The following is a 141,673-nucleotide window of genomic DNA, read 5'->3' on the forward strand; positions in this document are numbered from 1 at the left end:
AATCCTATTGGTATTTTTACTGGGACTGTCTGTGCAATCATCCATTAGGATTTGGGGGGGTTCACATTTAAATTTTTGGTTCCCATATAACATCACTTTGCATATCTTTTATGCTATAGCAAAGAGGTGGACATCCACATGTGAACAGCGCTTTGTACAAGGGGGACTTATATTTGTGTAAAACTCTTGGGATGTACAAAGTACCATAGAAGATGACATCTTCCTTATTCTCGAACTAAGAGGTAAACATTATTAGTTCTGTTTTCACGAGGAAGCAGCTACACTTACCAAAAGAATGCAGCTAGTTGGGGCCGAGGTTGAGACCCGAGCCCCAATCAGTCCTGAGCTTGTTCTGGGGTACCATCCCCTCTGTTGGGCTTCTGGCTATGGAGGAGTTCTGGATCTCTGGACGTGACAGCACCAGACAAATAAATGATACGGGAGGAGCCAGCACTGCAGACTGGTTGGTTTTATTTGGAACTCCTGCTCACTTGCCCATCTGGTCAGTGGCACCAAGTGAGCACCCTTTGTGCACTGAGCTCTGTACCATACACTCTGGAAGAGGACCAGGGAGGCCATCTCAGCCCTCAAAGAGCTAAGAGGCTGTCTGTCCAAGCAGGAGGGCTGGCAGTGTCTTCTCAGGCCAAGAGAAGCACTCCCCCTCGGTCTTCAAACCCGCCGGCTAACATTTCCAGATCCCACCCAAACAGCTCCAGCCAGACCATGCTGTGGTCCAGAATTTGTCCTGAGGGAAAGTGATGAATAAAGACAGAGCCGAGAGTAAACGGGACCGGCATCAAGCCTCATTGGAAAGGTAGGTGGAGTCTGTCCCTTTGACTGGAGCGTAGACAACTGTGTCCGAGGGTGCAGAATGTTTCTCGGTCAGGTGTTCACTCTTTTCTTCCAAGATTTTGAAAGCTACGCTAGCATAGGTAAGTGCTTCCTCTGGGGATGAAAGCTGCAGAGGAAGAAGGAAGAGGAATGACTGAGTTCAGTTTGGAGGGCGGTGTCTCTTTAAAAGTCAGGGTCTGGGGCGCCTGGGTGGCTCAGTGGATTAAAGCCTCTGCCTTCAGCTCAGGTCATGATCCCAGGGTCCTGGGATAGCCCCACATCAGACCCTGGGATCGAGCCCCACATTGGGCGCTCTGCTCAGCAGGGAGCTTGCTTCCCCCTCTCTCTGCCTGCCTCTCTGCTTGCTTGTGATCTCTGTCTGTCAAATAAAATCTTAAAAAAAAAAAAGGAAACACAGAGTTTTAAAAATAATAATAAAAATAAATAAAAGCCACAGTCTCTGTAGAAGCCACTTGGAGGCTGTGGTCATAGAGGATCAAAGAAATCAGAAGATGCACGTGCCCAGGGTCCCCAAAACAGTGTGATCGTCTTACCTTGGCCGGAGGATCACGGCTGGAGTGAGAGTCCAAGGGAGGATCCCGGGCCCAGGGACTGGAGTGGCCTGCCACAGGGGCCAGGAAAGAGAGGGACAAGTCTCACCAATGGGGCGTGGAGGAATGGGAAGCCTCTCTCTGCAGGCTGGGGGGCGAGGTGGGTGTTGGAGGTGGCAAAAGTGGAGGGGCAGGGAGGGCAGAGACAGAAGCCAAGGGTATCAGTTCCCCAGTCTGTGGAGAGGGTGAGCCACCCAGGTTTTACTCCCCCTCAGAGCTAATACCGAGACTAATTCTCAATGTCGGAGCCAGAAGAGCTGTCCCATCTCTCGGAGACCACTCACATTTCCTGTAGCTCTTCACGATGAGGAAGACAAGGACCAGCAGCAACAGTGTCAGCAGGACCCCCACAAAAAAGGTCAAGACCAAATGCTGTATGCTGTTTTGGCAAAGAAAGGGAGCAGATGACCCGCTGGGCTTTCTGAAGGCCTCTGCTAAAGGCCAGAGAGTCACCGTTCCTGCCTGCGGGTCGATCCCTAAAATAGTTTTCATGCTGGCTAGGTGACTTTTACCTACTGCTTTTCAACTTTCTGCTTTGGGGTTCCAGAACTCTCTGAGGCCTCAGTGCAAATCGTGAGTTCTTGTCCCCCTCAAAAATCTTCACAAGCCCGCCGGTACACACAGTTTGTCGATGAGCTGAGGGGATTCATGGATCTCCTGATCTCCTGAGGGATCTCCCTCCCTGGGGCACTCCGGGTTAAGAACCACACTCTAAATATAAAAAACCGATTCATTTTTTCAACTGTTTCTGATCCCTGTCCCCCAGCCCTCCCTCCCAAGTCCCATCAGGCAGAGCTGTCGGCACAAAATCCAATGCCATGTCGTGCAAGATGAAATGGGTGGGAGAATGGCTCGCTTACTTGGTGGGCTCCTGGGAGCAGGGTGTGGAGGCAATTGTTGGAGCTGTTGTGCTGACACTTGGTTTGTCTGTGAGAGAATGCGAAGGGGCTTAGTGCATCTGCCACATCTCATGAATCTTTCCAGCTTAAATTAAGTCCCCAGGTGCCCCACCCTGTCCAAGCCACCAGGGGGACATACACAATGGAAAGTCCCACTCTGCAAAAGGAGAGAACAGTGTTTCATGTCCTGGATCCTTTAATGTGAAAAGTAGAGCTTTCACTTAAAAACTTAAAAAAGAAACAGCTACATCCATGAAAGAGGAGCCTCATGTTTCTGCAGCCCCATGTGCCCCTTTGACAAATAAATACATCTCCTGTCCCTCCCTCCAAGATTTAATGGACCCCAGGGAAATGTGCTTCCTCGGACATAAGCAGACAATGTCAAGGCCAGGGAGTAGAGAACCAAAAGCAAAACCCAAAACTAGCATTTCCCAAAGTTTTGGGGAACTTGACCTTGGAAACTGCTGCCTTTTTTAGTGGTTCCTTTGTTTGCAGGGTGGGTTTTAACAGTGACTAGTCAAAGGCAGCCACAGTGAGTTCTCCCAACGCCAGTGCCATAAATAGGGGGCCAGTAAGGGAAGTGAACTGCATTACCCTAAGCTACCCAGCTGGTCTTGTACTGAGCACACAGACACCCTTTACTCAACTTGGGAGGACAGACTGTTCTCCCTGGTTCCCCTTGACACTCTTCTTGGCCTTGGGTAAAATTTGATTCTTCCAACCTCAGAAATGTTGTCCCATTCAGCTCTTCAGTATAGTTACTGGTTAATCCAGTCCATGTTAACTCAGTAGTGAGGTAGGTAATGGTTTCTGCCCTGGACTTACCATTTTTGGGTTCAGGTTTAGAACTCCAACCTCCCATGCTGTCTTCCTGAGAATAAAAAATGTCCTTTTTTGAAAGCTAGAAAGGAAAGGTAGCAGAGGGGTGAACTCTGAGGCTGTGATTTTAAAACCAGAGCAGTATCCACGAGAGAGAGGCTGATCATGGTGGGTGTTCTAGTGAGGACAGTGGTCATGGACTTTACATGGTGTTCTTCTTATACCTCAGCAACCAGTCCTCCGCTTTGCAGGTCTAGAAATCTGATTTTAGCAGGGCTAAAATTCAATCAGAATTGACTGATTGGCCCAGAATGGACTCATACCAACTAACTCACAGAAGACTGATGTATAAACTGAAATGACATAAGGAACATGTTGGTGTCACCAGTGCATTCTATCAGAACACATGGGAGAGCCATTTAAAACCACAGTTTTGCTTGGCAAACATTGAATTGAACTGAGTATGGGAGAAGATGAATGGATGACTTTAATACTGAATGTCATAGAGGTCTAATGTATTTGCTTCACTCCTCCCTGGTGGTGCTGGGTAAGCTTTGACCCACTTTCTCATGAAGGCTCTTCCTCTAGTCTGTATCAGAATTTTTATTCTGTTCAACTATTGTCTTTTCAAGAGCGTCAGTGTCCTTATCTAGGCTACGGTTCTACTTTTTACGTTAAGTTTTCTGTATTTTCCCTTTTATTTATTTGTACTAAAAAGTGTAAAGTACCTAAGAGCAGCAGAGTAAAATCACCTGAAATCCTACTATCGATGATTATATTAAAAATTTTGGAGTATTTCTTTTTAGTTAATCTTTCATGCATTTCCTAAAAGCTAGTTGAGACTTCATATCTCCTTTTCTGTTGTTGTTTTTAAGTTTTTTCTTTATCATAGACATCCCTCCCATGCCATTCAAAACTTTCTATAAGCATTTTTAGTGACCATAAGTGTTTCAGTTATAGTTATGTACTATAGCTCGCTTAACCAGGTTCTTTGCTGATAACAATGGTCTCCACTTTGATTTAAATAAAAGAATAAAGACATTTTAGGAAATCACAGTTTGACTTCATATTTAGGCACACCCATGATAAGAATTTTTGGCTCTGTCTATACCTGCTATATTTTAGGGTAATTTATTTAGATAATAAATGTCATCTATTATTTGTGTTTATTTATTCAGCTTTCAAAAGTGAATCAATTTCAGGGCGCCTGGGTGGCTCAGTGGTTTAAGCCTCTGCCTTCAGCTCGGGTCATGATCTCAGGGTCCTGGGATCGAGCCCCGCATCGGGCTCTCGGCTCAGTGAGGAGCCTGTTTCTCCCTTCCTCTCTGCCTGCCTCTCTGCCTGCCTCTCTGACTACTTGTGACCTCTCTCTCTCTATCAAATAAATAAATAAAATATTAAAAAAAAAAAAGTGAATCAATTTCCAAGTCCTTGGACATGGGGAGGGTTGGGAGAAGGATAACTAATCACCATGTACCATGTACAACAGCAACAATAATAAATGCATTAGACTCTACCAAATAACATAATGTAAGGTAAAGTGCCAACAGGGAAATCTGGTGAGAATTCTGAGACACAAGACTAGGAAGCCCATCATCTACAGCAGAATCATCAGTGGTAACAATTTTTCTAGCATTTTTGCACCTTTTCTAATTTAAAAGTCAATAGCACTCTTTGTAGAGCACCATAAATTAGAGACTATTTTTTAAAATATTGAAATTTGCCCTAAAAAGAGCATGATCTTATGCTATGAATTTATATTAAACTTCACCACTGGGAACGTAGGAGACGAGAGGATCGTAGGTTTCTGTAAAGTCTTAACCTTCAAGTAAGTGGCTCTGAGTTCACAACCGTCCCAAAGAAGTGCCACCACAGCCACCTTTCAAAATTTTGGGGGCCACCCCATATTGAAAGACAAAACCATCACACAGTGCAGCAGGAAAATAAATACTTACAGATCCAGGCCAAGAAAAGCAGGAAACACATTTCCATTTGAAAACAACGCCCCAAACATTTGACAGACCATAAATTAAAATAGAAACGGCACTATATATACTTTTGCACATTTTGTCCAGTACTGGGAGACTCTTACCAATTGCCACAAAATCCACTAGCTATGTGCAGCCACTCAAATACAACCCTTTCCCCACCAAATAGAGTTAAAGAGAAAAAAAAAGAGATAGAAACCACTAGAAATTAGATGACATTTCCCTTGCATGAATAATTATTTCATCTAGATTAAAAGCATGGGGTAAATGCATTTACCTTCTAAGAAAAAGTCCGGTCATAAGACGCCCATCGTCTAAGACTGAACTTTTCACTTGCTTCCGTGACTACTCCTACTTTTCAGAGATGACGAAATCATGATTTACCGCTACTACCCCCTCAAGCTGTGTGTTGCAAAGATCTTGTCTAAATTTGAGGTCAGACTTCCCCTTTGAGCCCAAAATTTATATATATATATATATTTTTTTTAATTATTTTTATAACACCATATATTTTTTAATCCCATGAACATCTTCTCTTATATCTTTTGACACATGAACACTAGAACATGGGGGTTAAGACAAGTGTATTTCTAATTAAGCATTTAACCACCATGCGAGATAAGGTGGAGTTCCCATCAATATGGCATTATCATTGTCATCAAGCACCTTCAAATATCACTTGTTCTAACCAGAGAGATGAGGTTGATAAGGAGGGACAAAGAGCAGCGTCAAGCAGATTCAAGCATAAGGTACTAGCTGGGCAGACTTGAAGTGTGCTAGGAGTTATGGAGATCACTGAGGGTGCCTGAGTGGCTCAGTCAGTTAAGCATCTGACTCTTGGTTTCGACTCAGGTCATGTTCAGGGTCATGAGATTGAGCCCGTGTGGGGCTCTGTGCTCAGCAAGGAGTCTGCTGGAGATTCTCTCTCCCTCTCCCTCTGACCCTTCTCCCTGCTCATGCTCCGGCTCTCTCTCTCTCTCTCAAGATAAATAAAGAAAATCTTAAAAAAAAAAAAAAGTTATGGGCTATCCCTTTAGAGTGAAGGTGAGTCATTTCTTTATAAATATCTATCCACAAAATAATGTTAATTAAGTACTCTGCATCTTAAAAGAAGTGGTAAAAGGTAAAGGGAGGATGAATTTAGAATTTAGAAAAATAAACATATGGATTTAGAAATATTATCCAAAAGAGAATTTATGAAAGATTCACTATTACATATTCACAGATATTTAAGAAATTTGGAGCACAGTTATTTCTAAGAACACCATAGAAGTTCTGGTCACTCCACTGTGTTTTGTGTTTGGCTCTGTAAGAAAACAGTACCTTGAGAGTGAAATCTGATATTTAAGGATTCAAGAAGTGTGACAAAAGAAAATAATCCCTGAAATTATTATTCTTTTTACAAAAGAATTTGTAATTTATGGAGTTAATGGAAAATAAAGCAAGAATTCTTATGAGGCCAAAGTTATCAGAGGAACAGATTGGATAATCCTCATCAGATTATCCTCTCAGCAACTAAAAGAAACTATTGAAATAGAGAAAAAACACCTTTAACTTGGAATTATTCTCTCTGGATCTCTTAATCAAGAAAGGCATGTTATTTTTTTATGTGGTATTTAGAAACAAGAAACATTCTAAAATTTGAAAAAAAAAGATTTAAAATATTAATACATATACTTGTTAAATAAACTGTGTGTGAATTAGGTGCTATGGATATTTCAGAGAACAAAGCAGAAAATTTTCTCATGGGGCCTATTGTCTAATTGAGAAGAGAAATCAAAAACAAGAAAACAACAGACATTACAGACTGTGTTAAGGGCCATGAGGGACAGAAGCAGATTAAATGGTGGGAGGTCTTTAGATGAAATGGATGAGCAGGGATTGTCTGTCCAAGGAGCAGACACTGAGAACCAGAGGATGGAAAAAGCTGGGCAGGCAGAGAGCCCCAGAAAGACAGTTTCAGGCAGAGGGCAGAGCAACTCACAGGCAAGGGAAAAGGAAGAGCTGGCAGAGCTGGTGAAACCAGGCAAGGCTGCATGCTGGTAGACCCAGAGCTGGGGGTCTGGGGCATGGATGGGTTTTGGACAGAGGGAGCAGAAAGGAACCACATAGGGTACCCCAGGCCCAGGACTGGTTGCTGGGACTCAGGGGATGTTCTCCCAGAGATCAACATGGTTCAAGAGTGGAGCATTTTTTAAATTTATTAAATTCAATTGTTTAACATATAGTGTATTATTAGTTTCAGAGGTAGAGTTCAGTGATTCATCAGTCTCATTATAACTCAGTGCTCATTATATCACGTGTCCTCCTTACTGTGCATCACCCAGTTACCCCATCCCCCATCCTCCTCCCCTCCAGCAATCCTCAGTTTTTTTGTATGATTAAGAGTCTCTTATGGCTTGTCCTCCTAATTTTGTCTTATTTTCCCCTCCCTTCCCGTATGATCCTGTTTTGTTTCTTAAATTCCATATATCGGTAAGATTGTATAATTGTCTTTCTCTGATTGACTTACTTTGCTTAGCATAATACCCTGTATTTCCATCTACATCATTGCAAATGGCAAGATTTCATTTTTCTGAAGGCTGAGTAGTAGCCTATTGTGTATATATACCACATCTTCTTTATCTCTTCATCTGGTGATGGACATCTGGGCTCTTCCCATAGTTTGGCTATTGTGGACATTGCTGCTATAAACACTGGCATACAGGTGCCCCTTCAGATCACTAGATTTGTATCTTTGGGGTAAATCCCTAGCAGTGCAACTTCTGGGTCATAGGGTAGCTCTACTTTCAACTTCTTGAGAAACCTCCATACTATTTTCCAGAGTGGCTGCGCCAGATTGAATTCCTACCAAAAGTGTAAGAGGGTTTACACTTTCTCCTTATCCCCGACAACACCTGTCATTTCCTGACTTGTTAATTTTAGTCATTCTGACTGGTGTGAGGTGATATCTCAGTGTGGTTTTGATTTGTATTTCCCTGCTACCAAGTGATGTTGAGCACTTTTTCATGTGTCTGTGAGCCATTTGGATGTCTGTTCACGTCTTCTGCCCATTTCTTGATTGGATTATTTGTTCTTTGGGTATTGAGTTTGATAAGTTCTTTATAGAATTTGGATACTAGCCCTTTATCTGATATGTCATTTCCAATTATCTTCTCCCATTCTATCTGTTGTCTTTGGTTTTGTTGACTGTTTCCTTTGCTGTGCAGAACCTTCTTATCTTGAAGTCCCAGTGTTTCATTTCTTGCCTTGGTTTCCCTTGCTTTGGAGACATGTCTAGCAAGAAGTTGCTGCAGCTGAGGTCACAGTGGTTGCTGCCTGTGCTCTCTTCTAGGATTTTGATGGATTGCTGTCTCACAGTTAGGTCTTTCATCCATTTTGAGTCTGTTTTTGTGTATGGTATAAGAAAGTGGTCCAGTTTCATTCTTCTGCATGTGGCTGTCCAATTTTCCCACCATTTACTGAAGACATTGTCTTTTTTCCATTGGATGTTCTTTCCTGCTTTGTCGAAGATTAGTTGACCTTAGAGTTGAGGGTCCATTTCTGGGGTCTCTATTCTCCATTGATTTATGTGCCTGTTTTTGTGCCGAGATGTAAGTGAATTTGAAAGGAGCGGAAGCAAAAACAAGGAAGGACAAAAGATAGAAGATGTTACCAAAGGGCTGAAGGATGAAGAAGAGCCAGAGAGGGAAACAGTAGTAGCTCAAGACTTAGAGTGACAATTAATTAATTAATTCAATATTTACTGAGCACCTACTATGACCCACATGCATTGCCAAGTTCTGGAGTAAACAGCATAATGAAATATTGTAAATGAAATGCTGATATCTGCACCAGAAGAGTGGGACCCAATGAAGAAAGGAGCTTTCATAATAAGGAAGGAGACTGATTGTCCTGAGAAGCACCGTAGAGGAGATGATGTATGAGTTGTGTCTTGAAAGATGAATCACATTTTCTAGACAGGCAGAAGAAGGAAGCGTATTCCAGGCAGAGGAATTGCGTGAGTAAAACATGCTTTGTCATGTTAGTTACAGTCCAAGAAATGCAAGTATTTTGCCATGGCTGGTGCAGTGGGGAATGAAGGTCAGGTGGGGATGGGGAATGGAAGAGAAAAGGCTGGAGGAAGGAAAAGACCAGGTAACAGAGGACTCTAAACAAACCTTACCTTAGGGGGAATGGAGAGATGGCTGAAGACTGACATGGTTACATTGGGTTTAGGCAACAGAACATAGGAGGGCCTGGGGAGGGGCCCGGCAGCGGGTAGCAAATCCTTTACCATTGCAGAGGTCTGACCAGAGGCAGTGGCCATGAGGAGAAGAGATGGGGAAGAGAGGTGATGAATCTAGTCATTTACTACTTGTAAGAGGAGGGTATGGGAGAGAGGAGCTCAGGGTAGCTCCCAGATTTCTGCATTGTTATCACTGATTAGTAGTGCAGATATAGAAGTGATGTAGAATTGGACAAATAATGTGTTTACTCTTTGACACATTGACTTCAGGGTGTTTGTGCAACATTCAGGCAGAAATGTGGCGAGGGTAACAGGACACACAGATCTAGAGCTCGTGAAAGAGATCTAGATTTGTGTGATAGACAGTCCTAGTTCTTGCCCACAACCAATTCTCCTCTCCTTCTGGCCCAGAGCCTCACTGGTGGTTGGGGGTGTGTGTGCCATGTGACTTGTTGTGGCCAAAAGACTATGAATGAGTTGAAGTTGAAGCATTTAATCACTGAAGTAAGACCTCTTCTGACCCCTTCTGCAGGGTGGTCACGGAGATTTGTGGTGAGAAAGTAAGGTTGCAGGCTCTGAAGCTGGATCACTGTGTCATCATATAGAGGATAGTTTCTCTGGAGAACCACCTGGACCTGCGGTGGATTCTTTATGAGCAAGAAATAAGGTTTTCCACATTACACAAAGATTTGGGTATAGTTTCTGATCTCCCTTAACCTAACCCATCCTGCCTAAGACGATTTGAGATGTAGGTGAGTAAGTCAGCAGCATACACGTAATAGTAAAAGCCACGGGAATGGCTAAGACTGTCCACGTAGCCTGTAGAGTGGGAATAAAAATTCATAGGCCAGAACTCTGAGGAACACCAATATTTAGGAGGGAGGCAGACAGTTGTCAGCTAAGGAAACTGAGAGGAAGCAGTGACAGCAAACATAAGCTATTGGAAGCCAGGAAGGAAAGGAAGGAAAGAAAGCTGTGGCCAATAGCACCAGATGCTGCCAAGAAGTAGACCCAGTAACATGAGGACTGGAAAGAGTGGGCTGGATCTGGAAATGAAGAGATCATGACCCTTTCTGTGAACACAGCTTAGGGTGTGGCAGTGGCAGAGAATAAGACTTCAGTGGGTTGAATGGTGAACACGAATCCCAGGACATAGAACAGACTGGATCTTTAAAGAGATCCTCTTGTCGGGCGCCTGGGTGGCTCAGTGTGTTAAGCCGCTGCCTTCGGCTCAGGTCATGATCTCGGGGTCCTGGGATCGAGTCCTGCATCGGGCTCTCTGCTCAGCAGGGAGTCTGCTTCCCTCTCTCTCTCTCTGCCTGCCTCTCTATCTACTTGTGATCTCTGTCAAATAAATAAAATCTTTAAAAAAAAAAAAAAAGTAAAGAGATCCTCTTGTCAAAGAACACCAACCGATGTTGGATGAAACATTTTAAACACCAGAATCGAGAAATGCATAGCTGAACTGGATGCTGGAAATCCTCAAAGGTACAAAGGAAGTATACTGAGTGAGAGCTGGAGCTGGGGTTTGCTCTGGGAACAGCTGCTAATTTTTGTTGACTCAGAGCTAGGGTCGAAAGACCATGTGCATGAGATCAGGAAACCGAATCTAAAGCCTGCACCAAGGCCGGAGTGGGGGAGGGGAGGCGGCGGATTGCATCAGACCCTCTGAAAGGAGAACCACAGTGGGTGGATTAGGAAAAAAGCCATGCCACAGATGGAAATGTTAAGGATCCTTGTACTAGCTTTCAACAGCAGCATAACAAATGATCACACATTCTGAGGCCTAAAAGAGTACACATTTATTATCTCTCAGTGTCTGTGGGTTAGAGGCTTTGATACTGCTTACCAGGGTTCTCTGCTTAGGGTCTTACCAGGGTGCGGTGAGGGCACTGTCTGGGGCCTTGGTTTTATCAGAGGCTTGACTAGGAGAAGATCCACTTCCAAACTCCATTTTTTTGCATGAATTCTTCTCCTTTCAGCTGTATGACTGAGGGGTCCTAGCTTCTTACTGCCTGTGTGCTGGGGTCAGCCTTCGGGTCCTAGAAGTTGCCTGCCATTCCCCACCTGTGGCCCTGTTCATAAGTAGTTCACAACATGGCAGTCTGCTTTTTTGAGGCCAGCAGGAGAGTCTTGCCAGGCTGCCAGGATGGTGGTCTACAGCGTGATGTAGTAGTGGGAGTGACTTCTCATCACCTGTGCCACATAAAATAACCCAACGGAGGGAGTGGCAGCACATCACCTTTGGTATATTGTGTCATTAGATGCAAGTCACAGAGTCCATCAGTGCTCAGGGGAACGGATTTTACTGGGGTAACACCAGGGCAGACACTGCGGTACACTGCAGAACTCTGCCTGTCACACTGGCTTATTCCAGTCTTGGCTCTGGGCAGAGGAGGACAAAGAGAAAAACAAAACAACTTTTCTTTGAGGATTCTCTAACCACAAACCCGAGTTCAGGAATTTTGTGGCCAGATTTTGTACTTCTTGAGCCTCTGTATCTTCTGTTTTGTTTTGTCATTCACTTCACAATACTTTCTAATTTCTTCTTTGATTCATGTATTGCCTAGAAATGTATTTACTAATTTCAAAATACACATTGATTTCCTTATCAGTTGGAATGTTGGCACTTTTAAGCACAACGGCTCTGTGATCAACAAAAAAATATTATGCATGATTTCAATCCTTCAAAATCTGCTGAAGCATGCATTATGCAATATTACATGGTTAATTTTTATATACTATCTTTTTTTCCCCCTCAAATAGATTTGTTTATCTATTTGAGTGAGAGAGAGAGCTTGAGAAGGAGGGGAAGAGGGAGAGGGAAAGATAATCTCAAGCAGACTCTGCACTCAGTGGAGCCCTACACAGGGCTTGGTCTCAAACCTGAGATCATGACCTGAGCTGAAACCAAGAGTCAGAGGCTTCAGTGACTCTTGCCACCCAGGGGCCCCTTGAATGCTATTTCATATGTACTTGAGAAGAATGTGTAGCCTGTGGTTATTGGGAGTAGCATTCTATATGTCTCTATTAAGTACAGTTTGTTGTTCTGTTCAAATTCTATAGCCTAACTGCTTACTAATTTTTTAGTCCCTGATGTGATTATGAATTTGTCTACTTCTACATAAAAATATTTTAATCTCCCAAGAGCTTATATTTACACTTACAGTGTTCACTTAGGTCTACTCACGTATTTAATGACTGTTTTTCTTCCTTTTCCCATTTCTGGCATTTTCTGTGGGATCATTTTCCTTGTCTTAAGGATACCTTTTAGTCTTTCAGTGAAGTGCTGCTGGTTGTTAACTCATTTAGTTCTTTCAAAATCTTGATTTCTCTTCCATTCTTTTTTTTTTTTTCCTCTTCCATTCTTAAAAGATATTTTAATGCCAGAATCCTGGTTGGTTATTTCCTCCCCATATATCAACCATTTCGTGTCATGATCTTCTGGCTGTGAGCTCTTTTAAGTATCGCCTCTGCTTAATTTTCTTTGGGGATTCCAACTACATATTAGACCTTGTTGTATCTTCTCTCCTACTCTCTCTCCATTTGGTATTTTTCATCTCTCTCTCCTTCCTTCTAGATATTCTAAGTTATTTCCAGTTCATAATTGCTCCTTTCACCATGGTCTAATCTGCTACTGACAAGAGCCAACTGAGCTAATTTTTCTACATATTTTTTCAGTTCTAGAATTTATATTCTTCAAATTTTCTGTTTCTTTAAATGTGTGCCCAGTTCTCTGTCCACATTTTCAAACTTGACTTTTATCTGCTTTAATACAATAAGGATATTTAGTTTATGGCTTAGTATTTAGTTTTTGCTTACAGTATCTTATCTTCTAATCTGATTTTCTTTTACTGTAAAACTGGGTTTGAAAAATCATTTGCAGAAATATAAGACTAGGATCATGTTTTGTTCCTCTAAACCAGGTTTCTTATATTGCATTTGCCAGGGACCTGGGGGCACCAGCAATCTGGGATCACCTTAAACCAAGTTCAGGGCTGAGTGTTCATGGAGTCATCCACTCACAGCAGGGTGCTGGCCATGAAAAGGCTGGTTTTTGGTCTTCACCTTTATTCCAAGTACAGCTGACTGTGTGTGTGTGTTGGTGGTGGGCAGTGGTGATGTTTACTCGGTTTCCCTCCTCAGTGGGTCCTGGACTCCATCCTTCATTTCTCTGGGAATAGTTGCTATTCTGTGAAGTCACCGAAAGAATAGTTTAGTCTTTTGGCCATCTCTCTCAGACTGGCAAATCTCAGGGCATAAGTGGGCCCGAGTGCTAAACTCACCTCTCTGAACTTCCACTGTCTCTCGGTCCTTGGAGTGATGATGTCTCATTACCTCTTCGTGCCTTAACATTCTTAAGATATGTCTTTTATCTCACCCAGATGTTAAAAAATTTCTTCAGTTGGACAGTCAGTCTGAATTACCTAATCTACCATTACTGGAAGCAAATGTTACAAGATTTTGCATTTCGATTGCATTTTAACCCCAACTAACAAAGTTCCAGGAATCCACATCTTAATTTTATTTCTTCAACAACAAATAGAAAATTTAAGCAAGGTACATTTTATAATACTAATAAAGAATAGAGAATTTTTAGAATAAAGGTTATAAAAGAGGTACCAGACCTTAACACAGAACATCAAAAAACTTGGAAAACATCAAAAAACATGGAAAACACTTAAGACCTAATACATGGAGAAACATAATCCTTAACTTAATTACTTCCTTTAGTGTCATTTATCTTGTTCCTCTATCTCCTGTAGTTCCTGGAAACTGGAATTTACATCTTAAGCCTTGACAGATTCAAGTTCATTATTTTTGGCTAGATTACATCATAGGTGACATTGTCTACTTTATATTTAATCACATCAGAAAACATTTCTGGTTATCTTAACATGAGGAATGTTAAGAATAACCACTGAATTAGGGTGATTGACTTGACTGGAATGGTCTTCAGATTATTATTTATCATTGATAATAATTTGTTTTATGCTCAGTATAAGACTTATAACAAAAGAATCTAACATTTCCCTTTTTTCATTGAAGTTATAATTGATTTCTTTTGCTAATACAAAAATACTTCAAATTCAACTGGACTTTTTCATATCATGTACTTAAGAAATAATCATGATACTCATGATACTCTCATCTGCACACTGCACAGCCAGCCAATCACCATGCAGCCCGTTGGTAGGGTCCAAACCACATCTACCACGTAGAAATACATTTCTGATAATTTGGAGGTAGAGATTTGGAGCCGAGGTCTGGAGTTTTGCCTCTTGGACCCCCGCTTGGCTTATCACCTCCTCCGGCTGGTGGCTGGCTTCCCTTTGGGTTGACACCATACTGCTTGGGCACAGGTAAACAAATTCCTCCAGCACATCCATGGTCCCTGGCCCAACGGAAGCAGCACGTGCTCTACAACTGGACACTATTGCTTGTGTCCAGGTGGCAAAGCCCTCTCTTGGCAATGTGTCAGTGTTGCTGAGTGCAGGATGTCAATCATCCGGTTCTCTGGTTCTGGGGACTGTGGGGCCTGTTCTTAGACTCTGCTCAGACCAAGTGGCCTGATGAGGAGCCCCAGATGAAGCTGTTCTCAGCCTAAAATCGTTAGCCCGAGGGTCAGCCCCACTGCCCTATGTATTAAGTAGTATCTCCTGGCATATTAGCCATCTGTGGTGACCTGTCTGGGAAGCTCGGAGTTTGTGCAAAGCATGCAAACTGGAAAAGTTCAGACGTGTGAGAAACAGCAAAGAAAGGATGGCCAAAGTAGAATCAACAGGGAGAGTGGTGGTCATGAGGTCAGAGAGATTGCTAGGGACCAGATCATATAGTGCCTTGTAAATAAGATAAGGATCAGATTCTATTCTAAATGTGATGGGGCATTACAAAGTTTTAGGCAGGGGAGTGATAGGATTTAACTTATATTTTATAAAGCTCACTTTGGTTGCAGAGAATTATTAAAAGGATGCAAGCGTACAACAGAGAATTGTAGTAGTCCAAGTAAAACATGGCAGCTTGGATTAGGCAGGGGTAGGAGTGGACAGATTTGTAATAAGTTTTGAGTAGAAGTAAACAAGACTTGCTGATGGACTGGGTAGGAAAGTGAAAGGGTGGGGCTCCTGGGTGACTCAATTGATTAAGCGTCTGCCTTTGGCTCAGGTCATGATCCCAGGGTCCTAGAATTGAGCCCCACATCATCATTGTCAGTCTCCCTGCTCAACAGGGAGTTGATTTAGTCTTTCCTCCTCCTCCCCGCACCCCCTGCTTGCTATTGCTCTCTCTCATAAGTAAAATCTTAAAAAAAACAAACAGTGAAAAGGACTAAGGTAGTCTCATTGTTTTTTGGGCTGACCAACTTGGGTGAAAGGTGGTACCATTATGAGATGGAGAAGACTTAGGAAGAGCAGGGTAGGGGTGGAGACTAAGAGATCTATTTTTTTTTTTTTTAGATTTTATTTATTTATTTGACAGAGAGAGATCGTAAGTAGGCAGAGAGGCAGACAGAGAGTGTGAGAGGGAAGCAGGCTCCCTGCTGAGCAGAGAGCCCGATGTGGGACTCAATTCCAGGACCCTGAGATCATGACCTGAGCCGAAGGCAGCAGCTTAAACCACTGAGCCACCCAGGCGCCCCAAGAGGTCTATTTTTAACTCACACTTGAGATGTTTTTAAGGTATCCAACAGGTGTGTAGACAATACAAGTGAGGGTGAGTAATGTTCTGGAAATTATTCTATATAGGTCTATTTCCTCAGTCTTTTCAATCCTTTACCACAACTGTAATCTATCTTTTGTCCCTGCTATTCAACCAAAACTACTCTAATAAGGGCCACCAGAGACTTTCTGCTATTAACTGTAATGGGCACTTTGAGTCCTCTTAATCTCCCTGAAAAAGTGGCTCTTCTGACACAGAACTCTCCACGGTCTTGATTTTTTGACACTGCTCTCTCCTGGTTCTCCTCCAATAACTGGCTATTCCTTCTTCTGCATAATCCTCTACTATTTTGAAAACACTGATGTTCTTTCATGGCTCTACACTTACTAATACTCCTTCCTGAGTCACGGTGAGTAACAGTGCCTTCCATTCTCTTCTCTTTCAGGCTATAACTTCTCCTTCAAGAAAGCTATTAACTCATATTGATTGTTCCTTTCTTCCATATTCTGCACACTCAAGTCCCACTAACGTTGCCTTTAGTTTTTCTCAATTACCTCCTTTCCAACCACACTGACAAGGCCTTCAGTTGAGGTCTTCAATGTCTTTTGGCTAGAATGATCCTGCTGCTGAGCTAGCTTTGCCTCTCCCCAAACTGTCCTTTTCTGTTGACAGTGCCCTTTCTGAAACAAAAATCTAGTTGTCATTCCTCTGCTTAAAACCTTTTACTGGCTCCCGGGTCCTCAGAACAAAATCTAACTGCTAAGCAGAACATTTAAGGACGCTAATATAACTCCTATTTGTATTTCACTTGAGTAACTTAGATTTAAAAATGTTATTCTCTTACATTAGTTTCCCCACAATCATGAATGTTGCTCCTCTTTCTGGACCCAACCCCTGACTCTTTTGGCTAACCTCTTCTTTCAAACGCGAGCTCAGCCTTCCCTTTCTCACCTGTCACCTTTCTGCTCTCTCCATTCCACTGGATGTTCACTGACTTCTTGGGATTAGATTTATGCTTTCAGTATTATTCATCCAAGTTAACATTTATAAATAGGCTAGCTATTATGGTGGTTTGTGATGTGTCGAGTGGGTTACATGAAATTACTTTCCAGAATTATCTTCCCTGAATGTTTCTGTTAGAGTGCGCAATCGATCCCTGAGCAAGTTTATAGAGCAGATGTGAAGCAGCAACTATTTAGGAGCTTATATGTGTTGTTGGTGTCTGTGGCTCCCAGTCGTTAGCTGGCCTACAACTTCCCAGCCTTTCCCTGGAGCAGTCTTCAGCTTTTCTAACCTTTGGACACGGTATGTGTGAAAAATGACCCAGGCTTTTCGGGGAGTCATACCATCAAAGTCTGAGGTAATAAAAATGACAAGGGTTTCGGTCTGTGGTTGCGATTTCTACTTGTTCCTGTGTCTCCCACTTTACAGCCATCTTCCCCGCCTGCTCTTGGACTTCGTGCTCCTACATCAGAAACAAAGGTTAACAGCCTCAGAGAGCCAGGCTTAAGCAGCTCCCACAACAGTGCCAAGTCCAATTCCGTACAAACCTCTATCCTAGTAGTTCTGCTTCTCCGACTGAACACTGACTGATAGTTCTATACAAGAAAACGAGGCTAGTGAAACTACCTGAAGTGGTACTTGCCATTATATTCTCAAAGCACCCATGCTAAAGTCTCTATTGTTCACATACGCTTACTGCCTTTTCTAGATTTTTAACTTTCCGAGAGGGAATTTTATCTCTGTATGACCAGTGAAGGATGGTGCTTAGCACAAACTAGGTATTTATAAATCCTTTGTTAAACAAATAATTTGGAACACCTCTGCCGACCTTAGCAAAATCTCTTTAATAATAATAAAGATGTCAATCTGATTTCTGTAGCAGACGAATACATTAGCTACCAATATAAACTGACCTGACATCGGCTGTTACATAAATTAAAATCCTAGGAAGCCAGAGAAAACAGCAGTTACCCAAATGGTACACATTTTCAAATATTTCCTATTATGTAAGTTGCCCTTTGTTTATAAGAACATCCCTATATAAGTATGGGAGAATTAAATGCAAACAAGCCTATGGGGGCACCTGGGTGGCTCAGTGGGTTAAGCCTCTGCCTTCGGCTCAGGTCATGATCTCAGGATCCTGGGATCAAGTCCTGCATCGGGCTCTCTGCTCTGCAGGAGCCTGCTTCCTCCTCTCTCTCTCTCTCTCTCTCTGCCTGCCTCTCTGCCTCCTTGTGATCTCTGTGTCAAATAAATAAATAAATAAAATACTAAAAAAATTAAAAACAAAACAAAACAAGCCTATGGAAGGGCAGCATTTTTTGACATATCTGCTAGACTCTTTAGGTTAATTTTATGACACATTGGGTCCATAATATATTCTATAGACATATTAAAATAATAAAGCCAATGTGATTTAATACACATTTCCTTTAGTTATTTTAATAATAAAAAGCTTTAAATTTCCTATAACTTGTCAGTAGCCAGAAACAGCTTACCACTAAAACATCAATTCAATGATGCGTTTCATTTTTAGCCATATAACGTTAAAATACTTCAGAATATTATGCAACCTGAAAAACCTAGTTTCAACTATCACTTACACAGTGCAAGATGGTAGAATTAATTACAGATTTAAATTATAGCTTGGTAATCGTTAGCCACCAACAAGTTTTATTAAAAGCAAACTGCTCATTCAAAAGTGACCATGGAAGGATGAAAAACATCTTGTTCACCAACAGATTGTTTTAATTCTCTCACTATAGGAAACAAACTTTTCATTTTTAGGGAAGGTTAAGTGTAACTTCAGTAGACAGCAATACAGAAAGATTCTGTCACATGGACTAGTTTCTTCAGTCAATTGCTTCTAGCCGTCTCCACTGGGATAGATGCATTTACAGAACTGGCTGTGCTTGAGCCTTCTTTGCAAGCAGCTTTAGATCTGCAATGCACTTGGCAATTGTCTCCTTTTCCTATGATAAGGAAAGAGAACTCTAGTTAGACCTCTCCAAATAACAGAAGTATGTATAAATACTGTAATTCTAAATGACAGCTCCTATTACAAGATCTTGAGGTTCCTACAGACTCTCAAGATGACATGACAGACTACTATAAATTTTTTATGTATCATTGGGGAATTCAATTTATTCTAAGCAAATCCAGGGAATTAGTTAAAATCTCCCGGCTCACAGTTTTCATGAGTGAAATCTACGTAGAATTTCAAGCCAGGCACTCCTATAACCACGTGCCACTTGTTAGCTTGTATAGCTAAAAATAACATGTACTCAACCTAACAAACATTACCAACACAGGAATGTTAAGAATAAAAATTTTATCTCTTTTCTTTAGTGTTTTCCCCATTTCTTAATTATGTTATTTTTAGGTAAGACAATTTACTGAAAAAAAAAATTCACAAATGTTGGTAGACCCTGTTCTTCTAGTCCCTGATGGTTATACAGAAAATGATCAGAAATGCCTATATATTCCATATATTTGGGAAAAAATAAATCAAGTCCTAATAAAAAAAATAATATAACCTTTAAAAAGGAAAACAAATTAAGGCAAGTAATAAAAAAACATTTCTTTTCTGTTCAAGAGCAACAATGTAAACAGCTGGGAAGAGGAAACAGAGATCCTGGAATTAGGGAATGGAAGGGACTCAGAAATAGTTTTATCCAGTCTGCTCTGCTGTACAGAGAAATGAACTATGTTGGTTAGCATTTCCCACGTGATGGAACTTGAGTACAAGTGTGCCACCATCAGTGTTCTCTCAATTATCTGCCACTGTCTCGGACAGTGAGAGACCCTCTGGAGACCACATTGTGAGGAAGAGGAAAGCCACCAACGTAGCTGTGCAGTGTCTTCCACGTTACCACTACCCACAATGAACCAGGGCAACCTCAGCATCTCTAGGCTAAAGACTCCTTGCCAGCTATTCCTATCCTAAGAGAGCAACAGCAGGGGCCCATTAAGAGAAACCAATACAACTCCAGAAGCATCCGAACGCCACGTACCTGCTGTACAGAGATGCTCTGCACCACATGCTTCTCCACCCAGTTTATCATGTGCTCTTGTTCCTTTCGACGCATCATGTTCTGCACAGAGATGTGATAGTCCAGGCGATTCTTCACCTCCCTGTATACTCTGTGCAGCCGCTCCCGGTAAGTAAGCTCCAGTGCCATAGCAATGTTATTCTGAAGCAAAATTCAGACCAATGAAGAACTTGGCATCATTGAAGGATCACTTCCACTCTGTGGATTCTGCGATTAGAATACCTCAACGCTTTCTTGTATCTTATGATAAATTATTTTATTTAATATGAACAGGTAAGAGATGAATGTGGTAAATAAATTCTAATATAATATGGCAAAAATATACTGAGAAGTATACACAATGAGTTTCCTCTCATCTGCCCACAGGCAACCGTCTTCCTGTATTTCTTGTATTGTCTCCCCAAAATATTCAGTAAACAAAATACAGGCATAGGCAGGCATGTACACATACCCACGCACACACATCACTTTTACGAATTGTGACATCTAGACCCACCACAATTTTAAGTTACCCTGAATTCTACTCCACTGGTGTCCCATAATCCAGAGTTCATTTAGCTAAACTCTATTAATACATGACACTGCTTCTAATTTTTTCTACCAGAAATAATGCTGCATCTTATATGTAACTTGCTGTAAATGGAGTGGCTGGGTGGCCAAGTTGGTTAAGCATCTGCCTTCAGCACAGGTCATGCTGGGATCCAGCCCCCTGCTGGGCTCCCTGCTCAGTGGGGAGTCTGCTTCTCCCTCTGCCCCTTCCCATCCTGCTCCTGCTCTGTCTCTCTTTCTTTCTCTAATAAATAAAATCTTTAAAATAAGTAAAAAACAAAGTTAACAAAAAAAATACTTGCTGTAATAACATGTACTCAATATAGGACCTACTATAATCTAAAAACTGTGTCAATTCAGCTAAGTCTTATAGTCATACTATTGGATAGTTGCTATTATTATATCCATTTTACAGCAAAGAAACTGAAGCAGAAGCTAAGGAACTCATCGAAAGTCACAGAGGTAATAAATTGTGAAGCCAATCTGAATACAAGGAGCCAGGCTATAAAACCCATGCTCTTAAACTGATTAATACTGTCACATTCCACATAAAGCTGAACTACACTTCATTCTCCTACCAGTAACACAAATGCCTATTACTTCAAACCCTGACCAATGATACTTACTAAACCTTTTACTGTCTAGTCTCATAAGCAGAAAAAAATAAGAATTTTAATGTCATTATCTAAGAACACTTACATATTCAGAAACTACTTACATTTATTTATTTATGAATGGTCTGTGCCCTATGCCTAGTTTTCTACTGGGATGTTGGTCTCTCCTAAGGTAACTACCCTTTTGTGTCAGATGGAAAAAACAGATTCTTCCCAGTTTGTCATTTAACTTAGCGTGTGATTATTTTTACATGTAAAACTCTCATGAGATTGATTTAACAACTTTTCCTCTTATAGTTTCTGGGTTTTCTAAATTTTTATTTTTTTTCTCTCCCAAGTTTTATTTAAATTCCAGTTTGTTAACATACAGTGTGATATTAGTTTCAGTGTAGAATACAGTGATTCAACACTTCCATACAACACCCAACGCTCATTGTAGCAGGTGCATTCCTTCATTCCCATCAACCATTCATCCAGCCCTATCCACCACCCCTCATGACCATCAGTTTGTTATCTACAGTTAAGAGTCTGTTTCTTGGTTTGCCTCTCTTTTTTCCCGTGTTCATTTGTTTTGTTTCTTAAATTCCATGAGTGAAATCCTATGGTATTTTTCTTTTTCTGACTGATTTCACTTAGCATCATACTCTCTAGCTCCATCCATATTGTTGCAAATGGTAAGGTTTCATTCCTTCTGAGGGCTCAGCAATACTGTGTGTGTGTTAGTGTGTGTGTGTGTGTATACATCTTGATCCATGGACTTCTTAGAAATTGAGGTGTAACAAAAATTTTTATAAAATGAGGTATAATTTCAGGTGTTTAACATAGATTCAGTATTTCAAATACACTGTGAGATGACCACCACAGTAAGCCTAGTTAACATCTGTCACCATCAAGTTTGTGGATTTTTAATTCTTTATTAGAAAGGCTTTGTCAACTCCAAAGGTATTTTTTGTGTGTGTGTTGTTTTTCTACCTTATGACTTCATTTCTTACAAAGATCTTTAATTCATTTGGAATTTATTTTAGTAGAAAGTGAAAGGAAGGAAACCAAAGCTGTGTCTACACAGGTGCCAATTCTCTTCCCTCTACAACGGAACTGCCACATCTACACTGCATTAGCATTCTCAGCATTTAACTGGATCTCTAGATTTTCTCCTCTACTGTGCCACACTGACTTTCCATTCATGCACGGCGCCATACTATTTACAACTCCTTACAATCTTATTAACAACATATTTTCATATTTGGCAAGATTGTTTATTACTTCTCTTTTTCAAAATATTCCTGGATAGTCTTTCTTTCTTTTTTTAACTAATAATCAATTTGTCCAAGTCCCAACATCCCCTCCCTCCAGGCTATTAGTTATTTTCCTTCTAGGAATGTGTTAAATGTAAAGATTAAAGTAGGGAGAACTGATGTCTTTATAACACTGAGCCTTCCAATCTAAGAACAAGGCTCTTAGAACCTTATACTTCACAAGCATCGTTATGTTTTTTTAAAGGAAAACTGCACATTTCTAGTGAAGTTTACTCAAGGCATCTTTTCCTATACAGTTTATCTTCTTCCAGTGTACTGCCTAAGGATTGCTATTTGTATATGGAAGGGGACAGATTTTGCTTATCAGATATAATGGCATACCTAGATACCTGACTGAATTTGGTTATTATTTTAATAATTATGTCGATACTCTTGAATCCAGCTTCTATCTCCAGGAAAATATCGATTTAGTAACAGTGACAGGGATGTTGTTATCTTCTAGTCTGTAATGAGAATCTTTACAGGTTTGCTTGTTTTAATCTCAAGGAGGCCCTTAATACCTCTAAATACATTTCTTTAGTCCATTCATCCTCCTGGTCTTTTTTCTCCTACATCTCTGGTATCTCCTCAACTACTTTCACTCTCAGCACATGACCTTCATCCTAGTTCACCGAGAAAAGGGGAGCAGTAAAAGAGCTTCTACAAACTTCTCACACCATGTAAACCAGTCTGAACCCATACTTGTGTACTTTGCCTTCCTCTGTAACTGCGGCTGAGCTGTCAATGCCAGCCCTGCCACCCGCACATTTACTCCAAGTCCTCTGGCCTACTGAAGGGCATTACTCCAGCAAATCTCTCTTCCTTTTTTCTGCATCAATTTTTCTCTCTCCTTTTATCAGACACTAACATGTAACTATACTTTCCATCCTTTAAAAAAAGCTCTCGATTTCTATATCCTCCCCTCCTAGCAACTAATTCCTTTTCCCACCATTACAGTAAAACTCCTTGACAATTTTGACAGTTGTCTATACTGACTCTAATTTCTTCCCTTCCATGTTTTCTTCAACCAACTCTCATTACTTCCTAAAACAGCCCTTACCAAGGTTACCAAGAACTTCCATGTTGCTAAATCCATGGCAAATTTGTAAGCCCTTCATTTCCTGACCATAACTAGGATGACTACTCATTGGAACTGTCCTTGTTTTCATGGTTCTTCCCCACAATGTCTTAAAACTTTAAGTACAACCTGTCAGCTTATGACTCCAAAATCTCCAGCCTGGAATTCCGGACTTCTCCTCTCCAAACTCCTATATCCAATAGTATACACCTAACAACTCTACTTCACTAACTTGTAGGCATTTCAAGCCAATGCTACAAGACCAAAGGCTATTTGCATCAAGGCAAGTAAGATCGTGTTACTACTCTGCTTAAAGCTTCAATGACTTTCTTACTCAGAGGACAGATCACAGTCCACAGAGAAGGCTATATAAGACTTGACCCAATCTAGTCCCTGACCACTCTCTAATTTCTTTTCTCCTCCTCACCCATTCTGCTTCAACTACACTGGTTTCCTTACTACTCTCTGACTATACCAAATAAATTTCCAGGTTTAGGGCCCTTACAATTTTTCCCCCCTCTGCTACAATACTGTTTCCCCACAAGTCCACAGAGCTTCCACCAATACTTCTTCAGAAATCTGTTCAAGAAACAAATTAGTGGCCTTTCTAGACTGCCCACTAAAAGTAACTCCTCCCTTCTTCTAAAATCTCTTTTCCTTTCCTAGTTTGTTGTTCTACACAACACTCATTATCACTGACATTCCTATCTGCTCAATTATTTTCTGTCCTCTCAGCCCCTTGGCTAGAAGGCAGACTCCATGAAAGCAGACTTTTCTTTTATTCTCAAACACCTGCCTTGACCAGAGTCTCTATACAGGAAGAGCTCAATCGAGTCATTAAATGTTTCATAAGTAAAAATGTAAAGACTACCGTATGATTCTTATTATAGAGATACATCTTGAAAAGTCAGATTTTGTGTGTATATATCATGTATGAGATAGAAGCATTCTGATTGAAACCTAAATATATATGGAGAGGTTTTAAAGTTTCCTAAGGTTTTCAAACATTTATGTGCTTAAGAATCTTTAGGGATCAATTTTAAAAAACAGAGATTCTTAGGTAGCTTCTAACAGTGGTTCTGAGCGCACAAGTCTTGGCCTGGGTCCAGAAACCTGCACCAAAGAGGACTGATACATGTGATACTAAGACCACACTAAGAAATACTGGCCTAGATCTTTATTATTTCAAATACTTTACCTTAGCATCTCACTTTTCATTTCATATACACTTCTGTATAAAATTTCAATACAAGGGCATCTCACTGTAAACATCAGGCATAAAGCAGGGGCTCAAAGCAAATAACAATGTGATTGTTAAAACAAAAATACTTGAGCATAGTCCTAAAAAATGTTTCAGAAATGAAGTATTTTAGAATCTAATGATGCCTTGACCATGGGAAAAAGGTTTACAGTTATCTGAATTTGCTTTGTGAACTGGAATGTAAAGTCTCAGACTTCCTCATAGCAAGCATACCCGAGTATTTCACCTATGGCCCTAGACAGTGAGTATCATTTTTTAGTCAGTTATAATTTAACGGCTACTTTCCTTCTGTGTGGACCCAAAATATGTTCTTTTATAGCTTTTATTCTAATTTCAGAGTAACTATTTATCTACTTGGTAGATATTAAATACCTAAATAGCTGTAATTGCCATGCCCCACCTGAATCTCATTTCTAAATAAACTATACTCAAGATATTCAACCATTCCTCATAAAATTCTAATTTTTGTCTTAAATGCATAAAAATGAGTAACTTTATTTTCCTTAGAAGGTTCTGAAACCTACCCTTTGGACATCAAAAAGGTAATGGCGCTTGTCAACCAGTGCCTGCTGTGACTTCTCCGTATCAATTGCATCCTGGATCTGTTTGATGGAAGCCTGTTTCGCCTCTTCTAGTTGGGCAATTTTTTGCTGCAATTATTTTACAAACGATCAGCAAAAGCATTAAGGGTAACAAAAACAGCGTCATTCTATGCCTTCTCGAAGTTATATTCCTCATTTGTGAAAACACTCATGAAGAAGTGCATACACATACAGGCAGAAATGCACAAATCTTTAAAAATAATTGCTCATAATAGCTATGCAATATCTTGACGAATGAACACAACTATGGAAAACCTGGACAAAGTTTTGATTTAAAAAAATGTATCTCAAATTAGTAACCAACATTAACACTCTATAATCTTAATCACTGTAATTAGATTCATTTCTATATGCTTGTCCCCTAACATTAACATCAGAAACATCACTTAATGATACTGATGCTTTTACTACCATCTAAAATGAGAAATCAGGTTTACAATGCTTACCTCATTGAGTTTATCAGCAAATTCTCCAATAGAGGCACCGTATTTTTTAGCTACAAAGATAAGCAACCCTATTGTTGATATGGCAGAGAAGGTCTCTGCAGTAATCACATATATTTCTTTGGACAGAAAATACAGGATAAGTCCAGTTCCAAGCACATACGGTCCTGAAAGAAGGAAAAGTTATTTTATGATGGGTATACTATATTTGAAAGGAAAGACAGAAAGTTCTACATTTGATTAGTTGAAGGTGTTACGTAATGATTTGTAGCAGCTGGATTTATAAATAAGCCTGCACTGAGGAGCAGCGCGGTAGGGTGGAAAAAAAAACAAGGATCTGGACTCCAGGAAATTTGGCTCTGTAACACAGAAGAAACTAAGAAATATAAGTATCTCTGAGGTTTAGTTTCCTCATCTGTAAAATGCGAACAGTACTTTCTTCACAGGATGGATGAAACTGAGAAATAAGGTATGCAGAGTACCTGGCATGACAGCTTAAGTAATCTGTGCAGTGAAATATACTATAATGGGAACACTGGTCAGAATAAAATTTATCCATTCCTGCCTATCTGACACTGGAAATAAACAAGCAAGAAAACAAAAAAACCCTAAGAGAAAGTACTATATATGTAAAAGGATGAATTCAATAACAGGATTCTCAATTCCTATAATACCTAGTTATAATGCTTCAAATATAACTATCTTCTTTAACCAGGCTGTGAGTTCTGAAAGGACACCATGATGTTGTGCCTCAGAAGATATCGGCAAAGACAAAACTGCTCCCTAAAGGGCAGCATTGTACAGGGTTTCTGAGCAACACAAGTACCAAAGGATGTTACGATGTATTACAGGAATAATGCATTAACAGTTTAAAATGTTTCCCAACAGCTCTCTTTAAAATTTGCTTCCAATACATAAACTTTAAATTTGAACATAAATTAAAAATTTTAACTGTGAACTTGCAAAAAGGGCCTATCATAGGTAAATTTTTTTTTTTAAATCTCCTATGGGGATCTGAGGACCCTAATGTTTCTTGCAATTTCAGTTACAGAAATGTTCTTTTCGGCCACTCCCTGGAGGGTTAAAAAAACAAAAAACAAACAAACAGAAAACAACAACCTTGGTTTCCAGTGTTTCCTATTCACAGCAGTAGTTAGACAAAGGAAATAGATGCCATAAAAGAATACCAAATTGGAGAACCTGGATTTAAGTCCAACCCAGTCACCAAAGAGAGACTAAAGCTCAGCAAATTCTTTATTTTCTAGTTATTCTTGGTAATAAAAATCTCTTACAGAACTGCTGTGAGGATTAAATACTATAAGTGAAAGCAGACTGCATTATAAAAAATATAAGATTTCAGAATAGTGTATGCCTTCTTAAAAAGGAAACAACTCATAAATATGGCCCAATTTTTGTTTTCTACTTATATATACAATATAATAACCTCTACTGTCTTACCTAGCTTTATTTTAACCCACAGCTCTTTCCACTACCTGACAATGTATGATAGTTACTCATTTCTTTACTGTCTATCCTATGACAGAACATGTGTTCTGTGATGGCAGCCACCTCAGCTTGCCACTGTATGCCCGAAGAGTACCTGGCACAGAGCAGGCATTCAGTGGATGTGTGTACCAACAAATGGAGACAATGTTATAAAATCAAGTTGAGATCCCAACCACTTTACTTCAAAGACAAGTTAGGGCAACCAAGTCACAACTGTTCCACTGAATTACTTCCACAATTTACTGCTGACTTCATTTTTGTGTGTAGGTGTAAAATCCTAGGTAAACATAAACTATACCATCTAAACATACTTTCAAACACGGGGCAAATGCTTACCTGTTACACCAGTTTTGGGATAAAGGAACTGAAAGAATTCTTCGGGAATCAGGCCCAAACGAACTTTTCCTCCATGCTCAGGAAGAGGTGGTACAGGGGCAAGACTTGGCTGCCCTGTGTGGAAGATCCTTTTTGCCTGCAATACCCTATGGGTAGCAATTAGACAAAATTAAAGGCTATTCTGCAGGTCTAGGTCATCGGTCTAGCACTTTATATGTTTATTATTAGAATTACAATACATAAGAATGTAGACTTTGCAGACAGATTATCTGGGTTCAAATCCTACACCAGTCACTTGAGCAAGTAGATGAAGCTTCTGTAATTGCAGCTTTCTCTAGGTAAAATGGGAATAAAAAATATGATTTTATAGGGTTGCTGGGAGGATTTTAGGTAAAGTGCTTCAAATGGTGCTAAGCATACAACAAAGTTCTATGTAAGCAATTAGCTATTACATATCCACTAAGTTGTGAGCACCCTGATGGCCAGAACTTCGACCTTTTTGAGTATAATCTGTGATGGGGTGCTAACTAACCAGTGTGAAACAGGCCTTTCCAGTGTTGGGTAGCTCTACTTATGTTCTGCACTGCTGTGTATATACCTGACACCTCTATCCATTAGTTCTAATTTTATTTTTCTATGTAACATGCACAATGCCCGTGATCTGGGTTAAATATCTGTTCTCTCACAATCCTGACTGTCCCCAAGGAGCTGTCTGGTTTTGTTTACTACAATAAGGTATACAGAACATAATTACTCTAACTATAGCTTCACCAATTCATTCATTCTACAAATATGTATTGAGAATTTGCTAATTACTGAGCTTGAATTATTGTACTATTACTGTGGATTTGTGAACTATTTGCATAGTCCAATAGCCCATTTTTAGTAGTTATAGCAGTGACAGCTCATAAAAATTCTGATGAAATAAAACCCTCTAGTCTTTTTTACATATGCTGTCAGCGCTCAGTCTCCTTCAAATTCTCAGTATGTTTTTGTCCCACACATCCCCACTCCACCTCTATCCCTTCAAAGTGTAAGAATTTCTATTATTTCTTTCATTTTGGTTCGATTCTCTTAGCTTTTGAAGATTATTTCTGCCTCCTAATATATTAGCTAGCCCAGCAAGTTTTGTAATTTAGGAATCATGCTCAAGATTCTTTCATTTAAATCAGGGTTTCTCAACCTCATCACTATAGACAATTTTTGTTGCTATGGAAGGCTGCTGTGTACACTGTAGTGATCAGCAGCATCTCCATGGCCTTTATGCCACTAAACGCCAGTCACCATCTCCCCCCGACCCCCTCAGTGGTGACAACCAAAAATGTGTTCAGACATTGCCAAATGTCCCCTGGAGGGCAATACTGTTCTGGAATGAGAACCACTGATTTATTTATTCAATTTTTTTTTCTTTTCATTTTTTAAAGATTTTTATTTATTTGACAGAGAGACAGGGAGAGAGGGAACACAAGATGGGGGAGCAGGAGAGGGAGATAGGCCTCCCGTCCAGCAGGGAGCCCAATGTGGGGCTCGATCCCAGTACCCCAGGATCATGACCTGAGCCAAAGGCAGATGCTCAAAGACTGAGCCACCCAAGCACCCCTTATTTATTCAATTATTTTTATAAAGATTTTAATTTATTTGACAGAGAAAGAGAGAACACAAGCAGGGGGAGTGGCAGGCAGAGGGAGAGGGAGGAGGGAGCCTGATGTAGGGCTGGATCCTAGGACCTTGGGATCATGACCAGAGACAAAGGCAGACACTTAACCCATTGAACCACCCAGGCACCCCTTTTTTATTTTTAAGTAGGTTCCATGCCCAATGTGGAGCCCAACATGGGGCTTGAACTCAAGACCCTGAGTTGAGACAGGAGCTGAGATCAAGAATCGGATGCTCAACCAACTGAGCTACCCAGGTGCTCCAAGAACCACTGGTTTAAATCACAGAACTAGAGAACTTGCTTTAGGCCAACTCAAATCCTCTCCTGAACTGGCTGTCATAGTTCAAGCCCTGATCATCTCTCACCTAAACTACTTAATCTAAAACCTGGTATTCCCGCTTCTCAACAAATACCCCTTTAAACCTAGCCCCTCTACACTAGTGCCAATGTTTTTAAAATGCAAAGTTGAACTCTCTCTGCCTGCCTCTCTGCCTACTTGTGATCTTTAAAAAAAAAGAAAAAAAAATGCAAAGTTGACTTTAAAGCTCTTCAACAGGCTCTCCTGCCTACAGGAAACAAACTCCTTAACACAGTATACATGACACCTGTCAGATTTTAAATCCTCTTTCTTCATTCTCCTATCCTCTAGCCATATGGAACTACTTACAGCTCTCAAGAATAAACAAACAAAAAAACCCAAACACATGCCTCATGCTGCTTCTTCTGCCTGAAAAGATTTTCACTAAATGGCTGCTAAGCCCAACCAGCCTTCAAAGCATCTCAAGCATAACCTTTTAAATAAAGGTCTCCCCAGTCTTCATTCACTCTTACGGCAGGTGCTGAGAGCATAGCAACAGGCAGACAAGTCCCAGCCTTCACATTCTAGTGGGGCTGTGGAAAGTGTTAGTGCATATGTCTATACACAACTTCAGGCAGCTGAAAGTCTACGAAGAAAAATGGGGTAAGGAAGGCGCTAAGAAGCAATGAATGGTAAAAGTCTTTTTTGATGTGAGGTCAGATGACATCTAAGTCAATGACCTGGCGGAAAAAGAGGAGAGCAAGTACAAAGATTCTGAGCAACAATAAGCTTTTCACAGCAACAGCAAGGAAGCCCGCAAGTCTAGAGAGTGAAGCCAAAAAGAGAATATAAGGAGATAAATTAAGAGGTAGGAGGAGATCAATTCATGTTGGGCCTTCTGGGTTATGTTAACTTTGGGTTTTATTTCAGTGAGACAAGGAGCTCTGGGGGGTTTTGTTGGTTTTGGGAGCTCATGTAATCTCTACAGCTACTAGGAGAACGGAGATGCTAAGAGACTAGTTAAGAGGCTGCTGAAACAGACCAGGAGAAAGTTGACAGTGGTTCATACTTTAGTAGCACTGGTAGTGGAAGAGTGGTTACAAGTCCATATATGATTTGGAGGAAGAGCCTTGCTGATGTATTAGATATGGAATGTGAAATAAGAGAAATAGAGTATGTTCCTCTTATCTATGTAATTATTTTATGACTTCTATTAAAATTGTTTACCTGTATATATGGAATCTTTTTTCTCTGCTAAGTTGGAAGCAACTGTAGTCTCACTTTACTGCACACACAAAAATTAATTACAAATGAATTAAAAGCCATTTTTTTCAAGGCAAAAATAGTTGTCAAATTTTGTCAAGATTTAGGTCTGAGTCTAGAAGCAAAAAGACAAACTCCAAAGAAAACTAACATGATTTATGAAACATTAATAACAGATGTCAACACTGAACACATACTATATTTCCAGTGCTGCTTTTAGAGTTTTGCAGGAATTAAGTCTCTTGGTTCTCCTAACCATAATATACTATTATCTCCATTTTGCAGAGGAGGAAACAGCTTGTACGTGGAGGAACCAGGTGTAACTCCAGCTTTACAGTCTTTGCTCTAAATCACTACTATCTATAGCTGCCTCCTCTCGGAGACTGAGCTCCAGGGAACGCAGGTTAGCTTTACTCATTTTTCTATCTTTTGTTAGGTAAGTGGCAAGATAAGATTGACTGAATCAATTTATTTCTCTGACTCTTGCGATCTGGCAGTAAAAGTCAGAATCTGGGAGAGACTAAAAACAACATGCTTCAGTATTTTATTTAATAAAACTTGTTTCTGGGTATGCAACCTAGAAAGTCCGATTCCCGCGGATCCGCCGCCTTGGCATCTAAGTCCAGACGAAGGTCACAAGGGAAAGGGGCGCGGCTTAGAAGACACCAAAACCAGTTAGTTAGAACACATCACATACCCTCTTAGTCTTTGCCAGAAGATGACCAGACAACGTTCCGGGCAGTTTCAATGAAGCTTTAAGCCTTTCAAAATTACCTAAAGAAGGGTAATTTCGGGCCTAAAGCTAAGACGGGGTTACAAAGAAGAGAAATGAAGTGATAAAACAAGGACGAAGGGGGGTATTACACCCCTCTTACTTACCCTGGACCGAGAAGGGCTGCGTTCTTCAGACAGGGGGCTGCACATAAACAAGGCGCAGGTCAGCAAGGTCAAGGTGAAATCCGGTCTGTCCCTTCCTCGTCCCCGCGGAGCCCGCCCACTAGGGCCATGCACCTCTCTCTCCAGTACCCCGAGACCCCCACGCGCACCCCTTGCGAGCGGCGTAATTAATTCCCCACTCAGGCCCGAGTCTTGCCGTGCCTTTCTACACCCCCTTTCCTCCCACTTCCTCCAGTTACTCGAGGCACACTTCTGTGCAGTCACTCTGATGGCCCGACCAGGGTCTAGATTTCTCACCCGCTGCAGCGGCCGCAGAAAAAACCACCCGGGACAGCATGGTCAAAAGGGTCCGCGCAGTTCGCTTTGCGTCCCAGTGACCCGGACAAAACACCCTGTCAGGGGCGGGAGCAAGATGGTCGCTCACAAGTGTCGCGAGACGAGAACACTGCCCTCTGTCCACTGACTTTGCTTCGTACTGTTTCTCTCGCGATAAGACGCGCGGGAGGCGGAGAACTTTTTGCCAGAAGGCCGCTGCCGATCGCGGAATGGAACCGTAGAAGCAATTCTCGCGAGATGTAGAGTGGCTGGAGCCTGTGGAGAGGGGCGGAGGCCCAGAGGGGCACCACGTGGGGCTGCGGGTGTCGTATCTCCCGCGGGTGTCCAGTTTGGGTCTAGGTTGGAGCTGGAACCGTGGAGATGCGGAAGGAAACCCCGCCCCCTCTAGTGCCCCCGGCGGTCCGCGAGTGGAACCTTCCCCCTAATGCGCCCGCTTGTATGGAACGGCAGTTGGAGGCTGCGCGGTATCGGTCCGGTGAGCCGAGATCCCGGGCCTGGGGGCTCCCTCACCCTGGCTTGGGTTGCCCTTTCCCGGGACTGGCCTTTCCAGACCGCCCCCGCCCCGCATGCCTTCCCGACCCCTGCCTCGCGTCTCTTAATTCAGTCCCTACCCTTGCCCCGGATTCCTGAGCTCAGATCCAGACTCGGCCCGCATGCAGGTCTGTGCGGTCACCATGGAGACGAAACCTTTCTCTCCTCCCGCGCTGACAGCTTGTATTTCCTTTAGATGGGGCGCTCCTGCTCGGGGCCTCCAGCCTGAGTGGCCGCTGCTGGGCTGGCTCCCTCTGGCTGTTCAAGGACCCTTGTGCCGCCCCCAACGAAGGCTTCTGCTCCGCTGGAGTCCAGACGGAGGCCGGAGTGGCTGACCTCACTTGGGTTGGGGACAGAGGTATCCTAGTGGCTTCCGATTCAGGTGAGTCACTTTCTCTACAACCCCACAGGTGGAATGGATGATGGGGTACAGATCGAACCGGGTTCAATCTTTAATTTCCCATACTCAATTCTTGGGGGAGCTTGAGGGTGTTGGCCCGAAGGAGAGCTCTTGTGTAGCGGCAAAATAACGTTCCCGAGATTCCAAATTGCCTCATGGGAATTTCTAACAAAATTAGGAAGTGAATTGGAACCATTTTTCTTCCCTATAACCTTCCCAGTATCACCCCCTTAACCCAGACCAAGGATGATCTTGATCTTAAAGAGATGCTGTGCTCTTTCCATTTCCTCCCATTTTCTTCTTTTTAAATGTCTTCGTTCTGCTTTGCCTGTTCTGAAAGTCAGGTTCAGCAATGGAGTCTTTGGAGTTAAAAAAAAAAAAAATCAGTATTTGGTTATTGGCAGGCATTGCATGGAAGGATAAGTGGGACGTTAAAGACTGAACCTCTCTGACCGTTGAACTTGAGCACTGCCTACTTAGGACAACTTTTGGAGGGTTCTCTGTACTTAACCTGTCACTGTGCAAGACATTCAGTTATCCACAACATTTCTAAAGAAGCTACAGAGCATTTATTCAAATTGTTCAACAAATACTAATGTCCAAGCAATTGGAAAGATTTAACCACACCAGACTGTATGCTACACAGATTGTTGAGACTTTATCCTTGTCTCTTGGGACTTATTTTCCAAAAGAAGCCAGATAATGGATTTTGCCAGCCATTCCATCTTTCTCTGTCTTCTTAGAAGCTTTCCCTGCTTAATTGTCTGGACTGTTATTAAGAAAACAGTAATGCCTGCGTAAAGCCAGATGGCTTGGAAATAAGCTAAATCCTCTAGTAATAATGGGTTTTGCTTTTATAGAAATAGGTTACTTTGTTAGTTTAGTGACAGTGGACTCACTTGAATCCTAGAAGTGACTTAGTGTATTAGTGTAATCCACACTCATTTTCCTCAACTTTCTCCCCACTCCCAACAGGTGCTGTTGAATTGTGGGAGCTGGATGAGAACGAGACACTCATTGTCAGCAAGTTCTGCAAGTATGAGCATGATGACATTGTGTCTACAGTCAGTGTCCTGAGCTCTGGCACACAAGCTGTCAGCGGTAGCAAAGACTTCTGGTGGGTGCTTATGCTCATTGCTTCTGCATCTTTGACCTCTTTTGGTCTTTACTCTCCTGTTAGCCTCACTGAGTAATGATTTGGGTGTGCTGTAAGAACACGATTATCTAATTATGACATATCTACAACATTTCTAGAGATACAACAATCCATTGTGAATAGGGCTTAGAAGCCCAGTAGGCAGTGACATCGGTCATGTCAGTTAAAGGAAGTTCTTGTTTGAACATGTGTTTTTATGTAGATATTCCAGGTCAAAATTAAGAATCTCTTCCCTTTTGCTTCTTAGCATCAAGGTTTGGGACCTTGCCCAGCAGATGGTACTGAGTTCATACCGGGGTAAGTGCACGTTCTTTTTAGTCCTGGCCTTAGCTGTTTTGTTTTTTTCTCCCCTTGGGCTCTTTGAACTTTAGATATCAGGGAAAACAGTTCCTTGCCCTTTTGCCTGATAGTTTTCTTCCAAAACTACAGTCAGGCCCCAATATCTATCTGTTGCCTTTTCGATTTCCCTATTTCTGGTAATGGCTTCACCATCTTCTTGGCCACATGAGACTCCAGCTCTCAGTCCTTTTCTGCCCTTGCTGCTTCCTCATGATCAGTGGGTCCCTGAGTTCTTTGGAGTCTTTTTCCACTTGGTCAGTGATTTCCCTTTCCATTTCTGATGTTCCCTTTTGCTTTCAGGTTTTACTTCCCACAGATGGTGGCACTTACCTCCTCTCTCCATCTGCAGTCCTTCATCTTTTGTGGTTTGTGTGGCTTGTGGGTTAATATCCCATTTTCTTGTCATGGCATTCAAGCCCTTCTGTCACTCCCCCTTCAAACATACTGCTCTAATTGAACCGCATCACGGGAGGTCCTTGACATTGTCCAAGAATAAACCCTGAGACTTGTGAATCTTGAATATTCACCTCCATAAAATTTCTATTTTTCCGGCGAGAGCTATCACTTTCTATTAATGTTACTTCTTTTTCTTTTACTCAATTTCATTAATAGTGGTAGCCACTGACTTTATTCGGGGAGCCATTCTTCATGAAGATACCTCGAGCATTAATGTGTGTGTGGCCAAGAGGTGTAGCTGTTGGATGATCACCTGGTTCCCTCACTGCCTAACTAAATGCCATTCCCTGCCAATTCTAACTGCAAAGTATATGGTTCACATATGTGCCAAAGCAAAAATCACAAACTCCTAAAGATATTGGACCTTCAGGGTCACAAGTAGGCACAGAGGCAGAGAGAGGGGGAAGCAGGCTCCTCGCTGAGCAGAGAGCCCGATGCCGGGCTTGATCCCAGGACCCTGAGATCATGACCTGAGCTGAAGGCAGAGGTTTAACCCACTGAGCCACCCAGGTGCCCCTCCATTCGTCTTTTTTCATTAATTCTTCGTAGTTCTGTCTTATTCCCCACACTGAATTGCAGATCCCTTGAGGGCAGAGGAACCACTTATTCTATCTTTTGTATTCCTCCCCACCACCACCATGGTGCTTATCTCTGGCTTTGCTTTCAAGTGAGCAATCAATTCCTTTTCATTGTGTGACTTTCCGTGGATGCTAGGGCTTAGGAAAGAACTGTGAGAGGTGGTTTGATTACATCTCCTGTCAGGCAGAGCCATATTCAGAGTATCTCAGGTAGTCTGGCTAAATAAATAGTATGTGGTTTCCACAGCCTGTAATAACAAATAACAGTGATCTTCAAAGTTTTTTTACCATGTAGGCCTCCTGAAAAATTTTCAAAAAACTGCCCTCTCACCTATTTTTTAATTGGCATCTAATTTAAATTTAAATAGTTGCAAGGGAGGTACTTTCTGGCCATATCGTTATTGTGCACTGGATTAGCAGATTAAGCCCCTTCAATCTCTGCAAAATGTCTACCAAGTAACCTAACTGGCTAAAAACCAACCTGCATTGTTAGGCCAGCTGGCCGAGTTAGACCTAACTTTAGATTAAACCTAATTTAATTAAATTTCTAATTTCTAATTAAATTAAATTAATAAAATTAATTAATTAAATTAAATTTCTAATTTCTAATTAAAACCTAACTTTTAATTAGAAAAAGTCTCACTTCATTTTTAAGTTCAGTTCAGCCTGTCAGATGTGTCCTTACGACAACCATTTGCCATGGTTTTCAAAATTTTCATTGATAGAAACAGAGATAAGTCCCAGAATCACTCTAGCGTTTGTGGTAGGATGAAGTAAGGCCTGCCTCTGCACTGAATTTAACCTGGATGCTCTTTTTTTGCTCTCTGGCTCTTAGGGAAAAGCCTCTCTGGTTTAATACCTTAAGTTTTTGACACCTGGGCATTGTACCAGGGCGCGATGTGGGGTGGGTGAGAGGTGTGTGTCCTTTCTACAACTGGGAGAAGGGGGATGTGAAAATGGAGGCAGGAAAGGGGCACTGGTAGACCCTGGCAGCTTCTCAGTCAATTTCCGCAAACGTTTCAGTGTGCAGACCTCCTTTGAAAGTGTCTATGTTATCTGGAGGTGTGTGGTTACTATTGTATGAGAATTGCTATTCTGGGATGTAAATTCCTTCACTCTTCTTGCTTAGCCCCTAATTTTTCTTTCCTTTTCTTTACTAATTCATTTTCTTCCCCAAGCCTTTGTAGGTTTTAGAACTCCATCAACATCATCTCTTAGGTTTTGTCTAATCCACAATCTCTCACAAAAATTTGTTTAAATTGCATCGTGAGATAAGGCCCTTTTCTCACACCTCCCTGGGTAGTATCTGGGCTGTGCGGTAGTAATGCCTCCAGCTTCTGCTCTGTCATACCTCCCTTCCTCTCTCCTTCACAGCTCACTCCGGACAGGTCACTTGTGTCACGGCCTCCCCCCACAAGGATTCCATGTTTCTTTCATGCAGTGAGGTGAGATACAGCCTTCCCTTCCCTCCCTACTTCCTGACCACACTTGAACCCTCTGGCCACAAGTCTAGTGTGAAGACTTGGCCAGCAGCTGCTTTTTGGGTTATGAAGCTCTTTTTCTGTTCTTCCTTCTAGGACAACAGAATTTTACTCTGGGATACCCGCTGTCCTAAGCCAGCATCACAGATGGGTGAGTCTGAGAGCCAGTGGTGGGAGGGTGGTCCTAGGAACCCACCTGGAAGAGGCTTCCTTGGCCAGAGACAGAGGCAAAGTCACCAGATGCTCAGTCAGTGTGACATATGGGACATAATCACTTCTTTCCCCACTGAAGCTCTGTTGATTGCATTTTGTGCAGTGGGTACCAAGAGGAAGGGTTGGTTTGTGGGTGACTGATTGACTTAACATTTCTGGGATGGGTGGGTAAAGGGGCCAGAATTGTTGCCGTCATGCTTTATGCCTGAAACCTGCGTGTGACTCGTGTCCAGAAAGGGCAGGGGGCCAAAGGATAAATGAGGGTGTGAGGGTCAAGGGCGGGGACACAACTGCCTTAGCAGGGTTTGGGAAGGTGAATAAAGGTGTTTCTGGGATTTGGAGTGACTTTGTAGGAGAAGCTCCTTCACAGAGCTGGGCTCTGAGTCTCGTTTCAGATCCCTCTTCTCTCATTGCAGGCTGTACTGCCTCTGGCTACCTTCCTACCTCCCTGGCTTGGCATCCTCAGCAGAGTGAAGTCTTTGTCTTTGGTAAGGCAGCCTGTCCCATAGCACTTGACTCTGGGAAGGGGGAGGATGAGAGCACGCTGACCCCATAATGCATGAGGCCCTAGCTGCTCAGTCTCAGCAGCATGCTTGGGCATTATGTGAATTATACCAGCGGGAAGGGTGGGATGATGCAAGAGTGGGTTTAGTTTGGCTTGGGAAAACATGATGACTTTTTAGATTTGATTCCTGATTGTGTCCTCCAGCTCCTGTATTCTGGGCATGGCCAGAAGTCAGTGGACCACAAAACAAGTGGATTGCCAAATAGGGCATTCTGTTGGAGGGTAGGAATAACTCCCGTGCTCTCATAGCTTCCAGGCTGTACATGTGATGACATAGTGGTTAAAATAATAACTACCTTGTTCATTAATTTTCACAATCACCAGTGACTAATTACGCTATTTGACAAAAGAAGAAACTGATGCTCAGAGTGGTTAGCTCATGTAAGGTTGAGGAGCTAGCATTCAGATCCAGGTCTGGCTGACTCTGGGGCCCATGTTCTTATCCACTGTGATGGGCTTCCTCTTTTCTCTAGGTGATGAGAGTGGGACCGTCTCCCTTGTGGACTCCAAGAGTGCAAGGTGTGCCCTCAGCTCAGCTGTGCACTCCCAGTGTGTCACTGGGCTGGTATTCTCCCCACACAGGTACTGTTCTTTGTCCCCAGGGGCCTGATGGGTATGATTGGGACAGTGCTGGGGCATGCTTATGTTTGCAGAGCATCAGTTGATTAGGTCATTTCTTAAAGCAGATGGTGCTCTGGCTGAGGTTTCAGAAGCTGATGATCTCTGAAGACCATAGTCCTTTTTTGGGTAGTTTGGTTTCTGCCTGCACAGGGCTAAAATAAGATCCTCTTCCTGCTCAACACTCAGAATGATTAATATTGTGTGCTTCTGAGACTGTGTAGTTGGGAAAGTTTCTGGGTTCTTGCTAAAGCTGCGGGGAGGACCAGGTGGGGTAGTTGGCCGCCAGGATGATTATCCACCCTGGCTTATTCCATTTCCCTCCTCTTTCCCTGGAACTTGTAATGTGGACTCGAGTGGTAGCCAGACCTTAACCCAGGGTGGGGATTGGGCCACCTCCTCCGGGTCACTTTTGGGTGGGAGGTGGGGGCTGGACCAGGCAGGATTCATCTTGGGACCATGGCTTTACCGATCATAACCCTCCCCCCTTGCTCTCCTAGCACCCCCTTCCTGGCCTCTGTCAGTGAGGACTGCTCACTCACCGTGCTGGACTCAGGCCTTTCTGAGGTGTAAGTGTGAAGTGGGATCCTGTGGTCAGGAATCGGGGAGAAGAGCTGTGGGTGGCTGGGTCCTTTCTGTCTTCATCAAAGTGCACGGTCTCACTCAAGGGGACCGGGTGGTGGGAGTGGGGGGACACTGACTGTCTCCGTGTTCCTGGGGCTGACTGACAGCCAGCTCTGTCCCTGGTAAGGAGGGGTGTGGTGGTAGGTGGGATTTCTAAGTCTGGTGATCTAGCCATCTCCAGAAAGGGACTACTCATCGATTCTTGGCCAAGTGCAGAAAGGGACCACCCTTTTCACATAAAGAACACATACGTATATGCGACGTGCTGTGGGGTGAAAGGCAGCAAACCCAGTACCGGAATTAATACTTCCTTCTCACCAAGAGAGCCATGATTTGCTCTCTGATCCTGGCCCGTATTTCTCCCCTTGCTTTAGCCACCATTTCTTTATGGAATGAGGGCACTGGATTGAATGATTGATGAAGTCCTCTGTGGATAACTACATTGCTGTCATGGTGACAAGGCCACACATATGGTGAAGTTTGTGTCACACATCCAGAAAGGGGCTCTGGTTGTGTTGGATTCTCTCTTCTCCAAGTCTGCTTTTTCCTCTTGTCTCTCATCATGCCCAAACTTTCCTTTTTTCTCTTCTAGGTTTAGAAGCCGAGCCCACAGAGACTTTGTGAGAGATGCTACTTGGTCCCCGCTCAATCACTCCCTCCTTACCACAGTGGGCTGGGACCATCAGGTCCTCCACCACATCCTGCCTACAGAGCCTCTCCCAGCCCTTGGACCTAAGAGTGTTGCCGAGTAGAGTGGATTTAAGACAAAAAGCAAATCCCCGCTGAGTATCCACCCCATCTGCCCCTGCCCTTTCTGTCTGTGATACCACTCAGGAGCCTTATACAGTATGTTGGTACAGCAGATCTGGGCAATTAATAGGCTTTGTCTCTCACCCTGAGGGAAGCTGGATGCTGGGATCTTGTAGTCATAGGGAAGAAAAGCTTTCTTAAAATTGGATATGTATGTGTGTCTGAGTCTGTGTGTAGATACATAGTTTTTGGTGGTGGGAGGGATTTAAAAAAAAAACAACCCATCTTACCCAAGCCCTCCCCCCAGCAAAAAAAAAAAAAAAAGGTTCACAAAAGGGTTTTATGCTTCCTATGTAGCTGTGCATGAAGAATTGGCCATGACTGGATGAGGTGTGGGATGTGAACATCCCTGGATTCTTGGAAGCAGCTTATATACTACTCATGGAGATAGGAGCAACTTTATTTTTTATAGAACTTAATCTCCTTTCTTAACGGCAGTGCTTCCATTCACAAAAATCCCATCCAGCTCACCTCAAGGAAAAGCAAAGACACTCCTTGTAGTTTGGCATATCTCTTTGCCATTAAACTGAGTCAAAAGTCCATTTTCTGGCTGAATAAAATTTTAACGGTGCCTGTATAAAGCACCCCCCCCCAACTCTCCATCCCATGGAATTATATATGTGAAAGATGAGTGTTTTCCTGTCATAGATCCCATGGAAAAAGGTTGGGGGGTGGTGGAGAGCATAAAGGCATTTCAGTTAAGTTAAAAACTGACATAGACTTGCAGAGAAATGTCTACCATGTTTCTCACTGGAAAACAGCTTGGGGCCTGACCTCTCCTGGCTTTTAGACCCTTTTCTCTGGATATAGGAAGTCTGAATGCTGTTTCTGGGGACTCTGAAGATTTTAAAGTACAGCATCAGAGAATCAGAAATACTAGTTGGTGAAATAAAAAGCTGAGGCTTTGTTGGCCTATCTTTTGAAGCGTGTATTATGTGTAGTTAGACACACCTCACTTGTGGAAGTCATCTGGGTCTCAGTCAGAGCCCAGTATTTGTGTGTGTGCTTCCCTAGCCCCTTAGAGTAGCTACTTGGGACTTAAATATTGGGTTGCCTGGGTTGGTGAACTAGTTAAATGCCAGAAATCATGGCCAATTACTGATTATGAAACTAAATAACAATCCATTATGTGCTTTGGTGCTTTGCAAATTTAGCTCAGCTAAAATCACCTGAAACGGCCAGTTTGAAGGGGAATATGGACAAAATATTTGTAAGTAAAACTTCCAGGCTTCACCCTTGCCACATGTGAGGTCCTTCATCACAATTACCCTGAGTAAAAATACTGGAATTTGTAGTCATGTGATTACTGGGTTTGGGGTAAGATGGGAAGAAAGGCTTCACTGCTCCTGACCATAACTTCTTGGAAGGTAATAGGGCGGGTGGGTGGGTGGAAACACTTAAGTTCTTCCCAGAAATAAACTTCACAAAAAGTTGTGATGGCTTAGAGAAAGGAGGGGTGAGGTGGTAGGAACTAAATTTGCCTAGCCCTTTTCCTCCTGAACTCAGGAATGGTGGAAAGGAAAGCAGTGGAGATGAGAACCCAAGGAAATGTCTGTTTCAAGGGGGTTAAAATGACAGCAAAGAAGGAAACCCTAGTTTTTGAAAAACCACATTATCTTACTGTAAAAGAAAGTTGGTTTGGATTCATGTCTGTGTGGATGAGAGTAATCACATCTATTAATGATTGCCACCAAGACATTTGCAAATCTGATCAAAATCACCAGCCCAGGTAGGAATGACTGTCCCAGTTTGGGTTGAATATCTGTGTTACAGTGAGCAAAAAAGGTGGTTTAAAATAGAAAGTGACTCCCCAATGAGAAATGCGATAATGTGGTTCAGTAAGTCCTGGACAACGGGAGTTTCAGTAGTGTGAGAATGGACTCGACCGGTGATGGGTGGGAATGGGCTCATTTTACTTGGCTTAAACCTACAGGTATTTATATTGCATTTAATTTCACTGGTTCAGAGGTCTAATGCTGGAGTCAAACCATTTCCCCATCTTCATTGTTCTTATTCTGAAACCCATCATCCTGACCCACTGTTGTCCACTGCTGACCTGCAGTCACTGCAGTTACAGGCTCACCTTTTGGGTGGCACCCCGAGCCAAATGCTGAGGGAAGCTCGGTGTGCTTTTAGGTGGCACCAGACACTACTCTTGATTCCCACGGTGTCTCCTGCTCCACAGGACAGCAGGAGGTCAGTTCTAGCCATATAAACATTACTTGCTGATTCTCCATCCCATGAGAGCAGCAAATTCATCCCAATAGTACTATCTTTATTAATTTATTAAAATATTCTGAATTGTCTCAGTTTTTAAACAGTGTCTATGAAATCAGGGATGTGGGGAAAATACACATTTTTTAATGTGCGTTAATATGTTTAAAATCCTTACACAGAACCAAAAATCTTCTCATATCACACATTGGAAAACACTGCTCTAGCTCACCTTTTTTTTTTTTTTTTTTTTTTAAAGTAAACCTACCACACGTGGGGCTCAGATTCACAACCCTGAGGTCAAGAGTTGCACACTCTACCAACTGAGCCAGCCAGGCAACACTGTACCATTCATTTTAAAGATGTAAAATAGTAAAGATCTTTCAAGTTTGCACCAATCTAGTCAATGCTCTTTGGGCCCTTAGAGTCAACCAACTGATTTTATTCAAGTCATGCTTGTCCAGTTTATCCACATGAGTATCACAAAAGATTTGGCCAAATGCTCTGTTAAAAGCAAGGTGTTTCAGCTCCACGATCTTGCTTTCATCTAGTTGAGTGTTGCAAAATACGGGAGGCGATGCACTGCTGTAGGTGTTTTTCCCATAAGCCAACTAGAAGATATAAGTAAATGTCGTCTTCGTGAGAACTGGCTAAGCACTAGGGAGGAGTATTTTCAAATATCCGGGTGGGTGTGTAAAATATATAACAATGGTGGTATTTTTTGAGAACACACAGAGTGACATGGTGCAGTGGCTTTGAACATAGCCCTCATTCAGTATTTACTATTCATCATCTGCTCTACACATGGAGTTACAGTTGCCATCCTTGGCGTGGTCATTGCTGAATGAAGCAGAGGTCACTCCTGGGCGTCCATTGTTTCACTGCAGTGTTCTTTTCATCCTCAGTCATAAGGCATGGGACTGTTAGGTCTGAGATCCAGCCTTACCCACTGCAGCAGAACAGGATCCTGGAGGACTGACCCAAGTACAGATGAAGATGATCCAGACTGGCAGGCAAATTTAGCTCTGTCCAGGAGACAGCATTCAGAACTAGGGCTTCTGGCAGGAGTCAGGATGGAAGGGCACAAACCTAGTGAGAAATCTAAGTGATATGGAATCTGGGGGACAGAAGGGGCCTGAGGGGAGGCTTAGAAGTAAAGAGAGGCAGGCATTCACTTCAAGGGGGGTCTTGAAAGATAACCAGCAAGGGCCCCAGGTGCCTCGCAAGACTGAGTCAGCACCCAGGCCTGGGGAACAACTGTAGTGACTATAGTTTACAGCAGAATAGGAAGCGAATACACAGACCTCTTAACAAGAATTAGGAGATCAGGCTAGGAATTGGGAAGGAAGAGCATGGTCATCAGTGTTAGAAACCACACCAGCGGTAAGGTAACCAGTGGTTCAAGTTGTTGCCTGGCCTGATCCAGTGTTGCTCTCGGGAAGCTTAATTATCTCCTGATTCAGGTCACTCTCAGTCCAGGGAATGGAGTGTGGCATTGAGCATGCAGGTGGCCCCAGTGACGGTGCAGGGTAAGAACTGGATCTCAAGTGTGTTTAGCAACAAAACTCATGTTTTCCCCATTACCCCTATCCAAGAGAGATGGGAGAGACAAATACTTCTTTAAGAGGGAGACCTACACTAGCTTTTGGGGGTGTGATCAGTCTGTTCACTAGACTAGAAGCTCCGTGAGAGCAGAAACTGTGTCAGGCTCACCATTGTACCCAAAGTGCCTAGCAGGGCCTGGCACATGTTCAATGAATATTTGCTGAATATTTAAAGGGAGACAAGGATGGATGAACAAATGGAGACACAGTCTCTTTAAGGTGGGTTATTCCATCAGGCTTGCCTAGAGTTTTACGGAAATACCCTTTGCCTAAACATTCTATACCATTTAAGGTTTTTGTTCCATGATATCCAAGCAATCTTCTGATTCGAGATTTAAGATTCTGATTTCTTGGGGTGCCTGCGTGGCTTAGTGGTTTAAGCCTCTGCCTTCGGCTCAGGTCATGATCTCAGGGTCCTGGGATCGAGCCCCGCATCGGGCTCTCTGCTCAGTGGGGAGCCTGTTTCTCCCTCTCACTCTGGCCTGCCTCTCTGCCTACTTGTGACCTCTCTCTCTATCAAATAAATAAATACAATATTAAAAAAAAAAAAAAGACCCTTTTCTCCACCAAGCCAATCTCTTAAAAAAAAAAAAAAAGATTCCGATTTCTTCATACTGGCTGGGATTCAAATTCAATGACTAGTATTTGTATTTCCCTGTGTCATTTTTTAAAAAGATTTTATTTATTTGACAGAGATTACAAGTAGACAGAGAAGCAGGCAAAGAGAGGAAAGGAAGCAGGCCCCTGTGTCATTTATTATATTGACATCTGGCTAGTACCTCAGTGACATGTGACCAGGTGAACTATTGGTTTCTGAGAAGATGGGTATCCAATCTGGTCCTCCACGATTGAGCTTCAGACCCTGACATATGGGACCCACTCATGATCTGAGATCCTCTGTAGCAGGAAGAGAAGACTGATATATCATAAAAGCATCTGGCTACAGATCTATATTGTTTATCTCTCATATTGTTGTTGTATTTTTAAACATTGTTTCTCAGGTATCCAGAATTATATTCCTCATGTCCCTAAGTTCTCAGCACTGGCTTGTATACTGGATCAAACGTTGTTCACTCACACAAAGATTCAGATTTTTGTCTTTTTTTTTTTTAAGATTTTATTTATTTATTTGACAGAGACCACAAGGAGGCAGAGAGGCAGGCAGAGAGAGAGAGGAGGAAGCAGGCTCCCTGCTGAGCAGAGAGCCTGATGCGGGACTCGATCCCAGGACCCTGGGATCGTGACCTGAGCCGAAGGCAGAGGCTTTAACCCACTGAGACACCCAGGCGCCCCTCAGATTTTTGTCTTTTCTTAAGGAACTGAGAGGTCGGGATGCCTGGGTAACTCAGTAAAATGTCTGCCTTGGGCTCAGGTCATGATCCCAGAGTCCTGGGATCAAGTCCCACATTGGGTTTCTCGGTCATCGGTCATCGGGGAGCCTCCTTCTCCCTCTGCCTGCCACTCCCCCTGCTTGTGTGCGCATGCACTCTCTCTCTCTCTCTCTCTCTCTGTCTCTCTGACAAAAGGAAGGAAGGAAGGAGGAAAGAAATTGGGGGATCTTCCAACATGGGATCTATTTCACTACATGGCCACCATTAGTGGCTACCTGGAGTGCTGTCCCTGTTCATACCAATCTCTGTTGTCTCCTGACCAAGGGGCTTTATGTTATTTCGTGGGTATCATTTGGCTTGAACTCTTGTTGTTCTAATAAAGAGGAGAGGGCTATTATATTGTGTCCACTTCACCCATTTTTGTCACCTGCCTGGCGGGTGTCAGCGTGTGAGTTTGAGAACCTCACTCTGGGTGGGGGGGGCAACTCCTTCAGCATCCTTAGTGACAGCTACCATTCACTGAGCCCTTATTGCATGCAAAGTCCTGAACTAACAATTTTTCATACATTATCTTTTTAATTCCTATAAAACCTTATGAGGTGAGTATGGGCTACTACTTCCATCTTACAAGTGTGGAAGCTGAAGCTCAAAGATCGAAATAATACCCATGATTATAAAACTTCTAACTGATGACACAGATTCAAACCTTGGCCTGCCTAGGTCCAAAGCCGGGACTTTTCAACTTTACATTACATTGCTACCCTAACCAATAACCTGATCACACTGGGATTACTGCCTCCATACAGTGTTTACTCCTCATACTCAATCCCTGGGGGGCAAATCCCAGGAACAGGGCTGAGCACTACCCTGCCCTCGCCATGGCCCTTGGCAGACACCCACTGCATGCCAGTGTCAGACCGAGCTATCACTTTGCAAGCTCTTGAGAGCTACAGCTCGACTGGAGAGGGAGGATGGGAGGTGCTGGGGTCACTGTGACTTGGGCAGCAGGCCATTAATCACTGCCCCTGGCTTTGTGTGTGTGTGTAGCTGGGCTATGCCAGCACTGTCCCAGAGCTTCTATAAAGGGGCTCGAGCCCTAACCTCGCAGCTCTCAGACCTCTGAGATGGGCAGACTGTTGCTGTGGATTGGTAAGTGTGGCAGGTCCCGGCCCCCACAATGTCACTCAGTCCAGGAGATACCAGGCTTCCTACTTTTGTCACCTCTCGAGCACCTGAGAAGCAGCCAGGGGCTCGGGGCTGGATTAGATGGAGGTGGGACGGGACACAGCGAAGGGCTGGAAGGGCCCAGGCAGGATTCTCCAATCCAGCTACCCATTAAATATCTTTACGCCCCCATTCCATGTTGGACCAGTGAAAGCAGAATCTCTAGGGAGGAGCCAGAACATTACTACATTTTATACTTACAGCCAGGGGGAGAATCACTGGCCTAGAGCTTTTGCTGGGACTTCTAAGTCATCGTTGTCTCCGTGCTAATCAGCATGTGTGAATCTATGTGGTGTTTGTTGGGGTGAATAGGAGCTTCGATAGATCTGGCAACACTGGCTCAACTCAGAGAAGAGGAAGCAAGTGAACGCAGCATGTCTCCATGTGTGTGTCAGTGTCTGGCTATGGGCCCCAGGTTGTGGGTGCCCTGGAGGACCGGAGGGGGGCTGGGGCAGGTCACTCTGGGGGAGCATGGGAATTTGAGTGTGATTCCATCCTTTGTTTCCTGCAGGCCTGGTTCTTGTGCTGAAACAGCATGATGGTAAGGACATTGCGTCCTCCTCTCCAGAGCTGGGGAGCTGAGAAGTGCTCTGTGTGGAGTGTCCCCTGCAGCCCCTCCCTTTCCCGGCTCCTGTGTCTCAGATCATTGATCTGCTGCAGTTCAGTAGAGGATTTTCAGTCCCGGCCATTTGTGTCGCTCTGTGTGCCAGGATCCAGACTTGGGGATCCATTCTGATCAAGATTGCATAAAGCACTCTTTTCCCCCTGGGGCCTCAGTAGTAGGGGTGGTGGTGGTGGGGGGAACCAGACCTCAGGGTTGCTTTGGGCTGTGTTTGCATGGGGGTTGGGGTGTTCTGGTGGCCAGGCCTCCCGGACTGTGGTCACAGTGGTCAGTGGTATGGTCAGGGAGGGTATGGAAGCCAAGCTCCATACCCTCCTTTGGTCTCTGCCAGCTAACATGTGTCCTCCCTTGCCAGGCACTGCCTACAAACTGGTGTGTTATTTTACCAGCTGGGCACAGGGTCGTGCCAGCCCTGCCTCCGTCTTGCCCCAGGACCTGGACCCCTTTCTCTGCACCCACCTGATATTTGCCTTTGCCTCAATGAACAATAATCAGATTGTTGCTAAGGATCCCCAGGATGAGAAAACTACGTATGCAGAGTTCAACAAACTCAAGCAGAGGTGTGTTCATTGGCATGTGGGGATCATTTTTTCAGGTTTTACAGACAGAAGAAAATTAATCCTATTTCTCTTGTTACTCATCAACTTTCTTCCGGTTCTTCTGGTCCTAGCATCCTCTCAAGTGGGCCTTGGGAGCATCCGTGCCTGAGAACTCCCTATTGAATATCACCCCGAGCTCATTCTTTCCTCCTTGCCTGGTGAGGCCTTTGTTGCCTCTGCCTGGTAACCCCCAACTCACCTTTCATGCCAGTGGGGCGGAGTTCATGTACTCATGCTGTTCGACTGCTTCAAGGAGAGCCTGCCCATCACAAATGCTAGGGTCTTTATTACCATTTGTCACCTGTACCCCCCAGCCAATAAGCACCCCCCGCAAGGCAAGGAGCAGGGTCTCCAATATGTTTGTATACCATTGGCTGGGGAAGCTGGTGCTCATTAAGTGCTTGCTTAACTATTCCTCCCCACAACTCCTGGGTTCTCTCCCTGTCCAAGGGGGAGGTCTGTCTCTGTGTGAATGATTATAGACCGCCAAGGTAAAAATCCTTGTCACTTGATCACAGGCTCCCTGAGAGCAGGGAGCTTGTCTGTCTCACTCACTGTTGTATCTCAGTCAAGCACCTAATGCCATCAACCGCGCATAGTAATTGCTCAATAAATACTTGTCGCTTAAGAAAACAGTGGAAAGAAACATTTCGGACTACTTTCTTCTTCTTTATGTGGGAGCATCATGGGGATGTGGAGGAGTTTTGTGGACTTTGGACAAGCCTGGGGGGGACCTGGATTGTGATGACCCATGGTTTGATTGTTCTCCCCTCTTTTCCTTCCTTTCTTTCCCTGTGCTTTGCTCTGCTCTCCTCTCTCCCTGCCTCCACCTGCCTTCCTCTTTCACTTCTCCACCCTTCCCCTCTACTTTGCACTGTTCCCAGGGACCCACTGAAGTGGGGCCCCAGATTACCTCCATTTATCCCCCATCACAGGAACGGGGAGCTGAGAACACTGCTGTCCATTGGTGGGTGGAACTTCGGCACTACCAGGTGAGACTGCAGCCCCCTCCCTGCTGTTTGAATTCCTCCATCGCGGGTATTTAGCCCCGCCCCCACCCCTCCCCGTGCTGGGAGGGGCTTCTAAGCAGGGTGGACCCGCCTTCCTTTCCTCCAGCCACCTGTGTGCCCTCCGCGGGGCGAGAACCTAAGGGCTTTGTGAAGGTTGCGGTTCGGCAGAAAGCCCTCCTTCCCCGCCTCACCCCGGATCTCCTGCAGGTTCACCACTATGCTGTCCACATCATCCAACCGGGAAAGGTTTATTGGTTCGGTTATATCCCTCCTGAGGACACATAAGTTTGACGGTCTGGACCTCTTCTTCTTGTACCCTGGACAGAGAGGCAGTCCCAAGAGTGACCGGTGGACTTTCCTCCTCTTAATTGAAGTAAGGCCAAGTCCGGCGGGCTCCAGGATCCAGCAATGATTCGATTTTTATCATATCTGGGCTCATGGCGCAGGAGGAACAGAAGGCCCGGGGTAGGGGCAGGAGAATGTGGCAGAACGTTCTTTTACTACCATCATCTTAGAAGTGTCAGGCGAAAGAGCGGGAGTCTTGTGGCTCTTCCTCTTGGTCACAGCCAGGTCCTATTGCAGCAGGCCCGCCCAAGTGACGCCTCCTTTCGGCAGCTGCCAAGTCTCCCTCAGGCAGAGAGTCTGCAGCCAGTGCTCCTGACCCTGCCGGCCACGCCTCTACCCCTCCCTCTATTAAGTCAGTTACCATGGTGGCTCAAGGCCGCCTCGCTCGCGAGCCTGGGGCAGGGCCCGAGTCTGGCTCCCCTCTGTGTCCCCAGAGCCTGGCTCGAGGGACTCTGTAAATAAAGTTTTCCTGGCTGACACTTTCTTTTCCTGACGGTGCGGGCGCTGCGTCCGCGTCTTTCTTGGTAGGAGCTCCTGTTTGCCTTCCGGCAGGAGGCGACGCTCACGGCGCGTCCCAGGCTGCTGCTCTCTGCCGCCGTCTCTGGGGATCCACAGATCATCCGGACGGCTTATGACGTGCGCCCTCTAGGAGGGTGAGTGCGTGCTGCCCGGCGGGGCGGGACGTGGGAGGCAAGGAGGCGGCTCACGATCACAACCGCCGCACCGCCCCCGCACTGCCCCTGAGTTCTCCACGCACAGGTGCTGGTGGGGGGGCATCCAGCTGAGGGACATGGGTGGGGACAAAGGTTAGCTCCACATAGCCCGGGCTTTCTTTAGGAGATCAGAGGTGGGGTGTAGAATCAGTCCCAACCATCACGTCCTCTTGAGTAGTGCGTTCCGCAAAGCCTTTTGCTGGGTCTCACAGGCGAGCATCCCATGGGCCCGGCCTCTGCCGTCCCAGAGGACAGCTGTAGACGTACGCTCTGCCGCCCATGGCTGGCATCAGAGGCAAATGAAAAATCACCCGCCGCCACAAATAGAAAAATAGGAAAGCCCAGCCAGGCCCAGCTTTCCTAGCACCCGTCTCTGTGCAAGTTACAAAGCAGAGTAAAGAATAGCTCATAACTGGCGAACCATAAGAGACTATGGACTCTGAAAAACAACCTGAGGGTTTTGAAGGGTCAGGGGTGGGAGGTTGGGGGAACAGGTGGTGGGTAATGGGGAGGGCACGTTTTGCATGGAGCACTGGGTGTTGTGCAAAAAGAATGAATACTGTTACGCTGAAAAAATAAATAAAATGGAAAAAAAATTTTTTTTGAAAAAAAAAAAAAGAATAGCTCATAACTGACTTTTTTTTTCTTTTTTAAAGATTTTACTGATTTGTCAGGAGAGTGAGAGAGCACAAGCAGGGGGACCGGCAGGCAGAGAGGGAGAAGCAAACTCCACGCTGAGCAGGGAGCCTGACCCTGGGCTTAATCCCTGGACCCTGGGATCATCACCCAAGCTGAAGGCAGTCACTTAACCCATGAGCCACCAGGCGTCACTCAGAACTCACTCTTTCTGGACATGCCAGCTCTGGGCTAATTTCTCAAACCTCAAGAATGGAGTATTTATGGGGCGCCTGGGTGGCTCAGTGGGTTAAGCCTCTGCCTTCAGCTCCGGTCATGATCTCAGGGTCCTGGGATCGAGTCCCGCGTCGGGCTCTCTGCTCGGCAGGGAGCCTGCTTCCTCCTCTCTCTCTCTGCCTGCCTCTCTGCCTACTTGTGATCTCTGTCTGTCGAATAAATAAAATCTTAAAAAAAAAAAAAAGAATGGAGTATTTACAGAGGAGGAGCTGAGGCCCGTGCAGAAGGAAAGAGAGGATGGGGTGTTTCTGTGTGTGATGACACCAGGGAGCTGGGTTTCAGTGTGGGGGTCAGGGGAGAGACCCCGTCGGGCATAGAGTTTGTCAGCATTGGTGTGGATAGCAGGCAGGATTGAGGGAGTCTGACCCTCAGGCAGCTAGGTGACTGCAGGCAAGTTAGTGAGCCTGTCAGAGTTTCACTGTCTTCAGCTCTAAAATGGAGACCACTGTGACACTGAGGCCATTGACCAGGTTAAAATTAAATGACGGAATCCTTGTACACCTTTACGCCTGTGGCCTGGTAAGTGCTTACTGACACTTGTTCATTCTGAAAGTGTTCTGGAGAACACTTTTCCCCGGCACCTCGAATGGTGGAAGGACAGATGCTCTTCAGCTGCTGTGGGCAGTACTGCCTTCCTCATGACCATTTACGCAACCTGTTAGTACTTGCGTCTGGCATGAGTGTGTTTCCTTCTGAAAATTTTAAATAAGATTTTATTTATTTATTTGAGAGAGTTAGTGTGAGCGTGAGTATGGGAGGAGGGGCAGAGGGAGTGGAAACAGTCTCCCCACTGAGCGGGGAGCCCGACACAGGACTTGATCCCAGGACCCTGGGATCATGACCCGAGCCGAAGGCAGATGCTTAGACAACTGAGCCATCCAGGTGCCCCACAAATGTGTTTTCATGTCCGACTCCTGCCTACTTCCCTGGAAGCTCTCAGGAAGGCCCCCGGTGCTGAGGCATGGCTGTCCCTGACCAGCAGTTTGCTGCGGTGGCTCATCTCAAGTAGATGACACAGACGGGGCGGGGGCGGGGGGGCAGCCCGGGCTGAGATGGGAGGGCAGCTTGGGTGGCCAAGGCATAGCTAGTTAGCTGGCTAGTCCCGTGGTCGATCTGACTTGAAAATCTCGTTAGCCCAATCTGCTTATCTCCTCCTCTCGGCCTCCACAGACTCCTGGATTTCATCAATGTCTTGTCTTATGACTTTCATGGAAGCTGGGAAAAGCTCACAGGGCACAACAGCCCCCTGTACTCTCTGTCGGGAGACCCCAGCTCTTCGGTAAGGAAAGACCTCCAAGGGCCCAGACGCCTGCCCTGAGCCCAGGCCATTGGCCCTCAGTAACACGGAGGGGTTTGTATTCTTTCTACCTGCAGGCGTATGCCATGAATTACTGGCGAAAGCTGGGGGCACCCCCAGAGAAGCTCCTCATGGGCTTCCCCACCTATGGGCGTACCTTTCGCCTCCTCAGAGCCTCTAAGAATGGACTGCAGGCTGAAGCCGTGGGACCTGCATCTCCAGGAAAGTACACCAAGCAATCTGGCTTCCTGGCTTATTATGAGGTGACAGAAATAGGGACGTCTATCTGTTAGGGCTTCTCCATCCTCTAACAGGGCAAGAGCAAGGTCAGCAGGGCAGAGGCAAGGGTGAGGGCTGGAGACTGGACAAAGAAGTGGTTTACCAGTGCAGGAGAAATCCACTATCAGAGATACTTCCTTTTTCTTCAGGAGAAGGTATTTGAGTCCCTTGTAGGGGATAAGGGGCTCAGTCAAGTCCAAGTGGAGGGGGCCCCCTCGAAAGAATCTTAACCATTATACAAGTCAATCCTGACTTACGACTATTTGGTCTAAATAAAAATAATATCTGAAATATATGTAATTTCAAACATTTGCAAAAGTAAAAGAATAGTGTAATCTCCTCTCCTCCTCCCCCACTCCCACTACCCCTCCCCAGCTTCAATCACTAAGCTCTCCTGGCCAAACTTGTTTCATCTTCACTCCCTGACTCCCTTCCCTCCCACTACTGGATTCTTTAGAAGCAATTCAAGACTTTCCTTCCTACAGATTCTTTCTTCTTCCCCCAGTGCCATTCCCTTATTCTCTGTCTCAACAGAGCTTTCTACTGAGTGGAAGGAAGAGACATGGACCCAAGGGGATATAAACACAAGGGAGGATAATAAGAGAAACAGGGGGTGTGGCTTAGGGATCTGGAAAGGTCTCATGGAGCAGAGCTTTGGAGCACAGGAAGAATCCTGATGGGCAGGAATAACGAGAAGGAAGGGCCTCCCAGGCAGAGGACAGCAGGTGCTGGGGCACATGGTGTATGTAGATGTCTTAGGTAGGAGTGGAGGCACAGGGTCTCCCCAGTCTTTGCTCTCTGCTGGCTGGCTGGAGAGGTTTTCCTGCTAAGCCAGTGAAGGTTTTCCTACAAGTGATGGCATAGTGGAAATAATATTCTTGAACATTACAGCCAAAGAGATGTTGAGGGAACCTTTAAAGAACCAAAGAGAGGAAGAGAGGAAAGAAAAAAAGCCTGGGACATGAGATTCTACAATGGGCTGGAACACTTCAACTTATTTGTGGCATAGGGTTTCCAGTACAAGCCCGGGCACCTAGTAGTCACACAGATGGTCGAGTGATTGTAACTACCCAGTTCTCCCTATCTTTGAGAACTTTAAATTTATTGGAAGTTCACAAGCTAGTGTGATAACTACCGAGACTGGGCCCTTCAGGCTGATCCCTAATGAAGAGAGGAGAGGTTTGTTTATGGTAACTCTTTGGAAGAGATCCGGGTTTGGTCAGGTGGGATAGGTTACTGTTAGTATTGGCATTGACGTTATTTAGCAAAGACCTGATTTGGTTTCTAAGGATGTCAGCCACTCCTTGGTTCTATCTCCCTTTCCATCATGGACATTAGAAAAGGAACATGTTCTAGTAGGAATTTGTTCAGGAAAGAGAAGGTCCTCTGTGAGTGGCTTCCCGCTACCTCTTTGGTCCGCCTCTTCCTACTCCCTGGGGAGGGGCCCTTGGTTTCTTCACCACTGGGAAAAGAGCAGTGTGTCTGCTGGTATTTCTCTCCATGGCTCTTCCCAGAACTAACCTGGGGATCCTCTGGGCAGGTTTGCTCCTTTCTCCAGAGAGCAACAAGGCACTGGATTGATTTTCAGCATGTGCCCTACGCCTACAAGGGGAAGGAGTGGGTTGGCTATGATGATGCCATGAGCTTCAGTCACAAGGTAAGACCTTGGTCCTTTCTTGCTCCGGCATATAGTTTTCTTCTGGCTCCCATGAGACTCTTATCTGTACAATGTGTGTAGTGTGTGTGTGTGTGTGTGTGTGTGTGCGCACATGTACACGCATGCGTGTGTGCATGTACTGGTTGGAGGATAAAAAGGCGAGAGTGGCTGGATCAGGTGAGTCTCAGGTACCTGACCTACCCGGGGTTTCCTAATCCTGTCTATTCAACCCTCTCCTTTTGAAGAGAAGGAATTTTGGTTTTGAGGGAAGAAATGACTTCTTTCAGTTTACACAGATTTTTGGCAACAGTTTCTTCTTTTCTGTTTGGACCAGATAATTTCATAACAGATAAACAGCAATACAAGGTAGACCATGCTAAGCGCTCCATGAGTAGAACTGACATGTGGGGTAGGAGAGTCAGGGAGGGCCTCCTGACGGAGGTGAGCGGCAGGGGGGAATAATGACATGGGGAGAGGTTCAGTAGGTACTGAAAGCTCATTCAAAGTAGGTTCGAAGAATTTGGGGAGGGCAGAGAATTTTTGTTTAGTGTAAGAGAAGGTGGCGAAGTGCAGGCTGGTTTATGGAGGGTCTTGAATCCCAGTGAAGGTGTTTGGCCCTCTTCTTGCAGGTATTTTAAGACAAAATCAGGTTTCTGACCAGACATATGACCTGTAAGTTTGAAACCTTTAGAACCTAACTCTGATCATCCCCTCGCCCCATGCAAGCGATGCTGAATGGAAGTGAGCCGGGTGTGTTTCCATAGTGAATTACAACAGAGATGACATGCTTTGGTGATTTCCAAACCTGCCTGTGCTTTGGAATCACCTGAGACTTGACATATATAGAAATTCTTGGTTCCACTCCTGAATATTTAGCAGGTCTTAGAAAGAATTTGGAAACTGTTCTTAGTATGTCCCATGGGATCCTGCTGTGAGCACTTTGACATTCTGAAAGCACTAGGGAATGCAGAGGTGTGCAGGGAAGATAGTGAGGGCGTGGACCAGGTGGTTGGAAGAGGAAGTAATTTTTGAGTGAGAAATGATCAGGACTTGGCAACTGCCTGGATATCGGGGCTTATTAGAAGTTCCAGTCTCCTCTATTATGGGTGGTACAGAAGTAACAGGTGTCAGCTGTTCTTTGGAGGAAGTTTGGGGTAGAAAGCATCAGAGAGGGCAGCATTCATGAAGATCCACCGTAACCTCCCCTGTGCATATCACTGGGTGAAGCCTGCTTCAGGGAGAGAGGTAGAGAGCATGGCTTTCAGCTTCCAGGATCTTACTCTGGTTTGGGACCAGAAGACACACACAGAAAAATTCAATGACTCAGTGGAATTACCCAGTTGGATGGAATTAAGAATATGACCCACAGGACATGGGACCAAGGCCAGACAGGATGGTGTCTTCTTTTTGAGGGGCTGTTACCACGCCTTGCAGAACTAGAGGGGGGCAGAACCCTGTGTGACGGTTATTAAGGGATCTCATCCCAGAATCCCAGAGCTGAAAGAAACCTCAGAGATCATCATCGGGAGAGAATTATCCCTGGATTTCTCAGTCTTCCTGCACGGTCTGGGCCCTCCGAGCAAAGGAAACAGACCAGCTCTAATGAAAATAAGAATCTGCCTCCCCCTCTCCCTCAGAGCCTTTGCTATGGTACCAGATGTAGAGGTCCCCTCCCCAGAGAGGGCTTGTCTACGTTCCAGTGAGGCTCTCCCTCTCTCCCGATGATGGTCTGATTTGCCAGCTGTCCTAGATGAACTCATGAGTTCAGGAGCTTTCTTCTGTGCTGACACCTTCCTGCACATGGAGGTGACTATCTGGACTTTGCCATGTCATTCTCTGGGCTGCTGGGGCATGAGGACCAAGGTCTAGGTGTTCTTCTGACTGTTCTGTTGCAGCGAGCATCACTGGTCTGTTCTCTGATCCAGAGATTGTGTGCGTGCACATGTACACATAAAACTGGCGGGCTAACTTGTTCATTTGTAAGCAGGATAAAAACTCGAAGACTTCACAGTTTCGGCTCAGCCCTAATTGGGTCCCTCCTCCTCCTTCTTTTTTTTTTTTTTTTGTTTATTTGTTTATTTACAGCATAACAGTGTTCATTGTTTTGGCATCACACCCAGTGCTCCATGCAGTACGTGCCCTCCCTATTACCCACCACCTGGTTCCTCAACCTCCTTCTTCTTATTCTACATTTGGGGGAAAGTAAATCCCAGAAAGGAGGCCAAAGTGATTTGGTCAAGTCATGCAGCTATGCAGAGGTGATGGAGTCTGTCTTTTCCATCAACCCTGACAGAGAACCCTGACAGAGAACCCGGATTAAACCCTGCCATCTGGTTATAGCTGAGGTTTTAGAAATAATGGGCAAAAGCCTTTATTTTCTTATCTGTGAAGGTAGTTTCTCTCTTCTTTATAGCATCATTGTGAGATAAGCTACATGGAAGTGATTCTAAAATAATATAGCAACATCTATTTAGAATGATGATAATGTTGATTAGCCTTGGGATCTTGGAGAAACAGTTTTAAATATTTATGAACATTTACTTGGTGCAAGGTATTGCTCCAACTATTTTACAGGTAGGAACTTTATTTTTTTTAAATCTATTTTTAAAATTGTGGCAAAATATGCATGACATAAAATTTGCCATTTAACCCATTTTTAGGCGTCCAGTTCAGTACCACTAATCGCATTCATATTATCATGTAACTATCACCACCTAATATCTCCAGAACTTTCTCATCTTTCCAGCCGCTGGTAATCCCTACTCTGCTTTCTGTTTATATCCAAGTGACAACTCTGAGGACCCCCTGTGAGTGGAGTCATACAGTATTTGTCCTTTCGTGACTGGCTTCTTTCACTCAGTATCATGTCTTTGAGCTCCATCCTTGCTGTCTTGTGTACTTGTAAGAATTCTTTGGCCCCTAAACATGTTGGAAATGTTACTATCCTTTTTTACAAATGAGTCAATTGAGACACATAAGGTTTTTTTTTTGTTGCTGTTGCTGTTTTAAAATATTTATTTATTTGAGAGAGAGAGAGAGAGTATGAGAGAGAGTACATAAGCAGGGGGGAGGGATGGAGAGAGAGGGAGAAGCAGACTCCCTGCTGAACAGGGAGCCTGATGTGGGGCTTGATCCTGGGACCCTGGTATCGTGACCTGAGCTGCAGGCAGTTGCTTAACCGACTGAGTCACCCGGTGCCCAAAGGCACTAAGGTTTGTGTGACCTTTTCAGGATCCCTCAGCTAGGAAGTGGTTAGAGGCTGGATTCAAACACTGGCTCTCCGGCTCCTGTGGTTTTTCCTGAGGGTCTGTCTTCAGTGTTTTGCCATTGTACCCAGTCGGGGGGTTGCCCGGCATAGCAGGTTGATTGACTACTACTTTTTCAGGCAATGTTCATAAAGAGAGAGAATTTGGGGGGAGCCATGGTGTGGACGTTGGACCTGGATGACACCAAGGGTGCTTTCTGTGGCACTGGCCCTTTCCCCCTTGTCAGCAAGTTGAATAGTCTCCTAGTGCAGAATGGTGAGTAGCTGTTGCCTGGAACTGGGGTTAGAAGTTGTGTAACTGGGCTCTGGCTGGGTCCCTTCTGTTAGATCTGAAGGCTTTGGTGAGGCAGCATGACTTCGAGGGAAAAGAATAAGTTCTGATGTCAGGCCAATCCATTTTCTTGGTTTGGAGGTGTGCTCCATGTGACCCTTCTGAGCTTTGGTTTCCCTATCTGTAAAACAGGAATGATCCTTATACTCATGACATTATTACAAGAATGAAAAGAAATACAGAATGAAAACTACGGGCTCATAGTTAGTGTTCAACATATGCTAGTTTATTTCTCTCTTACTTCCTCCTGTTTTCATGGGACAAGGGTCAAAAAAGGAAGTCAGATTTCTTTTGACATCTCATTGATAGTAGAGACTGCCCCAGTGTTTAGGAGATGGAACTTGGCATGCTAGAGCTGAAACATCCTTTGAGTTGGTTTATACCCATCATTTTATACACCAAGAAACTGGGGCTCAAAAAACTAACACTGCTAGTCAGGGCCAAAGATGGGACTCCAACCCAGTTCTTTACAAAATGCTGTCTAGAGTGGCCTCCTTGCCCCTTGACATTGTTCCTGGTGCCTCCTACAATGGGGGACACAGGAGGTTTCTGTTATTAGGACTTGGGGCAGCAAGGTCTTGTTGAATGCACAATCAGAGAGGTCAAAGTGAGGCCTTAAGCATAGAAGACTGGCAGGTCCTCTGGGGTCATTCAGCAGAAATCTAGTAAATGTGCTGAGTTCCCATGTGTGTCTGGGGTCACGTTAACGTGATGAAGTCAAGGAGCAGGTCTTCCATATTGTGGGATTTTATCTATGCCCTCAAGTGGGTGTATTATAAAATCCTTCAACTCTGGATTTTGGGAGCATGTATTTCAGTTGTAGTCCTGCCAGTAATTAATAGGATGGGAAGGAAGCAGTAGGAGTCTCATCCTGTTCTGATGATTTTCTCTAGAGTCCAGCTCAACTCCTTCACCAAAATTTTGGTTCTCAACTGCTATGAATTCTCCAAGAACTGGCCCTGAAAGGCCAGCTATAGCCAAAGCTTGGACTGCTGATATGAGGAATTCATTCCCAGGAGGAAAGTCTCTGGCTGCTAATGCCCATGGAAAGTTTCAAAATACGACTACAAGAAACAGAGGTGGGACTGTGACCCCTACAAGGGAAACTGAGTCCTTTGGAAAGTTCACTGTAACTCTGGAAGGGAGGTTTAAAACCGTTGGAGGGACCGCAACCAATGGAGAGACGACTATGATTCCTAATTATCTTTGGACCTCTGGAAGAACCATGCCCCGTGGAAAGAGGGATATAGACTCTGAGATGATGACTATCCCCTCTGGAAAGATGACAGTCATTCCTGATAGGCAGACCAAGACCCTTAGAGAAGAGAATTTGATTTCTGAGGTGGACACTAATCCCCTGTTGGATTATGTTGTTCCTCACATGGAAGCTGAAAGCAGGAGGTCATCCTCTGGTCCTGTCATCTAGCCCCAGGACACATTCCTCCTGCTTTTGACAATCCCTGTATTCCCATTATGGAAACAATTCCTCTGTCAACCTGATGACCCTTCCAACAAGTACTCTCTCTCTAAAAAAAGAAAACCCAGAAAATTCTGCTGTGGGTCAAGGAACCTAAGCTCTATTGAAGGCAGAAGCTGGGAAAAGCCCTTGTCTTTTCTTATACGGAACTGCTTTTACCCAGACATTCATAAACCCTTCATGGGTATGAGCAGACCCCAACATTAGAGAGATCATCTCTTTTCTGTTGAATAAACTGGAAACACAAGAATCCATCTGAGTTTTCTGGAGTTCTTTTCTTGAAATGACCTGTACAATGCAATTGTCAGCTTCTGCCTTTCAAGTTCACTTTCCCCTACAGCTTTTTTTTTTGGAAAGAGGAAATTTGTGTCTAGCCAGTGCCAGTTTTTTTCAATGTGGATTATGTGTTTCCCTCTCTGCCTTGCACAACTACTCCCTTCATGGGTGGTCAGAGACAGGATTTCTCCCAGCACAGTTTCCCATAATCCTCTTTTGACTCCAGTGTAACATCTGCTCCCATGAATATATTAGAACTACTCTCGCCAATGTCCCTGGTGATACACATGCTGCTCATTGCAGTGGCCAAGTCTCTGTTCCAACCTTCCTTGAGACAGCAGCAGCATTGACACACTTGGTCACTTTGTCCTCCTTGACACTTTCTTCACTGTGTTTCCAGCTTTTGTTTTTACCTGACTGGTCATTTCTTCACAGTGTTCTTTGGGGATTTCTCCTCTCATCCCTGATTGTTTAACGCTGGGGAGTACCAAGTCTCTTCTCTGGCTCTCTTTTCTTCTATATTTACAATCACACTTCTGGTGTTGTCATCTAAGCACATCACTTAAACAGCAGCTATACATTGTCAAGAGAACAAAAGCACAAAAGAACATCTACAGTATCCTACCTTTCATGTAAGAAAAAAGGGGACAGAAGATACATGTGTCTGCTCATTTGTGCCCAAGTAATACAGAAAGGATAAACAGGGAAACAATGAGTTTGGTACCTGTAGGAGTTGAATGGAGATAGAGTGGAAAGAATGGGAGACTAGGGACAGGTTACGAGGGAAGGGTGGATTGATACTTACCTGAGTACTCATATTTGTGTAATTCTGAATTTAGAACCATGAAAATGCTTCACAGGATCCATAAAAGTAAATAAAATCAACCCAAAATTGAAATACAAAGAGTAACAAATGTATTTAACTGTATTAAAAATACAAGAACAACATAATCACATTGAAGGAATTAGGGAAGGAAAGAACTAACCTTAGTAACTTTGGAAAATAGCATTTTGCCTCTATATTGAAAAGCTAAAGACAAAAGGAACTATGAACAAACACAGTTCTCTAGAAAATTTGTGTTTATAGATATATAAGTTAGCGATTCTGAAACTGCCTTATGTGTAGTCCAGAATTAAACACAGAAGGAAACATATTGTGGATAAGAAGAGCCATGTTTCTCACAGTCAGAGAAATAGTTACAGATAGGAAAATAGGAAAGGTAAGAATGAACCCTGGGGTGTTGGATTCAGATGGATCAGCAGGAAATCATGATTTTAAAAATATTTATGGATTAGTTCATACAGAGATTGATACAGAAGTATGTGTATACAAAAATATATTTCCTGCTTTCACCAATGGAAAGGGCTAGAGCAATGACATCCTAATACACCAACTACCTTGAAGAGAAGGTCCCTGAGCACCCCTTGAAGAAGTGGGGATGGAAGCCTGTGTATCTTGTTACCCTCTTCCCTCTCCTGGTAGATAATTCTGAGTGATGATTCTGAGTGGAAGGCACTCTGCTCAGCACAGTGGGTGGTATTTCAGAACCCAGGCTTCTACAAGACTTTAAACCCAGTGGGAGAGAGAAGACGAGTAGTCAACGATTTGTTTCTGATAGAAACGAGTGGTTGCTCTATGCTTCACAGGCATGGCATCTCATGCTGAGGAAGCAGACTCAGAGAGCTTATGTACTAATGTCTTGCTGCAGAGAAGACTTGGTAAGTGCAGTGAAGAGAGCCTGCAGTGTTAAGGGATTGACAAGAGGTCAGAGACGCAGATGTGTGCTGGACAAGTCCCAGGAATGGTTGGCAGATTGTAGGTGGGTGGACGAGGGGGCAGGACACAGGCTCAATGGGCATGGCTAATGAGCAGGCACCAGCCATCTCCACACAGGAAAGTGAGCTGTGGACTTGATGTTAGGAGCTTTCGTCACGTTCTCATTAGACTTTTGAAGAGTGCCATCAAAGGTTTGTTTCTGTTTCTGTGAAGTTAGGAATGTCGCCACCAGGAGGCAGCAGCATGCAGGGTTACATTTTCTAGGTGGGCAGTGGACAACTAGGAGTGGAAGAACATGTTAGAATCCCTTTCTACAGAAAATGAAGTCACATATAAATCTCTGTCATTATTGTTAAAGCTGATATTTTTGTGTACATCGAGGCAGAGAGAGCGTGAGCACCCCAGGCTTAGAAGAGGAGGCTGTGCTGAGATACGGGTTGAGTTGAGGCAAATGGGACTTGAAGTCCCAGCTCTGCCTTTGGTTAACTATGTGATCACGGGGAAGTTAAATCAGCTTCTTGGGTTGTTACAATGGTTAAATGAAATATGTGTCTGGTCCAAGGTCGATAAGTGGGAGTTGTGGATATAAGCATATCTTCTGTAGATCCTCTAGCTTCCCTCTAATAATTTCTTTCTATAAAGAAATATTAGATCATGCATGTGAAATGGGAAACTCTTTGGGTTTGTGCATAGCTCAAAGGCTTCAAGGTAGATTCATGACAAAGTTTCAGTAACTTCTCTCATGCCCGCTACAACTTTATGTAGGGAGTCATTTTGTAAACTGACTTCTTTCACCACATGCTTCTAGAAGGCTACAATCTAGAAATTAGTAAAGGATATATAAAAAGCATTAAGTGTTTCATTTCCTTGATTAAAATAAATTAATGGCTCCTTACTGCTTAAGGAATAAAGTCCATATTACTTAACATGGCATACGAGGTCCACCTCACCATTGAGTCATGCCAGTGGAGACACCTACCACTGTGCTCCAAGAGTTTGATCCAGATGCTCCATGGTGTGCTTCATCAGGATGAGGATTAACAATAAATAGTTTGATGGAACAGAAGTTAAATACTGTGGAAAAATTTGTAATATGTAGGTCAGGAGGGAGGGAGCCGAGATGGTGGAGAAGTAGGGGACCCTATTTCAACCAGTCCCCTGAACTGGGCTGGATAGCTACCAGACCATTCTGAACACCCATGAAATCAGCCTGAGATGTAAGAAGATATATCAGGTTCTATACCAACAGAATACCTCCGGCGGCTGGTTTTGAGGTATGAAGTGGGTTGCAGATTCTGCAGACAGATATCAGAAGATAAACGGAAGGAGGAAGGAGCCACCATAAGAACTGGTGCCGGGAAGGTGAGATAACACAGGAGCTCAAAAGCATCCCATGCTGTGGCTCAGGCACAGACTTGCAGACTGGTAGCCATGGGGAAAGGTCTTTTTTTTTTTTTTTTAAAGATTTTATTATTTATTTGACAGACAAAGATCACAAGCAAGCAGAGAGGCAGGCAGAGAGAGAGGAGGAAACAGGCTCCCTGACAAGCAGAGAGCCCGATGCGGGGCTCGATCCCAGGACCTTGAGATCATGACCTGAGCTGAAGGCAGAGGTTTTAACCCACTGAGCCACCCAGGTGCCCCGCCATGGGGAAAGGTCTTAAGGGAAGCCCCCCAAACTGAAACCTGGAGCTATGGGGTCATGCATGTGAACTGGGGGTTGCTGTCAGTTTTAGAAGCATAAAGGGCAGAGACGTGCCTGGATCTGGAAGTGGGGGCTAGGAGTGCTACTATCGGGTGCACAACCCAGGAGACTGTGGTTTTCAGCAGCACAGACAAAAGTGGAGTCAGTGTGGTCTGGAGGACATTCTGGAGAACAGACTGCGATCTCTCTGTTCTGAGACAGAGGACTGGATATGGTCACTTCTGCTCTGACTCTCTAAAAAGACACAGAGAGCCACCAGGGAAAGCCACCAGAGAACCAAAGCCCCCCAAACCAGTTTTCACTGAGTCCATCCCCGCCCCCGACCCCACAGGGGGCAAGTCAACTCTGACCAAATAAGGTTGCCTGAGTAACAGCGTGACAGGCCCCTCCCCTAGAAGACAGAACAAGAGGCTGACAACCCTAAGGTCCCTATAAAACAGGTGCACCTTGCTTGGGTTGTGGTCAATAGTTTGGAATCTGTACATTCCCTTAACCACATCTCACCAGAATGACTAGGAGGAGGAACCCCCAACACAGGAAAACTTCAGAGACTGTGACCTCTTCCACAGATCTAATGGATATGGATATAAGCAAGGAGTCAGAAATAGACTTCAGGGTAACAGTTATGCAGACCGTAGTTAGGTTGAAGAAAACCATTAATGGCTTCATAGATTCTTTAAGGGCAGAAATGAGAGCTGATCTGGCAGAACTTAAAATGCTATCAATGAGATCCAATCTAATTTAGATACTCTGACAGCTAGGGTAAGAGACAGAAGAACGAATTAGTGATCTAGAAGACAAATTGATAGAAAAGAAGGATCAGGAGGAGGCCTGGAACAAACAGTTTAGAATCCATGAAAACAGAATTAAAGAAATAAATGATGCCATGAAATGTTCCAATGTCAGAATTATTGGAATCCCTGAGGGGGTACAGAGAGAGAGAGAAAGGACCAGAAGATATACTTAAGTAAATCCTAGCTGAGAACTTTCCTAATCTGGTGGATGAAACAAGATTTGTGTTCTAGAGGCAGAAAGAATACTCCCAAGATCAAGAAGAGCAGACTGACCCCCAGGCATGTAATAATGAAACTCGTGAATCTTAAAGCCAAGGAAACATTTTAAGGGCAGCTGGGGGAAGAGATTCCTTATGTACAGTGGGAGGAACATCAGAATAACATCATACCTGTCCACAGAAACATGGCAAGCCAGAAAGGGCTGGCAAGACATATTCAGAGTACTAAATGAGAAGAACATGCAGCCAAGAATATTTTATCTGACAAGGCTGTCATGTAGAATGGATGGAGAGATAAAGGGCTTCCAAGACCAGCAAAAGCTGAAAGAATATGTCACCACTAAGAAATATTAAGGGGAGTTCTATAAAAGGAGAAAGACCCAAGAGTGATATAGCAGAAATATATAGAATCTATAGATTCTATAGAATCTATAGAAACAAGGACTTCACAGGCAGCATGATGACCGTAAAATCATATCTTTTAATAATCACTCTCAGTGTGAATGACCTAAATACTCCCACAAAATAGCACAGGGTTGCAGATTGGATACAAAGACAGGACCCATCCATATGCTGTCTATAAGAAACTCATTTCGATCTTAAAGATACATCCAGGCTGAAAGTGAAGGGATGCAGAACCATCTTTCATGCCAATGGACTGCAAAAGAAGGCTGGGGTAGCAATTTTCATATCAGACAAAATAGATTTTAAGCTAAAGACTGTAGTCAGAGATACAGAAGGGCACCATATCATTCTTAAAGGATATATCCAACAAGAAGATCTAACAATTCCAAGTATCTATGCCCCCAACATGGGAGCAGACAACTACATAAGCCAACAGTTATCAAAATAAAGTAACACACTGATAATAATACGTTAATTGTAGGGGAAGTTAACACTCCACTCTCAGCAATAGGCAGATCATCTAATCAGAAAATCAACGAGTCAAGAGCTTTGAATGAAACACTGGACCTCATAGATATATACAGACCTCATGGACCTCAGAGATATATACAGAACATTCTACCCTAGAACAACAGAATGCTCATTCTTCTCAAAGGCACATGGAACTTTCTCCAGAATAGACCACATACTGGGTCACAAATCGGGTCTCAACCAATACCAAAAGACTGAGATTATTCCCCGCATATTCTTAGACCACAATTTTTTAAAGATTTTATTTATTTATTTGACAGAGAGAGAGAGAGATCACAAGTAGGCAGGAGGCAGGCAGAGAGAGAGAGGAGGAAGCAGGCTCCCTGCGGAGCAGAGAGCCCAATGCGGGGCTCGATCCCAGGACCCTGAGACCATGACCTGAGCCAAAGGCAGCGGCTTAATCCACTGAGCCATCCAGGCACGCGACCACAATGCTTTTAAACAGCAACTCAATCACAAGAAAAATTTGGAAGAAATTCAAACTCTAGGAAACTGAAGACCATCCTGCTCAAGAGTGTTTGGGTCAACCAGGAAATCAAAGAAGATCTTAAACAATTCATGGAAACCAATAAGAACAAAAATACATCAGTCCAAAACCTATGGGATATAGCAAAAGTGGTCTTAAGGGGGAAATACATAGCCACCCAAGACTCACTCAAAAAAAAGAAAGAAAGAAAGAGAAAAAGAAAAGAAAAATTCTCAATATACAAACTCTCTTTACACTTTGAAGAACTAGGGAATCAACAATAAATTAAGCCTAACCCATGAACAAGAAGGGAAATAATTAAGATTAGAGCAGAGATCAATGAATTAGAAACCAGAAATAGAGTAGAACACATCAGTGAAACTAGAAGCTGGCTCTCTGAAAGAATTAATAAGATCAATAAACCACTGGCTAGATTTTTCCAAAAGAAAAGAGAAAGGACCCAAAGTCATAAAATTATGAATGAAAGGGGGAGATATCATGACTAACACCAAGGAAATAGAAACAATCATCAGAAATTATGATCAACAGCTATATGCCAAAAAGTTAAGCAACCTAGAAGAAATGGATGAATTCCTAGAAACTATAAACTTCTAAGACTTAAACAAGAAGAAATTGACAACCTAACTAGACCAATAACTAGTAACGAGATTGAAGCAGTGATCAAAAATCTCCCAAAAAACAAGAGTCCGGGACCTGATGGGGAATTCTATCAAACATTCAAAGAAGAAATAATACCTATTCTCCTGAAGCTGTTTCAAAAAATAAAAGGAGGAGCGCCTGGGTGGCTCATTGGGTTAAGCCTCTGCCTTTGGCTCAGGTCGTGATCTCAGGGTCCTGGGATGGAACCCCACATCGGGCTCTCTGCTCAGCAGGGAGCCTGCTTCCTCCTCTCTGTCTGTCTCTCTGCATACTTGTGATCTCTGTCAAATAAATAAATTAAATTAAATTTAAAAAATAGAAGGAGAAGGAAAACTTCCAGACTCTTTCTATGAGGCCAGCATTACCTTGATCCCAAAACCGGGCAAAGACCCCATGAAAGAGGAGAACTTCAGATCAATATCCCTGATGACTATGGATGCCAAGATTCTCAATAAGATACTAGCTAATAGAATCCAACAGGACATTAAAAAGATTATCCAACACAATGAGGTAGAATTTATCCCTGGAATATGAGGGTGGTTCAACATTTGCAAATCAATCAATCTGATAGAACAAATTAATAAGAGAGGAGAGAAGAACCACATAGTCCTCTCAATTGATGCAGGAAAAACATTTGACAAAATACTGCATCCTTTCCTGATTAAAACTCTTCAGAGTATATGGGTAGAGGGAACATTCCTCTATCCCTAGTCATAAAATCCATCTATGAAAAACCCACAGCAAATATCATTTTTTTTTAAAGATTTTATTTATTTATTTGACAGATAGAAATCACAAGTAGGCAGAGAGGCAGGCAGAGAGAGAGAGGAAGGGAAGCAGGCTCCCCGCTGAGCAGAGAGCCCGATGCGGGTCTTGATCCCAGGACCTGAGATCATGACCTGAGCCGAAGGCAGCAGCTTAACCCACTGAGCCACCCAGGTGCCCCCAAATATCATTCTTAATGGGGAAAAGCTGAAAGACTTTCCCTTAAGATGAGGAACATGACAAGGATGCCCACTCTTGGTACTATTGTTCAACATAGTACTAGAAGTCCTAACAAGAGTAATCAGACAACAAAAAGATATAAAATGTATTCAAATTGGCAAAGAAGTCAAACTCTCTCTCTTTGCAGATGACATGATATTTTATGTGGAGCACCCAAAAGACTCCACCTTCAAATTATTAGACTTCATACAGCAATTCAGTAATGTGGCAGGATAAAAATCAATGCAGAGAAATCAGTTGCTTTCACTAACAATGAAACTGTAGAAAGAGAAATTAGAGAATTGATTCCATTTACAATAGCACCAAAAACCATAAGATACCTTAGAATAAACCTAACCAAAGAGGTCAGATCAAAACCACATTGAGATACCAACTTACACCAGTTAGAATGGCAAAAATTGACAAGGCAAGAAACAACAAATGTTGGAGAGGATGTGGAGAAACGGGAACCCTTGTACAGTGTTGGTGGGAATGTAAGTTGGTGCAGTCACTTTGGAAAACAGTGTGGAGTTTCCTCAAAAAATTAAAAATAGAACAACTCTATGACCCAGCAATTGCACTACTGGGTATTTACCCCAAAGATACAGATGTTGTGAAAAGAAGGGCCATAAACACCCCAATATTCATAGCAGCAATGTCCACAATAACTAAACTGTGGAAAGAGCAGAGATGTCCTTCAATAGACAAATGGATAAGGAAGATATGGTCCATATACACAACGGAATACTACTCAGCCATCAGAAAGGATGAATAACCAATTTTTGCATTAACATGGATGGGACTGGAGGAGATTATGCTGAGTGAAGTAAATCACTTACTTGTGGAACATAAGGAATAGTATGGAAGGAAGGTAAAAATAGGAATAGAAGAAGGAAGGTAAAAATGAAGGGGGGGGTGGAAATCGGAGGTGGAGATAATCCATGAGAGACTGGACTCCAAGAAACAAACTGAGGGTTTTAAGGGAGGGGAGTGGAGGGACGGGTTGGCCCTGTGACAGGTATTAAGGAGGGCACGTATTGCATGGAGCACTGAGTGTTATTTGCAAACAATGAAACTTGGAACGTGTGACTAACATAACATAATAAAAAAATAATAAAAATAAGTTAAAATACTGTGGATACTAAACACATGCTGCTTTAATGTAGTTTTGTAGAATCAAGAGTATTCCTAGTTTAGCATTATAGTCCTTTCCTTTGCAACAGAAGCCTGAGAAGAAAATAATTTCCAGAGCTAAGTGGCATGATGAGGACTGTGCAGACCCAGTGCAAGTCCTTTGGATGGGTGTTAGCTTGTGAAGAGCCATGCTGAGAAGTGCTCTTGTGGCCACACTGGTCACAGTGTTCCATGACACCAACTGCACTTCTGGGCACCATGGCTCAGGCTTTGCTTCTGCCTCCAGTGGCTTTTCCACTTTCCTTACTTTCTCATCTACCAATCAGGAAGATCCTAACTCAAGTTACCTCTTCTCTGAAGGCTTTTCCATGCCCCCACAGGAGCTATCACTTCCTGTCTCTGCTTGCTTTATGAATACTGTTCTTATCATTCTCATTCATTCAACATGCATTTGGATACTAGAGTGATCACATCATCTCATAATTAGATTCTGTGTCAGACATTAGGCAGGATGCTGACTTTGCACAGGAAGACCAATTCTGAATTTTCTTTGTACTCCCAGAGCTTAGTGCAGAGGTAAACACAGAGTTGACAACCCATAAATGTTGGCTAATTGTGAACTAAGAAATTGAAAATAAAGATCAGAGTGTCATGGACCATGAGGATCCCACCAGAAGACTACAGAGGAGTCTGATGAGAGGAACAGGAAGGAAAAGGAGAAGAAGAACTGGAGAGTCTACTGCAAATCTCCAAAAGCACATGGACTTTGGAGCCAAAGAACAAATTGTTCCATTGTTCTGGCAGAAGTTGCCAGCACCCATTTTCCAGTAGATGTGGGACCAGGATCCTTTGTCTCCAGTGCATTTTCCATTTGCTATCACATCCTAATCTTTGGATTCCATCATCAAAGTCACTAATCACTTCTTAAGTTGACTACAGAGTGGACATTAAAGGCCATAACTCTTGCCAGGAGGAAAAACAAACAGAATCCATAGATGTGTAGGGGCACAGGTTGGTACAAGGCTAAGAAGACCACGTGTCTACAGGTGAAAAGTGCACAGAGATCAGAGTATAAAAGAGAGAACCAATCTCACTCTGTGTGTCCAACCCTTGAGTGCACCACTGTGTCTTACTGTGTATGTGGGGGCCACCAAAATCAGCACCATGAAGATCCTGGTTTTGGTCTTGATTTGTCTACACCTCTCAGAGGGTGTGGAAAGGTATGTATGAGGATTCAGATGCAGATCTTTTGGAAAGGCAATCATATTGTATCTTGGTACCATTAACTAAAAACCCAGGGGACCACGACTTAAAATGTATGTATGTATGTATGGATGGATGGATGGATGGATGGATGAATGAATGGTGTGTGTGTGTGTGTGTGTGTGTGTGTGTGTGTGTGTGTAAAGGTGGATTCGTGTTGTGTTGGCTAAGAAAGAGGGAAACGGGATTCGTGTCCCAAGTTTATAGGAGGGACTTCAGATAAACAGAAATTTATTCTGTGGAAACAATATGTAAGTAGAAAAACCCAAATATATGTTGTAGTGGATTTTCAGAGTACTCAGGAGAGTTGAAAACTACAGACCAGTCCATTGAAGGAATTGGAGAACGTGAAGCTCATTCCTTTTGTTTGCCCTAATCTCTGCAGAATCATTCTGAAGAAAGGCAAGTCTATCCGCCAGGTGATGAAAGAGCGGGGTGTACTAGACACATTCCTGAAGAACCACCCAAAGGTCGACCCAGGTGCCAAGTATCTTTACAATAATGATGCTGTTGCTTATGAGCCCTTCACCAATTACCTGAATGTAAGTGAAGGGGGAGGTGATGTCCATAACCCTTGGCCAAGAATCATTCTTGGATACTTATTTAGACCTCTCATCTGCCCTGATTTTGGACTTTTTACTAAACCTAAGTCTCACCTTCTATGGAAAGTATCTGGGTAAGTTATGAGTTGGTACCCCTTAACACTGCAGTATTCCCTTTCCTTCCTTCATTCCTTGCATTACTGGCTCACTCTCTAAAGCTCCATTTATATGGTTAAGAGACTCACAAGGACCATACTGAAGTCAATTGAGAGAGCCAAAGGACGTCCCAGTGATGGGCTGCAGGGGAAAGAAGGAAAGCACATGCAAAGCTGCCAGGCAAATCTCCAGTGGCTCCAGATGCCATATATCTCTTCATTTGGACACATACACTGGTAGTACTCAGAGCAAGTATTTGAGTGTTCTTCAAGGCTGCAGTGTCTGCTCAGGGCATCTCAATACACTGGTGTCCTATGGCCTGTGCTTAGTGAGATGTTACATGAGTGTCAGATCTAGAAGCCACCCTAGGGATCTCCTATTTCGACTTTCATTTTCTGTAGCTGGTGGAAGAAGAGGCAGGTAAGTGACATAACTAGCCTGAATTCACTGAGAGCTTAAACCGTGTCTCAGTGAAGTTCTCTTCTTGCTTTCCATGCTACCTCTCATTCTAGACTTCCTGGTGTCTTAGCTCCTGTTTGACCAGAGTGAGGAGAATGGTGGAGAAATATTTAACACTGGACAAGAAAGAAGCATGTGTGTGTGTGTGTGTGTGTGTGTGTGTGTGTGTATGTATGTGTGATGTGGGGAGGGAGGATGGACACTGGAAATGGAGAAAAAGTGATTAGTTCTCCAACTTTGCATGTTCTGGCATAGAATGGTAAATTCATGGAGTTATCACCTGATACAAAGTAGAAAATGGTTTTGGAAGAAGAGATTGGATTGCCAGACTAATTCTCACCCAGTTGGATTCTTGCAATTGGGGATGAAAATGGGGAATATTGAGAGAACTATGGCTCCAGTTGGGAAAAAGAGCCCATTGGAGGAGAAGCTACTTATATCCCAAGAAAATGATTTTGCCAAAATGTGGTTTCTAGTGAGTTAGCTTCTTCCCCATCCTTAGGACAAAATTTGTCTGCTTAATGAGAATGAAAAACTTTTCTTTGCAGTCTTACTACTTTGGAGAGATCAGCATTGGGACACCACCACAAAATTTCCTGGTCCTCTTTGACACAGGCTCCTCCAACCTGTGGGTACCCTCCACCTACTGTCAGAGCCAGGCCTGCTGTGAGTATACCACCATTATCACCCACCCATGGAGAGGAGCAGAGAGCAGGGCAGAGTCAGGATTGAGCATAATCTCAGCATCCAAGTCCAGAGTTCTTGGTGCATACCCATGATCTCATCCTCCTTAAATTCAGACCATCTGGAAATCTTGACCTTGGTCTACATTTCACCGGTGCTACAGTTCTGGAGAGAGACAGCAGAAATAGATCGAGGGTTCCATTCTTTTCTACATTGTTCCCTTTCTTCAGCTCTCTCCTGTGGGCCCCAATTCCTGGCACTTTGACTTGAGGCATCCCTCAGGAAAAGGAAGGAAGGGATGACATCTGTTTCCTAAGGGGACAGACTTCTCTGGGGCTACAGATTATCTTTAGCAAAAGGATGTGTGACTGAGGCCCAATTCCAGGCTTGGTCTGATGGTCTCAGGCCATCAAGGATAAGGAAAATTCCAAGTATTTTGGAAAATGTATTGACCTTAATATTCCATTCTATCCTTGCATAGCCAATCACAACACGTTCAATCCTAGCAGTTCCTCTACCTACAGAAACAATGGGCAAACTTATACACTGTCTTATGGAAGTGGCAGCCTGACTGTGCTCCTGGGATATGACACTGTGAATGTAAGTGCTGTTTTCAATTCTGTGGGTCTGCTCTTTGGCATCCCTTTTTCAGAGCATAAAGCTCTCAGAGAGACCCATGATTACTAAATAGGTACAAATTCCTGGAAACTGATGTTTGGAAAGGACACTAAAGGCTATTTAATTAAAACATTTCTCCCAAGACAGGAATTGCTTCCCCAGAAGTCCTGACTGCAGGGAGCTCTTTACATTGTGCCTCCCCTGACTTTGCTCCCTGGTCTTAAGCTGCCTCTGCAGCCACATGGAGCACATCTGCTTCCTTCTCCACATGATTTTACTGTAGGTATTTGAAGACCTTCCTTTCACTATTTTCTTTACATCAAGCACCCACAGTTCCTATGTCATTTGTGCACATGGATTGTTCAAAATAAAACCAGCCACTGTCCTTTCACTGTCCATGGAAGTGGAAACTCTTAATTCCAGAACACAATGGCCTCTGCTTCCCCAACACCCACACTCTTCTTTCCAAGACATATATGGTTGGGTGATGCTGAATCCCTTCATCTTCCAGACCCCACCCATGGTTGAACTAAGCATGGAAGAAGCCAACTCCCCTAGAAAAGTGTGCATTCTATTCCCTGGGCACCTAAGTCTGGGAAAACTTTGTCCACCCAAGTTGTTAATCTTTTCTTTCTGCTTGTCCCAGGTTCAGAACATCGTCATCAACAACCAGCTATTTGGTCTGAGTGAGATTGAACCCAGCAACCCCTTCTATTATGCAAACTTTGATGGTATCCTTGGAATGGCCTACCCCAACCTGGCAGTGGGGAATAGCCCAACAGTCATGGAAAGCATGCTTCAGCAAGGCCAGCTCACCCAGCCCATCTTCAGCTTCTACTTCTCTCGGTGAGCACCCTTGCCCTGGGTAGGTCTCAGCAAATGAGGCAATGTAGGAGCTTTCAGCAAGTCAATATCAGACAAGGCCAAGATTTTAACATATCTTGACACAAGATGTTCATGCATTTCTTATGAAAATTCATAATTACATTTTTGTGGGAATTTTATTTTAGTGCACTAGAGGATTTTTTTCCTTAAGAATTTGTTTATTTATTTGAGAGAGAAATAGAGAGACAGAGAGAGGGTATGATCAGGGAGGAGGAGCAGAGGGAGAGGGAGAAGCAGATCTCCTACTGAGCAGGGAAGCCCGACACAGGGCTGGACCTCATGACCTGAGATCATGACCTGAGCCAAAGATACACACCTAACCCACTGAGCCACCCAGGTGCCCCTGCACTAGAAGAATTTTAATTTAGGTCACAGCTATAGGATGACCCTTTCCTTAAATGAACTACAGTCCCCTAAGATTTAATTGGTAAATGTGGACATTGTTGCATTAGATTTGCATAGCTGTAGAGCTTTAGAACAAGCCACATGATTACTTACTAATATAGTAAAATCAAATTTATAACAAAGATAATTACAATAAATGATATTTGTAATAACATCTTTGGCTCTACAAAGAGTACTTATAGTTATTACTTCACATGACATCTCAAAAATCTTTTCATTAGCTCAATTTTTCCACTGAGGAGATGCAGGCTTACCAGGTGGTCAATACTGAGCAAGGTTTGATAGGCATGAAGCCATGACTCAAACACAAGTATCTTGGTCACAGATCCAGTACCTTTCCTACTCTACTGGTTTTGAACTTTCATGGAAAAGTTTACTTACTGGGCCAGGGTAGGGAACAGAAGAGGCCCGAATCCCCTAACACTGTCTAGTTACCAACTTGAGCATGACAAAATCATCCCCTTCCTTGCATACAGGAGATCTCTCTCTGTCAGACCCCATTCTAGGTACCCCCTGAGGTGTTTCTTCTTGTTCTGACTTTGTCCCTAGGAGAGTTTCCCTGGGATGCCTTTGTAGTCTCTTTTCAGAGGCATGGTTTCAATTCTGTCTCCTCTTTTATGGACATGGTCTGTGTTTCCAATTCTCTGCTCTTGAGTGTTCCTCTGAGAAGGCTTCTCTCCCTTGTGCCTTGAACCTGGTGGAGTCTAAAGAGCAGACCAGAAGACAAGATCCCCCTTGTCCTGTGGTTCCTCTGTGTCTGAAGAGAGGGGTGTTGAGAGGCGAGGAAGGAGGTGCCTGATCATGTGTATTGTGGGAATTCATGCTTCTCCCTTTCTCCACAGCCAACCAACCTATGAGTATGGTGGGGAGCTCATCCTGGGAGGTTCAAACTCCCAGTTTTATTCTGGTGAGATCGTCTGGGCTCCAGTCACTCGGGAATTGTACTGGCAGGTTGCCATTGATGAGTAAGTACAGGGGGAAATTTCTATGGATTATGGACACCTCTAGGATGTTGCTCCAGTGTGGCAATATTTCCTGTTCTTGCATTGGCACACACTTCTGAAAGAATCAGCAAACCCTCAGGCTGATTGTTCCTGGAGCTCAGTAGACTCTGGCATCTAGCTCTTGAATGAACTTTCTGACTTGGTCACCGAACCTTATCATGTCAGCAGGTTGGTTATTCGTTGGCTTCTGTGAATCCATGTCTTTGTTCCTGGAAGCTTCATTGTCCCAAGTAGCTCAATCTTTAACAAACCCTTCATCAGTAAAAGTAACAGCTGTCACTGATGTTTTCTATGTGCCAGATACTGTGCTAAATATTTTATATGTATTATTGCATGTACATTCCGCTACACACTGTAAAGTGCTCAGTAGTGTATTTCATTGTGTAGATAAAGGAATCAAGGCTCAGAGGTTCAGTAACTATTCCAAAGCCACGCATTTCACAAATTTCAAAATTTGAGTCCAAGCATATCTTCTCCCAGAGCTCAGACCATGAATCAGTTACTTTTACACTCCAAGCCTTCAGGAAATCTCCATCACCACCAATTAAAAATACACTTCTTTGGCCTTTATTCAAGAGCATATGACCACTTCTCAGTTGACATGGCACATGATTGTGGCAGAGGAACATGATTCTCTTCTACTGTGTTTTCCTCAGGTTTCTCGTCGGTAACCAAGCCACTGGCTTGTGCTCCCAGGGCTGCCAGGCCATTGTGGACACAGGGACCTATGTGCTAGCTGTTCCCCAGCAGTTCATAGGCTCCTTCCTGAGGGAAACTGGAGCTCAGGAGGCTCAGAATGGTGATGTGAGTAACCAGAAGTCAAGAGTTTCTCTGTATATCCACACGGCCTCAACACAAGAGGAGGTGTTTTGTGGGGGGAAATGAGCCCTGGTGGGTCAGATCAGGTGGGGACACAGCATGACCTTTCAGTCAAGAAGGGGTAAGGGAGGGGGGAAATAACAACCCCAACTGTGAGTATGGGCCGAATGGTTGTCAGGAGGGGTGGCTGTTCCATTGCAGGCTCTAAGAACACATCTCACCTTGGCGTGGCCACTGTCATTTGACTCTACGCAACAGAGTCAGGCATATTGTACTTCTCCAGTCCACTTACGTTTCCTCCTTCCTTAGGAATACTCCTTTGGCTTTTACTCTGAGCAGCCTCCTGTGCCCAAACCTGTTCCCCTTAAATGTGCTTCTGTAGTTTGCTCCTCCTGCATGCAAGAGTCTAGTAAATCAGACGAAATCTTGGCCCTCAGGGAGTGTGTGTGTGTGTGTGTGTGTGTGTGTGTGTGATTTGAGTACATGGATAGGTGCACACTAGTGTGGCTATGAATTGTGTGGGAGCGTGTTTCACATCGAATGTGTCCATGCTTCTTCTCTGTAAGTGGGACATTCTGGCAATAGAAATCTGTGTTCTGGAATGAACCTGACTCCTTATGGTCATATCAGTACGACCAAAATCTCAGAGCTGTGTCCAAGGAGTCCCAGGAAAGCAAAAGCTTCTGGTCAGTGTTGTGCCTGGGAATCAGGCTTTGCCTTCCATGCTCTCAACCAACCTCTGCTGGAAGGTCAGGAAGAGAGTCTCTCAGGGAATGGGAGACTCGGACCCTATGTCTGGACCTCCAGGCCCCTGGCACTCTACAGCTCTGCTTCTCCCCTCTCTCAGTTTGTGGTCAACTGCAACTCCATACAGAGCTTGCCCACCATCACCTTCGTCATCAGTGGGACCCCATTACCTCTGCCTCCTTCTACTTATGTCCTCAACGTACGTATGCACCCCAGGCTCCAGGGAAATGGGATTGGATGGGTCCAAACAGCTGTTCCATGTCCCAGGTGCTCACATCTGAGCACCTATGGGGAGTCAGCAGTGGCAGGGCTGAGGGTGAACAAGAATCCAGAGACCCCACAGGTGTCATGGAATATAGGGTGGGATGTACCTGTGGGGAAAGGCCCCTCATGCACCTGGTTATATCCTCATGTCCTTTGTCTCTGCAGAACAATGGCTACTGCACCCTTGGGATTGAGGCCACTTATCTGCCCTCCCCCACTGGGCAGCCCCTGTGGATTCTGGGAGATGTCTTCCTCAAAGAATATTACACTATCTACGACATGGGGAACAACAGGATGGGTTTTGCCCTCTCTAAGTAGAACAGCAAGAGGCAGCTGTCTCCTCCTTCCCAGCAGGATTCTGGGATTGCCCTGTTGGTTCTCTGGGCTGACAGCAGCATTTTAGACTAGTCTGATCCCTCTGTGTACTAGAATCTTACTTCCTGCAACTAATAAATCAAGAATCTCCAAACGTCTTTGCTGTTCCTTCTAAACGTCTTCCTTGTGTTCTTCTTGAGTAGTTTATTCTAAGTTCATTAGCAACAATTCTTTGGGGGGATCTATGAATTGACCAATGGGCAAAAACACAGAGCTGAGGTCTCTGAGTGAGGACCCACAGCACAGACTTTAAGGACACAGTAGCATCTACATGAGGTATTCTGGTGGAGGTGACCAGTCCTTCCAGCACGCTCTCTTCTAACACATTCTTCTTTCCATTCTTGAAAGTTAAAAAAGAAAAAGAAACCTTAGAGAATATTCCAAACTGATGCTCAGAAGCCAGATCTGATCAGACAACACAGTGGGTTTTTTGGACGTTGTTTTGTTTCTAGTTTTGTAGGTTGGCAAAACAATTTTAATGCATGTTGACATTATCTTATGTTTTCACAGACCCCTTTCCTCCCTACTCACTACAGGTGCTCTCAGGCTGCTCACATATGCAGTTTATCTGCCTGGGCCTCAAAGCTTTTGAGTTTTGAAACCCAATCTCATTTTACAGTGGAAGAAAGTGAGGTATGGATGGGTAATCATACAGTTAGTGTTAAAATCAGATCCAGATCAATGTATTAAATATTTTATCGTGTTGCTCTATGATAAAGTCTGCTCTGTGTAAGCCACGGAGGCATGTGATTATAAATGAGACGTGGCGTTGGCTCACTAGGAATTTTCTATCAACCTATTGCTTGTGAGCATGTTTCCTGTCTGAAGCAAGCCCAGTGCCTGAACTTGCAATCCACAGTAGGTTATGAACAAATACATCGGCAGTGGGTTCTTCTAATGCAATAATGCCGCCTTTAGGGAGGTAAAAACTGGTACTGCTCTGGGACCCAAAATTCTTGCAAGAAATGTAATTAGAAGGACGTACCTGGGAAGAAAGAGGCAAGGAATTCTCCATCTAGGTGTGCGGGAGTGATAGTGGTGAATGGAGGTGTACATTTTCCTTCATCATTGCATCATTCCCCTCCACCAGCACACAATGGAATTGATCTTATGGAGTTGGGTAATGTCTGAACTCTGGCCATTCCTTTCTCTTTCTGTTGCGTTTCTCTCATGGGAAACACAGCCTTTTCTGTCAAAGGGAAGGGAGCTCAGCTCAGCCCCAATTCACCTGCATCCTCATCCCTACCCCTTCAGCCACGGTTCCTGCCTCGGTATCCTCTATTCACGCTCCGGTGGTTGGCCTCAACTATACACAGCAAAGATCTTGAGATAGAGATATAATTGCTAGAAAGTTCTCAGCACTGAGATACACCAAATTCAAGTTATCATGAGTAACCTGAAATTCATCAGCGGGGACTAAACGCAGCCATGGGAACAACATATGGAATTGATAAGGCCAGAGCTAGCAATTCTGTCTGCTCCTGGAGTCTAGAAAATAACACAGCTTATGGTCTGTTCTGCCTTGTCTATCATTGTAGGACAGGGCAAGATTTACTAATATGGGAGTGTTCCCCACCTTGCAATATGTTACTCTGTCCCCACCACACTAATAAAGATCTTGCCTGATTCTTGTATCTTACGTGGTAGAAACTGAAGGTCTGGGGACAGAAAAACAGAGAGAGGGAAAGGAAGAAGATGCTAGTGAGTCAAAAAATGTAAAAGGAATGGGGAGCAAACGAGATTTTAAAAAAGCTGGACGGTAACAGGGAAGAGAGAAGGGAAAGAAACTATGGATGGGAGAGGTGGAAATAGAGATTTGGAATTTGGAGTTTCTTGGCGGAAAATTCCACAGTAACGTCTTGGAGGGGAATGTAGGATGAAGATTTTGAGAAATGTTGCCTAGGCTTACAAATCAGAGACTTTTCAATGTTCTGTAAGAGAAATAAAGATTGGAATTTCTCTTTGTTTTGGGGAGCTGTAACATGGTTTTTAAACATGAATTCATGCAGAAAGTGGCCACATGGAACCCAGTCTATACTTGGGTTCTACTTGTAAAACACGTTCTGAGTTTTCTTTCTATTTGCTACTTGTGCCATCACTAATGAAATATCATTAATTTATTCATAAAGTATTTATTGAAATCTCTTTGTGTAAGTAAAATCTTCCCTGATCCCTGAATCTTTCTGTGTGTCCTCTGCCTACCCTCCCACCCCATATGAGAGGTCATTACTCCTCCTTCCCTCTCCCCACAGTATTTTGTACCTCTGACAGTTCACTACACATTGCACTGTATTGTATCCATAGCACGTCTGTCTCCCCAACTGAGTTATGATCAAGAGAGAAGAGATTGTTAAAAATAGAGCTACCCTATGACCCTGCAATTGCACTACTGGGTATTTACCCCAAAGATACAGATGCAGTGAAAAGAAAGGCAATGGCCCCGGTCACCAAAATGTGGAAAGAGCCAAGATGCCCTTCAACAGACAAATGGATAAAGAATATATGGTCCATATATACAATGGAATATTATGCCTCCATCGGACAGGATGAATACCCAATTTTTGTATCAACATGGATGGGACTGGAAGAGATTATGCTGAGTGAAATAAGTCCAGCAGAGAGAGTCAATTATCATATGGTCTCATTTACTTGTGGAGCATAAGGAATGACATGGAGGACATTGGGAAAAGGAGAAGAGAAGGGAGCTGGGGGAAATTGAAAGGGGAGATGAACCATGAGAGACTGTGGACTCTGAGAAACAAACAGAAGGTTTTGGAGGGGAGGGGGTAGAGGGTTGGGTGAGCCTGGTGGTGGGTATTAAGGAGGGCACTTGCAAGGAGGGTATTGCAAGGAGCACTGGGTGTGATGCGTAAAAAATGAATCTTGGAACACTGAAAAAATATAAAATAAAGTTTAAATTAAAAAAAAATAGGTTGGGGCGCCTGGGTAGCTCAGTGGGTTAAAGCCTCTGCCTTCGGCTCAGGTCATGATCCCAGGGTTCTGGGATCGAGCCCCGCATCGGGCTCTCAGCTCTGTGGACAGCCTGCTTCCTCCTCTCTCTCTCTGCCTGCCTCTCTGCCTACTTGTGATCTCTGTCTGTCAAATAAATAAATAAAATCTTAAAAAAAAAAAAGAGGTTGTTCATTTTTCTCTTTAAGTCGCCAGATCTGACATGTCTTGTGAAAACAAGTGCTTAGCAATGACTACTATACAACCAAATTCACGGTAATACAAGTGACATAGAGACTGTTACAGGAAAAGGTGCCTGAGAGCAGCAGGCAAGAGGAAGGTATCACAAAGCAAACCTTGTTAGATTTCACCCTGAAATCTAACCTCCTTGTGTAGGAACTCATGGAGTAGAGAAAGTTAGAAAAGGGATTTCATGCAGAAACTGGCCTAAGGACAAGCACAGAGGCTGGAGAGAGTTTGTGTAATTGTAGAGCAACAGGAAATGCCAGCAGGTGGACACAAGGTACCTGGAGGGGATAGCAGGAGAGGAGGCAGCCAAGGTGGGCTGCGGTCAGATGGGCAGGATCTTGTGAAATGTCCGGACTTGATTCTCCTCTCAAGGGGACCCATATGGGTTTTTGTGGAGGAGAGACTGATGATCAGATATTTGAGGAAGAGGGCTCCTGCTGGCAGGGCTCCTCTGCTGTTCCCTAGACTTCAGCTGGGGTCCCCCACGTTCTAGCTTTGGTGGAGACGCAACTTGAAGATAGAGGCATATCCTTTGTAACTGATAGAGCTTCTGCTCTAGAACTCTGTCCATTTTCCTGGGCTCATAGTCATGGCTGAAAGACCTAAACAGAATGAAAGACCCCTTTGGATCTCACCCCGAAATCCAGAATTTGGAGCCAACCAGTAGTGGTGAGGTCTTGGCTTCCCCCTTTCTTAGTTCCACTTTGACTCTGCTCTTACCATGCAAATGTCACCAGAAATCTCAAAATCTGCTTTTTGGCCATGATGGTAGGAGTTTTGATTGAGGCCTGCTTCCATGTGTCATTCACCATCAAAGCCATGTGCAGAAGAATACTATCTTGTTGAGAAGACTTGATGTGTAATGAGTTCTCTGAACTTGGCCACAGCAAGTGGGGGCTCTGCCAGGAGAATAGGCTGGGTGGTTGGTGGGGGGTGGGTCTCAGGGATGGACAAATGTAGACCTGGAAGCAGGCCTTAGGCTGGATTTCTGGTACTCTGCCTTCTGCAGCTGTTCCCCTTTCACAGAGACACTGAGGCCCCTCTAGGCTCAGACCTTATGCAGAGGGCCTGGGGCCCCAGACTTTGTGCTGGACGGCAGCCAAGATGGGATGGTGCTGCTTTGAGCTGCTGAGTCGCACAGACCCTAGCTGTTTTGTCTCTCCAACAAGAAGCAGGGAGCAGAGATCCAGCCCCCAGCTGCAATGGACCAAGGCTCAATTTGGATTTTTCCATGCCATTTCTCTCTTGTCCTGGCTTGTCCACCCACCCCCACCACCCGTGCAGGCCCTTAGACCTCTGCTTTTTCACACTGTTGTTTTCTCTCCCATTTCCATGTGCTCAAGGTCCAGAATGTAAAAGTGAGGCTCCCTGTGGATTGCTAGAAAGTGCTAAAGGAACCACATAGCGCATTTCCAGGGCCTAGAGGGTGTGTTCCAGCAAGTCAGGCATTCCCGGAATATGTCTACAGCAGGATATTGCTTCTGTGGTTTCCACTCTGAGTCCCATTGTTTCTGTCTGCCATATTTTAACTAATAGCAACATTACCACAACTCCCCCTTTCCTTTTTCTCTCCCCTTTCTCATCACCCATGTCTTTCTGAGTGCCAGCTGCTCTAGAGGGAGAACAGATGTTGCTCTCTGTGCTCAGATCCACCACCTGCCACCACACCATCTGGAACAGGCGTGGAAGGCTGTGGTTCCCAAGTGGGCTGAGGATGCTGAGCCCCAGGTGTGAGCGGTTGGCTTACAGGCTCTGAAGCATTCTGGGCCTCAGCGAGTGATGGTTGTGGCCCTCACTGAACGTGCAGTGGAATTAAGACAAGAGTAGATGGGCTGGAGCTCAGCTCAAGGTAACTGACAAGAGGTAAGTATGCATTCGTTTGGAGCTTTGCTCCCTAGTCCAGGTGGATGGTCCAATGGCTTAACGAAGAGATATTTATTCAGTTCTGAATGCATTTCCCTTCTGTTACCTCACCCCATCCTTGCAACACAATTTTGAAAAAGGTTTTACTCCCTCCATTTTTGTCAGTAAGTGAATGGAGGCAGAAGACGTGTGATAAAGTATCCAGCACCCTGCAGCTAGAAGTGGAAGAGCCAGGCTTCAGGTGTAAGAGCATCTGCTTGAAGTCCATGCTCTTTCCAGTTCACCACTTACTCGGTGGAGGAGAACCCAGACCAGGATCTCCTCCTCACCAGGTGTGGTTTAGGTGCAAACTTTTGCGGGGAATCATTGTGCGCTGATTGTTCTTGAGTTACCCAGCAGAGTCACCGGCCTGTAGCTTCCCTGGAAAGTCCCCAGCTAGGTCATGGGGGTCATTGCCAGTGTTTTTACAGATCTGGCTGTGTTTATACAGCTGCAGCTGGAATGCACCATGAGTATCTTTTTGAAAATCTGAGGACTTGGACTTCCCATATCCTATAAGACATTCAAAATTATTACTAAAAATTAAAGAAGAAAGAAAGAAAATGAGAGAGAGAGAGAGAAAGAGAGAGAAAGGGAGAACTTCTTCTCACTCTCCCCAGTCCCCACATCCTCATTCCTTTGAATAGGAGATGGGAATGAGGGTTACTGAGGATCAGGACGCCCCTTGTCAGGCTGTAGGATTAAGGTAGCAGTAGAATGGGCTACTTTAGAGAGGATCCATCATTACTCCTGAGAAATTAAAAATCTTCAGGGACTCTTGTGGCCATATTTATCCTCTATTTGTTCTCATTCCATTCCCAGGTCCTTGCAAAAGGGACTTGGTTTGCAGCCTGGCTTCACCAAGCTGGCTCACCTTTGCCTTCCTCACATCTCCAGCCCTAAATCCAGAGGGAGAAATAGCATCTTCACAGTGTTTCTAGGGCTCCTCCCCTGGGAGCCCATGGAAGAGACCAGGGCATAGAGATACCAGGTTTCAAGACTTCCAACTTCTAGCCCTGGTCTTCCCATCCAGGTGTAGCCACAAAGCTTGTGTATTACTTTATCAGTTGGCCCCAGGTCCACGCAGATGCTGCCAAATACATGCCAGAGAACATGAAACTGTGCTTGTGTACAGACCTTACCTATGGCTTAACTGCTTAGTCAACCACAAGATCATGCCCTGTAGTGGAGTGGTGATTCTTGTACCCCGGTTCCAGGACCTCAAACAGTAGTCAGTACTTTGTTCTGGAATATCTTGGAGAGTCACAGGACAGACACTCTGGGTGAACTTGAAATCCAAAGGTAGTATTGGGGATCATCTCCCCACTCAGGGCTAAAGTACATAGTATGGAGAGGGTGACTCTTGGAGGAGAGGAAATAAAATAAAATAAATAAAATGAAATAAAGTAAAATAAAATAAAATAAAAATTTAAAAAATGAGTTCCTTTTCTTCAGCAGTAAATTTATCTACTAGAAAAATTGGCCTTTTGGTTCTAATCCTCTCTTTCTCTACTCTTACTTTTAAACTGGAAGCCCCTGTCATGCTCTGGTCTGTGTCCTTCTGAATGAAGCTCCTTAGCCAAGGGCAGTGAGCAAAAGAAAGTCCAGAATTACCAGAGGGACCTAATAAGAAAGTAGTTTGGAAATGGATGAAATTTCACCTCAGTTGGGGAACTTTCTAGAAGAATTACCTTTCTCCTGAGATCAGAATGGGAGAAGTCAACCATATTTGGAGGATACCATTTTCTGTTTTCAAATAGGTGGTGCAATTGACAATTTTGGGGACTGAAGGGGGAGGAGACAGTCTCCAGAATCTCATGGGTGTCTTTGGATAAAGGTTCACTATTCCCTCCATGAGAGGGTCTCCAGTCAGAGAGCAAAGTTCTTTAAAAGATCCCATACACATGTTGCTTTGTAAGAGGAAGGCTCTCTTCCATTCAATCTGGCCTCTGTCCCTCTGCTCCAGAAAGGATGAGGGATGGCTTGTTAACCAGGTTCTCTAATCTGAATGACTGGCATAAAGTTGATCCTTGGAGAGGCAGGAAAAGGATCCCAAGAGACGAGTACCTGACTCTGGTGGCAGTTTCCTCATGCCTGGCCAAAATGGACTTCACTCTGTCATTTCTCATGCTTCCTCATTAGGAATGAAAACCAGGTTATGCTTCTGGTGATTAACATGTGGAACTTCCCCACCCAGAAATAAAAACCTCTTCTTTCTATGGGGAGTTTGCCTAGGGGCTGATCTTGGGAAGATAAGGCTGAAGCCAGTTTGAACATGAAGAAAAAGGTGATTGAAGGTGGCATGAAAGATCCCAGAGATGTATGGCAGGAGATTTTCCAAGACAGGGAAAGAGCTAGAATTGGGAAATAAGAAATTTATTTATCTTAAAATAGGGGATGAATGGAGTCATTTTTTATTTTTTATTATTTTTATTGTATTTTTTTATCCCTTGGATCATAGGTTGAAGAAAGGCAGAGAGCTAGATGAAGGGTTGCTCTATGGAAGGAATCTGTGACCTACACATAGTATATGCTCAGTGTCTATTTCAATGCTTCAGTTTATTTCAGTAAATGCATTATGTGCTAAGTACAATGGCAGACACTGAAGATATGGATCTGAGATGTACAAGGATGAAGGAACAATAGAAGTGGAGCTCTTAACAATATCATGTCTCCTCCTATTTTAACTAAAGGAAAGAAGAAGGATGGGGGATATTTGTGAAGGTTATTAGATATCATTGAGATACTTCAAGGATATTAAATATTTATTAAGTAGCATAAAATACCTTTCAAGACACTGTAAGAAAAAAAAAAGATAAACAAGAGAGTCCCAGGAAGCTTCCTGTCTAGTGGAGAGACAAACACTTACACACGCAACTGAATACTACAGTGGGTAAGTGTCATGATAGAGCATGCACAATGGTGACAAAGTAATGGTAAAATTCTGCCATTTTCTGGAGGGACATTGTAAGAGAAGAGACCTGTATGAACAAAGGCATAGAAGTGTGAGACTGTAGAGTGTTTGGTGTAACTCTGAACAATCAAATAGCAGGAAAACCAGATTCTAAAAATAGGAAAAGAGAAAGAGGGAGAGACGACTTAATGAACATTTTGGAAGTGGAGGAGATACCATATTTCTTTCCTTGTTGATGAATTGTCATGCCATTCTTGAAGGGATTTGGGAGTTGAGGAGAGGGCATGGAATGTGACTGATGAGTGATTGCAAGAAAACCCTAAAATAACTAAAGGATGGTTCATCTGCAAGCACTAAACACCAGTCCAGTTTTGTTGTTCTGTGGGCTCTACAAGAGGATTTTTATGGTATTAGACTATAGAGAGTAGATGCTAGAGATGAAGGTAGTTTTAAGGGCAGGTCTTTATGGACTGCTGATGGTTCCTCTGATATTTCTTGGGCTTGGAGAAAGAAGGAAGGGGAAAGGTGACGGCATTTGAGTGTCAGCAAGGACTATGCCTTTCTCCAGAGTCACCAGGAATGGACAACCATGAGATTCTCATTGACACAGTGATATGGTATCTCCAGCTATATGAGTTTGATGGCATTGTCCTTGACTTTGGGTACCCATAGTCCTGGGCACTCCACCTGAGGACTAGCAATGCTTTACCATCCTCATCAAGGCAAAGACCTGTAAGTGCATTTATATAGCTCAGGACCTCTGGGGTTTTTCCACCTTTGACTGACTTCCATGTCTAAAGAAAAGGGAAGAAGAAGATAAAGGAATCAATAACTGTTGAAATTCTACAATGTGGTCCATATATACAATGGAATACTACTCAGCTATCAGAAAGGATGAATACCTGCCATTTGCACCAACATGGATGGAACTGGAGGGGATTATGATACGTGAAATAAGTCAAGCAGAGAGTTGGGGCAACTAGGTGGCTCAGTGGGTTAAAGCCTCTGCCTTCGGCTCAGGTCATGATCTCAGGGTCCTGGGATCGAACCCCACATCGGGCTCTCTGCTCAGCAGGGAGCCTGCTTCCTCCTCTCTCTCTGCCTGCTTCTCTGCCTACTTGTGATCGCTGTCTGTCATATAAATAAATAAAAATCTTTAAAAAATAAAGTCAAGCAGAGAAAAACAATTAACATATGGTTTCACTCGTATGTGGAACATAAGCAATAGTGCAGAGGACTGTAGGGGAAGGGAGGAAAAACTGGATGGGAAGAAATCAGAGAAGGAGACAGACCATGACAGACTCTGGACTCTACGAAACAAACTGAGGGTTACAGAAGGGAGGGTGGGGGGATGGGGTGACCAGGTGATGCGTATTAAGGAAGGCACGTGTGGTGATGAGCACAGGGTGTTATACGCAACTAATGAATCACTGAACACTACATCAAAAACTAATGATGTAATATATGTTGGCTAATTGAGTGTAACAAATAAAAAGATTTTGTCAAAAACCACCAAACCAGACACCCACCAATATTTAAGAAACAATTTAATTTTAAAGCATAGGAAAAGCAATTCATCCGCATTTCACTCAAATCCAATAAAGAATCATCAAATATTTACTATCTATTACATCCCAGGCCATCTGCTGGGCCCTGAGGATCAGAGGAAATAAAATATACAAATTTCTTCTTTGTGGCTCTCATAATCCCTCAGAAATAAATCATGTCCCTAGATGGGAAAACTCAATATTAGAATGTTGTCAATTTTCACATATCAGTCTCTAAATGTTTTAAAGTCCCAAAGAGCATATGTGTGTTTATTTGATAAATTGATTATAAGTTCCATTAAGAAAAATATATCAGTGAAAGTGATCAAGAAAATATTTCTTAAGAAAGGAAAAGTAATGAAGACACATTGCATGAGATATCAAAAATGTTATATAAAGGGTTTTCATATTAGCGAAAAATAATAGGAAGTTCAGATATATTTTTGTATTTATTGGAATCTATTTGTTTTCCTTCAAGCTAATGGTTTACCTTAAATGATGCACTATTTTTCCTTTTCCATATGTCAGTGGGTATTCATGATTCAGTACCTGTACATGGGGGTCTTTAGGCAGTGATGGAAGTAGGAAGTGGATGGTAAGATGATATTTCTCCTCCAGGGGATCAGAAAGATTTCTGGGCCAATTTTCAGGATACTCTAAAATGGAAAAAAAAAGGTTTTATCTGAAGGTAATAAAACATGTCTTAGATGTTAGACAAATTGTAAGGTATGAGAATTTAGGGGAATCCTGAGGATTAATTTTTGTAGAGTTGGTAAGACTTTCTTAATTTCCCAGAAAGATCTTGGGCTGGGCTATCTGCACTTTTGTACGCCAGTGCATCTCTTTACCTATCAAAGGAGAATGAATGATTCTTGTCTGCCGGTTCCCTCTCACAACTGAGTAAGACTGGCCTTTGTAACTACTAGAATGTTGTGGATATGCTGGAGTGGGACTTCCATCATGCTCTTCCTTGGATCACTTATTCTGAGAGAAATAGCTGCCACTCTCGGAGCTCTAATGAGAGGTCCACAGAGAGGTACTGAAATCTCCTGCCAACAGCCAGCACCAGCTTGCCAGCCATGTGAGTGAGTCACCTTCAAAATGGATCCTTTGGACTCAGTCAAGCTTTCAGTGACTGCTCCAGCCAATATCTTGACTGAAACCTGCAGTTCTTAGGACAGAATCCAATCCAGAAACACTCAGCTAAGCTGCTCCTGAATTGCAGAAGCTATATGAAATAATAAATATTTCTTACCATATTAATAGATAAGCTTTAGGATAAAACCAACCAACTTCTATCAAGTGCCTAGTTTGTGTCAAGTTCTAGGGATCCAAAGAGGGGAAATTCGCTCTAGGCATATGAATCAGCTCCTTCCAGAGAAAGCAGCGAGATGCATTGAGCCAAGTTCTTGGATCAGCCTGAGGATCTGCTTTCAGGCCAAGCTGGCAGTGGCCCCTGCACCCGTGCCCACTCTTATCTGCTGGCCTAGCTTAGTACCAGTTCTAAGGGAGTACAACTGCTGGCAGTGGCAAATCTATGACCTTGGGGGCATCAAGGTGAGGAAAGACAAGCCCTGACACCTGGGTAGCACTGACACCCCGCCCCCCCAGCACACTTCACCCTTCCCTGATCTGTTTTTCCCAGGAAGTGAGGCTCTACCAAAAGTAGGTCACAATGTTCCTCATACCCTACTGCCAATACAGAAATGTGTGTAGGTACAAGGTCCATGTTTCTCTGGTAGCAACTGCCCTCTCCTTATCCTTTTCCTGGGCTGGAATAAGGGAAGAGACTCAGCAGCTGCAGCATCCTATGGCTGTCCTGTATTTCCCTTCCAGAGCTGTGGCAACAGAAGCACAAGGGGAAAAGGGAAGAAGATGAGCAGGGCTATCTGTGCCCTTTTCCCTGAACTGGATCACTTCCAGGACTTTTGCTACTGGCCTTGAGTGTAGGGCCCAGTTCTGCAGAAGGAAAACTACATTCCTCAATTAGATGCTTCAGTATCTCAACTCAGTCCTTTATGTGCTTTCCTGGTCTTGGGGCCTGGTCCCTGGACTTGGGACCATGATTCCTAGCACAGTGCCCTTCATTCTGTCTTTGGGCTTCCACAGGCCTAGGGGGACTTGACCTCAGTGCTGAGTTAATACTTCCCATTGTAAACAGTTGTGTCAGAGTAGCCAGGCCTGCTGGTGAGGGGGTTCTGCTGGATTTCTCTCCCCACTGAGGTTCAGTGCCTGTTCTCCTGAATCTGGGATGGGTTGATATATGAATGGGAAGGCCTTCGGGACCTGTGGTCATGAGGTGGCAGTGATAAAGGGGTCTTCTCTTCTATAGACCTGAGCACGGAGACTGACCGTGACCAAGGGAGCAGGTGTGGAGGCATGATGCGGGGGATGCTGCTCTGGGGTTCTGAGTCTTCCAGTCTTTTCAAACTTCTTCCTTCCCACAGATGGGGAGGGGGAGTTCCCTAGAAATGGAGTAGAACATGAGCATTTGTGTCCCTGAGGCTGTAACATGAAGTCTCTCCCATCCGGTGCCCTGGGCTCTGAGCTGAGGAACTGGAATTCTAGATTTGGGAATGATAAAATGGAGCCCTGGGAAAGGCCACCAATAAATCCAAAGGCCCTTGAGCCCTTGATACCCTGGAAGTCTGTTGGGGGCAACAAGCCCCAGCTGGGAAGCCTGTCTGATGACTTCCTGTTTTTGTTTTTGTTTAATTTTTTCATTAACACATAATATATTATTTGCTTCAGGGGTACAGGTCTGTGAATCATCAGTCTTACACAATTCACAGCACTCACCATAGCACATACCCTCCCCAATATCCATCACGCAGTCATCCTATCCCTTCCCCCACAACCCTCAGCAGCCCTCAGTTTGTTTCATGAGATTAAGAGTCTCTTATGGTTTGTCTTCCTCCCAATCCCATTTCCATCCCTACCCACCAAGAACCCCCCGCCCTGCCTCTCAAATTCCTCGTATCAGAGAGATCATATGATAATTGTCTTTCTCTGGTTGACTTATTTTGCTCAGCATAATACCCTCTTGTTCCATCCACATCATTGCAAATGGCAAGATCTCAGTTTTTTGATGGCTGCATAGTATTCCTTGTATATATATACCACATCTTCTTTATCCATTCATCTGTTGATGGACATCTAGGTTCTTTCTACAGTTTGGATATTGTGGACATGCCGCTACAAACACTCGGGTGTGTGTGCCCTTTCAGATCATTACATTTGTATCTTTAGGGTAAATATCCAGTAGTGTGATTGCTGGTTGTAGGGTAGCTCTATTTTCAACTTTTTGAAGAACCTCTATACTGTTTTCCAGAATGGCTACACCAGCTTGCATTCCCACCAACACTGTAGGAGGGTTCCCCTTTCCCCCACATCCTTGCCAACATCTGTTGTTTCCTGACTTGTTAATTTTAGCCATTCTGACTGGCATGAGGTGGTATCTCACTGTGGTTTTGATTTGTATTTCCGTGATGCCCAGCGATGTGGAGCACTTTTTCATGTGTCTGTCGGCCATCTGGATGTCTTCTTTGCAGAAATGTCTGTTCATGTCTTCTGCCCATTTCTTGATTGGATTCTTTATTCTTGGGCGGTTGAGTTTGAGAATTTCTTTATAGATTTTGGATACTGGTCTTTTATCTGATATGTCATTTGCAAATATCTTCTCCCCTTCTGTCAGTTGTCTTTTGGTTTTGTTGACTGTTTCCTTTGTTGTGCAAAAGCTTTTGATCTTGATGAAGTCCCAATAGATCATTTTTGCCCTTGCTTCCCCTGCATTTATGATGTTTCTAGGAGGAAGCTGTTGTGGGTGAGGCTGAAGAGGTTTCTGCTTGTGTTCTCCTCAAGGATTTTGATGGATTCATGTCTAACATTGAGGTATTTCATTCACTTTGAGTCTGTTTTTCTGTGTGGTGTAAGGAAATGATCCAGTTTCATTCTTCTGCATGAGGCTGTCCAATTTTCCCAACACAATTTGTTGAAGAGACTGTCTTTTTTCCATTGGACATTCTTTCCTGCTTTGTTGAAGATTAGTTGACCATAAAGTTGAGGGTTCATTTCTGGGCTCTCTTTTCTGTTCCATTGATCTATGTGTCTGTTTGTGTGCCAGTATCATGCCGTCTTGATGATTATAGCTTTGTAATAGAGCTTGAAGTCTGGAATTCTGATGCCACCAACTTTGGCTTTCTTTTTCAACATTCCTCTGGCTATCCAGGGCTGATTCTTGTTCCATATAAATTTTAGGATTATTTGTTCCATTTCTTTGACAAAAATTGATGATATTTTGATAGGGATTGTATTAAATGTGTAGATTGCTTTAGGTAGCATAGACATTTTCACAATATTTGTTCTTCCAATCAATGATCATGGAATGTTTTTCTGTTTCTTTTGTTCCTCAAAGAACCTTTGGTTCTTTGTCTTCCTCAATTTTTTCATGAGTACTTTATAGTTTTCTGAGTACAGATTCTTCGTCTCTTTGGTTCGGTTTATTCGCAGGTATCTTATGGTTTTCGGTGCAATTATGAATGGGATTGACTCCTTAATTTTTCTTTCTTCTGTCTTGCTGTTGGTGTATAAAAATTCAACTGATTTCTGTGCATTGATTTTATATCCTGACACTTTACTGAATTCCTTTATGAGTTCTAGAAGTTTTGCAGTGGAGTCTTTTGGGTTTTCACAGAAAGTATCATATCATCTAGAGTGAGAGTTTGATTTCTTCCCTGCCAATTCGAATGCCTTTTATTTCTTTTTGTTGTCTGATTGCTGAGGCTAGGACTGCTAGTACTATGTTGAATAGCAGTGCTGATAGTGGACAGCCCTGCTGTGTTCCTAACCTTAGCGGAAAAGCTCTCAGTTTTTCCCCATTGAGAACGATATTCACTGTGGGTTTTAATAGATGGATTTGATGATATCCCTACATCCCTCTATCCCTACGGTTTGAAGAGTTTTGATCAATAAAGGATGGTGTACTTTGTCAAATTTTCAGCATCTATTGAGAGTATCATATGGTTCTTGTTCTTTCTTTTATTAATGTATTGTATCACATTGATTGATTCGCAGATATTGAACCAACTTTGCAGCCCAGGAATAAATCCCATTGGTTCTGGTGAATCATCCTTTTAATGTATCATTCGATCCTATTGGCTAGTATTTAGGTGAGAATTTTTGCATCTGTATTCATCAAAGATATTGGTCTGTAATTCTTCTTTTTTTTCCCATTTTATTTATTTTTTTCAGCATAACAGTATTCATTGTTTTTGCACAACACCCAGTGCTCCATGCAAAACGTGCCCTCCCTATTACCCACCACCTGTTCCCCCAACCTCCCACCCCTGACCCTTCAAAACCCTCAGGTTGTTTTTCAGAGTCCATAGTCTCTTATGGTTTGCCTCCCCTCCCCAATGTCCATAGCCCCCTCCCCCACTCCCAATCCCACCTCCCCCCAGCAACCCCCAGTTTGTTTTGTGAGATTAAGAGTCATTTATGGTTTGTCTCCCTCCCAATCCCATCTTGTTTCATTTATTCTTCTCCTATCCCCCTAACCCCCCATGTTGCTTCTCCATGTCCTCATATCAGGGAGATCATATGATAGTTGTCTTTCTCCGATTGACTTATTTCACTAAGCATGATACGCTCTAGTTCCATCCACGTCGTCGCAAATGGCAAGATTTCATTTCTTTTGATGGCTGCATAGTATTCCATTGTGTATATATACCACATCTTCTTTATCCATTCATCTGTTGATGGATATCTAGGTTCTTTCCATAGTTTGGCTATTGTAGACATTGCTGCTATAAACATTCGGGTACACGTGCCCCTTCGGATCACTACGTCTGTATCTTTAGGGTAAATACCCAGTAGTGCAATTGCTGGGTCATAGGGTAGTTCTATTTTCAACATTTTGAGGAACAGAATAGAGAGCCCAGAAATCGACCCTCAACTCTGTGGTCAACTAATCTTCGACAAAGCAGGAAAGAATGTCCAATGGAAAAAAGACAGCCTCTTCAATAAATGGTGCTGGGAAAATTGGACAGCCACATGCAGAAAAATGAAATTGGACCACTTCCTTACACCACACATGAAAATAGACTCCAAATGGATGAAGGACCTCAATGTGAGAAAGGAATCCATCAACATCCTTGAGGAGAATGCAGGCAGCAACCTCTTCGACCTCAGCCGTAGCAACATCTTCCTAGGAACAACTGCAAAGGCAAGGGAAGCAAGGGCAAAAATGAACTATTGTAATTCTTCTTTTTGATGGGGTCTTTGTTTTGTTTTGGGATCAAGGTAATGTCCTTGATCCATTAAGACCTCATAAAATGAATTTGGAACATTTCCTTCCATTTCATTTTTTGGAAGTTTCAAGAGAATAGGTATTAATTCTTCCTTAAATGTTTGGTAGAATTTCCCTGGGAAGCTGTCTGGCCCTGGGCTCTTGTTTCTTGGGAGATTTTTGATGACTGCTTCAATATCCTTACTGGTTGAGGCTGCTAAGGTTTTCTATTTCTTCCCAGTTCAGTTGTGGTAGTTTATATGTCTCTAGGAATGGATCCGTTTCTTCCAGATTGCCAAATTTGCTGTTGTGTAGTTGCTCATAATGTGTTCTTATAATCTTTGTATTTGGTGTTGGTTGTGATCTTTTCTCTTTCATTCATGATTTTATTAATTTGGGTCCTTTCTCTTTTCTTTTTGATAAGTCTGGCGAGGGGTTTATCAATCTTATTAATTCTTTCAAAGAACCAGCTCCTAGTTTTGTCGATCTGTTCTACTGTTCTTTTGGTTTCTATTTCATTGATTTCTGCTCTGATCTTTATTTTTTTCTTTTAAAGATTTTATTTATTTGACAGACAGAGATCAGAAGTAGGCAGAGAGGCAGGCAGAGAGAGGGGGGAACCAGGCTCCCTGCTGAGCAGGGAGCCCGATGCAGGGCTGGATCCCAGGACCCTGAGATCATGACCTCAGCTGAAAGCAGAGGCTTAACCCACTGAGCCACCCAGGCGCCCTCTGCTCTTATCTTTATTATTTCTCTTCTCCTGCTGGGTTTAGGCTTTCTTTTCTGTTCTTTCTCCAGCTCCTTTAGGTGCAGGATTAGGCTGTGTACTTGAGACCTTTCTTGTTTCTTGAGAAAGGCTTGTATTGCTATATACTTTCCTCTCAGGACAGCCTTTGCTGTGTCCCAAGGATTTTGAATGGTTATGTTTTCATTTTCATTTATTTCCATGGATTTTTTAAATTCATCTTTAATTTCCTGGTTGACTCATTAATTCTTTAGTAGGATGCTCTTTATCCTCTATGTATTTGAGTCCTTTCCAACTTTCCTCTTGTGATTGAGTTTTCGTTTCAGTTCATTGTGGTCTGAAAATATGCAGGAAATGATCCCTGTCTTTTGGTACCAGTTGAGACCTGATTTGTGACCCAGGATGTGATCTATTCTGGAGAATGTTCTAGGGGCCCTCAAGAAGAATGTGTATTCTGTTGCTTTGAGATGGAATGTTCTGAATATATCTGTGATGGTCCACTGTGTCATTTAAAGCCTTTATTTCCTTGTTGATCTTTTGATTAGATGATCTGTCCATTTCAGTGAGTGGAGTGTTAAAGCCCCTACTATTATTGTATTATTGTTGATGTGTTTCTTCGGTTTTGTTATTAATTGGTTTATATAGTTGGCTGCTCCCATGTTAGATATTTAAAATTGTTAGATTTTCTTGTTGGACGGACCCCTTATGTATGATATAGTACCCTTCCTTATCTCTTATTATAGTCTTTGGCTTAAAATCTAATTTGTCTGATATAAGGATTGCTTCCCCAGCTTTCTTTTGATGTCCAATAGCATGGTAATTGTGTTCCACCCCCTCACTTTAAATCTGGCGGTGTCTTTGGGTCTAAAATGAGTTTCTTGTAGACAACATATTGATGGGTCTTATTTTTTTTATCCATTCTGATACCCTGTGTCTTTTGATTGGGACATTTAGCCCATTTACATTCTGGGTAACATTGAAGGATATGAATTAAGAGCCATTGGATTGCCTGTAAGGTGACTGCTACTGTATATTGTCTCTGTTCCTTTCTGGTTCATTACTTTTAGGCTCTATCTTTGCTTAGAAGACCCCTTTCAATATTTCCTGGAGGGCTGGTTTTGTGTTTGCAAATTATTGTAGTTTTTGTTTGCCCTGGAAGTTTATTTTTTTTTTTTTAAATCTCTCCTTCTATTTTCAGTGACAGCCTACCAGGATATAGTATTCTTGGATGCATATTTTTCTCATTTAGTGCTCTGAATATATCATGCCAGTCCTTTCTGGCCTGCCAGGTCTCTATGGATAGGTTTGCTGCCAATCTAATATTTCTACCATTGTATGTTATCAACCTCTTGTCCTGAGCTGCTTTCAAGATTTTCTCTTTGTCATTAAGACTTGTAAGTTTTACTATTAGATGATGGGGTGTGTATCTATTTTTTATTAACTTTGAGGGGGGTTCTCTGTGCCTCCTGGATTTTGATGTTTGTTCTCTTTGCCATATTAGGGAAATTCTCTACTATAGTTTGCTCCAATATACCTTCTGCCCCTCTCTCTCTCTCTTCTTCTTCTGGAATCCCAATTATTCTAATATTGTTTTGTCTTATGGTATCGCTTAGCTCTCAAATTCTCCCCTCATGGTCCAGTCGTTAGCTGTTTATCTCTCTTTTTCTCAGCTTCTATATTCTCCATCATTTGGTCTTTTTTTTTTTTAAGATTTTATTTATTTATTTGACAGAGAGAGAGATCACAAGTAGGCAGAGAGGCAGGCAGAGAGAGAGGAGGAAGCAGGCTCCCTGCGGAGCAGAGAGCCCGATGTGGGGCTCGATCCCAGGACCCTGGGATCATGACCTGAGCCGAAGGCAGCGGCTCAATCCACTGAGCCACCCAGGTGCCCCTCCATCATTTGGTCTTATATATCACTAAATCTCTCTTCTGCTTCATTTATCTTAGCAGTAAGAACCTCCATTTTTTTTTACTGTGCCTCATTAATAGCTCTTATGATTTCAAGTTGGCTATATTTTAGTTCTTTTATTTCTCCAGAAAGGGATTTTATTTATCCATAAAGGGATTTTCTAGTATATTCCATGCCTTTTTGAGCCCAGCTAGCACCTTGATAATCATCATTCTGAACTCTAGTTCTGACATTTTATGAATGTCTGTATTGATTAAATCCCTAGCTGTCAGTACTACCTCTTATTCTTTTTGTTTTTATCTTGATTTTTTCCACCCTGTCATTTTATCCAGATAAGAAATGATGAATGAGAGAACAAAATACTAAAAGTGTAGTAACAACCACAGAAAAATAAACACTAATCGAATTGGAAGAGATCTGAAACTGGGGGGAGAAGAAAGGAGGAAAGAAAATACTTATTAGACTGGTGAATAGAACAGAGCCAGACACTTGATTTTGGGTGTTTTTGTTCTGTTAGAAGAAGCTATCTCCAAAAATTTTAAAGAAAGAATAACTTTGGAACACACACACACACAAATAAAATCAAATTTAATTTAAAAAAAAGAAAGAATAACTTATTTATATATAAAAATAAGGGTAAGGATGCCTTGGTGGCTCAGTCAGTTAAGCCACTGCCTTTGGCTCAGATCATGATCCCAGGGTCCTGGGATCAAGTTCCACATTGGGCTCCTTGCTTGGTGGGGAGCCTTCTTCTCTTTCTACTTCTGCCTGCCATTCTGCCCATTTGTGTGCTCTCTCTCCCCCCTCCGACAAATAAATAAATAAAATCTTTTAAAAAAAGGGTAAACACGATGAAGAGGTGGAATATGGCTGTAAAGATGAAAATTTAAAAAGATTCTAAAGAAGGAATTGATAAGATAAGAAGTTGGTTGAAAAAAAGAAAAAAAAAAAGGAGGAAAGAATGTGATCAGGCTGGAAACTAGAACAAAGCCATGCACTAGATTTAGGGTATATTTTAATCTGTTAGAAGAACCTGTATCCCAAAATTTCAAAGAAAGAAAACCTATATGTATACAAAAAATTAAGTTAAATACAATGAAGGGATGGAATATGATTATAACAATGAAAATTTTAAAAGATTTTTAAAAAATATATTGATAAGATAAAATAGTTTAAAAAGGTTAAAATAGGAAAGAGGAAAAATTGAAAAAAATAGAATAAGAAAAAAATAAATTAAAAAAAATGTAACTTTGAATGACTAAGAATCATGGGGGAAAAGGCAGGAATTCTGTGTTGCTTTCCGCTAGCTCTGGAGTTCTGCAGTTCTCATTGATTTGTGAACTTGGTCTTGGCTGCATATTCTTGCTAATATTCTGGAAGAGGGGCCTGCTGCAGTGATTCTCAAATGCCTTTGCCAGAGGTGGAATTTCACTGCCCTTGTCAGGGCCAGGCTAAGTAGTCTTTGCAGTTTTGGTCTCAGGAGCTTTTGTTCCCTGAATGCTTTCTGTAGAGCTTCAGAGGAGGGGAATGAAAATGGAGGCCTCCCAATATCCTGCCCAATGGAGCAGAGAGGCCAAGGCCCCACTCCTCTGTGTACCCTCAGAGAAAAGCAGTCAATCCCTCCCGACTCCCTGGTCTCCAGCCATGCCGGAAGCTCACCCAGCCTGTGACCGATTATTTCTATCTCTGGTGCATGGCCCCCTTTGGAGTCTCCAAAACCAGCAGATTCCTGCCTTGCTGCTCCTCCCAGAGGAAGAAGGTGAGTCTCCCCAGATCTGCCACTTGTGGGGTTCCTGCTGGAAGAGCAGTGGCCCAAGCACACTATCCCCATGAGGGCTCCACCCTCTGCTTAGCCTCAAGAGTGACAACCCTCCACAGAGCTGACTTCTAGAAGATCTGATTCTGTGCTCTGCTGCTCTATCACTTGCCAAGACCCAGCCCCTCTCCCCACGGTTTCTCTTCCCGTATATCACCTCGGATTCACTTCTCTGCATGTCCTACCTTCTGGAAAGTGGTCATTTTTCTGTTCCTAGAATTGCTGCCCTTCTTCTCTTTGATCTCCTATTCAGTTTGTAGCTGTTCAGAATGGTTTGATATCTATCTAGCTGAACTCCTGGGATCTGTTCAAATTTAAGCCTCCTACTCCTCTGCCATCTTGCTCCTCCTCTTGTTTTTGTTTTTTTCAGGTGTGACTATTCTGCCACAGGGGCATCTGGGTCAGGAATTATATCAATCTTCCTGAAACTTACTCCTTTTTCCTTCCCTTTCTTCCAATGCAGCTGCACTCCCTTCTCCTTCCATGATGAAGTCAGGACTAGAACCACAAGCTACCAGCCATTTTGCTGGATTCCAGAATATCAAAGTTGGCAGAGAACAAAGCCCATCAAATCCAAAATGCCTAACTGATAGATGAAAAAACAAGACACAGAGAGGGGAAGCGACTTGTCCTTCATTGCTCAGTATCAGGACTTATCCATATGCTCTGATGTCAACACTGGTGCAATTTCTATCACTAGCAGTCTATACTTGTTTTGTTGTTGCTTTTCTCCCCTCAAACCTCACCTTCTTCATGATACCTAGGTAAGGTATCATGATACCTAGGTGTTGGTCTATGGGTATGGGACAAGACGAAGATCCAGACTGGGGGACTCAGGAGAGGAGAGTGAGGAGTGCACGAGCTTTGGAGTAAGACTGCCTGGGAATAGTACATGCACAGTGAATATTTAGGTAAATATTTGGGGATGAGTAAATGGTATTAAATTTTGATTTTTCAGGTTTGATAAGTTTTTCCAAGCCTCATATAAAAATGAGATAATATTTCCCTCATAGAACCATTGTAGGAATTAAGATTTAAGTAAAACAATCTGTGTAAAGCCTTTACACAAAGCACCAATGTCATCATATGCCATCTACAAAGGATTTTAATGGTAATGAACTTGAACAGTCTGTGAAGTTATTTATACAAGAAACATAATTATTCTGGCTACTTACTTCTGTGACAGCAAATTGATTTTATTCTATGTGTTGTTTCTAGTTGATTTTTAAAGTTCTTTGAGTCATAAAAGGTGCTTAGGCCTTGCTCAGATTCTGTTGAAAAAAAGTGTCATGACAATTTAACATGTTGTCCCATTGGCATGGGATAGGAACATAGCAGTATCTCCTGGGATCATGTCAAGCTAGCTCTGAGGTAGCCCTTCCCCTTGCAGAGGTCATCAGCAAGTGATGCTGACAATAGAGACTTACACTACAGTGGCAACTCCTTTCTTCTTGCAGGCCCAGCCTATAAGCCAGTGTGCTACTTTGTCGACCGGCCCCAGTATCCACTGGAACCAGCCAAGTTCTTCCCTACAGATTCACATCTGTGCACACCCCTGAGATATGCCCTCACTGGCATAAATGACATAAATGACAAGACTTCTCCCTATTAATGTAATGATGTTGATGTCCTATGTCCTCAGTTCTGAGCCCTGAAAGAATGGTCTGGGAAACTGAATCCATAGTGAATGGGAGACAGAAGTAGAATGGAGATCCCAAGTTCAGTCCCTAATTCATTCTCAAATATCATAAGATTCTGGCAGACAAAGCCCTTTGCAGATAGTTTATTCCTGAAAAGGAGCCATAGATGTCTGACACACATGGTAAGCTATGGTGTAAACGTTAATGTGGGCAGATGGGGAAGAGAACTTGTCATGTGGGACTTTAGAGATGGTACCTGGGAGCTGCCCATTTCCAGTGGAGAATGCGGGAAGAATGGTCACTTTCCACAATGTCTGTATCCTGCAGACTCCCAAAGATGTCACTTGAATGTGGCCCTTTGTTTCTTTCTGCAGCCATGGACATCTGGTTGACTTGCTGGCCATTGACAGCTGGAACTTTGGCACTTCGAAGTAAGAGTCTTTCCATGGCTAGGGGATGAGGGTGAAGACAAGAGAAAAAGTTCATAGGGCTGGGGTGGGAAACAATGGTGCCAGAGGGGAGCTGGAAATGGATATTGCAGAGGGGAAGGAGGCTGGTGTCTGGGAGAAACTGATGTCTGCTGGTGGGAAGTACTATGGCAGCAGATGTGGAGAAAGGGCAATGGTAAATGGAGAGTGGGCCTTCAAACACTCAAAGGATTGTGGAAAACAACCAATGGGAGAGAAGGAGCTTGCTCATGGAGAAGCACCCTGGCCAATGAGAATGCAGAGCCCTGGGCTTGTCTTCTCCGAAGCAATCAGAAAGGATTAGGAGATTCACGGGCATTTAGGCTTGGAGTTGGACAAGGGAGATTGTGAGATTAGATCTGACTGGCATGTACAGAGTTGCCCAAGTCTGTGGTAAATCACTGTTTAATTATGAAAATGGTGCATTCCCACAATTATTTTAAAAAATTAGGCAGCACAAAATTATTTGACATAAGTGGTAACTTGCCCCTGTCTCCTCTTCTCTTCCTGGGTTCTCCAGAGACAGCCGTTCTGAAACTGCAGTGTTGGAATGAATTGCAGTGACTGCTTTTCTTCTCGATCTAACACCTGAGTAAACTTTCTGGCAGTTTTCTTTATTTTGCCCACAAATCACTCAAATTCTGGTAGGTTAATCCCCCCAAACTTCAAAATCTCTCCCCACCACCCTCTCTTAAGTTACCCAATTTGTACTAGTTTACTTTCATTAAAAAAACAAAACAAAACAAAGCAACAACTTCCTAGCTATTAAATACCTGAACTAGAAAAAAAAAAGATAAATTAGGGAGGTTGTGATTAAGTTTACAATGGGTTCATCACAGGCTTAGTATAATCAGGAACAAACCTGGTGTTTAAACACATGTTAATGGGCTATAAACTTGCTGACTATGGCAGAGGAATGAAATATCCTAAGATATTACAAGCACCTTCAAATAGAGGACTCAGAATATATTTAATAGTACATTCTTTGGGCGTTAGAAGGGCATCATTAAATGTATTCACAGGTTGTAAATTACATCATAATTTTGGAAACAGTTAATATAAAACAATGAACATCTTAGAATCAAAGACATACAGTATCTGCACCACTGTCCCTAATAAAGAAAATGTATGTGTATCTTTGATTATACAAATACAAAAACACTCTTCAATGGGTATACTGAAGAAAAAATGTTTATGTTAAAAACACTTATCCATTGAGTAAATTACTATTTTTTAGGTCATCTTAACTAAAAATCCAATAGGGGTTATTATGAAGTGCATAATAAAAGCTGGTATCAGAGATGGTGTGGGAGGATTGCTAGGCTCTGCTGTTGTTAATATAGACCAGCTCTCTGCCTAGATTCACCACCACCCACAACCATGAACCACAAAATATTCATCTGTTCTGTCACTGACTTCCTTTGTCACCATGAATTTGATGGCATTGACTGAATATTGGATGCAATCTACCATCTTTATTAAGGTGAGAATGGAGCACTCCTTCTGTGTCTTCTTGTAGAGGGGATGGCAACTTCATGGATTTTCTATAAGGATTGATTTCCTGGGAATAGCAAAGGGTACTGTCCTCAGTACACTGGTTAAGGCATTTGGGATTGCAAGCAACAGAAACACTCTTTGGTTATGTAAGCCAAAAAAAGAATTTATTGGGAGGATATAAGTTTCTGCAAGAACCCAAAGAAGAAACTCTCGAGTTGAGAGAGTAGAACAATTTCTTATATCTTTCATCAGTAAGTATTTTATCAAACACCTGTAATACATGCACTATGCATCTCTTTGGAGATAGAGCAGTGAACAAGACAAACATGATCCAGCTCTTGTGGGGCTTACAATGTAGTGGAGGAATTAGAGTGAAAGAGAGAAAAGAAATAGAAAAGAAAAAAAAAAGAAAAAAGAAAAAGAAATAGGGTGGTCAAGGGAGTCTTCTTAGAGGAAGTCACATACCTTTGAGTTGTGAAGAATTAAATGGAATCAGGAATACAAAGGACAGGAAGAAGAATTTTCTCAGGAAATGGCAACCCGGCAACAGCATCAGCAAAGGCCTTGAGGTGGTAAAGAGCTTAGCAGGCCACACAAAACTGGGAGATGAGAGCTTTAAAAGAAAGGGTAAAGTCACAGCAGGCCTGAGAGTTCCTGGACCCTCTGCCAGGAGTTCCTGGGCCTTCTCTCCAGAATTGTCATTAAATGTAACTGAGATTCAAGGATTTTAGAATCTGTTTCTCTTTGTTTCAAGTTATACCTCACTAGAACCTACTCCCGTATTTTAGGAGCTATTTCCAGAAATGGGGAGTTTGAACCAGAAAGCCATACCTGAAAGTAGTCCATGAGGTACTTAGTGTATAGAAAACACAATGAAGGTAGCCACCAAAATCCCCTTCTCTTCTGTCCCCTGGAAATCCCAGAGGCTTTTGAAGACAAAGCTAAAGAAACAGGATATTCAGACTGCTTATCACAGCAGCTGTATCTGCTGGTAAGAGGACCACTGATGCAGGATCTGAAATTACAGAGATTGGGAAGTGAGCGCACTGGGTCTCTCAGAGCCCCCAAATCCTGGAGAAGAGATTCCTAAGGTTTTTGATGGATAGTACCCCAAGTGATCATGTAAACGTTGTAAAAAATTTCAAAATGGAGCAAGCAAGCCTAGCAAAGAGAGTCTCTTTGAAAATCGGGCTGGGAGGCCATCAGGGAGGAGGAATTTATGCAAGCCCTCATTAGAGGAACCATGAACGTCTAGCCAGCTACAAGCCCTGGGCTTGGACTCAACTTCCTCTTCACTATGACACCTGAATGGGTCACATTCTTTCCTTGGACAGGAGCCAATGCAGTTTAAGAATTTCAATCCCTCGTTTTACACTAACGCAACCAATCCCAGTTAGCCTAGTTTCAATCCCTATTTTGCATGGAGGACTTAAATGAGATCTGCTGTCATAAACTTTCACCTTTACAACTCTGACTCCTCTTTGTCTTCCTCAGAAGTAAAGTTTCTACTTGAGTCTGTATCTCCGGAATTACAATTCTAACTGCTCAAATAAATGCTTGTTTGCTTAAATTGTCAGTGAATTCTTTCTTGGTCAACAACATGATCTGAAGAAGGTTTGTACCTTTAGTTGCCAAAGAGGTTTGGGAACTTAGTGACTCTGAAATATGGCAGTGGCCCCTTTAAATTGTCAATGTGGTGGACTTCAGGGAGAAGAGGAACAAGACTCAAGACCATGGCAAATCCTCATACTAGCAATCCTCATTAGTAATTTCTTTCAGAAAAAGCTGTATAATCAAGAAGCTATGATCAACAAAACAATAGGAGAGTGACTCACCTGTGATTCCCATGGCCCTAGAGACATGTTTCTGAGATACACGTTCTAACACCCACATTTCCTAACCTTCTGCTTTGAGTTTGCCCTGTTTCTTTCAAGCAGGTAGAGGAAACATCCTGTTTAGCTCTTGGGGGTCGCAGAAGATATGTTCCCTGGAGGCTCTCAGGAAACCACAATAGTGGGGCCATTTGGATATCTGCTTGACATCATGAGCTTCCCACTGCTACCATTTCCTGCTCCTGAATTGTCTATAAGAAAATGCTGCTAGATCCTGATGGCTCAAAACATCTTGTTCCAGACTCCTTGATTTAATCAGTGTGATGATCTATGACTTCCATGAGAGCTGGGACAGATGTCCAACACATAACATTTCTCTGTATGTAGGATCCAAGGATCAAAGTGTCATGCATTATTTGAACTGTGTAACAAAGAAAAGGCTCAAATTGTATGCAGAGGGGATATAGGGAGGGGATTGGGGAGAGCTATTGTGGGGAAAGAGGCTTTCTCTTTGGGGGATTTTGTTAATTAAAAAGGGCAATGACTGGCAAGGAAATGATGCCTGTGTTGCCTTCTTCAGGAATATGTCTAAAGTACAGGAGAAACTATGGGTTCCCTGCAGAGAAGCTCATCATAGTGTCCTCTATGGATGGAATTTTTGGCACAGCACTTTTAATCCTCAGTCTGAGTCCCAGTTTCTGGTCCTTACATATGGGAAACTAGCTTCTAGGCTTACTCTGACATAACTGGCATGGCTAATGGAGGCTTAAAATACATTGAGGAAAATTCTGTCATTCTCTTAAGTCATCTTGCTACCCTTCTCTTGAGATCCTATATCCTGGCTCCTTGTGGCTCTGAACACAAGCAGCCTGGGAAAAATAGTTGTGGAACACTTTTCAATAAAAAAATAAAAATAAAAAACAAAAATCAATCTGAATTTCTTTTTTGGATTTTGATGTGTATGACCATCATATTTCCCACAACGCCAAAGCAAATACTGAATTCTTATTGCGTCCATGTAAATAGCTAGAGAAGGACTTCAGTATTCTACCCCAGGAATGGCAAATGATTTGATTTTTCCTTCCAATCTAAATTGATTGCGTTCACTCAAGTTCTGTGCCATCAGTCCAGAGAGTATTGTAATACTAATATTAACGCTTTTCTGTAGTCACTGGCAGATTCTCAGTCTTTGGTATTGAGAAATATACAGACTTGCCACCTTTCTGCTAATGACTAAGTGGGCACAAAAGACCTTCCAAATAAAAGATAAGATAGACCACACTTAGTGACCATTCTGAAGGAATTATACTTGAATTATTTCAGTTAGCGTTGGAAGAAAAGGGCCTACCTCTCAGGGCGGGGTGTGTGATAAGTACTTTGAAGGTGGCTTCTGTGCATTCTGACCTTTATACCTTTGGAAGGCTTCTAGGGACCATTCAGATTGGAGATCAGATCCGGTCCATTAGCCTTCTGGGGAGAAATCCGCATACTTCAGGCCACTCTAAGGAGCAAGTTGAAGGAGCTAATTTTGATTCTGGCTTTATTCCCAGCCCTTACCACTCTTCCTGACAAATGATAGCAACTCAGTTTATATGATGATTGACAAATGAAACACATTATATAATGGGAAATTGGGAATTTTGGGTTCCGTGAATTTTATATTAATCTGGGAAAGGCAAAGAAATCAGGATCTTCCTTCCCACTGCACACCAGGACCTCAGACACTTAAAAGAACTTTTTTTTTTTTCAAGATTTTACTTATTTATTTCAGAGAGAGAGAAAGCAAGAGCACGTGAGACAGAGAGCATGAGTCAGACAGCATGAGAGAGACAGAATGAGCAGGGCGGAGGAAGACAGAAAGACAGAAGCAGACTGCCTGGAAAGCCCTGGCCCAGATCTTCACAGGCTGGCTCAGTCTCGTCATTCAGACTTAAGGTCAAGTGTCATTTCCCCTAAAGACCTTTCTGGACATCCTTGCCAAAGTGGCGCCATCCATCCCATCACCACCACCTTGTTCACTGTCTTCACAGTGCATCACTGGGTCACCACACTGTGACAGTCCAAGCTCATGGCTACTGTCTCGCCATAATTAGTAAGCTCACTCTCAGAAGGGTCACTGTCTGACTGCTAAATTATATGGTAACCGTCCTTATTACCACTGATTTTTTTAAGTTTATTTTCTTCTCATCTGTCCAGATTTGAGAGTGTAATTTGCAAGGAATGAGGAGCCTTGTGCGATGGGTTTAATATAAAACCCCTGGATCCCTTGGAAGAGCCTGGCACATTGATAACTATTGATTGACTGAACCACTAGGATTTAGAATTCTATAATGCCAGAGATCTGGAAGGTCAGAGGTTGGCTCTTTAAAGATGGGTAGGTGGTTTCTTATTCAGCGGCATGATTTGGATGGAACCCCTCCTTTGTGCATCCTTTCCTATTACTGTTTGATGAAATGTTCCAGAAGAGAGGAGAAATACCCAGGATAAGAATTGTCCTTTGAGTATGTCTTAAATCGAAGCAACAAGTCATTGAATGGAGCAAAATTTTGTGTATTTGCTCCTGAGGATTTGCAGCCCAGTACATGCCTGGTTAAAGCATCATGACCTATTTCCATGAAATAAGTCAACAAAAAAGTTAGAGGGTGATTGTATATATATATATATATAATACATATATATTATATATATGTATTTTTTATATATATATATATATATATATATATATATATATATATTCTAAGTAGAGGGATGCCTGGGTGGCTCAGTGGGTTAAGCATCTGCCTTCAGCTCAGGTCATGATCTCAGAGTCCTGGGATGGAGCCCGGAATCTCTGTTCAGCAAGGAGCCTACTTCCCCCCGTCCCCCTCCACTTGACCCTCTGACTACTTGTGATCTGTGTCAAATAAATAAATAAAATCTTAATAAAAAAGTTCTAAGTACATAAAACAGAATCATCCTCTTTGGGCTGTTGGGAAGGGACAATTTTTTCTCTACCATTCAAAATCTCCCATCTGGACTAAGAATTAAATTTACATTTAATTTAACCAAGTAACATCTGGACTAAGAATTAAATTTAATTTAATTTAACCAAGTAACAGGAATAAAATACCCAACGTTTTATTAAGTCGCAGGGAGGCCCAAAAATGAGATTAAGACCTACAGAAATGATCAAGGCAAGCACTGTTTAGAAAAGGAGAAAATAAATTTGTGAGGAATTGATTGGGTAAAGGAAAAGGTGTTCAGAAGTCTGAATAAGGGAGTTCTAAGTAGAATTTAGGCTGAGGTAGTAGATTAGGAAACATAACAAGGTTTGTTTTTACAGCTTTCAAGTCTCTATCTCTGGTGATAAGGATTTTTTTTTTTAACTTCCTAGTACAGAGAGGGCATTTTCATATGGGAGATTGGTTTCTCCCATTTAGGGGAATGGAGGAAGGTCTGAGTGTCCTTGTACCAGCCATTTCTTAATTAACTTCTATTTAAAATAATCAGCATGTCAAAGTGGCAAAGTGACAACCTGCCCTTTGCCCCCACACTGTTCCTGTATCAGCTATGGTTTCACTACCCCAGCTATAGAAATAAGCCTACTGTAAGGAGAAAACCGGGACGAGAGTGGAGTTCAGCTATCTCAAGACACATTTGCTGAGGTTGTACAAAGAGACCTACAGGAGGTAGGTTGCACCTTGTTGCACCTGCTGCCCCCATAATTCCACCCAGAGATATTTTATAGCCAGTATCCTTGTCTTTGAGCTCAAGTGTCAGAAAATGTCCAACAAGAAATTAGGATCCTATACTGAAGACTTTCAGACCCAAATCCAATCACACAAAATGGGAGGCAGGATTTTTTTTTAAAGATTTTATTTATTTATTTGATAGAGAGAGATCACAAGCAGGCAGAGCAAAAGGAGGAAGCAGGCTCCCTACCGAGCAGGGAGTCCAATGCAGGGCTCAATCCCAGGACCCTGAGACCTTGACCTGAGCCAAAGACAGAGGCTTAACCCACTAAGCCACTCAGATGCCCCAGGAATTTGTTTTTAAGTGACAAGATAATAGGATGCATATAAATAAAGCTTCAGTACTAAATGTTAGTTTTGTCTGTCCTGAATCCTGCCTTGGTATGATTTCTTTTGAGAATTATTTCCCACTCTCCTGGTAGATAATTCTGAGTGATGATTCTGGGTGGAAGGCACTCTGCTCAGCACAGTGGGTGATATTTCAGAACCCAAGCTTCTACAAGACTTTAAACCCAGTGGGAGAGAGAAGACAAGTAGTCAACGATTTGTTTCTGATAGAAACACGTGGTTGCTCTATGCTTCACAGGCATGGCATCTCATGCTGAGGAAGCAGACTCAGAGAGCTTATGTACTAATGTCTTGCTGCAGAGAAGACTTGGTAAGTGCAGTAAGAGAGCCTGCAGTGTTAAGGGATTGACAAGAGGTCAGAGACGCAGATGTGTGCTGGACAAGTCCCAGGAATGGTTGGCAGATTGTAGGTGGGTGGACGAGGGGGCAGGACACAGGCTCAATGGGCATGGCTAATGAGCAGGCACCAGCCATCTCCACACAGGAAAGTGAGCTGTGGACTTGATGTTAGGAGCTTTCATCATGTTCTCATTAGACTTTTGAAGAGTGCCGAGGAACTACAGAACACTCATGAAAGAAATTGAAGATGAGACAAAAAGATGGAAGACCGTTCCATGCTCTTGGATTGGAAGAATAAACATTGTTAAAATGTCTATACTGCCTAGAGCAATCTATACTTTTAATGCCATTCCGATCAAAATTCCACCGGTATTTTTCAAAGAGCTGGAGCAAATAATCCTAAAATTTGTATGGAATCAGAAGAGACCCCGAATTGCTAAGGAAATGTTGAAAAACAAAAACAAAACTGGCGGCATCACGTTACCCCGATTTCAAGCTTTACTACAAAGTTGTGATCACCAAGACAGCGTGGTACTGGCATAAAAACAGACACATAGAACAGTGGAACAGAGTGGAGAGCCCAGAATATAGACCCTCAACTCTATGGTCAAATAATCTTCAACAAAACAGGAAAAAATATACAGTGGAGAAAAGACAGTCTCTTCAATAAATGGTGCTGGGAAAACTGGACAGCAATATGTAGAAGAATGAAACTCGACCATTCTCTTACACCGTACACAAAGATAAACTCGAAATGGATAAAAGACCTCAACGTGAGACAGGAATCCATCAGAATCCTAGAGGAGAACATAGGCAGTAACCTCTTCGATATCAGCCACAGCAACTTCTTTCAAGATATGTCTCCAAAGGCCAAGGAAACAAAAGCAAAAATGAACTTTTGGGACTTCATCAAGATCAAAAGCTTCTGCACAGCAAAGGAAACAGTCAACAAAACAAAAAGGCAACCCACGGAATGGGAGAAGATATTTGCAAATGACAGTACAGACAAAAGGTTGATATCCAGGATCTATAAAGAACTTCTCAAACTCAACACACACAAAACAGATAATCATATCCAAAAATGGGCAGAAGATATGAACAGACACTTCTCCAACGAAGACATACAAATGGCTATCATACACATGAAAAAATGTTCATCATCACTAGCCATCAGGGAGATTCAAATTAAAACCACATTGAGATACCACCTGACACCAGTTAGAATGGCCAAAATTAGCAAGACAGGAAACAACGTGTGTTGGAGAGGATGTGGAGAAAGGGGAACCCTCTTCCACTGTTGGTGGGAATGCAAGTTGGTGCAGCCACTTTGGAGAACAGTGTGGAGATTCCTCAAGAAATTAAGAATAGAGCTTCCCTATGACCCTGCAATTGCACTACTGGGTATTTACCCCAAAGATACAGATGTAGTGAAAAGAAGGGCCATCTGTACCCCAATGTTTATTGCAGCAATGGCCATGGTCGCCAAACTGTGGAAAGAACCAAGATACCTTTCAACAGATGAATGGATAAGGAAGATGTGGTCCATATCCACAATGGAGTATTATGCCTCCATCAGAAAGGATGAATACCCAACTTTTGTAGCAACATGGACGGGACTGGAAGAGATTATGCTGAGCGAAATAAGTCAAGCAGAGAGAGTCAAGTATCATATGGTCTCACTTATTTGTGGAGCATAACAAAGAACACGGAGGACATGGGGAGATGGAGAGGAGAGGGAGTTGAGGGAAACTGGAGGGGGAGATGAACCATGAGAGACTAGGGACTCTGAAAAACAACCAGAGGGTTTTGAAGGGGCGGGGGGGGGGGGGGTGGGTTGGGTGGGGGAGGGGACGGGGAGGTGGGAGGTTGAGGAACCAGGTGGTGGGTAATAGGGAGGGCACATACTGCATGGAGCACTGGGTGTGGTGCAAAAACAATGAACACTGTTATGCTGAAAATAAACAAATAAAAATTAAAAAAAATAAAAAAATGTTTAAAAAATATTTTAATATAACTGCAAAAAAAAAAAAAAAAGAGTGCCATGAACGGTTTATTTCTGTTTCTGTGAAGTTAGGAATGTCGCCACCAGGAGGCAGCAGCATGCAGGGTTACATTTTCTAGGTGGGCAGTGGACAACTAGGAGTGGAAGAACATGTTAGAATCCCTTTCTACAGAAAACGAAGTCACATATAAATCTCTGTCATTATTGTTAAAGGTGATATTTTTGTGTACGTTGAGGCAGAGAGAGCGTGAGCACCCCAGGCTTAGAGGAGGAGGCTGTGCTGAGATACGGGTTGAGTTGAGGCAAATGGGACTTGAAGTCCCAGCTCTGCCTTTGGTTAACTATGTGATCACGGGGAAGTTAAATCAGCTTCTTGGGTTGTTACAATGGTTAAATGAAATATGTGTCTGGTCCAAGGTCGATAAGTGGGAGTTGTGGATATAAGCATATCTTCTGTAGATCCTCTAGCTTCCCTCTAATAATTTCTTTCTATAAAGAAATATTAGATCATGCATGTGAAATGGGAAACTCTTTGGGTTTGTGCATAGCTCAAAGGCTTCAAGGTAGATTCATGACAAAGTTTCAGTAACTTCTCTCATGCCCGCTACAACTTTATGTAGGGAGTCATTTTGTAAACTGACTTCTTTCACCACATGCTTCTAGAAGGCTACAATCTAGAAATTAGTAAAGGATATATAAAAAGCATTAAGTGTTTCATTTCCTTGATTAAAATAAATTAATGGCTCCTTACTGCTTAAGGAATAAAGTCCATATTACTTAACATGGCATACGAGGTCCACCTCACCATTGAGTCATGCCAGTGGAGACACCTACCACTGTGCTCCATGAGTTTGATCCAGATGCTCCATGGTGTGCTTCATCAGGATGAGGATTAACAATAAAAAGTTTGATGGAACAGAAGTTAAATACTGTGGATACTGAGCACATGTTTCTCTAATATAGTTTTGTAGAATCAAGAGTATTCCTAGTTTAGCATATAGTCCTTTCCTTTGCAACAGAAGCCTGAGAAGAAAATAATTTCCAGAGCTAAGTGGCATGATGAGGACTATGCAGACCCAGTCCAGGTCCTTTGGATGGGTCTTAGCTTGTGAAGAGCCATGTTGAGAAGTGCTCTTGTGGCCACACTGGTCACAGTGTTCCATGACACCAACTGCACTTCTGGGCACCATGGCTCAGGCTTTGCTTCTGCCTCCAGTGGCTTTTCCACTTTCCTTACTTTCTCATCTACCAATCAGGAAGATCCTAACTCAAGTTACCTCTTCTCTGAAGGCTTTTCCATGCCCCCACAGGAGCTATCACTTCCTGTCTCTGCTTGCTTTATGAATACTGTTCTTATCATTCTCATTCATTCAACATGCATTTGGATACTAGAGTGATCACATCATCTCATAATTAGATTCTGTGTCAGACATTAGGCAGGATGCTGACTTTGCATAGGAGGACCAATTCTGAATTTTCTTTGTACTCCCAGAGCTTAGTGCAGAGGTTAAGCACAGAGTTGGCAACCCATAAATGTTGGCTAATTGTGAACTAAGAAATTGAAAATAAAGATCAGAGTGTCATGGACCATGAGAATCACATTAGAAGACTGCAGAGGAGTCCAATGAGAGGAACAGGAAGGAAAAGGAGAAGAAGAATTGGAGAGTCTACTGCAAATCTCCAAAAGCACATGGACTTTGGAGCCAAAGAACAAATTGTTCCATTGTTCTGGCAGAAGTTGCCAGCACCCATTTTCCAGTAGATGTGGGACCAGGATCCTTTGTCTCCAGTGCATTTCCCATTTGCTATCACATCCTAATCTTTGCATTCCATCATCAAAGTCACTAATCACTTCTTAAGTTGACTACAGAGTAGATATTAAAGGCCATAACTCTTGCCAGGAGGAAAAACAAACAGAATCCATAGATGTGTAGGGGCACAGGTTGGTACAAGGCTAAGAAGACCATGTGTCTACAGGTGAAAAGTGCACAGAGATCAGAGTATAAATGAGAGACCAAATCTCACTCTGTGTGTCCTACACGTTGGGTGTGCCACTGTGTATTATTGTGTGTGTGGGCCACCAAAATCAACACCATGAAGATCCTGGTTTTGGTCTTGATTTGTCTACACCTCTCAGAGGGTGTGGAAAGGTACGTATGAGGATTCAGATGCAGATCTTTTGGAAAGGCAATCATATTGTATCTTGGTACCATTAACTGAAAACCCAGGGAACCAAGACTTAAAATGGATGGATGGATGGATGGATGGATGAATGTGGTTAGTGTGTGTGTGTGTGTGTGTGTGTGTGTGTGTGTGTAAAAGTGGATTGATGTGTTGGCTAAGAAAGAGGGTTACAGGATTCATGTCCCAATTTTATAGGAGGGACTTCAGATAAACAGAAATTTATTCTGTGGAAACAATATGTAAGTAGAAAATCCCAAATATATGTTGCAGTGGATTTTCAGAGTACTCAGGAGATTTGAAAACTACAGACCAGTCCATTGAAGGAATTGGAGAACGTGAAGCTCATTCCTTTTGTTTGCCCTAATCTCTGCAGAATCATTCTGAAGAAAGGCAAGTCTATCCGCCAGGTGATGAAAGAGCGGGGTGTACTAGACACATTCCTGAAGAACCACCCAAAGGTCGACCCAGGTGCCAAGTATCTTTACAATAATGATGCTGTTGCTTATGAGCCCTTCACCAATTACCTGGATGTAAGTGAAGGGGAGGTGGTGTCCATAACCCTTGGCTAAGAACCATTCTTGGATACTTATTTAGACTTCTCATTAGCTCTGATTTTGGACTTCTTACTAAACCTAAGTCTCACCTTCCTATGGAAAGTATCTGGATAAGTAATGAGTTAGAACCCCTTAACACTGCAGTATTCCCTTTCCTTCCTTCATTCCTCACATTACTGGCTCACTCTCTAAAGCTCCATTTATATGGTTAAGAGAATCACAGTGACCATACTGAAGTCAATTGAGAGAGCCAAAGGACGTCCCAGTGATGGGCTGCAGGGGAAAGAAGGAAAGCCCACACAATGCTGCCAGGCAAATCTCCAGTGGCTCCAGATGCCATATATCTCTTCATTTGGACACATACACTGGTAGTACTCAGAGCAAGTATTTGAGTGTTCTTCAAGGCTGCAGTGTCTGCTCAGGGCATCTCAACACACTGGTGTCCTATGGACCACCCTTAGTAATGTCACATGAGTGTCAGATCTAGAAGCCACCCTAGGGATCTCCTATTTTGACTTTCACTTTCTATAGATGGTATAAAAAGAGGCAGGTAAGTGACATGACTGGCCTGAAATCACTTAGAACTTAAACCATATCTCAGTGAAATTCTCTTCTTTCTTTCCATGCTATCTCTCATTCTAGAATTTCTGGTGCCTTAGCTACTGTGTGACCAGAGTGAGGAGAATGGTGGAGAAATATTTAACACTGGAAGAGAAAGAATGTGTGTGTGTGTGTGTGTGTGTGTGTGTGTGAGTGATGTGGGGAGAGGGGATGGACACTGGAAATGGAGAAAAAGTGATTAGTTCTCCAACTTTGCATGTTCTAGCATAGAATGGTAAATCCATAGAGATATCACCTGATAAAAAGTCAAAATGCTATGGAAGATGAGATTGTCTTGCCAGACTCAGCTAGTCACAGGCTTGTAATTAGGGACAAAAATCGGGAATATTGAGAGGAAACTGGCTGCAGATGGGACGAAGAACTTTTTGAGGGAAAATGTTGTTGACTCCCTGGGGAAATGATTTCGGCAAAATGTGGTTTCTAGTGAGTCAACTTCTTCCCATCCTTAGGACAAAACTTGGCTGCTTAATGAGAGTGAAAAACTTTTCTTTGCAGAACTACTACTTTGGAGAGATCAGCATTGGGACACCACCACAAAATTTCCTGATCCTCTTTGACACAGGCTCCTCCAACCTGTGGGTGCCCTCCACCTACTGTCAGAGCCGGGCCTGCTGTGAGTATACCACCATTATCACCCACCCATAGAGAGGAGCAGAGAGCAGGGCAGAGTCAGGATTGAGCATAATCTCAGTATCCAAGTCCAGAGTTCTTGGTGCATACCCATGATTTCATCCTCCTTAAATTCAGACCATCTGGACATCTTGACCTTGATCTACATTTCACCGGTGCTACAGTTCTGGAGAGAGACAGCAGAAATAGACTGAGGCTTCCATTCTTTTCTACATTGTTCCCTTCCCTCAGCCCTCTCCTGTGGGCCCCAATTCCTGGCACTCTGAGTTGAGCCATCCCTCAGGAAATGGAGGGAAGGGGCAACATCTGTTTCCTCGGGGGACAGACTTCTCTGGGGCTACAGATTGTCTTTAGCACAAAGGATCTGAGACTGAGGTCCAGTCCCAGGCTTCGTCTGATGGTCTCAGGCCATCAAGGATAAGTGTCCTCCAAGTATGTTAGAGAGCCATGAATGCTGCTTTTATTTCCTTCTGTCTATCTGCAGCCAATCACAACAGGTTCAACCCCAGCAGTTCCTCCACCTACAGAAGTAGTGAGCAAACCTATACACTGGCCTATGGTTTTGGCAGCCTGACTGTGCTCCTGGGATATGACACTGTGGCTGTAAGTGCTGTTCTCAATCCTTCTGTGGGTCTGTTCTTTGGATCCCCTTCTTTGGAGCTTAAAGCTCTCAGAGAGACCCATGATTACTAAATAGGTACAAATTCCTGGAAACATGTTTGGAAAGGACACTAAAGGCCATTTAATTAAAACATTTCTCCCAAGACAGGAATTGCTTCCCCAGCAGTCCTGACTGCAGGGAGCTCTTTACATTGTGCCTCCCCTGACTTTGCTCCCTGGTCTTAAGCTGCCTCTGCAGCCACATGGAGCACATCTGCTTCCTTCTCCACATGATTTTACTGTAGGTATTTGAAGACCTTACTTTCACTATTTTCTTTACATCAAGCACCCACAGTTCCTATGTCATTTGTGCACATGGATTGTTCAAAATAAAACCAGCCACTGTCCATGGAAGTGGAAACTCTTAATTCCAGAACACAATGGCCTCTGCTTCCCCAACACCCACACTCTTCTTTCCAAGACATATATGGTTGGGTGATGCCGAATCCCTTCATCTTCCAGGCCCCACCCATGATTGAACTAAGCATGAAAGAAGCCAACTCCCCTAGAAAAGTGTACGTTCTATTCCCTGGGCACCTAAGTCTGGGAAGATTTTCTCCACATGAGTTGTTAATCTTTTCTTTCTGTTTGTCCCAGGTTCAGAACATTGTCATCAACAACCAGCTTTTTGGCCTGAGTGAGAATGAGCCCAACTACCCCTTCTACTATTCATACTTTGATGGTATCCTGGGAATGGCCTACTCCGACCTGGCCGTGGACAATGGCCCAACAGTTCTTCAGAACATGATGCAGCAGGGCCAGCTCACTCAGCCCATCTTCAGCTTCTACTTCTCTCGGTGAGCACCCCTGCCATGGATAGGTCTCAGCAAATGAGGATATGGGGGCTTTCAGCAAGTCAACATAAGACAGGGCCAAGGTCTTAAAATTTCCTGATACAATGAGTATAACTAGCTATATGCAATTCATGCATCTCTGAAAATTTATTATTTCATTTTGGAGGGAATTTTATTTTAAATGCACTAGAAGTATTGTTTTAAAGATTTTATTTATTTATTTGAGGCAGACAGACAGACAGAGACAGAGCATGAGCAATGGGAGGAGAGAGAGGGGGAAGAAGAAGCAGGCTCCCTGGTTGAGTCTGAAGAGCAGATCAGAGCACAAGACCCCTCATCCTCTGGTTCCTCTGTGTCTGAAGAGAGAGGGATAGTGAGAGAGGAGGAAGGAGATGTCTGATCATATGTATTGTGAGAATTCATGCTCTTCTCCTTTTTTCCATAGCCAACCAACCTATGAGTATGGTGGGGAGCTCATCCTGGGAGGTTCAAACTCCCAATTTTATTCTGGTGAGATCGTCTGGGCTCCAGTCACTCGGGAATTGTACTGGCAGATTGCTATCGATGAGTAAGTACTAGAGGAAAATTCCTATGGACCATGGACACCCCTAGGATGTTCCTCCAATGTGACAATATTTCCTGTTCTTGCATTGGCACACACTTCTGAAAGAATCAGCAAACCCTCAGGCTGATTGTTCCTGGAGCTCAGTAGACTCTGGCATCTAGCTCTTGAATGAACTTTCTGACTTGGTCACCGAACCTTGTCATGTCAGCAGGTTGGTCATTCCTAGGATTCTGTGAATGGATTTCTTTGTTCCTGAAAGCTTCATTATCCCATGTAGCACGATCTTTACCAAGTCCTTCATCAGTGAAAGTAACAGCTGTCGTTGTTGTTTTCTATGTGCCAGATACTGTGCTAAATATTTTATATGTATTATTGCATGTACATTCCGCTAAACAGTGTAAAGTGCTCAGTAGTGTATTTCATTGCGTAGATAAAGGAATCAAGGCTCAGAGGTTCAGTATCTTATCCAAAGTCACACATTTTACAAATTTCAAAATTTGAGCCCAAGCATATCTGCTCCTAGAGCTCAGGACCATGAATCAGTTACTTCTATACTCTAAGCCTTCAGGAAATTTCCATCATTACTAATTCAAGACACATTTCTTTGGCCTTTACTCAAGACCATACAACAGCTGGGCACTACCTGTCGGTATGGACTTCCCACCACTTCCTGATATGCAGCGTGGACTTCAACCCATCCTTGCACCTTGCCATGACTTTCTTGCTTCTTCTCTTTTGACTATATCACCTGAAGCCCTTCATGTCCTGTGTGCATCCTTTGGAACCCAGATGAGCTCCTACCCCCCTCCCCAAAGGCCTGTCAGGGACCCAATCTCTCTTCCAGTCCCCTACTATTACTGGCTTGTGTCCCAACATCTAGCTCCTCATCTGCGGGCAGACACAGGGTAATAAACCCAAAGTGCACGAGTAGAGAGAGAGGTAAGCAGTTGAATGTCTGATAAGTAATTTTTTGTGCCTGCAATAGAGGGGTCTTTTCATTTGGACTGATTGCACTCACCCCTTAAGCATCTCTTCTCAGAATAATCCTTGTCTGACTGACTTACTTTCACTGCCAGAGTAGATCAAGTCCCCTCCTCTATGGCTTATTGCATTTCTTTCATGGCACTCCCCAGAGATGCAATTAAACACCATTTATGTGTTTCTGTTATGTATGTGGTGTCTGTCTTATTCACCATTACATCCAATGCCTTGATTCACCAATTGTACCCAAAATACAAAAGGACTTCAGAGGAAGAGTAGAGCTACAGAAAAAGCTGGATGAGTGATCGGGGACTGAATCACATAGGACTACATTATGGAGATCAGCAGCCATTGGCTTATGGTGTTGTCTCATGTCCATTAGAATGGGCTGTTTAAAAATAGAAAATACAATTTAGCCCTCTTTATATTACCATAATTCTTTTTTTTTTTTTAAAGATTTTATTTATTTATTTGACAGATAGAGATCACAAGTAGGGAGAGAGGCAGGCAGAGAGAGAGGAGGAAGCAGGCTCCCTGCCAAGCAGAGAGCCCGATGCGGGGCTCGATCCCAGGACCCTGGGATCATGACCCGAGCGAAAGGCAGAGGCCTTAACCCACTGAGCCACCCAGGCGCCCCTATATTACCATAATTCTTATAAGAGTGTAGGACTGTCTTCTACATGGTAGGTGTCCAATGTGTATTTACGATGTTACTACCAGCTCTAGCTGTTTGACACTATGTTCTGGGCCTCGCGTAGGCAGATTAAAGAGGATAAGACATAGTCCCTACTCCCCAGAGTGCTCAGTCAGAGCTAAAGTAGTCACCAGATCAAAACTGAGGATATTACTTCAATGGTAATTATTATTATCATTATTAAGTTTTATTACATTATTACATGGATTGCAGTGTCAAGGTATGGCTTGGCTTTTTGGAAGAGGTGTATTTTCAGAGCTGCGGGGTTGGGAGGTTAGTGTGGATGTGGCACTTATTTATGGCAGATATGTCTGGCTCTCTCTCTCTCTCTCTCTCTTTAAAGATTTATTTATTTATTTGAAAGAAAGAAAGAGAGGGAAAGAGAGAACGAGGAGGGTGAGAATCAGAGGGAGAGAGAATCCCAAACAGACTCCAAGCTGAGCATGGAGCCCAATGCTGGGTTCGGTCTCACAACCATGAGATCATGAATCAAACTAAAAGCAAGAGTCAGACGCTCAACTGACTGGGCCACTCAGCTACCCCGAGAAATGCCTGACTCTCTTTGTATTGGTGTTCCACTCAGGTTTCTCATCAGTAACCAGGCCACTGGCTTGTGCTCCCAGGGCTGCCAGGGGATGGTGGATACGGGAACCTTCCCCCTGACTGTTCCCCAGCAGTACTTGGAATCCTTTGTGAAGGCAACAGGAGCCCAGCAAGATCAGAATGGTGATGTGAGTAACCAGAAGCCAGGGCTCCTCCGCACATCCAGGCAGCCTCAGCACAGGAGTCTGAGTGCAATGAGTTCATGAGAGATAGGAGAAGGGATTGGTGGAGAACTGAGCTCCTGGTGGGACAGAACAGGTGGGGACACATCATGGCCTTTTAGGCATGAACCCTGAATTCAAGGAGGCATAAGGGGAGGGAATAACACCAATTCCAACTGTGAGTATGGGCTGAATGGTTGTCAGGAGGGGTGGCTGTTCCATTGCAGGCTCTAAGAACACATCTCACCTTGGCGTGGCCATTGTCATCTGACTGTGCACAACAGAGTCAGGCATATTGTACTTCTCCAGTCCACTTGCATTTCCTCCTTCCCTAGGAATACTCCTTTGGCTTTTACTCTGAGCAGCCTCCTGTGCCCAAACCTGTTCCCCTTAAATGTGCTTCTGTAGTTTGCTCCTCCTGCATGCAAGAGTCTAGTAAATCAGACGAAATCTTGGCCCTCAGGGAGTGTGTGTGTGTGTGTGTGTGTGTGTGTGTGATTTGAGTACATGGATAGGTGCACACTAGTGTGGCTATGAATTGTGTGGGAGCGTGTTTCACATCGAATGTGTCCATGCTTCTTCTCTGTAAGTGGGACATTCTGGCAATAGAAATCTGTGTTCTGGAATGAACCTGACTCCTTATGGTCATATCAGTACAACCAAAATCTCAGAGCTGTGTCCAAGGAGTCCCAGGAAAGCAAAAGCTTCTGGTCAGTGTTGTGCCTGGGAATCAGGCTTTGCCTTCCATGCTCTCAACCAACCTCTGCTGGAAGGTCAGGAAGAGAATCTCTCAGGGAATGGGAGACTCGGACCCTATGTCTGGACCTCCAGGCCCCTGGCACTCTACAGCTCTGCTTCTCCCCTCTCTCAGTTTGTGGTCAACTGCAACTCCATACAGAGCTTGCCCACCATCACCTTCGTCATCAGTGGGACCCCATTACCTCTGCCTCCTTCTACTTATGTCCTCAACGTACGTATGCACCCCAGGCTCCAGGGAAATGGGATTGGATGGGTCCAAACAGCTGTTCCATGTCCCAGCTCACATCTGAGCACCTATGGGGAGTCAGCAGTGGCGGGGCTGAGGGTGAACAAGAATCCAGAGACCCCACAGGTGTCATGGAATATAGGGTGGGATGTACCTGTGGGGAAAGGCCCCTCATGCACCTGGTTATATCCTCATGTCCTTTGTCTCTGCAGAACAATGGCTACTGCACCCTTGGGATTGAAGTCACTTACCTGCCCTCCCCCAATGGACAGCCCCTGTGGATTCTGGGAGATGTCTTCCTCAGGGAATATTATACTGTCTACGACTTGGCTGTCAACAGAGTGGGTTTTGCCCTTTCTAAGTAAACTAGCAAGAGGCAGCTGTCTCCTCCCTCCCAGCAAGTCTCTGGGATTTCCCTATTGTTTCTCTGGGCTGACAGCAGCATTTTAGATTAATCTGATCCTTCTGCGCACTAGAATCTTACTTCCTCAAATAGTAAACTACGAATCTCTAAACATCCTTCCTCATCCTTCTAGATGTCTTCTTTGTATTCTGCTTGTATTAAATAATCCAGTCAAAAAATGGGCAGAAGACAGGAGCTGACACTTCTCCAAAAAAGACATACAAAGGGCTAACAGACACCTGAAAAAACTCTTCAATGTCACTAACCACCAGGGAAATACAAATCAAAACCACAATGAGATACCACCTTATACCAGTTAGATAGAATGGCAAAAATTAACAAGGCACAACAAATGTTGGCGAGTATGTGGAGAAAGGGGAACCCTTGTACACTGTTGGTGGGAATGCAAATTGGTGTAGTCACTCTGGAAAACAGTGTGGAGGTTCCTCAAGATGTTAAAAAATAGAGCTACCCTATGACCCAGCAATTGAACTACTGGGTATTTACCCCAAAGATACAGATGTAGTGAAAAGAAGGGGCATATGCACCACAATATTCATAGCAGCAAATATCCACAATAGCCAAACTGTGGAACGACCCGAGATGCCCTTCACAGACAAACGGATAAAGAAGATATGGTTCATATATACAATGGGATATTCCTCAGCCATCAGAAAGGATGAATACCCATCACTTGCATCAGTGTGGATGGAACTGGAGGGGATTATACTAAGAGAAATACATCAATCAGAGAAAGATAATTATCATATGGTTTCACTTATATGTGGAATATTAGAAATAGTATGGAGGATCATAGGGGAAGGGAGGGAAAACTGAAAGGGGAGAAATCAGAGAGGGAGACAAACCATGAGACTATGCACTTGGGGAAACAAATTGATGGCTTCAGAGGTGGGGGTGAAAGGATGGGGTAGCTGGGTGAAGGGCATTAAGGAGGGCGTGTATTGTGATGAACACTGGCTGTTATATGCAAGTAATTAATCATTGCACACTACATAAAAACTAATGATGTGGCTAAATGAACATAAAAAAAGGTTTATTCTAAACTGAAAATTAGCAACAATTCTTTGAGGGATCTGTGAATTGACCAATGGGCAAGAACACAGAGCAGAGCTCTCTGAGTGAAGACCCACAGCACAGACACTAAGGACACAGTAGCACCTACATGAGGTATTCTGGTGAAGGTGACCAACCCCCCCACCCCCAAGCACTCTCCCTTCCAACACATTCTTCTTTCCATTCTTGAAATATAGAGAAGAAAAAGAAACCTTAGAGAACATTTCAAACTGGTGGTCTGAGGCCAGCTCAGATGACAAAATGGTGGTTCTTCTTGAGACAGCATCACAGTTTTAATGAATTTTTTTTTATTAACTGGCTTATTTTCACAGACCCCTTTCCTCCCTACTCACTACGGGTGCTCTCAGGCTGCTCACATATGCAGTGTTTCTGCCTGGGTCTGAAAGCCTTTGAGTTGAAACTCAATATCATTTTACAGTGGAAGAAAGTGAGGTATGGGTGGGTAATCATACAGTTAGTGTTAAAATCAGATCCAGATCAATGTATTAAATATTTTATCGTGTTAAAAAATAAATATTTTATCGTGTTGCTCTATGATAAAGTCTGCTCTGTGCAAGCCCCGAAGGCATGCGATTACAAACGAGACGTGGCGTTGGCTCACTAGGAATTTTTTATCAGCCTATTGCTTGTGAGCATGTTTCCTGTCTGAAGCAAGCCCAGTGCCTGAACTTGCAATCCACAGTAGGTTATGAACAAATACATCAGCAGTGGGTTCTTCTAATGCAGTAATGCCGCCTTTAGGGAGGTAAAACTGGTACTGCTCTGGGACTCAAAATTCTTGCAAGAAATGTAATTAGAAGGACGTACCTGGGAAGAAAGAGGCAAGGAATTCTCCATCTAGGTGTGCGGGAGTGATAGTGGTGAATGGAGGTGTACATTTTCCTTCATCATTGCAACATTCCCCTCCACCAACACATGATGGAATTGATCTTATGGAGTTGGGTAATGTCTGAATTCTGGCCATTCCTTTATCTTTCTGTTGTGTTTCTCTCAGGGGAAACACAGCCTTTTCTGTCAAAGGGAAAGGAGCTCAGCTCAGCCCCAATTCACCTGCATCCTCATTCCTACCCCTTCAGCCACAGTTCCTGCCTCAGTATCACCTCTATTCACACTCCAGTGGTTGGCCTCAACTATACAGAGCAAAGATCTTGAGATGGAGATATATTGCTAGAAAGTTCTCAGCACCGAGGTACACCAAATTCAAGTTATCATGAGTAACCTGAAATTCATCAGCGGGGACTAAACGCAGCCATGGGAACAACATATGGAATTGGTAAGGCCAGAGCTAGCAATTCTGTCTGCTCCTGGAGTCTAAAAAATGACACCCAACAGAAGCTGTCCACAGCTTATGGTCTGTTCTGCCTTCTCTATCATTGTAGGACAGGGACAAGATTTACTAATATGGGAGTGTTTCCCACCTTGCAATATGTTACTCTGTCCCCACCACACTAATAAAGATCTTGCTGATTCTTGTATCTTACGTGGTAGAAACTGAAGGTCTGGGACAGAAAAACAGAGAGGGAAAGGAAAAAGATGCTAGTGAGTCAAAAAATGTAAAAGGAGAAGTGTCTGTTCATATCTTCTGCCCATTTTTTGATATGATTATCTGTTTTGTGTGTGTTGAGTTTGAGGAGTTCTTTATAGATCCTGGATATCAACCTTTTGTCTGTACTGTCATTTGCAAATATCTTCTCCCATTCCGTGGGTTGCCTTTTTGTTTTGTTGACTGTTTCCTTTGCTGTGCAGAAGCTTTTGATCTTGATGAAGTCCCAAAAGTTCATTTTTGCTTTTGTTCCCTTGGCCTTTGGAGACATATCTTGAAAGAAGTTGCTGTGGCTGATATCGAAGAGGTTACTGCCTATGTTCTCCTCTAGGATTCTGATGGATTCCTGTCTCACGTTGAGGTCTTTTATCCATTTCGAGTTTATCTTTGTGTACGGTGTAAGAGAATGGTCGAGTTTCATTCTTCTACATATTGCTGTCCAGTTTTCCCAGCACCATTTATTGAAGAGACTGTCTTTTTTCCATTGTATATTTTTTCCTGTTTTGTTGAAGATTATTTGACCATAGAGTTGAGGGTCCATATCTGGGCTCTCTACTCTGTTCCACTGGTCCATGGGTCTGTTTTTATGCCAGTACCACGCTGTCTTGGTGATCACAGCTTTGTAGTAAAGCTTGAAATCAGGTAACGTGATGTCGCCAGTTTTTTTTTTTTTCCCAACATTTCCTTAGCAATTCGGGGTCTCTTCTGATTCCATACAAATTTTAGGATTATTTGCTCCAGCTCTCTGAAGATATGAACAGACACTTCTCCAATGAAGACATACAAATGGCTATCAGACACATGAAAAAATGCTCATCATCACTAGCCATCAGGGAGATTCAAATTAAAACCACATTGAGATATCACCTCACACCAGTTAGAATGGCCAAAATTAGCAAGACAGGAAACAACATGTGTTGGAGAGGATGTGGAGAAAGGGGAACCCTCTTCCACTGTTGGTGGGAATGCAAGTTGGTGCAGCCACCTTGGAGAACAGTGTGGAGATTCCTCAAGAAATTAAGAATAGAGCTTCCCTATGACCCTGCAATTGCACTGCTGGGTATTTACCCCAAAGATACAGATGTAGTGAAAAGAAGGGCCATCTGTACCCCAATGTTTATTGCAGCAATGGCCACGGTCGCCAAACTGTGGAAAGAACCAAGATGCCCTTTGATAGATGAATGGATAAGGAAGATGTGGTCCATATACACGATGGAGTATTATGTCTCCATCAGAAAGGATGAATACCCAACTTTTGTAGCAACATGAACGGGACTGGAAGAGATTATGCTGAGTGAAATAAGTCAAGCAGAGAGAGTCAAGTATCATACAGTTTCACTTATTTGTGGAGCATAACAAAGAACACGGAGGACATGGGGAGATGGAGAGGAGAGGGAGTTGAGCGAAACTGGAAGGGGAGATGAACCATGAGAGACTATGGACTCTGAAAAACAACCTGAGGGTTTTGAAGGGGCGGGGGGTGGGAGGTTGGGGAACCAGGTGGTGGGTATTAGGGAGGGCACATATTGCATGGAGCACTGGGTGCAGTGCAAACCCAAAGAATACGGTTATGCTGAAAATAAATAAATAAATAAGTACATAAGTAAGTAAGTAAATAAATAAATAAATGTAAAAGGAACGAGGAGCAAATGAGATTTTAAAAAAGCTGGATGGTAACAGGGAAGAGAGAAGGGGAAGAAACTATGGATGGGAGAGGTGAAAATAGAGATTTGGAATTTGGAGTTTCTTGGCGGAAAATTCCACAGCAACATCTTGGAGGGGAATGTAGGATGAAGATTTTGAGAAATGTTGCCTAGGCTTACAAATCAGAGACTTTTTAATGTTCTGTAAGAAATATAAAGATTGGAATTTCTCTTTGTTTTGGGCAGCTGTAACATGGTTTTTAAACATGAATTCATGCAGAAAGTGGCCACATGGAACCCAGTCTATATTTGGGTTCTACTTGTAAAACACGTTCTGAGTTTCTTTCCATTTACTACTTGTGCCATCATCACCAATGAAATATCAGTTATTTATTCATAAAGTATTTATTGAAATCTCTAAAATCTTCCCTGATCCTGAATCTTTCTGCGTGTCCTCTGCTTACCCTCCCCCCCCATATGAGAGGTCATTACTCCTCATTCCCTCCCCCGACAGCACTTTCTACATCTGACGTTTCACTACACATCGCACTGTATTATATCCATGGCACGTCTGTCTCCCAACTCATTATGATCAAGAGAAAGAGATTGTTCATTTTTCTCTTTAAGTCCCCAGATCTGACATGTCTTGTGATAACAAGTGCTTAGCAATGCCTGCTATACAACCAAATTCATGGTAATATAAGTGACATAGAGCCTGAGAGCGGCAGGCAAAAGGAAGATATCACAAAGGAAACCCTGTTAGATTTCACCATGAAACATGTGTAAGAACACACTGAGTAGAGAAAGTTAGAAAAGGGATCTCATGCAGAAACTGGCCTAAGGACAAGCACAGAAGCTGGAGAGAGTTTCTGTAACCGTAGAGCAGTAGGAAATGCCAGCAGGTGGACACAAGGTACCTGGAGGGATAGCAGGAGAGGAGGCAGCCAAGGTGGGCTGCGGTCAGATGGGCAGGACCTTGTGAAATGTCCGGATTTGATTCTCCTCTCAAGGGGACCCATATGGGTTTTTGTGGAGGAGAGACTGATGATCAGATATTTGAGGAAGAGGGGTCCTGCTGGCAGGGCTCCTCTGCTGTTCCCTAGACTTCAGCTGGGGTCCCCCACGTTCTAGCTTCGGTGGAGACGCAACTTGAAGATAGAGGCATATCCTTGTAACTGGTAGAGCTTGCTCTAGAACTCTGTCCATTTTCCCGCGCTCATAGTCATGGCTGAAAGACCTAAACAGAATGAAAGACCCCTTTGGATCTCACCCCTAAATCCAGAATTTAGAGCCAACCAGTAGTGGTGAGGTCTTGACTTTCCCCTTTCTTAGTTCCACTTTGACTCTGCTCTTACCATGCAAATTTTACCAGAAATCTCAAAATCTGCCTTTTGTGCCATGATGGTAGGAGTTTTGATTGAGGCCTGCCTCCATGTGCCATTCACCATCAAGGCCATGTGCAGAAGAATTCTATCTTGTTGAGAAGATTTGATGTGTAATGAGTTCTCTGAACTTGGCCACAGCAAGTGGGGGCTCTGCCAAGAAAATAGAATGGGCGGTTGGTGGGGGTGGGGCTCAGGAAAGGACAAATGTAGACCCGGAAGCAGGCTTTAGGCTGGATTTCTGGTACTCTGCCTTCTGCAGCTGTTCCCCTTTCACAGAGACACTGAGGCCCCTCTAGGCTCTGACCTTATGTAGAGGGCCTGGGGCCCCAGGCTTTGTGCTGGATGGCAGCCAAGATGGGATGGTGCTGCTTTGAGCTGCTAAGTCCCACAGACACTAGCTGTTTTGTCTCTCCAGCAAGAAGCAGGGAGCAGAGATCTAGCCCCCAGCTTCAATGGGCCAAGGCTCAGTTTGGATTTTTCCATGCCATTTCTCTCTTGTCCTGGCTTGTCCCCCCACCCCCACACCCCCAAAAAAGCAGAAAAAAGATTTCTGCTTTTTCAAACTGTTGCTTTCTCTCCCATTTCCATGTGCTCAAGGTCCAGAATATAAAACTGAGGCTCCCTGTGGGTTGCTAGAAAGTGCTAAAAGGAACCATGTAGAGCATTTCCAAGTCCTAGAGGGTGTGTTCCAGCAAGTCAGACATTCCCGGAATATGTTTACAGCAGGACATTGCTTCTGTGGCTTCCAGACCAGGAGCTGAGGTTATTTTGATTCCTGCTATATTCCCAGTCCTTGCCACTCTTCCTACAGATGGTAGGAACACAATTAACATGATGACTGACAAATGACATAGGTGAGATCATCGGAAGTGGGGAATTTCTGATCCAGTGAGTTCAATATCAGTCTGGGAAAGGGAACAATTCTTGACCTGCCCATTGCATGCCAGTAACTCAGAAACTCAGAAATCTGGCCAGTTTCTTAAAGCTTTCTTAAGAATAAAGTTTTCTTAAAAATAAATGTTTACCCTGTCTGTCAGCACCCTCTGAGTGTAGCAAGCCCATGAATAAGTCCAAGGTGGTCATCCAATCCAATCCAAATTGGCCATCCAGTCAATGGAGAGGCCAACAGCCCTCGTCCCCAGGGCTCGTGGTAGAACACATAAGACTGGGAGTTAGAGTGTGAGGACAGAGACCCATGAGTATTTCAGTAAAATGGAGTCACCGCACTGAACATTGGGCAGGACCCCCCAGGCCCATCTACATATGTACATGACAAACCAGCACATGGACACAGAACACTCTGATGTAGTCTTTCTGTTCTCACACAGGAGTTAGGAGTCCCTTCCCTCCCTGGGTCCCATGCTGGCAGACAGAGCACAGCAGTGCAGGGGGGAAGAGCAGCACTGTCCTCAGTCCTAGATCCGTGGTCAGGAGGGGCAGTGAAGGTAGTGACAGCACCTCAATTGTAAAACAGGCTTAGGTAGGCCACACGGTTCCGGTGCTTTCTGAAGTCCTTGTCGGTGGACAACTGCAATGAAGGAATATTGTCTGGGTCAATATTCTAATGTGAACCCTCTGCCCCTGGTCTTTCTGACTTGCAAAATAGAAGTGCACATCACAGCTGAAGCCCACCCCATAGGAACCTAGTCTTAGGATTCTGTCAATGTATAGCTGCTCTCTGTCATCTCCCTGTGCGGTGATGCTAGGACTTGGTAAGTCTCCAAGTATTCCTGGTAAGCTCCTCAAAAACAAAGATTATGCATTTGATTCCTGAATGTTACTCAGAGGTCTAGTGTGGTGATGTTGATACATTAGGCATTTAACAAATAGTTGTGGAATTAACCCAAATTTCTTCTTAAAAAACAGCACCTCTAAAATTATGATAGCTCATGTGGGTTGAACATTTATTATGTTATAAGTACTATGTTAAATGCTTTTCTACATTAGCTTGATCTTTAAAACCTTATCAAATTGATTCTATTATAATATCCATTTTTAAAAAAGGAAAACTGCGGCTTAGAAAACTTGCCTGAGATCACCCACCCAGCAATATGGGAGCTAGTATTTGAACCCAGGCAGTCTGTCCCCTGAATGCTGTACCAGAATGCCCCCTCATGATCTGATACTCTAGTGGTATATGGAAAGACCACTGGCTTAAGAGTCACAAGATCTAGATTCAAGTTGTCAGCTTGCACAGGTCACTTAATCCATCAGAGTCTAATTTCCCTCCTCTGTCACCAAGGTATAATTGTCCTGTTCCTGTACCAGAAGATTATTTGAGGATTAAGTAAGAAAATGCGACTTTTGTCGGTCATAGCCACCTTTGAAAATCTAACGAAACCGGGCAACTCTCCAAAAGGATTCTCATATGCATATCTGCACAAAAGCACACATACATATACTGTCAGGGGAGCAAGGACTTCCTGCAGCTCTTTCTGGATAAGAAGCCCGATACATATGAAAGTACCAGAGAGAGGACTCTACATAAATTCAAGTCTTCTTACCTCAGCTTTTAGGGTTCTTTTCTGTAGACACGGAACCTGAGCCCAGTCTGGAGATCCAAATTTCATTGGCCAAGTGATTTTGGGGGGTGGCTTCATCTCTGGGTTGTATGTGCCAGGGCTAGAAATAAAAATACAAAGCATCATGTGTAATGACTTAGTGACCATATACGAACTCCATCAGTGCCACAGCTATCCCTGAACTTGGCCTAATTCCTTGAGAAAAGTCAACAGCCCAATTAGCTTTCTAATGTGCGGCAGCTGTGGGGTTTCCTTGCCTCTTAATGTATTTCTGATTAGCTGCGAGTGTTACAGATATTTAGTCTTGGGACACCTGGGTGGCTCAGTCAGTTAAGCTCTGCCTTTGGTTCACGTCATGATCCCAGGGTCCTGGGACTGAGCTCCACACTGGGTTCCTTACTCAGTGGGGAACCTGCTTCTCCTTCTCCCACTCCCCTCCCCTTATTTATCTCTCTCAAATAAATAAAATTAAAAAAAATAAATATATCTAGTCTTGACATCCCAGTTAAGATTAAAATTGATTCTAGTTTGAAAAATATTTCTGCAACCCAGTATCCTTGGCTGAGATTCCAGGAGGTGTGGGTGAGAAAAGAGTCTACCACCACCGTGAGTTAAGTACTGCCCGTGATTTGAAACTAGTAAGAGTGTGATGATCATTCAATCAGCAATCTCAGGATAAGGGGGCAGAACCAGTTAAAGTTTGACTGAGGTGGCATTATATTATAATTGCTTTTGTTCATAGCACTTGGTCTTTGGTGTAGACTCTTTGCTATGTTAGAAATAGTACTTAGGGGCACCTAGGTGGCTCAGTTGGTTAAGCGACTGCCTTCAGCTCAGGTCATGATCCCAGAGTCCTGGGATTGAGCCCCGCATTGGGCTCCCTGCTCAGCGGGGAGCCTGCTTCTCCCTCTCCCTCTGCTGCTCTGCCTGCTTGTGTCTCTTGCTCTCTCTGTCAAATAAATAAAAAAATAAATCTTAAAAAAAAAAAAAAAGGGAAGAAATAGTACTTAGAATCAACATGGGGGCCAAGATTCAACACTTCCACTTCCTTAATGCAGCCTGGAGAAAGTTACACTCATTCACTGATCCCTGCATTTCTCATGAACAAAAAAAGACCTTGACTCTTTGCCCCACAGTTCCACCCATGCAGAGTGGCTTCCTGAAACACTGGGTCTACAAGGGCCACGTGCTCAGCCCCGGCCCTCCTGCTCTGTCTTCAGTTCCTCTCTGCTCACCACACTCTAGCCACACCAGCCTCCCCCTTGTTCCTCCCTCCCGTTCCCGTTCCAAAGGCTTACAGCCTTTGCACTTGTAGCTCCTCCTTCCTAGGAAGCCCTGGCCCAGATCTTCACAGACTGGCTCAGTCTCGTCATTCAGACTTAAGGTCAAGTGTCATTTCCCCTAAAGACCTTTCTGGACATCCTTGCCAAAGTGGCGCCATCCATCCCATCACCACCACCTTGTTCACTGTCTTCACAGTGCACCACCAGGTCACCACACTGCCCAGTGTGCCTGTGACAGTCCAAGCTCATGGCTACTGTCTCGCCATAATTAGTAAGCTCACTCTCAGAAGGATCACTGTCTGACTGCTAAATTATATGGTAACCGTCCTTATTACCACTGATTTTTTTGAGTGTATTTGCTTCTCATCTGTCCAGTTTTGAGAGTGCAATTTGTAAGGAATGAGGAGCCTTGTGCGATGGGTTTAATACAAAACCTCTGGATCCCTTGGAAGAGCCTGGCACATTGATAACTATTGATTGACTGAACCACTAGGATTTAGAATTCTATAATGCCAGAGATCTGGAAGGTCAGAGGTTGGCTCTTTAAAGATGGGTGGGTGGTTTCTTATTCAGCGGCATGATTTGGATGGAACCCCTCCTTTGTGCATCCTTTCCTATTGCTGTTTGATGATATGCTTCAGAAGAGAGGAGACATACCCAGGATAAGAATTGTCCTTTGAGTATGTCTTAAATCGAGGCAACGAGGCATTGAATGGAGCAAAATTTTGTTTGTGTATTTGCTTCTGAGGATTTGCAGCCTGGTACATGCCTGGGTAAAGCATCGTGTCCTGTTTGTCAGAAAAAGATAAACATGTTAGAGGGTGAGATATATACATATAGAGGCTCTAATTAAAGAAAACCGACTCATCCTCTTTCTGTTCATGTATCAGCTATAGTTTTACCACCCCAGCTATAGATATAAGGCTACAGTAGGGAGAAAACCAAGATAAACATGCGATTCAGCTATTGAAACACATACGCTGAGGCTGTAGAAAGAGATCAGCAGAAGGTAAAGGACCAAAGTGACTTGTTGCACCTGCTGCCCCCACCATCCCACTCGGAGACTCTTTAGAGCCAGTACCCCTCTCTTGGAGCTCCAATGTCAGAAAAATATCCAACAACTGATTAGGATCCTGTACTGAAGACTTTTAGACTTGAAAACCAAAGGGTTCAAAAGTAGCAATTTGTTTAAGTGGCAAGATAAAAGGATATATAGAAGCAAAGCTTTGGTACTTAAACATAAGCTGTGTCAGCCCCAAAGAAATGGTCTTGATACCATTTCTTTCAAGAACTGTTTTCCAGGGGCACCTGGGTGGCTCAGTGGGTTAAAGCCTCTGCCTTCAGCTCGGGTCATGATCCCAGGGTCCTGGGATCAAGCCCTACGTCAGGCTCTCGGCTCAGTGGGGAGCCTGCTTCCTCCTCTCTCTCTCTCTCTCTGCCTGCCTCTCTGCCTACTTGTGATCTCTCTCTCCCTGTCAAATAAATAAATAAAATCTTAAAAAAAACAAAACAAAACTGTTTTCCATGCTCCCAGGACTCTCATCCACATTTGAGATGCTAACCTCCAAATGGTCCAGATAGACTTCTTCATAGTGTTCGTCTAAATATTTTTCTTGAATTTCAGAGCACATTTTTTGATAACTTCCCACTCTCCCTGCTTTGCTTCCCAATGCAAATACAGGTAGCAACATGGATCACACGAAAATCTAAGCACATTCAAGCCATTTCTAACCTTGTTGATCGCCTTAAACCTCTCAGCTGTTCTGGCACCAAAAGTGTATCCTTTTCTACTGGTTGGGATCTTAGAGAGGTTGTATGCCAATCCATATACCTTCAGGTAGTATATTAAAAAGAAGAGAGAAAGAAAGAAAGGAAACAACAGAGAATATTACAGTCATCAAAACAAAATGAACTAAAAATTTTCTTATCTGACTCTTGCAAAAGTTGCTCTTTCTTTTTTGACTCCTCTGAGTGAAGACCATAGCAACAATTCTATAAGGAAGTATATCAGTCTGCAAAGAAATGTGGCTTCCTAGGCAGAGTAAATGACATTCCTGTGCATCCCAGTGAATCCCGTCCTGTAAGCCCCACAGAGCTGAATTTGCCCTAATCCCATCCTCAGTCTGATGACCTTTCACAAACTGATCTAGCAGCACAGCAACATTCCCAGTTTGGACTAATGGGAGGCATTGGTTCGGAGGCTTTGGAAGGTGAGAATGGAGTGGGCACTATATAGAGGACTATATGAAGAAAGGCTAGAAAGGCTTGCGTTTGGAGGGTGTTGGAAGTGGGGAGCAAGGGTCTTTTAATTTCCTACATTGGTCCTGACAGTTGGCTGCAGAGGACCAGGGCACTTTCTCATGCTCCCAGCCCAAAGATCACAAATCCCATCGAATTTTTCTTCCGCGGAACCTGGGTATTCGCAGACAGGACGCTGAGGCCCACCCAAGAGAAGGTGTATACTCACATCTTCTCCTATGTAACATCCAGGCCCTCTGTGGGGCGCTCCTCGAAGAGGGAGAAACTTGTTCCCCAACAAGTTTTGGGGGTGGTAGTGAGGGAAGAGCTTCCTCTGTTGACGTGTACCAAAGGGGTAGTTAACCAGCGACTCTGAAGATCAAGAAAGAGCAGAAACTCCACGTGAGGAAGGCCCCCGGGTCTAAGTGAGCGCCCTGGGGGCACGTAGGTTGTGGGGAGGCCGAGACGGGGCTGGGCCCGATCGAGAACAAAAACCGGACCGAACCCCGTGGAAAGTACGGACTGCGTCCCCCGCCCTCCAGCCTCCCCACTCTTCCTCCGGCCCTCTACCCTTGATTCCTCCACCCCAGCCCCGCGCACCCGCTTTGCCGAAACACATCGCGTGCTTGGCAGGGCGAGCAATTGTGTACCGTGTTGCTAAGGGAACGCAGGGGAACGCAAGGGGAGTGGCTCCGCGCGCGCTTGCGCAGCTCACCGGCCCTGCTGAGTCCGCGGCGAAGAGCAATGTGACCTGTGGCTGGGCGCTGGTGGAGGGTTTGCTCGGCCGGCGGCTTCGGCGGCTTTGCCGGTGAGCGATTGAGCAGAAGGGCTTTGGAAGTTGGGCCACCGGGAGTGCGCTGCTGAAGCGGGACACTGGGTTCAGAATGCCCTGAAATCTGGACTGCCAGGATCAGGGACCAAGGAAAACCCCTGCAGTGGTGGCGGGCGGGGTGGGGGCCTCCCAGGACGCCGCCTGCAGCAGGGGAACTGGGGACTAAGTGGAGCTTAGCCCAGACACTTCCCCTATTAGGCCCCTCTTAGACCCATTTTTTCCTCAGGTTGCCCCCTTCTACCTCTAAACGTGGCACGCACGAGGCTTTTATTTATTTATTTTAATATTGTATTTATTTATCTGACACAGAGGGAGGGCAAAAGGCGGGGAGCAGCAGGGAGAGGGAGAAGCAGGCTCATGGAGGAGCCCGATGGGGGGCTCAATTCCAGGACTCTGGGATCATGACCTGAGTCAACACCTAAGGACTGAGCCACCCAGGCGCCCGAGGCATAAGGCTTTAAAAGGGTTGGAAGCCTTGAGTAGAGCAGGGACTGCAGAGAATCACAGAAGTGCTTAATAGTTGTAAAAATCTTGGGCAGGCACTTAAATGTTTAAGTCCCAGTTTCCTCATTTCCAAATTGGGAATAATAGTAATTCCTCTTTATTGGGTAAGGGCAGGATTGAGAGAACAGGATGAAAGCAATCAGGAAGGTGACAACTGCAAGTACTTTTTTTTTCTTTTAGTGTGTGTGTCTACTTGGGTTTTTAATGGTCTATTTTTTTAAAATTTTTTATTAACATATAATGTATTATTAGCCCCAGGAGGCAAGTAGTTATTATTAAGATGGTACTCAGCCTCCTCAGGAACACTCCCATCACAGTGTATGTTGACTTCTTTACCTTCTTTGCATTTACCTGTCCTGGATATTAACACCATCCTGTTTTCTCTTGAGTTTTGGATGGCTTTAGGAGTTATCAGAGGTGGGAGATAGCAGACCTACAGCGTGACTGGTCCATGTTACCCTTTGGCCTCTAAAGATGACCTTGGTATTTTTCAAAGAGCTGGAACAAATAATCCTAAAATTTGTATGGAATCAGAAGAGACCCCGAATTGCTAAGGAAATGTCGAAAAACAAAAACAAAACTGGCGGCATCACATTACCTGATTTCAAGCTTTATTACAAAGCTGTGATCACCAAGACAGCGTGGTACTGGCATAAAAATAGACACATAGACCAGTGGAACAGAGTAGAGAGCCCAGATATGAACCCTCAACTCTATGGTCAAATAATCTTCAACAAAACAGGAAAAAATATACAATGGAAAAAAGTCTCTTCAATAAATGGTGCTGGGAAAACTGGACAGCTATATGTAGAAGAATGAAACTCGATCATTCTCTTACACCGTACACAAAGATAAATTCGAAATGGATAAAAGACCTCAACGTGAGACAGGAATCCATCAGAATCCTAGAGGAGAACATAGGCAGTAACCTCTTCGATATCAGCCACAGCAACTTCTTCCAAGATAGGTCTCCCAAAGCAAAGGAAACAAAAGCGAAAATAAACTTTTGGGACTTCATTAAGATCAAAAGCTTCTGCACAGAAAAGGAAACAGTTAACAAAACAAAGAGGCAACCCACGGAATGGGAGAAGATATTTGCAAATGACAGTACAGACAAAAGGTTGATATCCAGGATCTATAAAGAACTTCTCAAACTCAACACACACAAAACAGATAATCATATCCAAAATGGGCAGAAGATATGAACAGACACTTCTCCAATGAAGACATACAAATGGCTATCAGACACATGAAAAAATGCTCATCATCACTAGCCATCAGGGAGATTCAAATTAAAACCACATTGAGATATCACCTCACACCAGTTAGAATGGCCAAAATTATCAAGACAGGAAACAACATGTGTTGGAGAGGATGTGGAGAAAGGGGAACCCTCTTCCACTGTTGGTGGGAATGCAAGTTGGTGCAGCCCCTTTGGAGAACAGTGTGGAGATTCCTCAAGAAATTAAAAATAGAGCTTCCCTGTGACCCTGCAATTGCACTTCTGGGTATTTACCCCAAAGATACAGATGTAGTGAAAAGAAGGGCCATCTGTACCCCAATGTTTATAGCAGCAATGGCCACGGTCACCAAACTGTGGAAAGAAACAAGATGCCCTTTGACAGACGAATGGATAAGGAAGATGTGGTCCATATACACGATGGAATATTATGCCTCCTTCAGAAAGGATGAATACCCAACTTTTGTAGCAACAGGGACGGGACTAGAAGAGATTATGCTGAGTGAAATAAGTCAAGCAGAGAGAGGCAATTATCATATGGTTTCACTTATTTGTGGAGCATAACAAATAACATGGAGGACATGGGGAGATGGAGAGGAGAAGGGAGTTGAAGGAAATTGGAAGGGGAGATGAACCATGAGAGACTATGGACTCTGAAAAACAACCTGAGGTTCTAGAAGGGGCACGGGGTGGGAGGTTGGGGGAACAAGGTGGTGGGATTAGTGAGGGCACGTGTTGCATGGAGCACTGGGTGTAAACACTGTGAACACTGTTAAGCTGAAAAGAAAAAAAAATAAAGTGATATATGTTAAAAAAAAATAAAGATGACCTTGGGATCCACACACACCTTGGCTTAGAACTGTCCACAGTGATGATTTCATACATTTAATGTAGGGTTTCCAAAAAAGGTGATACTGAGTCCTACAAGATATTTTGGAAACTTGAGGAAGCCTTTTGCTTGTTGAAAATTACTAAGTGGGGGATGCCTGGGTAGTTCAGTGGGTTAAGGCTCTGCCTTCGGCTTAGGTCAGGATCTCAGGGTCCTGGGATCGAACCCTGCATCGGGCTCTCTGATCAGCAGGAAGCCTGCTCCCCCCCCCCCCCCCGCCTACTTGTGATCTCTCTCTGTCAAATAAATAAATAAAATCTTTTAAAAAATTACCAAGGGAATTCTCCCGGTGACCGCACCAGGGAGGCCTGACACCTGCAGCTTATTGTTCCATCACACAGTGCATTGTCACGTGTTCTACATAGCATTCAAATGTCCTACTGGACTTTACAAAAATAATTCGTTGTACCTGACTTATAGGTAATAACACCAAGAAAATTTTTTTTACAAGAAATAATGCATAAAGCCCAGTAACATAAGAGAAGATTGTGTGAGAAACAAAGCTTATAAATGTAGTAACAATATGGTTTCAAAAGTATTGTATAATTTGCTCTAAGCATTCTGTCTACTCAAAATACTCAAAATGTAATTGCAGTAAAACTGATGATAAAGAAAATATTAAAATACTAGTATTGATTTGACAATTTTCTCTTTCATTAATATTTCAGGTAATAGTAATATTTCTAGATACCCACTTTGCATTTTAAAATTACTGTTTACATTATCAGTGACATGAAATACGTCTTGCAAAATACTTTGATATGATGACACCTAATTTCCTCATTGATAGGCTAGATTGCTTCAGACTAATCCTCCAGCTGAGAAGAGCTAGAAAAACTGGACAAAATAAAATATGTATGTTTGGAGACATCAGAAATTTACCACGAAAGAAAGAAGAGACAGGGCCAAGAATGCAGAGAGAGGGAAAGCCCAAAATTGTGAGCCACAGTGGGTGCTCCTGTTCTCTTTGAACATCTACTAATCAAAGAGGAGCTGAGAAGCAGAGGATTTGTGTGGAACTTTGGACATGTGTGTCTCTGAAATCTGGGGACAAAAAATTAGGTTGGCCATGGAGGATGGGAGACTGGAAAACACCCTGGGTTTTTAATTGGGACCCTAAAGGGATAAACTCTAGGAATAATGGTAAATAAGAAATATACTGGCTCTCAAAAAAGAAAAAAAAAATCCCAAAATCCACCTTTGTATCTACATAGTCTCCAACTGTATTAAGGTGATCTGCTTCTACCCTTACTATACACCAGAAAAAAAAAAAAAAGTAAATAGTCTCTGAATAGAACATCATCCAAAGCTTCAACTAATTTTTACAGTTTTTCATGAAAAATGTTTGGCAGTTAATATAAAACAGCACTCACACCAAAAAAAAAAAAAAAGAGAGAGAGAGAGAGAGAATAGAAATAAACCCAAAGGAAATCTAGAGATTAGAGTTATTAAACATGGACTTTAAAGTAATTGCGCTTGGCTCCGATTTTGGAGGAAGCTTCCAGACTGCAGGGTAAACATGGGAAGCAAGAGAAAGCAAGGAATTTGTGGCCATCAAGCAAATCCTTGGCTTCTGAGGTAAGAGGCTAAAAGAAAAGGTGATCACACCTTAAAGACAAAGTCAGTAAAGGTCCCAGTGTATTAAAGAAAGAGAAATATTCCCCATCAATCTTCCTGTTCATGTTACTAACATAACACACCACTGGGTCCACCAACATCCCGATTGATGCAAATTATCAACTTGTCATTAAAGCCAATCCAAACATACTACAAAGATGGACTGTCCATATGCTACATGTATCTCTTGTATAAGCATTGTGTAATGGTGAAATTGAGGAGTTAAGGCAGAACCTCAGGCAGCTTTAAGGATTATCAATGATTTGATGTCTGAGTGATGCTCACACACAAAGGAAATTATGCAGGTGATGGTCTAGTACCAGAGAATGCTTAGACAAAGTTTTATATTGGGGCCACTATTGATGAAGACCTGAAGAATTTTGCAGTTCCCGTCATGTACGTTTCTAACCATAGTTGTAACATCAAAAGGATGCCTGATATTTATGGAGATTGTTTTAGTTTTATGAGACAGTTTATCAGCTCTCCTCATCTGACTACATATGGGGCCATTATAAGAATTATTTTTCTGGGGTCCCCTGGATGGATCAGTTGGTTAAGTGTCTGTCTTTGGCTCAGGTCAAGATCCCAGGGTCTGGCTCCCTGTTCAGTGGGGAGTCTGCTTCTCCCTCTCCCTCTGCACACCTCCCACCTGTCTTATGCTCTCTTCCTCATGCTCCCTCTCATATAAATAAATAAAATCTTATAAAAATCAAAAGAATTATTCTGGGAAACCACCCACTCTGTCGTAGCAATCTAGTGGAATGGGATAAATAGATTTTATTTTTGACATCATATTTTATATAGATTTTTGTCTCATTTAAAAATTTATTGAATTAAGTAATAAATCATTTCAGCAAAGGGGATAATGCTGGTAATTCAAGAAATTAAATAAGTTGGAAAACTTTAGAAACAATAAAAAGGAACCAAAGAAAAATTGTGCAAATAAAAAGTGCCATCTCTGAAAGTAAGAATGCAAGGCCTGAATTTACCAGCAGGTTGTAAAAGCTGAAAAAAAGAAAAGGAATTGGGAATTGAATCAAAGGAAAATATTCATACTTGAATCTTGGAGATTCAAGATTGGAGAATACAGGGTAAAAAGCATGGGAAACAGATGAGAAACAATTAAAAGTTCCAATTACATGCAGATTTTTTATAGTACAGCATTGTAAATATATTTTCTCTTATGATTTTATTAATAACATTTTATTTTCTCTAGCTTACCTTATGGTAATAATACATTGTATAATGCATATAACACACAAAATACATGTTAATCAGCACTTTGGGTTATTTGTAGGGCTTCTTATCAATAGTAGACTATTAAGCTTTGGGGGAATCAAAAGTTATAGGTAGATTTTTGACCACGCAGGGAGTGAGCACTCTTAACTTCATGTGTTCAAAGGTCAACTGGATGTGTGTGTGTGTGTGTGTGTGTGTGTGTGTAGAGAGAGAGAGAGAGAGAGAGGAAAGAGAAAGAAATAACATCTAACAAAGAATTAGGGTAAATAGGTAAGAGAATTCTTTGTACTGTTTTTACAACTTTTCTTTAGGCTTGAAAATATTTCAAAGTAATAATTATAAAAATAGATACCATTAGAAAAGTCAGAAAATAAGCCAAGATGTTGAGGAAGACATAAGCACAAAAGCATCAAGACTTGCAGGGTCCATCCAGTGCATAAGCCACTACCCATATTAACTCTTGGGCACTTGAAATGTGGTTAATCTATTTATTATTTATTTGTTTATTTATTTGACAGAGAGGGTAAGAGCACAAGCAAGGGCAGCAGAGGGAAAAGCAGGCTCCCCAGTGAGCAGGGAGCCTGATGTGGGACTCCATCCCAGGGGCCTGGGATCATTCCCTGAACTGAAGGCAGACACTTAATCGACTGAGTCAACCAGGCACCCAAATGTGGTTAATTTAAATTGAGATTTGTATGAATGTAAAATACACATCAGAATTTAAAGACTTAGAATGAAAAAAGTACAAAATATTGCATTAATAAATTTTATATTGGTTATATGTTGAAATGATAATATTTTGGATATATCAGGTTAAATAAAACAGTAGTAAAATTAACTTCACATGTTTCTCTTTACCTTTGGTTATTAGAAATTTAAAATTAAACACATTGCTCACATTATATTGCTATTAGATAGTGTTGATCTAGGATATATAAAGCAACAATTACAGATCAATAAGAAAAAACAACTTAATAAAAAATGGTAAAATACTTGAATGGGAAACTAAAAAAGAAGAATATACAAATAACCAGTAAGCATATAACACGTGTTGAACTTTAGTAGTCATAAAGGAGTTAGAAATTTATTTTTTTTCACTTTTTTAAAAATTTCTTTTCAGTGTAACAGTATTCATTATTTTTGCACCACACCCAGTACTCCATGCAATATGTGCCCTTCCTATTACCCACCACCTGGTTCCCCAACCTCCCACCCCTTGCCCCTTCAAAACCCTCAGGTTGTTTTTCAGAGTCCATAGTCTCTCATGGTTCATCTCCCCTTCCAATTTCCCTCAACTCCCTTCTCCTCTCCATCTCTCCATGTCCTCCATGTTATTTGTTATGCTCCACAAATAAGTGAAACCATATGATAATTGCCTCTCTCTGCTTGACTTATTTCACTCAGCATAATCTCTTCTAGTCCCGTCCCTGTTGCTACAAAAGTTGGGTATTCATCCTTTCTGATGGAGGCATAATACTCCATCGTGTATATGGACCACATCTTCCTTATCCATTCGTCTGTCAAAGGGCATCTTGGTTCTTTCCACAGTTTGGTGACCGTGGCCATTGCTGCTATAAACATTGGGGTACAGATGGCCCTTCTTTTCACTACATCTGTATCTTTGGGGTAAATACCCAGAAGTGCAATTGCAGGGTCACAGGGAAGCCCTATTTTTAATTTCTTGAGGAATCTCCACACTGTTCTCCAAAGTGGCTGCACCAACTTACATTCCCACCAACAGTGGAAGAGGGTTCCCCTTTCTCCACATCCTCTCCAACACATGTTGTTTCCTGTCTTGCTAATTTTGGCCATTCTAACTGGTGTGAGGTGGTATCTCAATGTGGTTTTAATTTGAATCTCCCTGATGGCTAGTGATGATGAGCATTTTTTCATGTGTCTGATAGCCATTTGTATGTCTTCATTGGAGAAGTGTCTGTTCATATCTTCTGCCCATTTTGGATATGATTATCTGTTTTGTGTGTGTTGAGTTTGAGGAGTTCTTTATAGATCCTGGATATCAACCTTTTGTCTGTTAGAAATTTAAACCACAACGGGCTACCCACAAGATGGTTAAAATAATAAAGACAGTTAACACTCGGTGCTGCTAGGATGTGAAACAGCTGGAAATCTTGAATACGCTCCTAGTGTAAATAGAAACTGATAGATTCACCTTGGAAAACTGTTTGGAAGTATTTACCAAAGCTGAAGTAGACATCCTTAGGATCTAATAATTCCAGCTCCTTGGTATTTAGTCAGCAGTAACGCATACAACTGTGCACAAAAAGACATATATAAGAACATTAAATACAACATGATCCATAACTGTCCCAACTGGAACAACTAGATGCCCATTAATGGTAGAATGGAAAAAGAAGTTGTGGAATACTCATATGAAGGAATACTATATAGCAATGAATAGGGGAAAATCCAGCACATGTAACAATTTAGCTTAATCTCACAGTGTTGAATGAAATAATTTATACATTTACATACTGCATGAGTACATTTACATATATCCAAAAGTGGGCAAAACTAATTTATGTATTAGAAGTTGAGTGGGGGGGTCACCTGGGTGGCTCAGTGGGTTAAAGCCTCTGCCTTCGGCTCAGGTCATGATCCCAGGGTCCTGGGATCAAGTCCCACATCGGGCTCTCTGCTCCACGGGGAGCCTGCTTCCTCCTCTCTCTCTGCCTGCCTCTCTGCCTAGTTGTGATTTCTCTCTGTCAAATAAATAAAATATTAAAAAAAAATTAAAAAAAAAGAAGTTGAGTGGGGATACTTTTTAAGGAGGGTGGAAATAATAAAAGGTAAGGGACATGAGAAGGGCTTTTGGAGAGATAGTGGTGTTCCATTTCTTGGACTGGGTATACGGCTTGCCCTGAGGAGTTCACTTTGCATATTTCCTTAATCTGTTCAGATATGATTTGGGCCTTTTTTGGTATGCATGATAGACCAATAAAATATTTTTAAAAATCTGACAATCCTAGAGGAAGCACATTAATATTTGAAAAATAACATAGGCATACTCCTTTTCCTTTTTTTTTAAACTTCACTTGTTTATAATTAGTTGTGTATTATCCCTACTGTACCTAAAGCTATTCATCTCTTTTTGTTATCAGGAAACAGTAAGTCTGGAGTGTTATTAATTTTCCGAAACTGGTCTTTGTTCTGATGTCCACTTATAAGTCTGCTTTTTTTATTTTCCTAAACTGCTTGTATGAGATGACATTTAGCCTTCTTAATGCTAGGCTTATTTATTGTTTATTGGATGGTGCAAAAGGCTGACTACTTCGTTGTCTTTTAAAGTAGTCACATCTGGGCATTTATATATTGAAATGCATATTATTTTATTAGAAATTACTTTTCTCCTTTACAATTATGGCATTATTTATGAAATTATGCATGGCATGAATTTAATTAGGATAATAAAAGGGACATTACCAAATAATGTGTTACTCAAAGTAGGACTTGGTTTTGGATTATTTTAGGATTCAGAACCTCTGATCTAGAGAATAGCGGTTCTGCTGGAGAATGGATGTGTCTCAGAAGGTGGAAGAAGGAGAGGAACATAGACTTTCTAAATCTCACTTTCCAGACTTAAGTACCAGCTTCTCTCATCTGGTCGTAGAGGAATGAACATGGACTTTGAAGGCCCTCAGAACTGGTTTCCAACAGGTACTGGTGTGTCATTTACTCGCTACATGACTTTGTGGAAGCTACTTAGCCTTGATTCATCTATAGAAAGGCACTAATTATTTCCTGCCGCCTTAGGGCTGCCATGGGAATCGAAAGAGGTAACACCAGACAAATATTACACAGCAAATGACGAGCCCATATTGGCATTTAACAAAAGTTAATGCACTTCTGGTCTACCACCTCCATGCCCAGAGCCACAGGTAACTCCCAGAGCACCTCTGTGAAAAAAAAAAAATACCCTTTCATCTGAATGGGTGCTGTGCCACCTCTTATCAAGGCTCAGGATTTGGTGAGAAGAGCACTTCCCCCTGCCCTGCCTAGATCAGGGCTTTCATGAAATCCCGAGCATACCCCCTCTCTTTCCAGTTAGACTCCCATGCTGAAGGAATGCGTTTTCATAGATGTACTAGAGTTTAAGAACATGATTACCTTCAACAAGCTTCCAAAGAACTGGATGGGTGATCCATGGCAGGATTTTGTAATTCATGTACTCAAATGGATCAGATGGCTTGGACTTTGAAGATCTCCAAGAAGCTTTGTACCCAATGTCCCCATTGGAGGGCCTTTGAACCGAGCTGTTTCTCTCATTTAACAATGGCTCCACGAGTCACCACTCTCATAAACAGACTTGAACCAAGAAGATGAAGAATGTAACTCAGACTGGCTGCTAAGCAGTAGCTCCACCCTTGAAGTCCTCTAAGTCATTGTGACATTGCTCTCTGAAGGGCAGCATTAGGGTGAGAAGGAAGCCAGAAAGCTCCCTCTTTGAAAATCAGTTCGAATTATCGACTGCATAATTTAGGGCAAAGTTTTCTTACAAGATCTCAATTCCCTCACCTATCATGTGAGGACAATAGTCACCACGCAGGAGATAGCTTATATAAAATACCTAGTCTCATGCTTGGAATACTCTTTGTTAGTTCCTGTCTCCCTTCCTGCCCTCACTGATTTATTTATTCAACAAGTACATATGAAACTCTTTTAATATGCTGGGCACCACTCTTGGCAATGGGAATATAGCAGTAAATGGAAATCCTTATCCTCACAGAGGTTAATTCTACTGAAGGAGGCAGACAATAAAAATGGTAAATACATAAATTGTATGATATGGCAGGTACCAAGAGAAAAGAAGCACAGGAAGGGCAGAAAGAATAAGGTTTCGATTTTAGGCTGTGCAGCCAGGAATGGCTTCGCTGAGAAGCTGGCTTTGAGGAAGGGCCTGAAGAAAGTGAGGTCAAAAGTCAAATGGAAATCTGAGGAGAGTGTTGTAGCTTGTACAAAAGCCCTGAAGCAGTAACATGCCTGGACTATTTGATAAACAGAAAAGAGGCTAACATAGTTGAAGTGGAGGGAATGAGAAGAGTCAAAGGAGGTGACAAGAAAGCCTTCACGGATCTAGAGCTGGATTGTGCCTGTCCACTTCTTGCATGCAGTAGATATGTAGTAAACATTCATTTGATTGACTCATTAATATGGAAAAGTAGCTGGAAAGATGAGGGACAGCATTTATTAGGCTACAGTAATTTCCGTATTCTAGAAATGGTGACAGAATCAATTTTTATGGGAAAATAGTGACAACAGAAGAAGGTGTTAGTCTGGGAAACCACTTTGATTTAGCAGCTGGCCACTGTGTTGTTCAAAGATGCTTTTCTTCAGAGCCAATGGCCTCTTTCATGGCCTTCACCAAGTCCAGTTCCCTGCATCCTCATGTCCCCTCCTCAGTGTTATTTGCCATAGTAGTGACCTAAGCAGAAACTTCTTCCAAAAAGTCTGCCCAAATTTCTATGTTCTAACTTACTCTAGGCTTTCTTGTTCCTTGGTTAGAAATGTACATTAATAATAATACCCAATTTTAATGACTTTTGCTTTTACCTGCTTATTGAGGACACTCCCA

At 43.1% G+C, this 141,673-nt stretch overlaps 7 protein-coding genes across 9 annotated transcripts; 4 read left to right on the forward strand and 3 right to left on the reverse strand.

Moving 5' to 3' along the window:
- Positions 1-454: 454 nt before the first annotated feature.
- C1H1orf162 (chromosome 1 C1orf162 homolog) lies at positions 455-5,492 on the reverse strand. 3 transcript variants are annotated; one of them, XM_046014553.1, is made up of 6 exons: positions 5,426-5,492; positions 3,167-3,242; positions 2,303-2,369; positions 1,727-1,821; positions 1,386-1,453; positions 455-958 (listed from the first exon to the last, which is right to left on the reverse strand). In XM_046014553.1, exons 2-6 carry the CDS (start codon positions 3,201-3,203, stop codon positions 797-799), a joined length of 429 nt encoding a protein of 142 aa, XP_045870509.1. In that variant the 5' UTR covers positions 3,204-3,242; positions 5,426-5,492; the 3' UTR covers positions 455-796. The 3 variants fall into 3 exon arrangements, with proteins under 3 accessions (XP_045870509.1, XP_045870493.1, XP_045870502.1); XM_046014537.1 differs by having other exon boundaries at positions 1,667-1,821; XM_046014546.1 differs by having other exon boundaries at positions 1,667-1,821; positions 3,167-3,212; positions 5,426-5,473.
- Positions 5,493-18,675: 13,183 nt separating this feature from the next.
- Positions 18,676-32,341, reverse strand: ATP5PB (ATP synthase peripheral stalk-membrane subunit b). Its single transcript, XM_046008809.1, has 7 exons — positions 32,185-32,341; positions 31,870-31,906; positions 27,773-27,918; positions 25,934-26,097; positions 25,410-25,535; positions 20,050-20,229; positions 18,676-19,008 (listed from the first exon to the last, which is right to left on the reverse strand). Exons 1-7 carry the CDS (start codon positions 32,222-32,224, stop codon positions 18,931-18,933), a joined length of 771 nt encoding a protein of 256 aa, XP_045864765.1. The 5' UTR covers positions 32,225-32,341; the 3' UTR covers positions 18,676-18,930.
- Positions 32,342-32,419: 78 nt separating this feature from the next.
- Positions 32,420-40,142, forward strand: WDR77 (WD repeat domain 77). The gene is made up of 10 exons (XM_046008796.1): positions 32,420-32,698; positions 32,951-33,136; positions 34,130-34,271; positions 34,558-34,607; positions 37,058-37,128; positions 37,261-37,315; positions 37,794-37,865; positions 38,416-38,524; positions 39,061-39,129; positions 39,777-40,142. The coding sequence occupies exons 1-10, from the start codon at positions 32,584-32,586 to the stop codon at positions 39,934-39,936; spliced, it is 1,029 nt and encodes a 342-aa protein (XP_045864752.1). The 5' UTR covers positions 32,420-32,583; the 3' UTR covers positions 39,937-40,142.
- Positions 40,143-46,267: 6,125 nt separating this feature from the next.
- OVGP1 (oviductal glycoprotein 1) lies at positions 46,268-59,005 on the forward strand. The gene is made up of 11 exons (XM_046020367.1): positions 46,268-46,292; positions 46,879-46,908; positions 47,345-47,549; positions 48,524-48,580; positions 48,806-48,971; positions 49,472-49,596; positions 51,739-51,847; positions 51,943-52,128; positions 53,685-53,801; positions 57,187-57,322; positions 58,291-59,005. Exons 1-11 carry the CDS (start codon positions 46,268-46,270, stop codon positions 58,821-58,823), a joined length of 1,689 nt encoding a protein of 562 aa, XP_045876323.1. The 3' UTR covers positions 58,824-59,005.
- Positions 59,006-68,988: 9,983 nt separating this feature from the next.
- LOC123925002 (pepsin B-like) lies at positions 68,989-76,005 on the forward strand. Its single transcript, XM_045978084.1, has 9 exons — positions 68,989-69,044; positions 69,473-69,629; positions 70,793-70,910; positions 71,410-71,528; positions 72,193-72,392; positions 73,679-73,801; positions 74,497-74,644; positions 75,507-75,605; positions 75,836-76,005. The coding sequence occupies exons 1-9, from the start codon at positions 68,989-68,991 to the stop codon at positions 75,986-75,988; spliced, it is 1,173 nt and encodes a 390-aa protein (XP_045834040.1). The 3' UTR covers positions 75,989-76,005.
- A 34,307-nt stretch (positions 76,006-110,312) lies between these two features.
- Positions 110,313-118,015, forward strand: LOC123955640 (pepsin B). The gene is made up of 9 exons (XM_046027877.1): positions 110,313-110,368; positions 110,776-110,932; positions 112,073-112,190; positions 112,692-112,810; positions 113,465-113,664; positions 114,107-114,229; positions 116,485-116,632; positions 117,537-117,635; positions 117,863-118,015. The coding sequence occupies exons 1-9, from the start codon at positions 110,313-110,315 to the stop codon at positions 118,013-118,015; spliced, it is 1,173 nt and encodes a 390-aa protein (XP_045883833.1).
- A 7,024-nt stretch (positions 118,016-125,039) lies between these two features.
- Positions 125,040-130,516, reverse strand: PIFO (primary cilia formation). Its single transcript, XM_046024619.1, has 6 exons — positions 130,363-130,516; positions 129,992-130,134; positions 129,257-129,355; positions 128,182-128,312; positions 126,224-126,341; positions 125,040-125,247 (listed from the first exon to the last, which is right to left on the reverse strand). The coding sequence occupies exons 1-6, from the start codon at positions 130,379-130,381 to the stop codon at positions 125,179-125,181; spliced, it is 579 nt and encodes a 192-aa protein (XP_045880575.1). The 5' UTR covers positions 130,382-130,516; the 3' UTR covers positions 125,040-125,178.
- Between the last annotated feature and the right edge of the window lie 11,157 nt (positions 130,517-141,673).

The sequence above is a fragment of the Meles meles genome, chromosome 1 (assembly GCF_922984935.1).
Source record: "Meles meles chromosome 1, mMelMel3.1 paternal haplotype, whole genome shotgun sequence".
Classification (NCBI taxonomy): Eukaryota; Metazoa; Chordata; class Mammalia; order Carnivora; family Mustelidae; genus Meles; species Meles meles.

Excerpts from the sequence above, each read along its gene's own strand:
- C1H1orf162 (XM_046014537.1), bottom strand. The coding sequence starts at position 3,203 with ATGGGAGGTTGGAGTTCTAAACCTGAACCCAAAAATG. Across the intron at positions 2,370-3,166 it reads TAAACCTGAACCCAAAAATG|ACAAACCAAGTGTCAGCACA; the intron begins GTAAGTCCAGGG and ends ATTCTCTCACAG. Across the intron at positions 1,454-1,666 it reads GACATTGAGAATTAGTCTCG|GCCACTCCAGTCCCTGGGCC; the intron begins GTATTAGCTCTG and ends CCCCTGTGGCAG.
- LOC123955640 (XM_046027877.1), top strand. The coding sequence starts at position 110,313 with ATGAAGATCCTGGTTTTGGTCTTGATTTGTCTACACCTCTCAGAGGGT. Across the intron at positions 110,369-110,775 it reads CTCTCAGAGGGTGTGGAAAG|AATCATTCTGAAGAAAGGCA; the intron begins GTACGTATGAGG and ends TAATCTCTGCAG. Across the intron at positions 112,191-112,691 it reads CTGTCAGAGCCGGGCCTGCT|CCAATCACAACAGGTTCAAC; the intron begins GTGAGTATACCA and ends GTCTATCTGCAG.
- OVGP1 (XM_046020367.1), top strand. The coding sequence starts at position 46,268 with ATGGGCAGACTGTTGCTGTGGATTG. Across the intron at positions 46,293-46,878 it reads CAGACTGTTGCTGTGGATTG|GCCTGGTTCTTGTGCTGAAA; the intron begins GTAAGTGTGGCA and ends TGTTTCCTGCAG. Across the intron at positions 52,129-53,684 it reads GCTTCCTGGCTTATTATGAG|GTTTGCTCCTTTCTCCAGAG; the intron begins GTGACAGAAATA and ends TCCTCTGGGCAG.
- WDR77 (XM_046008796.1), top strand. The coding sequence starts at position 32,584 with ATGCGGAAGGAAACCCCGCCCCCTCTAGTGCCCCCGGCGGTCCGCGAG. Across the intron at positions 34,272-34,557 it reads AGCGGTAGCAAAGACTTCTG|CATCAAGGTTTGGGACCTTG; the intron begins GTGGGTGCTTAT and ends TTTGCTTCTTAG. Across the intron at positions 37,866-38,415 it reads GAGTGAAGTCTTTGTCTTTG|GTGATGAGAGTGGGACCGTC; the intron begins GTAAGGCAGCCT and ends TCTTTTCTCTAG.
- PIFO (XM_046024619.1), bottom strand. Across the intron at positions 129,356-129,991 it reads GATGTTACATAGGAGAAGAT|GTATATGGATTGGCATACAA; the intron begins GTGAGTATACAC and ends TACTACCTGAAG. Across the intron at positions 128,313-129,256 it reads GGTTTAAGGCGATCAACAAG|GACACGATGCTTTACCCAGG; the intron begins GTTAGAAATGGC and ends TCTGACAAACAG.
- ATP5PB (XM_046008809.1), bottom strand. The coding sequence starts at position 32,224 with ATGCTGTCCCGGGTGGTTTTTTCTGCGGCCGCTGCAGCGG. Across the intron at positions 27,919-31,869 it reads GCAGCCCTTCTCGGTCCAGG|GGTATTGCAGGCAAAAAGGA; the intron begins GTAAGTAAGAGG and ends TGCTACCCATAG. Across the intron at positions 19,009-20,049 it reads AGAGCATCTCTGTACAGCAG|GAAAAGGAGACAATTGCCAA; the intron begins GTACGTGGCGTT and ends TCCTTATCATAG.
- LOC123925002 (XM_045978084.1), top strand. The coding sequence starts at position 68,989 with ATGAAGATCCTGGTTTTGGTCTTGATTTGTCTACACCTCTCAGAGGGT. Across the intron at positions 69,630-70,792 it reads CCTTCACCAATTACCTGAAT|TCTTACTACTTTGGAGAGAT; the intron begins GTAAGTGAAGGG and ends TTTTCTTTGCAG. Across the intron at positions 72,393-73,678 it reads TTCAGCTTCTACTTCTCTCG|CCAACCAACCTATGAGTATG; the intron begins GTGAGCACCCTT and ends CTTTCTCCACAG.